Source organism: Trifolium pratense, linkage group LG2 (genome assembly GCF_020283565.1).
Source record: "Trifolium pratense cultivar HEN17-A07 linkage group LG2, ARS_RC_1.1, whole genome shotgun sequence".
NCBI lineage: Eukaryota > Viridiplantae > Streptophyta > Magnoliopsida > Fabales > Fabaceae > Trifolium > Trifolium pratense.
In genome coordinates, this window is record NC_060060.1 from 42386505 (window position 1) to 42516095 (window position 129591).

The 129591-nt window shown below is 33.4% G+C and overlaps 17 protein-coding genes, 3 long non-coding RNA genes and 1 other non-coding gene across 26 annotated transcripts; 2 read left to right on the plus strand and 19 right to left on the minus strand.

The window, feature by feature from the left end:
- The first annotated feature begins 565 nt into the window (after nt 1-565).
- On the plus strand, nt 566-5062 carry LOC123905998 (ribonuclease MRP protein subunit POP4-like). The gene is given in 10 exon segments (XM_045955825.1): nt 566-728; nt 1693-1952; nt 2407-2442; nt 2539-2612; nt 2778-3043; nt 3296-3364; nt 3485-3543; nt 4126-4227; nt 4629-4657; nt 4659-5062. Coding segments are annotated over 9 exon segments (1014 nt in total). The 5' UTR covers nt 566-728; nt 1693-1708; the 3' UTR covers nt 4794-5062.
- Nucleotides 5063-5354: 292 nt separating this feature from the next.
- On the minus strand, nt 5355-15903 carry LOC123905997. 2 transcript variants are annotated; one of them, XM_045955823.1, is made up of 18 exons: nt 15337-15903; nt 14835-14893; nt 14622-14753; nt 14286-14426; nt 12732-12788; nt 12022-12116; nt 11570-11702; nt 10857-11033; nt 10016-10206; nt 9775-9841; nt 8841-8974; nt 8339-8405; nt 8183-8245; nt 7855-8096; nt 7641-7770; nt 7289-7381; nt 6437-6622; nt 5355-5887 (listed from the first exon to the last, which is right to left on the minus strand). In XM_045955823.1, exons 1-18 carry the CDS (start codon nt 15665-15667, stop codon nt 5594-5596), a joined length of 2592 nt encoding a protein of 863 aa, XP_045811779.1. In that variant the 5' UTR covers nt 15668-15903; the 3' UTR covers nt 5355-5593. The 2 variants fall into 2 exon arrangements, with proteins under 2 accessions (XP_045811779.1, XP_045811780.1); XM_045955824.1 differs by having other exon boundaries at nt 14622-14757; nt 15337-15418.
- Nucleotides 15904-16826: 923 nt separating this feature from the next.
- On the minus strand, nt 16827-20381 carry LOC123906000. 2 transcript variants are annotated; one of them, XR_006808660.1, is made up of 3 exons: nt 19868-20075; nt 19654-19759; nt 16827-17040 (listed from the first exon to the last, which is right to left on the minus strand). It is a non-coding gene; the product is annotated as an uncharacterized LOC123906000 (long non-coding RNA). The 2 variants fall into 2 exon arrangements; XR_006808659.1 differs by lacking the exon at nt 16827-17040 and having other exon boundaries at nt 19475-19759; nt 19868-20381.
- A 2157-nt stretch (nt 20382-22538) lies between these two features.
- Nucleotides 22539-24475, minus strand: LOC123906001. Its single transcript, XR_006808661.1, has 2 exons — nt 22896-24475; nt 22539-22790 (listed from the first exon to the last, which is right to left on the minus strand). It is a non-coding gene; the product is annotated as an uncharacterized LOC123906001 (long non-coding RNA).
- A 1022-nt stretch (nt 24476-25497) lies between these two features.
- On the minus strand, nt 25498-26556 carry LOC123906002. Its single transcript, XR_006808662.1, has 2 exons — nt 25966-26556; nt 25498-25864 (listed from the first exon to the last, which is right to left on the minus strand). It is a non-coding gene; the product is annotated as an uncharacterized LOC123906002 (long non-coding RNA).
- Nucleotides 26557-28445: 1889 nt separating this feature from the next.
- LOC123905999 lies at nt 28446-29800 on the minus strand. 2 transcript variants are annotated; one of them, XR_006808658.1, is made up of 3 exons: nt 29600-29776; nt 29334-29491; nt 28446-28698 (listed from the first exon to the last, which is right to left on the minus strand). XR_006808658.1 is itself a non-coding variant. In XM_045955826.1 (3 exons), the coding sequence occupies exons 1-3, from the start codon at nt 29718-29720 to the stop codon at nt 28583-28585; spliced, it is 345 nt and encodes a 114-aa protein (XP_045811782.1). In that variant the 5' UTR covers nt 29721-29800; the 3' UTR covers nt 28446-28582. The 2 variants fall into 2 exon arrangements, 1 of the variants encoding a protein (XP_045811782.1); XM_045955826.1 differs by having other exon boundaries at nt 29384-29491; nt 29600-29800.
- A 2290-nt stretch (nt 29801-32090) lies between these two features.
- Nucleotides 32091-35192, plus strand: LOC123906003. Its single transcript, XM_045955827.1, has 2 exons — nt 32091-32469; nt 33331-35192. The coding sequence occupies exons 1-2, from the start codon at nt 32286-32288 to the stop codon at nt 34947-34949; spliced, it is 1803 nt and encodes a 600-aa protein (XP_045811783.1). The 5' UTR covers nt 32091-32285; the 3' UTR covers nt 34950-35192.
- Nucleotides 35193-35232: 40 nt separating this feature from the next.
- TRNAT-AGU lies at nt 35233-35306 on the minus strand. Its single transcript has one exon. It is a non-coding gene; the product is annotated as a tRNA-Thr (tRNA).
- A 1067-nt stretch (nt 35307-36373) lies between these two features.
- Nucleotides 36374-38779, minus strand: LOC123906004 (mitochondrial inner membrane protease subunit 2). The gene is made up of 4 exons (XM_045955828.1): nt 38440-38779; nt 38273-38345; nt 37057-37222; nt 36374-36698 (listed from the first exon to the last, which is right to left on the minus strand). Exons 1-4 carry the CDS (start codon nt 38591-38593, stop codon nt 36591-36593), a joined length of 501 nt encoding a protein of 166 aa, XP_045811784.1. The 5' UTR covers nt 38594-38779; the 3' UTR covers nt 36374-36590.
- A 1316-nt stretch (nt 38780-40095) lies between these two features.
- LOC123906007 (ADP-ribosylation factor-like) lies at nt 40096-41669 on the minus strand. Its single transcript, XM_045955833.1, has 6 exons — nt 41470-41669; nt 41294-41384; nt 40901-41022; nt 40712-40771; nt 40548-40613; nt 40096-40383 (listed from the first exon to the last, which is right to left on the minus strand). The coding sequence occupies exons 1-6, from the start codon at nt 41524-41526 to the stop codon at nt 40207-40209; spliced, it is 573 nt and encodes a 190-aa protein (XP_045811789.1). The 5' UTR covers nt 41527-41669; the 3' UTR covers nt 40096-40206.
- Nucleotides 41670-41850: 181 nt separating this feature from the next.
- LOC123906005 (ADP-ribosylation factor-like) lies at nt 41851-44827 on the minus strand. 3 transcript variants are annotated; one of them, XM_045955830.1, is made up of 7 exons: nt 44650-44827; nt 44477-44567; nt 43794-43855; nt 43522-43581; nt 43359-43424; nt 42613-42812; nt 41851-42532 (listed from the first exon to the last, which is right to left on the minus strand). In XM_045955830.1, exons 1-6 carry the CDS (start codon nt 44704-44706, stop codon nt 42621-42623), a joined length of 528 nt encoding a protein of 175 aa, XP_045811786.1. In that variant the 5' UTR covers nt 44707-44827; the 3' UTR covers nt 41851-42532; nt 42613-42620. The 3 variants fall into 3 exon arrangements, with proteins under 3 accessions (XP_045811786.1, XP_045811787.1, XP_045811785.1); XM_045955829.1 differs by having other exon boundaries at nt 42138-42532; nt 43794-43915; nt 44650-44823; XM_045955831.1 differs by lacking the exon at nt 43359-43424 and having other exon boundaries at nt 43794-43915; nt 44650-44826.
- A 722-nt stretch (nt 44828-45549) lies between these two features.
- On the minus strand, nt 45550-49193 carry LOC123906006 (ADP-ribosylation factor-like). The gene is made up of 7 exons (XM_045955832.1): nt 48940-49193; nt 48780-48870; nt 47394-47509; nt 47187-47246; nt 47033-47098; nt 45860-46050; nt 45550-45776 (listed from the first exon to the last, which is right to left on the minus strand). Exons 1-6 carry the CDS (start codon nt 48994-48996, stop codon nt 45868-45870), a joined length of 573 nt encoding a protein of 190 aa, XP_045811788.1. The 5' UTR covers nt 48997-49193; the 3' UTR covers nt 45550-45776; nt 45860-45867.
- Nucleotides 49194-50113: 920 nt separating this feature from the next.
- Nucleotides 50114-62997, minus strand: LOC123906008 (protein EXPORTIN 1A-like). The gene is made up of 32 exons (XM_045955834.1): nt 62686-62997; nt 62136-62252; nt 60258-60350; nt 60051-60122; nt 59819-59926; nt 59664-59746; nt 59060-59198; nt 58909-58977; nt 58756-58833; nt 58520-58582; nt 58377-58421; nt 57615-57722; nt 57289-57390; nt 56490-56696; nt 56155-56214; nt 55671-55781; nt 55440-55537; nt 55251-55359; nt 54774-54839; nt 54551-54649; nt 54345-54425; nt 54126-54215; nt 53015-53100; nt 52801-52881; nt 52534-52716; nt 52257-52323; nt 51981-52091; nt 51759-51866; nt 51393-51530; nt 51179-51316; nt 51000-51104; nt 50114-50757 (listed from the first exon to the last, which is right to left on the minus strand). Exons 1-32 carry the CDS (start codon nt 62782-62784, stop codon nt 50635-50637), a joined length of 3237 nt encoding a protein of 1078 aa, XP_045811790.1. The 5' UTR covers nt 62785-62997; the 3' UTR covers nt 50114-50634.
- Nucleotides 62998-64792: 1795 nt separating this feature from the next.
- On the minus strand, nt 64793-66386 carry LOC123906012 (chalcone synthase 6-like). Its single transcript, XM_045955838.1, has 2 exons — nt 66007-66386; nt 64793-65927 (listed from the first exon to the last, which is right to left on the minus strand). The coding sequence occupies exons 1-2, from the start codon at nt 66182-66184 to the stop codon at nt 64936-64938; spliced, it is 1170 nt and encodes a 389-aa protein (XP_045811794.1). The 5' UTR covers nt 66185-66386; the 3' UTR covers nt 64793-64935.
- A 14638-nt stretch (nt 66387-81024) lies between these two features.
- On the minus strand, nt 81025-82263 carry LOC123904732 (expansin-A23-like). The gene is made up of 2 exons (XM_045954358.1): nt 82122-82263; nt 81025-81749 (listed from the first exon to the last, which is right to left on the minus strand). Exons 1-2 carry the CDS (start codon nt 82261-82263, stop codon nt 81130-81132), a joined length of 762 nt encoding a protein of 253 aa, XP_045810314.1. The 3' UTR covers nt 81025-81129.
- Nucleotides 82264-89900: 7637 nt separating this feature from the next.
- Nucleotides 89901-92074, minus strand: LOC123906011 (chalcone synthase 5-like). Its single transcript, XM_045955837.1, has 2 exons — nt 91808-92074; nt 89901-91121 (listed from the first exon to the last, which is right to left on the minus strand). Exons 1-2 carry the CDS (start codon nt 91983-91985, stop codon nt 90130-90132), a joined length of 1170 nt encoding a protein of 389 aa, XP_045811793.1. The 5' UTR covers nt 91986-92074; the 3' UTR covers nt 89901-90129.
- Nucleotides 92075-99039: 6965 nt separating this feature from the next.
- LOC123906010 (chalcone synthase 2-like) lies at nt 99040-104346 on the minus strand. The gene is made up of 3 exons (XM_045955836.1): nt 104132-104346; nt 100253-101012; nt 99040-100157 (listed from the first exon to the last, which is right to left on the minus strand). The coding sequence occupies exons 2-3, from the start codon at nt 100428-100430 to the stop codon at nt 99166-99168; spliced, it is 1170 nt and encodes a 389-aa protein (XP_045811792.1). The 5' UTR covers nt 100431-101012; nt 104132-104346; the 3' UTR covers nt 99040-99165.
- A 544-nt stretch (nt 104347-104890) lies between these two features.
- Nucleotides 104891-106458, minus strand: LOC123906009 (chalcone synthase 6). Its single transcript, XM_045955835.1, has 2 exons — nt 106152-106458; nt 104891-106027 (listed from the first exon to the last, which is right to left on the minus strand). Exons 1-2 carry the CDS (start codon nt 106327-106329, stop codon nt 105036-105038), a joined length of 1170 nt encoding a protein of 389 aa, XP_045811791.1. The 5' UTR covers nt 106330-106458; the 3' UTR covers nt 104891-105035.
- A 4192-nt stretch (nt 106459-110650) lies between these two features.
- LOC123906014 (ERAD-associated E3 ubiquitin-protein ligase HRD1B-like) lies at nt 110651-115717 on the minus strand. The gene is made up of 8 exons (XM_045955839.1): nt 115541-115717; nt 114287-114825; nt 113520-113696; nt 113197-113346; nt 112899-113107; nt 112568-112721; nt 111578-111794; nt 110651-111031 (listed from the first exon to the last, which is right to left on the minus strand). The coding sequence occupies exons 2-8, from the start codon at nt 114817-114819 to the stop codon at nt 110912-110914; spliced, it is 1560 nt and encodes a 519-aa protein (XP_045811795.1). The 5' UTR covers nt 114820-114825; nt 115541-115717; the 3' UTR covers nt 110651-110911.
- A 2849-nt stretch (nt 115718-118566) lies between these two features.
- Nucleotides 118567-122001, minus strand: LOC123906015 (protein SMG9-like). The gene is made up of 8 exons (XM_045955840.1): nt 121757-122001; nt 121549-121657; nt 121323-121438; nt 121110-121229; nt 120891-120980; nt 120112-120251; nt 119331-119565; nt 118567-119145 (listed from the first exon to the last, which is right to left on the minus strand). The coding sequence occupies exons 1-8, from the start codon at nt 121958-121960 to the stop codon at nt 118993-118995; spliced, it is 1167 nt and encodes a 388-aa protein (XP_045811796.1). The 5' UTR covers nt 121961-122001; the 3' UTR covers nt 118567-118992.
- A 3058-nt stretch (nt 122002-125059) lies between these two features.
- LOC123906017 (4-coumarate--CoA ligase 2-like) lies at nt 125060-127962 on the minus strand. The gene is made up of 6 exons (XM_045955845.1): nt 126831-127962; nt 126459-126657; nt 126197-126342; nt 125961-126028; nt 125766-125868; nt 125060-125418 (listed from the first exon to the last, which is right to left on the minus strand). Exons 1-6 carry the CDS (start codon nt 127926-127928, stop codon nt 125296-125298), a joined length of 1737 nt encoding a protein of 578 aa, XP_045811801.1. The 5' UTR covers nt 127929-127962; the 3' UTR covers nt 125060-125295.
- Nucleotides 127963-129591: the final 1629 nt, after the last annotated feature.

The following is a 129591-nucleotide window of genomic DNA, read 5'->3' on the forward strand; positions in this document are numbered from 1 at the left end:
GCTTCACCAAGCCTATTGTAAAAAAAATTGCTTCACCAAGCGTTTATTTTTTGAAAAAAAAAAAAACTTATAATGAAGATTACAAAAGAAATTTGTAGTATCAAGCATTTTCCTATTAAAATTTACCTCAAACTTATCTATTTACATAAATTTTGAATTTATCTAAATTTATCGGTAATTTGTAAATATACGTTTAAACTTTAAACCAAATTTTTTTTAATTGAATTTGTAAATCTTTAAATACTTTGTAGCTAACTCTACAAATTTAGGAATCAAATACAAATTTTTAAAGGTTGAGGGTCCTAATTAAAATTTTAGATTACCTAATTTTATTATGATAAGAAAAAACTTGAAATACTTATTTAAGAGTTTAAGAACTTGATTAAATTATGTACAAAAAAAAAAAAACTTACATTATAGTGTCACTTCTATAGGTTTGTTATTAATTAAGATATACAGTAACATAAAATATCTATTCATTATGCAAAAAAAAAAAAAACATAAAATATCTATTAATATAATTTTACAGTGTTTTTTTTTTAATAAAACCAAATAAAAAAGGACAAAACATGTACTATGCCGTAAGTCCTCCAGTTTGTTTGTACTACTGTTTCCATCCAGCGGTGTGCGCCGAGAGTGTAACCTTTCTTTCTTTCCCACGTCGCCGCTTTTGAGTTCCGAGTCTTCAAACAGTCACCGTGGTTTCTTGTTCATAACTTCTTCTGAAGGTTCTATTTTCCTTCCCTCAGCCCTCAAAATTGATATCGTTCTTCCCCGTTCACAACTTGATAATACAATGCAATTAATGAAGCCATTGTTTTTTCTTTGCTGAAAACTAGATTTTCTGTTTCATCTCTTATTGGAAAATTTGCATGTTATTATATAATTTGTTTGCATGATGTATAGTATTTAGTATTTTTTGGTTGTCAACTAACCTGACAGCGAGAATCACACACTTAAATGATAAGTGTTTGCCGCCAGTCACCAATTAGGTTTTCCCACTAAATTTAAAACCTAATAACAAGAAGCACTGTTATTAATACTTCGCTAAGAATTGCAGGTTTTGGTAGTTGGGTCTTAGTAGCATATTAGAGTGGGCAAAGTGTGTCTTTTTTGAGGGTGTATTTCTAGAACTGATCCTACAGTGCATAGGACTCCAAATCCAATATAGTTGTAGCTGGACTGTTTTATTTTGGGAACAGCGTGATTGATAGTCCGCTTGCATAATTTTTGGCGGTGCTGCGAAACGTCTTAAAGAGAGCAACCTAGTCTGCGACCCATCTTAGTAATCTCTTCAGTGACCCAAAAATTATCTTTAAATGATTTTAACTCCAGTAACAACGAGAACTAGAACTATAATAATGTTTTACTATGCATTTGTTCAATGAATTTTTTGGCGCTAACCCTCTAGGGGAAGGCCCCCCTAGTAATCTGGAGTTCGTCTGTGAGGTAAGTAGAACCTGGCCAATAATTGTTCCACCGAGGAATCGTATTCGGATTCTCTAGAAAGATGCGTCCTTTGGTGAAGCTCATTAACCACTTGAGTCCAATGTCTCGGTTACATTTGTTCAATATTTTGATGTATGTAAAGAACTAATTAATCAAGTGATACTACTAATTTTCTTATGAGCTATTATATTTTTGTGTTTTTCATCACTTATTTATTCTGTAACTATTTCATATTGTATGAAGGTAAGTGAGTGTCAATATGGCTGATGAGTCAAGGAAACGAACATTGGAGGCTTTGGAGAGAAGAATTCAAGCTGAACATATCCTAAAAGAAAAGCAAGCAGAGGCTTTGGAGAGACGAGTTCAAACTGAACATAACCGGAAAGAAAAGAAAAACAAAAACGCTGTAAATGAAGATAGCAAATCACTTATTATTGCACCATCTACTTCTAATGATTCTTCCGTAAATTTATCTCGTCCATCATCAGATACACCCAACAAAGGTAATTCAACTTTATGTTGTTTAAGTTTTTTTATTTAATAAATAATTTACTTATTACAATGTAGAATGATTTGCTCAGATATATTATTTTTATTTAGTACCATACATACTAATGAGGCATTTAGATATACAACTTAATTAGACACTTATTCAATATACCACTTATTATACACGAGCTTATGTATACGCTGTTTCTAAAATTGAAGAGAGAATACGCTGAAAACGTAACAGCTTATGAAAATAAGCTATGTAGAGGAGGTTATGAAAATAAGTTGAAAATAGTTTGTGAACATACCGTCAACTATTTTCGTAAGCTCTTTCAAACAGTCATGCAAGTGTTTATGTCATAAGATAAACCCAAATGTATTTTTCTGGATAGATAAGATTTTAGTTTTGTTTATCGTTTGTTTTAGAATTCTACTTTAAGCTGATACTTTTTAATTTTCCTTGTTCAGTGAATATCAGTCTTTTTGCTCGTGCCATTTCGCAAGGTACTGTACTGTCTGTGTAACACTAAGATTATTTCTTCTTGAGTTTCTTCATCTTAATTTTTGAAGGTTTTGCATGAATTATATATTGATTTGCAGACAAAGAAGATGGTCCAGAATATGCCCAACTTTCTGCGAATGTAAATGAAAATCTGCTCACAACTAACGGGGAGGTATTTTATTTCCAGCATTTCATTATCAACTTCTCAGAAGCAACATTTTAACATATTTAGGACCATGGAAAGATGCATATTTTACCACAACTAAATAAATAGTTGAATACTCTTTATAAAGATTATATTTTCCCTGTTTGTTCTAAATTGACTTATATTCTGCAGTTTTCTTCTGAAAGTGGAGGTTCAATTTCTGGAATATTGCATGAACTTCTTCAGAAGGGAGATGCAGCCCAAAAGTACATGCAAGGCTCTCGAAACTTGAAAATCGACAGCTATATCCTTCTTGATAATTTTGTACAAGGACGCAAACTTTCTTCGTCTTCTCAAACTAGGGCTTTGCAAATTCATTCAAAACGTTCTAAGAAGCACATGTCCATGAAACAACATAAGAAACACGGATCATTTAATCTTCCTCAAGAGTTCCATAAGTAAGTTTAAGGTCTATAAACTTCACTCAAGATGAATCTGTTGATCCTTATCAATACTGTGCTATAGCCCTGCAGTTTGTGGTAGTGTATATTGCTGTGAGGAATTTTGTTTCATCTTTCATTGGGAAATTTTTAGATTCATGCTAGGAACACGTAAAGAGTATATTATACATTTTACTTTATTCTAACTGCTTAATTTTTTCTACAATGATATTCTTTTTATACCCTAATCACTTTTCATTTTGATTACAGATTTGACATTTTTAAGCCAATGCATGAAATGTGGAAAGACTATATAAAGTTGTTGCTTAAATCCACCGGGTATTGTTATTGTATCTTTGCTATTGTTGAATTTGAAAGCTTCTTATCTTCAAGTTTTCCAGCACTTTTCTTCTGTCACGGCTTTTATAATTATGACAATAAACCTGTTTAATGTTTCAGGAATAATCAATTGGCTCAATGTCTCCTTGGTGCAGATCTACACGGTGCTTTTATTTTAGGTTGGAGCACACACTATTTTTGTTTTTACTTGCTTTTGGATTAGTGTGAACACCTACAATAGAAAATGCTAAATCATTTTAATTATCTGGTGCTTTTTTGGATATTACAAGTACAGTCATTGCGTTTTTATTATTGCAATAAGTCAAACTGTCCATTAGTAAAGATGAGTTTCCAATTAGTTCAGGTCAGACCAGGTGCCAGGTCCTTTTCTACGGGAAACTTTGCCATTTGAATCGTCCCTTTCCAATTGGCATGCATAACCTTTTTTATTTTACGGTCCTTACAATTGGTTTTTTTTAAAAAGTGGCTAGAACTTATGTTGAATGTTTTTAGGTGTTTAATCAAATCAATTTTTTTAAAATGCATTTCTATGGAGTGTTGTTTTAGTTTAATGTTATCACGTTGAGAATTTTCTATATCCAAACTCCTCGTGGATGGATCACAATGCACTCTCTTTTCAATTTAGAAAAAAGTTGAACTTTTGACTCATGCAAAACAAAGATAATAATTTTAGCCTCGATGTTCTAAATAGTTGTTTGCTGGTTATCACTGACTGCACCATGTCCATCTATGTTTTGCAGTTGTGGAGTGTAAACTAACTCATTTTACTGGAATTGGTGGCATCATGATTCGTGAAACTGCAGAAGCTTTTGGGATAATTACCGAAGATAATAAATTCAAAGGTAATTCACTATTTAAAAATACAAATTGTTTTAGCATTATAGTCCTGTTATTCGTGTATTTCTCAAGTATTAATGCTTATATGAATATACACTGCAAATGTGATAATTAATGAATTATAGGAGTTTGCACTTCTGTTTTGAAACTTTAGCATAATTTAGAAAGTAATTTTTTTAATTTATTTAAATTAAAGAGGACTAACGATAAACAGTCATGCATTCAATTACTTTTAATAAGGAACTTGTTGTGAACAAAGAAAAATACAAGTTTTAAGTTTGAATGTAACAGAAAATTTCTGTTTTGCTTATGCATTGTATGACAGGCATTGGATTTTCTGTTGTTTTTCTATTATGTATCGGTTTCAAACTTGTTCACCAAAATGCTTTGATTTGTTAACTTGTAGTTGTTCCGAAGAAGGGTTCTGTATTTGTAGTCCAAGTTGATTGCTGGAAAGTCACTATGCTTGGAGATAAACTTGATTCAAGAAAGGTTGGATTATGATATCAGTGATAATCCTTCAATTGTAGGTGACACTCTGAGGCCTTTTCTATCTGGCATCAGTTTTTGATGATGATAATTCGTCTCCTCATTGAGTGAACCTTGTTAATGCCCTCTTTCTGGTTTCTATAATTTCATTATTTTATTTATATGATTATCTTGATTCAAATGTATAGAATATCCATGTAATGCTTGAATGCTAAATTACATTAGGGATTGGCTGGAAGGTAAGCAACAGTGATGAAGTATCAATTTTTGAAGTTTGTTCTGTAACTGAAACTGATAGTGTTAATTCTAATTCTAAACGACTAATCATCGTTGTGCGGTCAACAGCCACAAGGAATGAGTAATGGGTAATAAGGTATAACAAAAAAATATTACTCCAATCTTGGTTATAAGTAAAACCACCTTATTAATAAATTTAATTAAGTGACTTAATCTTGTTCTCGTAAAAATATAAGTGCATTCTTTTTCTTTTTTTTTTGGTTACATATAAGTGCATTCTTAAAAGTGTCTTCTTAAATACATGTTTAATGAGAATAAAAGAATCATTAAAAAATGAAACTTTATATATGATCCTTTTTTTTTTTGTGGTAAGAACTAATTTAATGATATTTTATGAATTGCATCATTAAAATAAAGTGAAAGTAGTTAAAGATTGCTTATAATTGAACATTACAAATATGAGTACTTTTCTATTATGGAATTACATTACATTTTAAATCTGTAAAAAGGTACATTATTCTATCAACAATCCATACCCTCATTTTTTTTCCCTTCTAAATTTGCACATTTCTGCCCCCAATCTAATTTAACAGTATTCAAGCTATAAACAATTATTTACATGTTATTTTTTGCAAACAAAATGATTTAGATTTTTACTTCAAGAACATCGCCATCTTTGAGTTTTGTATTAGGCAATACTAAATGTCCATTTATCAAAACCAGCCTTCCCTCCAAACCAGTTCTTTGTGCAGCATCAACAGCACTGCTACCAGCTTTTAACCTCATAATTTCTCCATTAGGCCAACATATAACTACCACTTCCCCAAGGTTAAGAGGACCCGGAGGACCATCAAACTTTGCATCATGCTTTATTTGGCTGATACTTACTTCAGAACGCAATTGCTCTTCCCAGGAAAGCATTGTTCTCAAAAGACGCACCTAAAAGATGAATATATACATAGTCAATGAAACATTCATCAATATTTTTTAAATCTACTGAAACACTGATGGAATGAAATTTCAACTTTCAATTTGCTATCAGAGAGACTACTTTCATACCTACATAAATTCCAGCCAATTATGCATATATATTAGACAAACTGATTTCTACCATCGCAATTGCATTTAAACTTTCAAATTTTCTACAACAACCATTACCAAAAATATAAATACTGATAGCAATATAAAAAGATTTCTCTGTGTGAAGATCAAATTTCAGCCTACTTGGTGTAGAACTCTTCAGCATACCATGTAAATGGTCAACAACACTGACCAATTTAAGAGACAAGAATAATCACAATAAAGATGGTTCTGGCTGTTCAACTATAACCACTTGCATAGCATGGAGTTAAGATAAAATTGCATAATTCTTATATTGTTTGATTGGCAATGATAATATTTGACAGGAAAATAAACAAAATAGGACAATGATGAGCAAGTTCCATTTGGATAATGTGCGTAGGAAACATAAGTTGGTTGGCAAAAAACCTTATTATTGATGGTAGCATCCACAGAAGTTGCCGGAACCAAGTCAAATTTTGACTGCGATGCAATACAATCCACTTGCTTGCCCTCGAACACAGCAGATACAACATCCCAGTATTCAGATTCTTCTTGCTCAGTAAAATTGATAACCTGGACGAATGTTGGCAGCAGGCGCCCAAATTGGTCTTGCTGCAAAAGATGCAAATAATTATATGAAGTTCTTCAGTAAAGCAGTTTGATAATTTACAAACCTATTTAGGTCTAAGAAAAAGAAAACCAGTAATTAAAATCAGTCAGCATGACTTAATTGCATTAATTAAATACATCCACGTACTCTATTTAAATGTTTATAATAAAGTTAATTGTGAAGCATTTCCAATAAAAAGAGATTTTACACTATCTGTCTGGGAACCAAAGATATTGTGTGGTATCACTCATGAGTTTGATAAATACACAAAATATTTCCTTTAATGTGCCAAAATATTATCCATTAGTGAGAAAGAGTCCAACAAAAACTATATGTTAGATCATTAAGAGGAATTGAGGGTTAAATAGTCAACTTTAAGACTTCAAAAATTGAATCAGCACTTCAGCAGACTGTCAAAAATATATTGTGTTTGTAGTAATTACTAAGCAGCACATACATTTCTAACACATTTCGATTATTTGAACTAGAATAAGGATAGTGGGCACTGGACAGGACAAATGTGCATATCTAAATAAGGAAAAGAAAATAAAAGCTTTACGATGTATTATGTATGTGTGCCATTGTCTCTGCATTGCTGAGTAACAAAAATAATGAAACATTAAAGGCAAGTGTGTAATTTTAATTTCTTAACTGCTCAGAAAACATACCTTATGATACATACCATCTCGACATAGTGTGTACTTCTCTAGACAAGTACACCAATCTCCATGTCCTTGTTCAAACCACCATTCATCAGACACCTGAAGCAGGGTCAGCAGTAAACAACTTGACAAGGTAATTCCGAACAAAATATAACGAAAATACGACACAACAAAAGAGACTGGTGGCTAAGAGGGAAATGCAACATGTAGAAAGCTAGTTGGGAAGCTTAACTACCACACAATGATCCATCCAGTTACTTCCTTCTCAGAAAGTGTAAGTATTGTGTTCACAAACCATTCATCACAAGCAGCCTATATTCCAATCAATCACCAATAAATTTTAAGCTAAGAAAGAAACCTTTTTGTATAGCCGTGCATAAGCTTCCCATCGTTTATTCTGGAAAAAAGATCTTCTGTCAGCTACTGCTTCAGAAGCTGCTAGCCCAAAGCTTACAGCAACTAGCAATTCTCTTTCTTCATTTTCTACACTGAAAAAGATAATGAAGATGAGCTAATATCAATGCGGATAGCTTTATAACATAACATCAATTAGAAATGGAAGTGTTGCATACCCGATGATAACAGCAGCAAGTAGGTGACTTCCTTCTACTCTGAGGACTGGATGTCCAGGCTTTAATGACTTATACTTGCTCAATAAAATATCCGAAGAATTTTCCTCTTCTCTATCTTTGGAAAAATAGGAGGATGCTTCTGTTTCAGGTGTATCCATTCCGTCTATGGATGAAAAAGGATTTGCAGTTTCCTTATAAAGCCAATGTGCGGCAAGTCCGTGTTCAGCATACTCATGCATCCTCTGGTACACAAAATGATAGAGGAAAACATTAACAACTAGACTATAAATAAAGCAATCTCTGCAGCATGTGAGGAAGAATTAAATACCTGTGTTCTTATTTGTACTTCTAAAGGTGAGTTGTCAGGACCTTCGACTGCAGTGTGCAAGGACTGCAATTTTAGCAAGTTAATAGATATAAGCACAAAGATTAGAATAATAAATGATCATTTTAATTTTATTTCATAAAAAACAGAAAGCCTAACCTGATAGCCACTAGGCTTGGGATTAAGGATGTAGTCATCAAATTCACCATCTATTGGTGTCCAAAGCCTAAAATATACATATTAATAAGAGTTAATATATTGGCCAATAGCAATAGGGTACACTTTAAGTAACTAAGATACACAGATCTACCTTACACTACATCGAGGACGAGGACAATGAGCACACATGTTTATACCACATAGAATAAAACGAAAATATTTGGAGCTGATATAAAATAAAATATTGGAAAACGAAAATAGAATGGACAATATAAAATAAAATATTTGGAGTTGATATGTTTGTTTTTCTTATATTCCTCCTTAGAAGGATTTCTTCTATAGATTACTTCCCTTAAAATTACAAAAAGATCTACCAAGACATAACACTACAAAAAGGTAAATTAAGTTTAAATCTATATCTTCATACAAATTATTGTATTGAATGACTATAGGTGTGTAGATTATATGATTGGTAGATGACTAAAATTTGACGTTATTTTACCTGTGCACAATGTCAAGAAGATTATAGCAACACTGAACCGCAGGTCCATGTAAAGCACCATTTTTGTCTCCTACAACTACTCTTAATGCACGTGCATCATATACTTTATCAATGCTTATATCCTTTCGTTTCATCTGGCACAACATGCAACCGTGACTCTGAACATTATTTTAATTCACACAAATTGAAGGCAACAAAATATTGAGACCAGTAGTGCTAACATCGCTTGATGGGGGAAAAAGCATTTATGACTAGTTGTATAAAATTATTTTATTAAGATAAATGAAAAATAATGTAGTAACAATAAAACAAACATTAAAACTAATAATCAGAAATGCAGCACCAATAGTCTCTTCCAGACACTCATTGCTTTCAATTAAGCTTTTTCAATGTCAGTTGAGACAAACTATTCTGAAGTAAATGGGCCAAGAAATTGCATTAGGCTGTGCAGAATCTGTGCCAAAGAGTAATTTGATTCAATGTCTGCCAAAGAGTAATTTGATTCAATATTTTTGTCATATTATCCAACCCAAGAAGATATAAACGAAAAAAACACACCAAAAACCTAGATTTTCTGCGAGTGTTTTGGGGATGGGAGGAGCCATGGATGAACATTGATGACTAGTAAATCCCCACTCCTTCCAACAATACTTCTTGCACCATAGTAAAGAAATGATTAGTGTGATTAACTAGGTCGACACTAATTTAATGGGAACCATGGAACTTAACTTTTCTTTTTATGTCCAGGGTCTCTTACATAAACTTTCCATATATGCATCGATTTCACTCGCACTACGCTGTATTCAAACTTACCCGGATAATCATAATTAACTCTAAATAATGCCATGGTTCTACCCAATTATACAGTGAGCATAGCTAAAACACAATGGACATAATTCTTAATTCAAAGGTCAAGAAGTGAATTTGCCAATACCTTACTGTATATACTATATACACTTTTTAGTCGGCTTGATAATGTAACTTCCATTCCCGGAACGTAACTGCAAATACAGAAGGAAACTTTTGAGAACTTCAAAATTGATTAGACCAGAGTATTATAGCAGTCCGCACATAAATTGTGTTAAATAAAACACAAAGCATTAAGTAAAACAGGCATGTTCCTTGGACAATATCAGAATGTAGAATCAGTAATGATAATGGGTAAAAGAACATACGAAGCTGATATAACCAATTCTCGCTCAATCGCTTCCTCACAAATTACCAACGATGCCAAAGCTAACCCAGCATCCTGAACAACTTTTGGTTTCGTGCATGGCTCCAGATTATTAGCAATACTATGGAGAAAGTTAGCCCGTTTTCTCCGATCCAACAATACATCAAATGGGACTACAGCTTCCAACAGATCCTGAAAACAACCTGATAATCAGAATGAAATAAAATGTTCTCGCCCTTTGACAGGACTTCTTGAAGCAATAAAGATGGAATATTTCCTCAGTTATCAATCATCAGGGTCTCTGACATCAAGAAAAAGGCTTACCAAAGAGTCACTTCAGATAGGAGGCAGCCAGCTAACGTTATCGTTTGTAAAGTTTTTTTTACTATAAAATACTTGCAACTAATCTATGTAGCTATTTATAATTTATAAAATCTAAAGTGTGGGATATGTGATTGACACACAACATAGAACTCTCTTTTGTTGCCACATTATTGCTATACTACATTTGGCATAGTCTTGTGGTTGTCGGTTACATTACCCTTTTCCCCCATCCTGTACCTATTTCACTTGAAGGTTTCAGTACCATATTCTGAACTTCATTGAGTGCAATCAAAAAATAAATAAAAAATACCATACAAACAAACAGTATAATATTGCTCCTTGATACTATGCAGTCAGGCACAACAGAAGCATTTAGGTGTCAGTTGTTACTGTTGCAATAAGCACCAGCCTAAACCACAAAGCAACTACCCAAGGAAACCATAAAATAGCGTTTAATTAAATCTCACGACCATGCATACAAACAAGTAGAACGAACCTCTGCACTTACAAATTCGTACCTTCATACTGCAGACACCCTCATTGAATGTCAATGATTTGTTGTAGAAAGATGTTGAACTTTTCTCGTCCAAAGGTATCAAGTTGCCTTTCACGTATAATCTTCTTGGGCTTCCTGTTTTGGCCAAAGGGCTCCACATGGAAGCCAGATCAGCTCGCATGTTTTGAAATATTTGAGGCTGAAATAAGGTGCACATTACAAGTGTTGATAATTGTAATAATGGAAAAGTCATGTCATATCAATGCTATTAGATTGCTGTTTATTTTCCAGAAGCATGAATGAAATTCCACAACTTCTGATGATCATTCACTTTTAAGTTAAACACAAGAAAATAAGATATTCAGGCCCAGGAAATAGTTTAATATATATATATATATATATATTCATCAACTAGAACTACTTTTTTTTGTCCGTGGAGCTATACCTAGTACTCATTTTCAAATAAATAAATGGAGGTAATTAATGTTTCATAAATAATTAAATGTTTATATGAGAAAAAAAGGATTTGAGTACTTTTAACTTTCAAACAAAATAGCCTTTTGGGCGCTTCTCATTGATGCATCACATACAATTCCTCTAAGTGGTGGGCAGATGTTACAAAGTGATTGGTGACCTTTGTTTGTCTGCTTTATCCCGTGTCTCATTTTATCACATAAATACATCATTATAATTGATGACTCTCAAATTGAAAGAAACATAAAACTGTTATTAGACCTGTAGAACAGCGAAGCACAGATCTTCAAGTTCAGCTTTCAATGCCCACAGACCCAATCTTGAAGCAAGTGAACACCAAATAATTAATGTCTCCTGTGCAACAGCTTGAGCTTTATGTAATGGCAGAGCATAACTGCAAAGTAAAGATTTTCACCCAATAAAACGACCTATGCGACATGGCTATAAATTGTAAACTATTTATCCAAAAAGTTGAACACACTGTATGGCTTAAGGTCATTGGTTTGAACTGGCTTCTGTTGTAAGTAAGTCAACTTCCACAAGTCACAACAAATAACTATAAAGCATTGAGAAAACCCATGAGATTAAAGAAGTCTTTACATCATCTTGAAAGAATGACAGGTCAAAGGTGAATGACAAAAAATGGGCCAAACAAAAAGACAGTCAATAATTGGGCATAAAGGAAAAAAAACATAGAAGCTCGGAACTGGTACATTGTTCTCATGTTGTGAAGACGATCAGCAAGCTTGATGAGTACAACACGTGGATCATCAATCATTCCCAAAAGCATGACTCGTAAATTACTTGCCTAGTAGATTAAGAATGAAACACATCAGAAAACTTTCTGATACCAATTCCACTGTCGAATATACTTACATTCTACAAATCTAAAAAGGCACAGTTTCAATATAATCTTTACCAGCCAGCAGATGCCTTACAATGACATATATAAAATGTTGCCAGATCAAACTTTTTGAGGAAGATTAGTTTCATAAAATAAAACATGAACTCCGTGGGTATTATTAGCGCAATGGTGTATACCTAGTTTTGTAACCCAAAGGGACTGAGTTTGAATCCCACAGGGGAATGTATGGCCCAGTGCCTCCCTCCTCTGCTAAATAATTAATAATATTCCCTCTCCCATATAGAAATATATATATAAAAAAGAAAGTAAAACACCTTATGCATAACATTGACCCAACCTCAAGCTTATAAAAGGAAAATATCAATATCCATTATATTGAAAGACGAAAATAGGATGAACTTTTCACTTCACATATTGATATTGATCTTTGCACTGTTCAAACCTATGGTAGGCAGGCATAACTTTCTATATATTTGGTTATCTATCAACTAACATAACACCAAAGTATACTAAAGGCGTAAATAGCTAATTGCTATGTATCAAATGCAGGCTCTATACCTCTTCTTGGCCAAGGACACCCTGGTTCACACTTACCCTTCGATGTCTACGTAACAGCTGCAAAAGATAATGTAGTTATTATTATATAATATGGCAGTAAAAGAAAACAGTGATACTCATGAAAAGTTGTTCGGAGTTTTGAGCTTCAGGCATCTAATACACATATATGATGAAACAGTAAAATACATGCCATCACTAAGTTCTTAAGATATTGCACCATAGTTATGTTAGGATGTTAGGTGAATTTTAAAAGCAGGAAAGTCTTCATCAACGAGTTCGTTGAAAAGGCACAATACGGAGCTTGACATCAAATATTGAATCAAAACATTAAGTCAACCAATATATAGGTTTTTTCTTTCTTTCTTTCTTTCTTTCTTTCTTTTTTCTAAACTATTTATATGGTCTTGAATTTATCTATTCTAAACCAGTGTGGGACTACATTACTGACATTTGAATTTCCAATATTCTCCCCTTCAAAGGTTAGTTCCAAAACTAGTACGGTCTCCAAATTGCAATAATGAACTTGATAGTTGACACAACATCTTTACCTGAATAGGTCTTTTCAATTACAAGGTCTTCACATATCCCATTCTTTCTTTTGACATATCCCATTCTTAACCAATATGGAATACTGTGTTTGACTAATATTTCTTGACCTAAAACCCTTTAAGCAATAAGTATGTGGCCACTTTCAGTTATACCAAACTTATTTTTAACCAATGTGCTACTTCTCACGCTTGAATTTCCAACAATATATCCAATAATCATATTATATAAATGTCAAAGATTAAAACTCCAAATCTTAAGCTATTAGGTGCATACATGGAAACGATTTACAATCTCACTATGTGTCGAAATTTATTTTAATCATCAAGAATAGGGCACAACACAAATCAAACTTTAGACAACTTGGTAGTAAAGCTTTAATACCATGTCAACAACCAATTCAATTAAAAAGCTTAAGTTTAAGTTGTTAGGTGAAGGCGTTCAAATGCTTTATATCTCTACCAAATATGAAACTCTTATCTTTATTTATTCTCTATCAAGGCGCGTAGCAGATTGGAATCTAACAATTAGCTACTGATAGCATTATCTTTATTTATGTTGAGAACTATGAGTTTGAGAATTGAGACAATACAATATCATTCAGCTCCTTCGCAGATGGGTTTGCGTTAGGATGTTAGATGCATTTGTTGAGTTGAGTGCTACAACTGTGAATGCTTTGTGCACTACAAAGTCTTATCATCATTTATATGTTGCTTTTGGGTGTATTTTAAAATAAATACTATGCTATTGTCATTTTATGCATGTATGGGAAAAATAATCATTATCTTATAGACTCGTTTAGTTGTCTTCAAAGTCACAATTTCTATGCAAGCGATTCACATTTAAACAAACAATTTTTAAAGTGAGGTGACTCAATTTTGATCCCTAGAGTCGTAAACTATTACGATTTTATGAGTTAAGCTTAGAGTTTGACAACCATGATATAAAGCACCATCTCCAATATTAAAAAATATTAAAAACAATAATCTTTATTTTTCTTTATGATACCTGATTTATATAACTCAACCTAGATACACTGGCTACCAACTCGGCCACATCATCCCCAAACTCTTCCTCAATATCATGTAGACTTTGGTTAGTGTCATCAACCACGTCATGTAAAATACCAGCCACGATTGTTTCCACAGCCTGAAATGCAATATCAAGATCTCAAATAAAGGAACAATAGAAATGAAACAAGTTTCATGTACCCAAAAAAAGAAAGAAATGAAACATGTTTCAACATACAATTCACACATCTTTAAAAGTAAAAAGATAATATGAACACTGTTAATTTATTCAGTTTGAAGCTTTAATAGCTAATCAGATTATCAGAGTACATACTCGTTTACCACTTGATGGAACCAACCCAGCCAAAATTCTCCCAGTATGAATACAATGTGATAAATAAGGATCTCCTGTCTTCCGCATTTGGCCACGGTGTGCCCTCCTTGCAAAATCTATAGCCTTCTGTACCTGCCTTCACACACAGCATAAGGTATTTTAATGATGCAACAAGAAAGCATACAAGTCATAACGCGAATCAAGATATTATACCTTTGCATCATTGAATATAGGATAACCAGTAACATCTACTCCATCATGGATAATGGTACCTGCATGTTATTAATTCACTTCTATTAGAGGAAAGCTTGAAAGCTTCTGAATAAAATACAGATAATTAAGTGATACAAACAAACTTATCAAACTCAGAGTCCATGTCCAGGTAAACTGGTGGAGCCTCCGTAGACTCAACTCGTAAACTCATAATAGTTTGCCTAAATTACAATGGTTATATACATTATTAACAAGCAACTACCTGCAACTAAGTTATAATTAATTCCAAACTATATTATTAACAAACTAATCCTATTTGCAATTAACATTATTAACAACAAGATGAATGATTGGTAGAACGATCCAACTCATAAGACAATTTTTAACGCATGCAATGAAAGAACAACAGATTATACACTCTATCGGAATCACAAATCGTAAATAAACTCTATCGATTCAGAATCAGCGTAGCAAGTAGAAAATAGAGAAGAAAGAACAGAACCTGGTTGTTGATCGAGTTTTGGCCACAAGAAGTCAACCTTAGTAGAAAGACAAGCACCGGAAGCAATAGCGACGGCGGTGACAGCAACTTGATTGATGGCGGAATAGACGGAGCCGTGAACGGAAACAGCTTTAGCAGCAGCGGCGATTACATTTCCGGACGATTGAATAGCGATTTGATCAAGCAAACATCGAAATTGTGAACGATAAGGAGGTTTGAATTTCAAGTAACGGAATCTGAATCTGCGAAGAAGTGGAGATGAATTTTGATGAAGTAGTAACATTGTAGAGCTTTCGCATAAGAGCGTGTTGGTGCTCATGGTGATTCTCATCTAGTTAGTTAATAGTTAGTGATGATGATGATGATGAAATACGGTTATCATTTTCCCGGGAAAATGTGTGAGAGAAAATATGAGTGGTTGGAAAATGGAGAAGGGAAAATGAAAAAGGAATCTATGGTGTATTCAGTATTTTGTCGTTTAGTGCATTCATTTCATTATCATTTGATTTCTAACCGCTCTTGTATTGATGGATAGAACTCCCTCCACGACGACAACAGCACAGCAAGAACTCATTAGTAGAAATAATATTTTAAAGAAAAATCTAAAAGCTATCCTTAAAATAGTGTATAGATAGGTCTACAAGTGTATCTCAGATGATAGTTATGAGATATATTAGTGTAGTGGTCGGGGTTTGAACCTCAAATTTTGTATTTTTTTACATTTAAATGTGTAAGAATCTAGTCACTAAGTTACTCGACAAAAAAAAAAATAGTATATAGATAGATGCAAAGTTGTTGCACTCACTTGACATAAGTAGTATAAGCATGCAATAAATTGTTAGTATATTACAATGTTATGTTAGTATTTCTTTTTGTTAGGGCTTGAGTTCTATACCTTCAACTCCTTAACTCTTAGCTCAACTAATTTAATCACTTAAGCTAGCAATATTGCTGAGTTTCACCCTTTGCTAGCTGAAGCTATAGAATTAATGTGGCTAAAGGATCAAACTTGAAAAATGTTTCTGTGTCCTTCATTAGCAGGAAAAGAAGTAACGAATTATCTCTCTTCTTTTTTTATTTATACTTTTCTTATAGGAGTATTTGATTTTAATTTATATAATTTTATACATAATTAATTATTAATTTAATTTTCCTAAAACACCATCATTTTATTTTCTTCGAATTAATTTTGAATAAAGATGTGCTCTTTGACAATATTAAATTGAAAAATACAAAATTTAAATTTTTAAAATGTTAAAACACATGTTAACATTTTTAATTAATTTACTAGTAGATTAGTAGTTTTTTTTATAATAACAAATAGATAATTAGTAGGTGTAAAATTTATTTTTAAAAATGCAGTAATTCGTCTTGATATAGGAATGATTGACATAAGAACTATATATATCATTATCTAGGAGCAAGCTAAAAGATTAAATATTGTGTATAACATGAACAATAATTTTATACATGTCTACCTTAAACAATACTGAGGCAATAATATAGTATTTATTTAATTTATTCTTCGATTACCAATATCATAACTTATAAGAAAATAATAAGCTTAAATATAACATAGATTTATTTTTTAACTTGATTTTTTCAAAGGTTGGCAGGTACAAATAATCCAAAGGCACTCCGGAACAAAAGTAGCACTACATTCATTGTGTCGACAATCATCATTAGTAGAGCAGAACACACGATCTGTGATGTCAAATAATAATAAAGAAACTTATTAAAAAGAGATAAACAATTATGAAATGATAAAGAATATGTTTTAATATGTGTGAAAAAAATTTACAGTCGCTGGTCGCAAGAACAATCAGAGAAAAAAAGATGATCAAAGCTTGAACAAAATTGACAATTTTAGCCATATTTTTTATTCTCTTTTCAAATGATAAATAGGAAATTGGCCGAGATCACTTTATAAGTAAAACTTTATGCATTGTTAACTTTAATAGTTTTTAATAGCAAGAAGTCATTTATAAATCAAGAATTATTAGTATCTCTTATATATCTCAATGTGTTGGGTATGTCTTATTAGCTATTTCAATTGATCACTCAAGTGTAGTAAAAATCTCACATGAAAATTTTGACGATCACTAAAGGTCATTTTTTTTAATAAAGTTTTATTAATTTTTTTTTCTCTTTTATCCTTTCAAGATAGATAAAGGTAAAATTTCATAAGAGATATAATAGTGTTGAGTAATGACGAATTTGTCAATTATATTCTTATTTTTTCAATAACTTCAATTCATTTATCATAAAATTTAGTGGAGAGAGAAAGAATATATATGCTAAATTTATTTGGGGAGAAAAAATAAATGATGGATTAAACAAAGTAAATTTTTTTTTAAAAAATACAACAATTCACTATCTATGTTGAAAACTTCATATTAAAACGACATTTAAAAAAACAAAAAATAAATAAAAAAAAACGTAGGGAGTAGTATATATAGGCATCGCTGTCGAGGAGATATTTGCATATGAAAATTGGGAAAATATATCGATATGTAAGCCTTATTTAAAACTCTCATACTTTAAGACTACCAGCATCTTTAGGAAGAGAGATTTGGTTCCAAGCAATTAGGTGACATAAATGGAAATTAGGAGCTTGTATAATACTATCATATTTTTGGGTGCCAAAATAAAAAATTTACGGTTAAGAGTGGAGTGATTAACTCAACTGATTTGAACTAAGGATTAAGTGTGTTAAGATATAAAAATGTCTCGAGTTCAAATTCCAGTGATAGAGAAAAGTATTGACATTAACTGATTATTGACTTTTACCATTTTAAAAAAAAAAATATTATGGTTAAAAAATTTACATATAGTTACTAAATTATAGTTAAAATTGGACGTATATTATCATTTTCAGCGTAAATTTGTTTATACTGCCTGTCAATAAGAACTCACTACTTTTCTATTTCATGCAATAAAATTAAAAAAATACATAATGACCAAAAAGAAATTCCAAAAAATACACTTAAAAGAGCATATGACTTGGAAGAATATTGGACTCTCATTGCACAGTACGTAAAACAAATTTACATTGATAATATATATCCTTTAAACACAAATTTGTATGTAGAAATTAAGAGATTCAATATTTTTCTTCAATTTTAAGCCAAAAATAAATTTATTTGAATTTGTGTAAGTAGTATTTTAGCTAATGCTACGGTGGACTACCTCCTCCGATAACCCAAATTGAAGCTTTTGCTTTGCATGCACGTTTTCTCTTTTCCACTCATTCTTTTGCCTTCGTAACAAAAACCATTTAATGCATAATTTTTTTTTAATGGATGGTAGTGCACTGCTGAATGTATACGGCCTTTCATCTCTCTTCTAAATCTCAATCCTTAAACCAAAATATTAGGCTCAAGTGGTTAATGAACTTCACTAAAGGACAGATCGTTTGAGAGAACCAAGTTCGATTCTTGGGTAGAATAATTTTTTTTATCAGACTTTACTTACCTCGTGTTCGAACTCTGAATTACTAGGACCATTTCTCCTAGGAACCAGGGGACTAACACTAAGTATCTATGCATGCCTTACAACAAACCGGACAAACTTCATCAACATTGAGTTTTAAGTTTAAATTTTTTGATTTGCATGTAACTTCTTTTAACACCCTTTTGTATCATTTCTTGGTCAAACTCATGGTTTTACTAGTATAGTTTTATGTTGTGCAGATAAAACCCAAGGACATAAGCATGATAAATATTATATGATACATGTGTTTAAGAGTAGTTTGAGACACAAGATTGGAACTTTACTAATGGACCTGCAATTTAGTGCTACTATAGTTCTTGACAATATTATACAGTTTTCATACAGTTTTTATGTTAATTTATAAGCTATAACTAATGAAAACTGTATTTTTATAAATTATTTTTTCATGAATTATGTTGACAAATTTATGAATAATACATAAAAATTTATTTATTTGTATAAAACTTATTTGAGTAAGTTGAAAAATAAGTTAATTCAAACAAACCTCAAATCAAAATTTCAGATATTATTTTAAATCGGCATGGTTTCTTATCCAACTTGAAAAATGCTTGTGTCTTTCATTAGCAGGAAAAGAAATTCAACTTTTGATACGCTAAAGATATTTTTTTTATATAACATGAACAAGTTAAAAGGATTAAATATATTGTGTATAACATTAATTTTTTACATGTCTAACTTAAACAGTACCGAGGTAATAATACTATATAGTATTTATTTAATTTATTCTTCAATTACCAATATCATCATAACTTACAAGAAAATAATAAGCTTTGAGCATAGCATAGATTTATATTTTAACTTTACTTTTTCAAAGGTTGGCAGCCACAAATAATCCAAATGCACTTCGGAACAAAATTAGCACTACATTTATTGTGTTGACAATCATTGTTAGTAGAACAGAACAGACGATCTGTAATGTCAAATAATTAATAATAAAGGAATTTATTAAAAAGAGATAAATAATCATGTAAATGATAAAGAATATATACTTTGAAATATGTGTGAAAAAAGAACTTACGGTCTCTAGTTGCAATTGCAAGAACAATTAGAGAAAGAAAGATGATCAAAGCTTGAACAAAATTTACAATTTTAGCCATGTCTTTTATTCTCTTTTCATATGATAAATGGGAAATTGGCATATCACTTTATAAGTAAAAATCTATGCATCGTTAACTTTAATTTAGTAATTTTTAATAGCAACAAATCATTTATAAATCAAGAATTATTAAGTATCTCTTCCATATTTCAATGTGTTGGGTATGTCTTATTAGCTCATTCAATTGATCACTCAATTATAGTGAAAATCTCACATGAAAATTTTGACGATCATTAAAGGTCATTCTTTTTTACTAAACTTTTATTATATTTTTTTATTTCTCTTTTGTTCTGGACCGAGCATCACGCTCGAGCCTCAGAGGGTGTCGAACAAATACGACCCGAGCAAGTATACCACGAAGAGCCCGCAAGACGTGCTCGACCCTCCAACGGTCAGATACTCCTACGTATCGTAACGACCGTAAACCGGAATGATGAACATTTACTGCTCATCAAGGCCTCCAAGCCGTTTTCCGGCAGCCACTTGATGGCCATTAATGCCATCAAGGGCCTTGGCCCTGCGCTGGGGGCTATATATATGTGACTCCACTTCATTTACAAGGTACGCATTATTTAGCCAAGAAAACCTTTACATACACAAACTGACTTGAGCGTCGGAGTGCCTGCAGGTACACAACCCCCCTCCGCTTCAACAGGGGTTTCAACGCTCTCAACCACCGTAAACGCTGGCGAAGTCGCTCTCTTCTGGTCAACACGATCATCTTTTATCCTTTTAAGATAGACAAAGGTAAAAGTTCCATGAAAAAGAAGTATTTTTTCTAGACTCAATCCAAGTACACGGATTAAGAACTATAATTCACCGTTGTTCTTTATTTAATTTTATGTGAGAACTTGTTTAATGAGAACATTTGTTAAGAGTGTTTTTGAAATAATGAATATGGTGTGGAAAATTAGAGAATTTTATTTGGTTGTGTAACAAAAAAAGAAGTTCAAACCAATATAATAGTGACGGTGCATATTCGTTAATCTTTTATAATTTATAAAAATAATTTTTTATTTTAAAAATAAGTTTTTTTTTTTGTAAATTAAATGAAACTTCATGAAAATGACAAAAAATATTTTCTTAAAGATCATTTATAGTGAAATAGTTATTCGAACTGAATCGAGGATACGCAACTTGAATGACGAAGGAGGAAGTGATGATCAGGATGCTGACTTCTCCAAATGGTTGTGGACAGATTATGATGTGATCTTTACCAGGGAGTCTTGATTTCATGATTTGATCATTGAAATTACTTGAGTGTGCATCTAAAATATGTCTATGAAATAATTCACTCTTCTTAATGATTTCAATTTTTTATGTTAATTTATAAGACGTAAATAACGAAAATTGTATTTTCATAAATTTTTGATAAACTATACAATGATAAACTTATAAATCATACATAAAAACTCATTATCTTTATAAACTATTTTGCATAAGTTAAAAAATAAGTCAATTCAAACGGATTCCAAATTAAATTTTCAGAAATTTCAAATGTTATCTTAGACCGTCATGATTTCTTATCCAGCATGGAAAAAGCTGCTGTCTTTCATTAGCAGGAAAAGGAATTCAACTTTTACCAAAGATCTACTATATTTGTGTATTCTTGATAAAAAAGAAGTAATGAATTATTATATGAATACTCTTTTCTTATAGGAGTATTTGATTTTCATTTATATAATGTCATAAATAATTACTTATTTAATTTTCCTAAAACACTCCCATTTTATTGTAAAAAAAAAAAACACTCCCATTTTATTTTATTTTCTCCAAATTAATTTTGAATAATTTTTTTTTATAAGCAAAATATTAGTATAAGGGATACTTCATCCCTTATAATACAAAGCAAATTATAGTATGCTTTGGATACAAACATAAGGATCTAAACACCAAAACCAGGCCCAAGCAATAGCTTTAATGCCATCCACTAAAGAAGAGACATTAGACAAAGTTCCATTGAATATCACATTATTTCTAAGCTTCCAAGAACACCAAAAAATAGCTAACCAAATCAAGTGACTAATGTGGTTACCTTTTTTTGGTTTAATCATATTTTCAAAGCGTAAAAAGTGATTCCATCCTTCCCATCTAAAGACCTCTTTCCACACACCTTAGAAAGGACGTCATCTCCTGTAAAACTATATCAAAAGGTAAATATTCCGGTGTTCCATAAAGACAACAAACCACCTGACAAACCAATAGACTCTTTAGCCACCCAAGCAACATCTTGATGACCCCATAAATTGTGAATCAAAAAAATTATCAAATGATGCTCTCTTAGTTTCTTGTAACAAGCACATTTCAAACCAACCTGAATTGAGCAACGACTTCAACCGAAGAAGTTTGTGTTATTTGACGGTATTAAATTGAAAATTACAATATTTTAACTTTTCAAATTTATTTTTTTTGACAAAATTTTTTCAAAAGTTGAATCACGACTTTTAAAGAAAATATCTCTACATTAATTTTATAAAACACAGGTTAACATTTTCAATTAATTTATCAGTAGATTAGTAATTATAGTAGGTGTATAACGTATTTAAAAAAATGCAGTAGAACTTCTTGATATAGGAATGATTGACACAATAAGTAGTATAACATGAACAATAATTTAATACATGTCTAACTTTAAAAATACCGAGACAATACAATATAGTATTTATTTAATTTATTCTTATCATAAATTACAAGAAAATAAAAGCTTAAATAAAACTTAGATTTATTTTTTAAGTTGATGTTTTCCTAGGTTGGCAGGTACAAACAATCCAAAGACACTCTGGAGTATAAGGAGCGCCACAGTCATTGTTTTGACAATCATCGTTAGTAGAGCAGAATACATGATCTATGATGTTAAATAATAATAAAAGAATTTATTAAAATGAGATTAACGATTATGTAAATGATAAAAAAAAATGTAATTTGAACATGTCTTGAAAAAAAAACTTACACTTGCAGGTTGCAAGAGCAACTAGAGAAAAAAAGATGATCAAACCTTGGACAAAATTGACAATTTTAGCCATATCTTTTATTCTCTTGTTATATGATAAATAGACAATTAGTCTATCACTTTATAAGTAAACCTCTATGCATTGTTAACTTTAATTTAGTAGTTTTTAATAGTAAGAAGTCATTTATAAATAAATCAAAAATCATTAAGTATCTCCTAGATACCTCAATGTGTTGGGTATGTTATATTAGCTCATTCAATTGATCATTCAAGTATAGTAAAAATATTTTCACATGAACATTTTAACAAACATTAAAGGTCATTTTTTACTTTTTATTTTTCTTTTATCCTTTCAGGACAAACAAAGATAAAGTTTGTAAAAGAGAAATAATAGTGTTGAGTAATGAAGGAAAAAAACAGCTGTAGAAAGCAAGTTTGGTTTAGTGTGGAAGGAAGGGATTAAATTAAACTCCCGCAAGTTGTAGAAACAAAGTTTGAATCCCGCCCAGCTAAAAAATCTGTTTAAATTTAGTGTTCGGCAATGTCTCGAATAGGATTATCTTTAATTGAAGAAACTAATTATGTAAAATAAGAAGAAGAAAAAAAAGTAGTTGTAGAAATAATGCATTGAAGATGTGACCTAGAAGATTATAACTTATTATAGTCAATTCTATAAAAAATAATGTTTTTTATTCGAACTGAATCATAGATCTGCAACCTTGACGATGGAGGAGGAAAGTGAGGACGACATCTCTGTAAAGAATCATGTGTCGTTAGCAACCACAGCTGCTGAGTTACATGGCTCCAGTATCTCCTCCATGACCTCAGCATCAAACTTGAACGACGTCCTCTCATCCTTTGTGATAACCAAAGTGCAATTCACTTGGCTCATAATCCAGTGTTTCATGCTCGGACCAAACACATTGAGATTGATTATCATTTCATTCGAGAAAAAGTTACTGCCGGTCATCTCCAACTTCAATACTTGCCTACAACTCAACAAATTGCAGATGTATTCACCAAAGCATTGGATAAAAATTCCTTTGTAACATTTCGATTCAAGCTTGGCGTTCACCCGCATTCTCTACCAACCTTGAAGGGGGGTGTAAAGAATCATGAAGATTTCATAGTTAATGGATCAAATCAAACAAACCATTGGAAAGTAATTTATCAGAATGCATTGCTCTAATACATGGAATCAAACCCAATAATACTCATAAAGCCACTTAATGATATTTCCTTATATCATCTATTATTATTATTACCGTTTGACAATAATCATCATAAAGTTACTTAATGTTATTTCCATGTTTTTCATATTATTGCCGTTGGCTAGCATGTATATATTCATATGTAATAGTAACACACGTACATAATACAAAAGCATACACAAGAGTATAGCTTTCTACCATTCTTCCTACTTTGAATAATATAATTTCATTTCCACCATTTTATTTCCACCATTTTCATTTTCATTAATCTCCACAAAGGAGATCTATCTGCAAACAGGTCTGATGATCAAGTAAGTAAGAGCGGTAAGTGTGCCACTTTTTGGATTTAGAAATAGTGTACTTATACATGAGTCATAAGTTAGTTCATATATGAAAGAGTTAAGTTTTTAACTAAAATCCCAAAACTTTAAGTTTTTAACTAAAATCCCAAAACTCTAAGGCTTGTTCAGTGCGTAAAATATGATATAATAAGGAGATGGATAAGAATAAGATAAAATATAGTGACATGATAAATATATATATATAATTATTTTATCATTTCAAGTGTTTGGGACTCACTTAATAGTGCTATGATAAAACACTCCGTCTCATTTTATAAGACCTCATTTGACTAAATGCAGTATATTCATATGTCTTGTTTTGACTGCATTTTTCTAAAAATATATAAATGTAAATATTATCATATAAGATCTTGTTTGATTTGTTTCGATAAATATTTTTAAAATATTAAATTTCTATAACTTTTACTAATAGAAAATTAAAGATATTTGTAATCAAAATTATGTATTAACATATACGTGTAGTGGTCAATAAAGTCTTATATTTTGGGACGGAGAAAGAATATATTATATTCAAATTAAAAAATTACCATCGTGAAATAGTTCCATGTAATTTAGAGTTAATGGGGTGTTAAAATATTACCATCGTGAAATAGTTACATATAATTTAGAGTTAATGGGGGTGTTGTTGGATATGCTAAATGGTAAGGGTAAAATCTATGTAACATCAGTATTTTTTATAAAAGGTGTGTTTGATATCTGACATGTGTCATTGTCTGACATTAACACGACAACAATATACTCTCTTTGTGAGTAAATTTCATATTTTTAGATTCATTGTATAATTAATGTATCTCGGCTATAATAAAGTTCAGATACATTAATTATCTCGATTATAAAATGTCACATTATATAATTACATTCAATTATTTCACTTTTTGAATTTTTTTTATCTGTATTAATGTATGCTCTTTGAAACAAAATCGGTGGTAAATTTCCGTGTAAGGGTCATAACTCATAACTAGGTAAATTCTAAATTTTTTGTGGCAATTTTTTTAGATCATCCAATAATAAATGAGAAAAAGAAAGTCATGATTGACAATAATGTTTGAGCAATATAAACATGTACTAATAAAATATATAATTTTTTAAATAAATATTGTGCATAACATGAACAATAATGTTATACATGGCTAACTTGGATAATACCAGAGCAATACACTAGTACGGTATTTATTAAATTTATTCTTCAAGTTCCAATATCATGACTTACATAATCCTTAAAAAAAAAAATCATGACTTACATGAAAATTATACGCTTAAAAATAAAATATAATTATTTTTCAACTTTTGTCCATGAGTTGGCATGTACAAAAAATTTTAAGGCACCCCGGAACAAAAGGAGAGTCACATGTATTAGATTGACAATCACGATGTTTAGTACATAATAATACAGTATCTGTGATGTCAAAAAAGAAGAAAGGAATATATTAAAAAGAGATGAATAATTATAAATATTATAAAGATTTAAATTGAAAATATATATGAAAAGGAATTTACGATTGCTCATTACAAGAACAATTAGAGGAAAAAATATGATCAAAACATAAACGAATTTTAGAACTATAATCATTTTTTTCGTCCTTTGTATACATTACACAGAAAATTGGTCCATCACTTTATATAAGTAAAACTCTATGCATTATTAACCTTGATTTAGTAGTTTTTAATACTTACAAAGTTACAAGAAGTCATTTATAAATTAAGAATTATTGTTAAGTATCTCTTAGATATACATCAATGTGTGGTGTTTATTTTATTATCTCACTCAATTTGATTACTTAACTTTAGTAAAAAATTCACATGAAAATTTTGATGATAACTGGAGGTATTTTTTCCTTCTTTTTATACTAAAGTTTTATTATATATATGTTTTATTTCTCTTTTATCCCTTCTATAAAGACACAGGAAAAGATACAAGAGAAATAATAGTGTTGAATAATGAAAAAAAAAAGTTATAGAAGCTATAAAAAGGGTTGGATCTAGTGAAAGAGGTTAAACTTTCGACAAATAAAAGATTAACCCCAATCGAAAGAGATGTTCACATTTAATGTTCAACAATATCTCGAATAAAATTATCTTCATATGATAAATGGGAAATTGACATATAGTAAAAATCTATGCATTGTTAACTTTAATTTAGTATTTTTTTAATAGCAACAAATCATTTATAAATCAAGAATTATTAAGTATCTCTTCCATATTTCAATGTGTTGGGTATGTCTTATTAGCTCATTCAATTGATCACTCAATTATAGTAAAAATCTCACATGAAAATTTTGACGATCATTAAAGGTCATTCTTTTTTTACTAAACTTTTATTATATTTTTTTATTTCTCTTTTATCCTTTTAAGATAGACAAAGGTAAAAGTTCCATAAGAGAAATAATAGTGTTGAGTAATGAAGGAAAAAAGAAGTTGTAGAAACCAATAAGAGTTGGATCTAGTGGAAGGCATAACTCCCCCAAATTGGAGAAACAAAGTTTGAATTCCACCAAATGAAAAAGATGTCCAAATTTAGTGTTTGAGCTCTTTTTGTCCAAATTTAGGGTGAAATTCCGAATTTAAACTCAAATTATTGCATATCAACCGTCTTTGACCTCTTTCCACACACCTTAGAAGGGACGTCATCTACTATAAAACTATATCGAAAGGTAAATATTTCAGTGTTCCATAAAGACCAGGGACGGAACCAGAAAAAATCATCGGGGGTGGCGGAAATATTTTTAATATATACGAGTAGCTTAGGATGAATCAGAATCATCGGCTTCTCTCTTCTATTTCTTTTTTTTGGTCAAGTAGGCTTCTCTCCTTAAAGAACGATGAAAAATATTTTCGAGTTACCATGCTTCAACTGCAATTATTTTTAAAACACAATTCTAATTCATGGTGAGAATACATTATAAAATATTATTTTTTGTTTATTGCATAAAGTAATGTAGTTAACTGAATTTTTTTAAAATAAGTACATTGTTAATATAATCATGTTTTCACTGTTATAAAATAATAAATTAATCATCACTGTTAATTTTTACTTGCATTTATAGAGACTAATTTGAGGTCTAACAATATCACTTTTTGTTTGTCAAAAAAAAAACACAATATCACTTTTTGTTAAAAAAAAAAATCAAAATTGAGTCTATTCTTATAAACTACAGTACAATATTATATAGAGAACTAAAATTATCATTAAAATTTAATATGGATTAAATTTAAAAGAACATAATTTTTTAAAGGCTTAATTAGTAAAATGGTCCCTTAAAGACATTTTTTATTTCATATTGGTCCCTTAAAGAAAAAAAGGTCTCAATAGGTCCCTTAAAGAAAAAAAAAGTCTGAATAGGGCCCTTAGAGACATCTCAATATGATTTTCATTTTGAATGCAGGGGTGGCAGACTATATGTGTATATAGGGATAGTATAGGATACATATATTTGATGGGTGGCGGCTGCCCCTTTTTAAGTGTACCTGGTTCCGTCCCTGATAAAGACAACAAACCACCCGACAAACCAATAGGGTACTCTTTAGCCACCCAAGCAACATCTTGATGACCCCATAAAATGTGAATAAAAAAAATCATCAAATAATGCTCTCTTAGTTTCTTGTAACAAGCACATATCAAACCAACTTGAATTGAGCAGCGACTTCAACCGAAGAAGTTTGTGTTATTTGACAGTATTAAACTGAAAATTACAATATTTTAACTTTTCAATTTTTTTTTTTTGACAAAAACTTTTCAAAAGTTAAATCACGACTTTTAAAGAAAATATCTCTACATTAATTTTATAAAACACAGGTTAACATTTTCAATTAATTTATCAGTAGATTAGTAGGTTTTTATAATAGCAATAATAGATAATTATAGTAGGTGTAAAACGTATTTAAAAAAATTAAGCAGTAGTTTTTCTTTTTTTTTTTATTTATTAGAAAAATGCAGTAGTTCTTCTTGATATAGGAATGATTGACACAATAAGAAGTAGTATAACATGAACAATAATTTAATACATGTCTAACTTTAAAAATACCGAGACAATAATACAATATAGTATTTATTTAATTTATTCTTATCATAAATTACAAGAAAATAAAAGCTTAAAATAAAACATAGATTTATTTTTTAACTTGATGTTTTCCTAGGTTGGCAGGTATAAACAATCCAAAGGCACTCTGGAGTATAAGAAGCACCACAATCATTGTTTTGACAATCCTCGTTAGTAGAGCAGGACACATGATCTATGATGTTAAATAATAATAAAAGAATTTATTAAAATGAGATTAACGATTATGTAAATGATAAAACCCAAGGACATAAGCATGATAAATATTATATGATGCATGTGTTTAAGAGTAGTTTGAGACACAAGATTGGAACTTTACTAATGGACCTGCAATTTAGTGCTACTATAGTTCTTGACAATATTATACAGTTTTCATACAGTTTTTATGTTAATTTATAAAGCTATAACTAATGAAAACTGTATTTTTATAAATTATTTTTTCATGAATTATGTTGACAAACTTATGAATAATACATAAAAATTTATTTATTTGTATAAACTTATTTGAGTAAGTTGAAAAATAAGTTAATTCAAACAAACCTCAAATCAAAATTTCAGATATTATTTTAAATCGGCATGGTTTCTTATCCAACTTGAAAAATGCTTGTGTCTTTCATTAGCAGGAAAAGAAATTCAACTTTTGATACGCTAAAGATATTTTTTTTATATAACATGAACTAGTTAAAAGGATTAAATATATTGTGTATAACATTAATTTTTTACATGTCTAACTTAAACAGTAACGAGGTAATAATACTATATAGTATTTATTTAATTTATTCTTCAATTACCAATATCATCATAACTTACAAGAAAATAATAAGCTTTGAGCATAGCATAGATTTAATATATAAGTTTACGCTTTTTGAAAGGGTGGCATTCACAAATAATCCAAAGGCACTTCGGAACAAAAGTAGCACTACAGTTTTTGTGTTGACAATCATCGTTAGTAGAACAGAACAGACGATCTGTAATATCAAATAATTAATAATAAAGGAATTTATTAAAAAGAGATAAATAATCATGTAAATGATAAAGAATATATACTTTGAAATATGTGTGAAAAAAGGACTTACGGTCTGTAGTTGCAATTGCAAGAACAATTAGAGAAAGAAAGATGATCAAAGTTTGAACAAAATTTACAATTTTAGCCATGTCTTTTATTCTCTTTTCATATGATAAATGGGAAATTGGCATATCACTTTATAAGTAAAAATCTATGCATTGTTAACTTTAATTTAGTATTTTTTTAATAGCAACAAATCATTTATAAATCAAGAATTATTAAGTATCTCTTCCATATTTCAATGTGTTGGGTATGTCTTATTAGCTCATTCAATTGATCACTCAATTATAGTAAAAATCTCACATGAAAATTTTGACGATCATTAAAGGTCATTCTTTTTTTACTAAACTTTTATTATATTTTTTTATTTCTCTTTTATCCTTTTAAGATAGACAAAGGTAAAAGTTCCATAAGAGAAATAATAGTGTTGAGTAATGAAGGAAAAAAGAAGTTGTAGAAACCAATAAGAGTTGGATCTAGTGGAAGGCATTAAACTCCCCCAAATTGGAGAAACAAAGGCTCTGTTTGGTAACACAAATAAGCTAGCTTATAGCTTATTATATGAGCTTATAAGCTTGTTTCAAAAAATTAGAGGTGTTTGGTAACAAGCTTTTTATACTAGCTTATAGCTTTTTTTCAGATGCTATTTCAAGTAGCATTTGAGCTTATAGCTTATAGCTTTTTACACTTTATTCCATTTTTACCCTTTAATTTAATAACTACCTACTCTAAAAAATAAACTACCCACTATCAATTATGTAATTTTATATTTAATAACCACTTTAAAAGCTAATTTTACCAAACACTTTAATTTCAATAAGCTAGCTTTTCAGCTATCAGCTATAAGCTAGCTTTTCAGCTATCAGCTAGCTTATCAGCTATCAGCTAGCTTATAGCTTATTTTTACCAAACGGACCCAAAGGCTCGTAAAATTAAGCTATAAGCTAGCTTATAGCTGATAAGCTAGCTGATAGCTGAAAAGCTAGCTTATAGCTGATAGCTGAAAAGCTAGCTGATTGAAATTAAAGTGTTTGGTAAAATTAGCTTTTTAAATGATTGATAAATATAAAAAGACATAAAAGGATATTTATATGTAGTGGGTAGTTTTTGTTTTAGTGGGTAGTTTTTTATTTTATAAAAAATAATAAAATTAAATTAAAGGTTAAAAATGGAAAAAAACTGTAAAAAACTATAAGCTATAAGCTCAAACGCTACTTGAAATATCATCTCAAAAAAAGCTATAAGCTCGTGAGAAAAGCTTTTTACCAAACACTTTTATTTTTTTCAAACAAGCTTATAAGCTAGTCCAATAAGCTATAAGCTAGCTTATTGGACTTATCAAACCCACCCAAAGTTTGAATTCCGCTTTAGTGTTTGAGCTCTTTTTTTTTTCACATTTTTTTTTTGTTGACCAAGACTCAAAAAAATTTAAGTATAAAGAAATGTGAAATTCCGAATTTGAACTCAAATTATTGCATATCAACCGTTTCTGCATCTACAATTAAGTTGTACTTTAAAAAATGAGCACCCTTAATTGCGGCTCTTTAAAATGTATCGATACATGTACAATTGATCAATTGTCGTTATAACAACAATAATAATCCATGCCACCACAATCAAGTGTTTCACCTTAAAGTTGAATAGGTTAAATGATTTGGTGCATCATCCCACCACTTAAACTTTGTATACTACCTAAACACTAAGTATTTTTTCTTTGGTTGGTCCTAAGTATTTTTTGTAGACTCAATCCAAGTACACGGATTAAAAACTATAATTCACTGTTGTTCTTTATTTAATTTTATGTGAGAACTTGTTTAATGAGAACATTTGTTAATATATATAATTATCTATTACTAAAAATTATAAAAACTTAATATTTTAAAAATACTCATCAAAACAAATTAAACAAAATATTATATGCTAATATTTTGCATGTATTTTAGTCACAATAGCTCTTATAAAAAGAGACGGAGAGAGTATTACTAGACTAAAAGTTCAATTTTAAAACGGAGAACAATTTTCTGAATTTATTTAGTTAAATTTCTAAATTAAATTAAATTATAATACAATACAATTGAACTTATATCATCAAATGAAAATTTAAAATTATAGTTTAACTAAATAGACGTTAAAAAAAGTTCAATTTTAAAATAGGAAACAATTTCTTTAAAATGGTAAAATAAAAAATTAAAATTGCAATTAAATCTATTTTACATTAAACAAAACAAAATAGAAACAAAAGAAAGAACAAGACATTGTTTGAATAAACAACTTAAGCGAGATAAATTTTCATAAGCTCCATATTAAATTTAATAATAACTCTATTACGAGAACTTATAAAATATGACATAAATAACATATGAATCTATGATAAACATTTTTTATTAATTTATCCAAATATTAATAGAACAACTCATATAAACTTAAAATAAAGCAAGAAGGAGAAAGAAAACAGAAGAAGAAATCAGAAGGAAGCTTGGTAGTTTGGTACCAAATTAAGAAAGTACTTAAAGCCGTGGGAAAAAGCAAGAAGCAATAGTGAGACGAGTGGAGAATCAATTAATCAATTAACAAGCAACCAAACACGTCCTTATCACAGTAACAAACAGAGGGTCCATTCAATTTAGAGTTTTGAAAATGATACTTCTTCTGAATTATTGAAATAATTCATTTTGATTAATCCATTCAATTTCACTATGATAACAACAACTCTGATTAATCTCAAGAACCAAATTTTAAGGGTTCTTTACTTTATTCTTTCTTCCCAATTTCTGAAAATGCTTCGCTCCAAATGCAACTGCTTTTTTACTTCCAAATCCAATTCCGATCATCTTCCCAACACTTTTTCTCTCAACACTTCACTTCCTCAATGGCCTCAAGGTATAAAAATTATTTTTTTAATTAATTAATGTTTTATTTTATGCATTTAATTTACTTGTGTTTGATTAAACTAGCCTTTCAACTCATAGATATTGTTGTTTTATTTATTGTAATTAATTATTGTATTAGTACTTGTGTATTCTCGATTCCTGGTGAGAACAATTTTTGGTCGAACTTTATTTACCTCGAGGCCGAACTCTGAATTACTGGGCTCCTTGTGTATTCTTGATTAATTACTAGTGAAATTGCTATTTTTGATAGCAATGGTAGATAGATGATCTTGATGAGTAGTGTGTTATGGAATTTTGAACTTGTTATCAATCCATTATGCAATTGTTTATATTAGGTGTTTACTTTACTCATTATTATTTATTACCATGCTAACTTGTTTAGAAGAAATCTTAATCAATCAAGTTAACTAGGATTAATTTCTTCTAATATTCCATGATGCAATAGTTCACTTGATTGTTTTACTATGGTAAGGTTAATTTTTGTTAACAAAGATTTGACATTTATTCTAGTAGATGAACTATAGACTATAGTAACAAATTTCTTCTAATCAAGTTAATTATGTGTAGTTCTTAATAAAAAAAGAAGTTGACTATGCATCGGGTTATTGTTGGTCAACAAATGTATGACCTTTATAGTAAGACCTTTCTTCGAATCAAATGAAATAATAAAGATTTGACCTTTGTTCTGATAAGATTAACTACAGTAAGACCTTTCTTCTGATCAAGCAAAATTTGGTTAGGTCATTGGTCAACAAATGATTGATTTTTCTTCTTACCAGGTGAACTATATTTAAAACTTTTTTCTAATCAAGTCGTTGTTTTTATGTGGTGATTATTTTACTGATTACAGGACAGGATTTTGCTTCTGGAATTGTGAACCTTGGTGAAATTGAAGTATGCAAGATCACAAAGTTTGAGTTTGTTTGGAACAGCAATGTGATGGTGGAGCCAACAAAAGCTGTTGCATTCTATAAACCAGTAGGAATACCAGATGGGTTTCACATCCTTGGTCACTATTGTCAACCTAGCTACAAGCCTCTATGGGGTTTTGTACTTGTTGCTAAACAAGTGCAAGATTTCTCACATGAAAAGGCTAACAACTACGACCACGATAAATTACCAGCTTTAAGGAACCCTCTTGATTATACTCTAGTATGGTGTACTAATTCAGGAAGAAAGAAAATTGCTATGCCTATTGTTGATTCTGCTTACTTTTGGCTACCTCAACCTCCTGAAGGTTACAAGGCTCTTGGTTACTTGGTTACTAACAACAGTGAAAAGCCTAATTTAGATGAAATTAGTTGTGTTCGTGTTGACCTAACTGATAAATGTGAACCTTATCGAAATTTACTTGATGCTGAAAATATAGTTCCTGAGTTTCCATTTTGGGTTTGGAGTTTGAGACCTTGTGACCGTGGCATGTTAGGGAAAGGAGTTTCAACAGGGACTTTTTTCTGCAGTAGTTGTTGTTGGAACCAGGGTGAAGAGTTCCCTGTTGCGTGTTTGAAGAATTTGAATCCAATACTATCGGCAATGCCGCAGATCCACCAAATACATGCACTTATAGAGCATTATGGTCCTACCGTTTTCTTTCATCCCGAGGAAGTTTATTTGCCTTCTTCTGTTGATTGGTTTTTCAACAACGGAGCCCTTTTGTACCGAAAGGGCGCGTCTAAAGGCGAACCTATTGATGAAGGTGGGTCGAATTTACCAGGTGGTGGAACAAATGATGGTGAATTTTGGATAGATTTGCCAAATGATAAAAATAGAAGGGAATTTATCAAACATGGGGACTTGGAAAGTGCTAAACTTTATGTTCATGTGAAGCCGGCATTTGGTGGAACATTCACAGACATTGTAATGTGGATTTTTTGTCCATTCAATGGACCTTCTACTTTGAAATTTGGAATTAAAAACATGGCTTTTAGCAAAGTTGGTGAGCATTTATGTGATTGGGAGCATTTCACACTTAGAATATGCAACTTCAGTGGAGAACTTTGGAGTATATATTTCTCACAGCACAGTGGTGGTAAATGGGTAGATCCATATGACTTAGAGTATATTGATGGAAATAAAGCTATTGTATACGCATCGAAAAATGGACATGCAAGTTACCCTCATCCTGGAACATATATTCAAGGATCTTCAAAACTCGGGATTGGAATAAGAAACGATGCTAGTCGTAGTAGTTTACGTGTGGATTCAAGTGTTCGTTATGAGGTTGTTGCAGCTGAGTATTTAGGAGATGTTGTTAAAGAGCCTCAATGGTTGCAGTTTATGAGACAATGGGGTCCTAAAATTGTGTATGATTCAAAATATGAGCTTGATAAGATTTTAAATGCTCTTCCTCTTCGGTTTCGAAATTCATTTGGTAATTTATTTAGAAAGCTTCCAGTGGAACTGTATGGTGAGGAAGGTCCTACAGGGCCAAAAGAGAAAAATAACTGGATAGGTGATGAAAGATGGTGAATTTATGTTAAATAAGCAAATTCTTGGCCACAAGTGTTGTAATTGTTTGTATGTATATCTATCTACCTTGTACATTCATATTTATTCACACATAGTGAATTTTTGTTGTTGTTAGTAATATATATATATATATATATATATATATATATACAGAGAGAGAGTTATGTAATTGTTTGAGATGGTGTGCTTGTATTAATATTGGGTTTTATTTTTGATAATTGAGAGTTTATAAAAATTTAGCATTAGAACTGTGTAGCCAAAATAATTGAAAAAAAAAACATTTTGCTTTCATTGAGAGTTGAACTCAAGACCTCCCGCTTACTAAACGGGTGCTCTAACCAACTGAGCTATGAAAGCTTGTTGTTAGTTTCCCTTAACTTATATATAAATTGCACATCTGTTGTTTCAGCATTTATCAGATCAATATATATAGTACGTAGAAGCATATTAAGACAAAAGTTTTCATTATCCAAAATAAAAAGACAAAAGTTTTTGTATATAAAAAGAAGCTATGAGTCTATATTTAACCAACTCTGCACAAGAACACAACAATGCTTTATTTTTAACATTAATTTAGTTATTTGTATAATCATGTTTTATTTTACATTGAAAATGAAGATAGATCACTATCTTAACATTAAACTTGTATATCAAATTATCATTTAATTATTTTTTTAAGAAACCATTAGATGCTGTGTCAAAAAAAAAAAGTTGTTAGATTAGATGCATGCATAAATTTCAATGGTAACATACTAGACGCTTGCATAAATTATTTATATATAGTTCTTAAACATTAAACTCTACCAACGAAGTTGAATCTAGTAAAATGAACTAGTGTGGCGAACAAAAGTTTAAATCTCAACTAAGAGAGTCGTTTATATTTAATATCTAACAGTGTCTCCAATATGACTACAACTAACAAAAACCGGGAGGAAAAAAACTTGAAACTATTTTTTTTTTTGAACTAAGGTACATAAACTTTAAACTATTCTAATATGAAGCTTTGTTTTAAGAAGTTTTGTTTATCAATAATCTAATTTAATGAGTGTAGTAGATGAACTACAATATTAAAATACTAATTTCAATGGCTGTAAACATACCCAAATTAACTTCCACTTCACATAAAACTCTCTACCAAAGTATTATTATTTCCTTAAATTTTCTTGTGTTCTGTAAAGTCTGATTTGTACTATTTTAACTTTGATTTTCAAGCATTATTTTGATGCCTCAAAAAAAAGCATTATTTTGATGCTTAAAATTGTAAGTGTCGAGTTCTGCACATATATATTTGAAAAGAGTTTGTGGCACCCTTTAAGAAAAGACAGAGATTTAGTGGCACCCTTTGAATTATTATCTCAACAATTTCTGCTTAAAAAGTAGCAGTTAAGATATCATTCATTTTATTTGTAACATCTTAGATTACCTTGCTTAGAATATAATCAAAATTTAAAGGTTCATGGTTTATACAAATCCAATCAACAAATGGGTTGGTAACTTCTCTCCACAATGACCAATTGAGTAAATAATGATTTTCTCATCAAAGGAACAACATTAGAGATCAAAAGATAATATACTTCTGGTGTGACATTCTTTTCATGGCACCTAATCTTTGAAAGGTTAGACAATAGCATCAGGATCCAACTATGAAGAAGGTAATTTGTCTGGTGTATTAGTATTCTTGACAGCTCCTATTCTTTGCGGAGGCCACACAACATGGGTAACCCTTCCTCTTACTAGACCCAAAGGAACCTGCAAATAAAATCGCCATGTTACCAAAATTATTAGAGGACCAAAAGACATGGCTAGTTGTGGACAAATACAAATATGTGGAATGTAAATTACTAATGTTGACTCTGTGATGAAGCTATTGTGAACAGCATTTTGCTTAAAATACACTAAACAATGCAATCTAAGGATACATTAGCCAAAGAAGCTGTAACACTGATCATGTTTTGCACCGTAACTCTTATAAGCTGTGATTTCTAATTTTCTATTGCTCATGTCAAAGAAATGTTGAGGTTTTTCACAATGCAATACTAAAACGTGTCTTCATGAAGACATTTTTCTTGCTTCATTTTAGAAACTCATAGTGATAATAGTAACTTACAGGTCCATATGATTTTGAATCCGTGCTAGAAGCTGCATTGTCTCCCTCGACCCAACAATGTCCCTCTGGAATCTTATGTACATCTTGGTCATGACGACTAACAAACCACTCACCAGGTAATGCAATTATTCTCTTTATGTGCGTCTCCTTGTAATTTGATGGTGAACTACAAAAATTCCGGGTTGTCAATAAGAACTTCCAAAAACAGCATCTTAGGTCTCAATTAGAAATTCGGATAAAACTTCCATATCATAGATTAGCATATGAATATAAGAACAAGTGGTCATTAATTTCTTCAAGCAAATCCGATAGTATAGAGTACATAATAGTGTTGTCAATTGCAGATCACGGAAAATAGAAGTTTGTTCAAATTCCGCTATGCAAAGATGATATAGCCTCTATTTCGCAATATTTTGTATTTAATAGTGTATTGCGGAACAATAGCGGTTTGGTCAAATTCCGCTATGCAATAGCAGTATAGCGCCGGTATAGATGCTATTTAACAACACTAGTACATAATGAACCATCCAATGCCAAATTGCCAATAACTTCTAAAGAAATGCAATATTAATCCGAATACACGCTTTGCATTGTTAAACCAATTTGAAGGTTCATGGTAGCTAGTTCACCTAGTTCAACAGTTACCTATTAAATTAACTTTCAGACATTAAGCGGGCCTGTCTGGATTAACTCATTCGAGCAAACATTTGTGAGATTGTTTGGAACTGTTTATAGAAACTGCTTCTGACATTTCCATAAGTTGTTTTCAGCTTATTTTCATAATCTCTAGGATAGCTTAAGAAAACAACTTATAACTTATATGAAAAAGTTACACTTTATTTTATCTTTTGTCACATAAATAGTTTATACATAAGCACTTATATGAAAAGAACATATGCTATAACTATAAGCATTTAATTGAGTTGTCTATCCAAATAAAGCTAATATATACAAAGGAAACATGGCATAAAAATGTGTAAAAGTAATTCTTAATAGTCCAAGGGTCCGTTTGGATTGACATATCTCTGAGCTTATGAAAAATAACTTATGCAAATAAATAAACTTTTATGTTAATTCATAAGTTCTCACTAACAAAAATTGTATCTTCGTAAGTTGTTTCTTCACAAACTATCTTGATAATGATAAGCTTTTCGAAAATAAATCAATCCAAACAGGCTTCAAATACATGAAAAAGGATAATGAACAACATTATTACCGGAAAATCACGATATCTCCATGTGAAAACTTATACTTCTGAAGGCAAAACTTCTCCACCAAAACATAATCATCTGCAACATAATAATAATAATAATAATAATCAATACTCAAAAACCAAAATTTGATATAAACCCATTTATGAAGAAAAGTAGCAGAAAAATAAACCTGTGAAAGAATCACTTTTAGGGTTAAAAGTAGGAGACATAGAGCCACCACGAACAGGAACAACAGTTACATAACGATCAGAGACAGTGACAGTAATGAGACCAAATGTCACGAATTTTTTGGTGAAATTCCATACAAAGTTTCTTGTTCCCATTTGTCTATGTCAAACTCCGGCAGCTTTATAACTGTTTCTGGTGGCTGAAGATTAACTCCGGCGGGTTTTTCCGGCAAGTTAGAGTTCAAAACGGTAGCGGCTGAAAATTTTTGTTATTCGATTTTATGGAGGGGATGCTGATTTTTGTTATTTTAGGGTTTTTTTACCTTTTTTTGACGAGTTTAATTTTTACTTTAGTGATTTTATTCTAATTTGTGTTTGTCTTTTGTTTTTATTTGTGAACATATATTTAATATAAAAACACATTTTCTTATTTTTCTTATCGCTAGGAAAGTAATATAGTTGTACCTTACAAAAAAAAAAAGTAATATAGTTTTAATATTATGTGTGGTTTTTTAGAAATTTGAGTTTGGGTAAAGTTCTCGATTGTTTTAAAAAGATATGATTAGTTGTATTTTTGGCCTTTACTCTAGTCACTCAACGACCTCTTCTTATTTTTTGTTAATTTCAAAGTCTCCAGTGACTCAACCCATAAACGCGAAATGCAGTAGAAGATTTCAAAAGTTAATTTGAGAGATTAGACAATTTTAATTACTCAGTTAAAAAATAACTAGAAACATGATGTTAAACAAGTTGAATGTCTCATAATGAACGATAGAATCCATATTTTTCAAAAGAAAAAACTTTGAATGAATAATTGTCATTAAATAAAAAAAAAAGAGTGATCGTTTATGTCATTTTTGGGAGAAACAACACTAATTAGGATATTTGGTAGTTTTTTTTAAATGTACCTAATAAAAAATTATTACAACAATGCACCTCTTTTAAAAAAAATTGTTGTAATGCCCCCTCTTTTGACCATGTAGAAGTTGTAGCGAAGAGAAGAAATAGAGAAGTTGTAGTGAAAAAGTTTAATGAAGAAGAAATTGTAGTGTGAAGAATAAGTGTAATGAAGTAGTTTATTTATAGTGTTGGTGAAGAGATATTGAAGTTATAGTATAGAGAAGAAACGAAGAAGTTGTGGTGTGAAAAAGAAGTGTATAGTGAAGTTGTAAGAGATGTTGGTGAACTACTTCACTACACTTATTCTTCACACTACAACTTTTTCGATACAACTTCTCCATTTCTTCTCTACGGTACAACTTCTACATATTTTCACCAACACTATAAATAAACTACTTCAAACTTCTACATTAAAGAGAGTGAAGAAAGTGAAAAAGAGAGGCATTACAACAATTTTTTTTTTCTGGAAGAGTGGCATTGTTGTAATAGTATTTTTTTAGGGACATTTAAGAAAAAACTATTTGGTACTCCAATGGCTCCACAAGTTTCAGTCCTTTCCTTTATATCGATTATATCCTTTGTTCATTTAAAAGTATATTAATAGAGTTTTCCATTTCTATTAAGAAATAGAGATGATCTGCTCTATATTCATATTTGGAAAATTCTAAAAATTATTAAGTCTTATAAAAAAAATCCAAAAAATATTTACTTATTTATAATATTTTTCACCATAACTATAGTATATACAATAATACACATTAGTTTGTCAATAACAAGTGCCAAATAACTATAGTATATACAATAATACACATTATGTAAAGAAATGAAAAACAAGATAGTTTAAATCTTTACAATTAGAAGGATGAGGTTCATATTGAAGAGTATTCAGCAGCTTTTTTCTCCTTCAAAGTTGAAGCCAACCAGTCCAGTCCCTCAAAAAGGCCATCTCCTTCAAGGGCACAAGATCCTTTTATGTGCCATTTTCTATTCCTTAGATCAAACAGACCTAGTCCTTCACATATTTCCGTTGGCGTCATCGCTCCTTTCTACAAAAGAAGAATAAAATATCGACAATCATGGCCAAACTCGAGCACAAAGCAATACTCTACATGACCAGTATTGCAACGAAAGTTTAACAGCAGGACCAATATTGCAAACGGCTGAAACACGAAGGACTAAATAAGAAATAAAAAAGGAAACAAAGCCTTACCTTGTCTTGTTTGTTTGCAAACACCAATATGATAGTATTAAGCATAGAAGGATCATTTATGGTTGCCTACAAGTAATCCATGAATCAATTCAGTTTATGATCGTCAATAATATATGCGCATATGCACACATGTATAATACTATAGCGAAATTTGATTTTATCACCTCAAATTCCTGCTTTGCTTGATCTATTCTCTCACGGTCCGTGCTATCAACAACATAAATCTGCATAAATGTGTATATCTTTATATAAATATCAAACATGCTATAACAAATTTTCACAAAACCACCAGCATAGCACAAATTTTCGATTCCCCGAGAAAGAGACGTAAAAGCAAGGAAATTGATTCTTACAAGACCGTCAATGTTGTTAAAATAGTGCTTCCAAAGTGGCCTTAATTTATATAGTCCTTGCCCTCCAGCATCCCAAACTGTAAAATCAACATTCTTATACTGAACTTTCTCCACATTGAAACCTGCAAAGGCAAAATAAATTATGTTAACCCTACATAAACAACATATAGACCCTTGTCAAAGAAACCTTAATGACATGGTAAATCCGAAAAATATTTCTACCGATACTGCTCAAATACATCTATGGCACTTATCATATCACAGCCTTAACATCCTTGAGCTACCAACCCAGAAATAGATGCAATGCAAGATGAATCATGATCGAACTAAAAAAGCGTTTTAAAAAATGGCATTAGAAAGTCAATCATGAAGATTATTATCAAAAAGACTCACCAACAGTAGGAATAGTAGATACAACTTTTCCAATTTGAAGCTTATAGAGTACAGTTGTTTTGCCAGCATTGTCAAGACCAACCATCACAACCTGTGATCAGAAGCAGATCAATAAAGTAAGCTAGCAAGCAAACGAAAAAGTTCAAAGAAAAAGTAGTTGATTGTCGAGTTCATACCTGTATCTTAGTGTTGCCAAACAAGGTGTCAAACAGCTTCCCAAAAGCTTGACCCATAATCACTTAAAAGGTTTCAATTTGGATTCTCTAGTTTGCAGTTTGTGCTGAGAATCAAAAAACAAAGTGAGAGATTGAAGTGTGGACTTTGAATTTTAACAAACAACAATACCCAATGGGAATTGGTAGCTTAGCCTCTTACTTTTTTTATTAATTCCTTCCTTCTAAGAAGGATGATCCTAATAATATATTAGGACATCACATGGTCCAACGATTGACTTAATCAAAATATTACACATTTGGTTTGTTTGCTAGCCAAGTCAACATGGCATGTTAGGTTGAGATAAACTCAAGAGCCAATTCGAGGAATACATAACATTCTCGCCACGACAAATTATTAGACTTTCGAATACATGCACATACATAAGAATATATAACCATGTTCTTGAAAAAATTCAGCATCATTTTTAAACACTTACAATAAAGAGTATCTATCGGGGAAGGAACCCATTGATCCTCAAAAGCAACTCGATGGATTTCAGTATACCGATTTTGTAATCGATGAATTATATCAAAGTCGTTTAAGGTCATGGCTCGTTGAGTAACTTGACTAGAAGATGAATCTTTATTGATTAAAAATAAAAGATGAATCTTTATTAGCCCATTTTTATATCAATTCTAAAAACTATTCTCTATAGTAACACTTGTATACTCCATAGACCTTGTATTGGACTTTTGTTGTGAAATAGTTTTCTCATTAGACAGTTATTTTCAGCTGACACGTCCATCGGATAGAGGATGATAGTTCTCTTTCAGTGTTCTCCGATTCTCTCTTATAGTTTCCTTCACAACTCTCATAATCATAACAGGAAGATGGATCCATCTTTCAAGATACACAAATGACAACTTAATTTTGTATATAGATCATGATTGACATGCTGTGATCTAGTATTTACATAACCTGGGTTTATACTTTATACTACAACTTTCCTACATTATACAGCATTTTTGAATGAAACTGGCCAAACTCTACACGTTCGTTCATCAATGACGTGGACCAAAATACCTGCAGTATACAATAATACCCGTGATGTAATGGAGTGATACACGAGAATATAAATGAACAACAAATGGTATAGTTCAAACCTTGACAATTAGAAGGACGAGGTTCCTGTTGAAGAGTATCCAGATGCTTGTTTCTCTTTCAAAGTTGAAGACAACCAGTCCAAGCCCTCGTAAAGGCCATCTCCCTTAAGGGCACAAGTGCCTAGTATGTGCCATTTTCTATTCTTTAAATCAAAGAGACCTAGTCCTTCACATACTTCCGTTGGCGTCATTGCCCCTCTCTACAAAAGAAGAAAAAAAATATAAACAGTTATGACCAGACTTGAGCAATGAGCACAAAGCAAAACTAGAATTGTTGGAGATTATTTTTATCATGAGAAGGAAAAGTTGGGTAGTATTAAAGGATATTAATAATTATTAACTTTTATTTGTTATAGCACACACAAATATGCAGCAACTGAACAATTCCAGAAGTTTATTTTGGCCATCAACTTAGTACTAATATATCATTATCAGCTAATAATAAAGAGGGATGAAGGAAGCCCCGCATAAGTGACTCCATATACTCATCCAAAATGACTTGTGGGAATTTTACACAACTAGAGGAGAAAAACAGGAAATGAGAATCTGTCTAAACTTAAAATATAGGGATAACAGTGACTAAGATATGGGTAGGATATTATAGTACTCGGATACAAGCTAGTCAGTAAACTATGTCCGTATGTCAACCAATCATATGTTTTGGCTCCCATGGGATCTTTAGTCACAGAATAATGTCAGGTCATACAGTTGAAAGAACAGAAATAAAAACAGTAACAAAGATTTACCAAGTCCTGTTTGTTTGCAAAAACCAATATGACACTATTTAGCATAAACGGATCATTTATGATATCCTGCAAGTAACACATGAACCAATTTAGAGTTTCTTTGAAATAATGCACACGGCATCTTATGCACACATAATATGATGGTGATGTTTGATTTTACCACCTGAAACTCCTGCTTTGCTTCACCTATTCTCTCACGATCTACGCTATCAACAACATAAATCTGCATAAATACACACAACTTTATATAATATCAACCTTGCTATATTATACCGATAGATCTTTCTTTGCCGGCCTAATGGACATTTTTTGACAAGAAGCCTAATGGACATATTAACAATGATGAAAGAAGAAAATTTTCACAAAACCGCCAACATAGCACGGCTTTTGTTTTCAGTGTAAAAGAGACATAAAAGCAAGGAAAATTATTCTTACCAGACCATCAGTGTTGTTGAAATAGTGCTTCCAAACTGGCCTTAATTTGTACAGTCCTCGCCCTGCAAGATCCCATACTATAAAATCAACATTTTTATACTGAACTTTCTCCACATTGAAACCTGCAAAGCAAAATAAATTGTTAACCATACAGAAACAACATATAGACCCTTGTCAAAGAAACCCTAAATGAAATGAATTTAGAAAGTTTGAACAAAGTAGGGGGGTATTATAAGTTATTGTCCATGACATGGTAAATCCTGAAAAAAATTCTACCTATACTGCTCAAATACATCTTCGGCACTTCTCACCAATTAAAGACACAATTGTCATCTGGACATAATACATCTTTGAAATGTCTTACAAGCTAAACTAAAGACACAAGATTGTACACTTTCTATGACAAATTCATAGTAGAAAGAATATATATTGATATATAGCTAGGTGCTGGAAATATATGTAAACTATGTCTATCTTGTTTTTATAAAAATTCTCATATCTGGTTCATATTATACTATGCATCAGGCTTCTTAGCTGAGGAGGATATAGCATATCACAGCCTTAACATCCTTGAGCTACCAACACAGAAATAACACATGAAATGGATGCAATGCAAGATGAATCATGATCAAACCAAAAAGTTTTTGGAAAATGAAATTAGAAAGCTTATAAAAAAGACCCACCAACAGTAGGAAAAGTAGATACAACTTTTCCAAGTTGAAGCTTATAGAGTATAGTTGTTTTGCCAGCAATGTCAAGACCAACCATCACAACCTGCGATCAGAAACAGATCAATAGAGTAAGCAACCAAACAAACAAACAAAATTCAAAGAAACTAAGTTGTTCATATTGATACCTTTATCTCAGAGTTGCCAGATAAAGTGTCAAAGAGCTTCCGAAAAGCTTGCCCCATAAGTAACCACTTGAAAGCTTTCAATTTGGATTCTCTAGTTTGCAGTTTGTGCTGAGAATAAAAAAAACAAAGAGAGAGAGAGAGAGAGAGAGAGAGAGAGAGAGAGAGAGAGAGAGAGAGAGATTGAAGGGTGGACTTTTGAATTTTAGTAAGCAACAATACCCAATGAGAATCGGTAGCTTAGCCTCTTATTTTCTTTATCAATCCTTCCTTCTAAGAAGGGTGATCCTAATAATATATTAAGACATCACATGGTCCAACCATTGACTTAATCAAAATATTACACATTTGGTTTGTTTGCTCGCCAAGTTAACATGGGATGTTTGGTTGAGATAAATTCCAGAGCCAATTCTAGGAATACATAACATTCTCGCCACCACAAATCATTAGCTCTCGAATATACCCACATACATAAGAATATATAACCGTTCTTGAAAAAATTCAGCATCATTTTACACACCAACACCTAAGAGTGTTTATCATGGAAGGAACCCATTGATCCTCATAAGCAACTCGATGGATTTCAGTATGAAGATTTTGTAATTGACGAATTATATCAAAGTCATTTAAGGTGATTGCTCGTTGAGTAACTTGACTAGAAGATGAATCTTTATTAGCTCATTTTTATATCAATTCTAAAAATTATTCTCTATAGTAATACTTGTATACTCCATAGACCTTGTATTGGTCTTTTGTTATGAATGACTCTCATCATGGGTTAGGATCATTTTTACTACTAGTAGTAAGTAATGAATTTGTTTTCTCATTAGACGGTTATTTTAAGCTGACACGTTAATCAAATAAAGGATAGTACTCTTTCTGCGTTTTCCAATTCTCGCATAGTTTCCTTCAGAACTCTCATAATCATATAACAGGAAGATGGGTCCATCTTTCATTCTAGATATACAAATTACAACTTAATTTTGTATATAGATCATGATTGAACATGTTATGTTCTAGTATTTACATAATCTGGGTTTATACTAAAAATTTCCTACATTATACAGCATTCTTGAATGAAACTGCCCAAACTCTACATGTTCGTTCGTCAATGACATGCACCAAAATACCTGCAGTATACAATAATACCCGTGATGTAATGGAGTGATACACAAGAATGTAACTCATGAACAACAGATGGTATAGTTCAAACCTTGACAATTAGAAGGATGAGGTTCCTGATCCAGCTGCTTCTCTCTCCTTCAAAGTTGAAGACAACCAGTCCAAGCCCTCATAAAGGCCATCTCCCTTAAGGGCACAAGTGCCTTGTATGTGCCATTTTCTATTCTTTAGATCAAAGAGACCTAGTCCTTCACATACTTCCATTGGCGTCATTGCCCCCCTCTACAAAAGAAGAAAAAATATAAAACAGTTATGACCAGACTTGAGCACAAAGCAAAACTTAAACTATTGGAGAGTATTTTTATCAAGAAAAGAAAAGTTTAGTTAGTATTACAGCATATCAATAATTAGTAATTGTTACAGCACACACAAAAGTGCAGCAACCGAACAATTTCAGAAGTTTGTTTTGGCCATCAACATGGTACATAATATATCATTATCAGCTCTTAATAGCGAGGGACAAAGGAAGGCTGCAAGTGACTCCATATACTCATCCCAAATGACTTGTTGGAACTTTACAGAACTATAGAAGAAAAGTTGGAAGTGAGAATTTGTCTAAACCTAAAATGAAGGGATAACAATGGCCAGGGTCTGGCTAGGGCAACTGTAATATTCGTCCTCATATCTGATTTTTCAAAAAATAATCGTACCTAGACTCATACGCGTCTGTGTGGCAACTTCACCGATAGTAGTCGTGATAGTTGGATGAATTGAACAGTTGAATTACATGTGACGGAACACTTTTCAGCGCTGCAATCAATCTTGATCACAAAGCACTGGCCCACTTTCCCATTTAATTATGAAGGGTAGGGACAACATGGACCAAACTCCTGACCATATTTATTCAATAAGACTTTGACAACATCCTAGGACATGGCAAAATTTTAAGTTGCTAGGTTCAAGCTAGCCTGTGTAAAATTGTACATCTAACAACATGAGAATCAAGATAGATTTAATAACAATTCAAGACCTTCAAACAAATGTCATATTATTTTCATTGTCAACAAATTGAGTGATATAAAAACCTATCAGTAGCAATTATTGTAAATAATTGTATTATTTCATCCTATGCAAGCTAATGCAGTAAACAATGTCCTTATCTCAACCCAATATATGCTTTGGCTCCCATGGGATCTTAAGTCACAGAGTAATGTCAGGTTATGCAGTTGAAAGAACAGAAATGACAAAAGTAACAAACACTTACCAGATCCTGTTTGTTTGCAAACACCAATATGACACTATTAAGCATAAACGGGTCATTTATGATTGCCTGCAAGTAAACAATGAATCAATTTAGATTTGGTTTAAAATAATACACACTGCACACATATATACTACAGTGAAATTTGATTTACCACCTGAAATTCCTGCTTTGCTTGACTTATTCTCTCACGATCCAGGCTATCAACAACATAAATCTGCATAAATATACACATCTTTATATAATATCAACCTTGCTACATTATACCTATGGATATATCTTTGCCTGCCAATTGGCCATATTAACGATAATGCTTTTGTTTTCAGTGTAAAAGAGACACAAAAGCAAGGAAAATGGTTCTTACCAGACCATCAGTGTTGCTGAAATAGTGCCTCCAAAGTGGCCTTAATTTCTCTTGCCCTCCAACATCCCAAACTGTAAAAACAACATTCTTATACTGAACTTTCTCCACATTGAAACCTGAAAGGAAAAATAAATTTATAAGCATACAAAAACAACATATAGATCCACCTCAGAAAGAAACCCATAATGAAAACACTATAGTGAACTTTCTTCACATTATGGCCCAAGTGCTTGCAGAACTGAATACATTAAAGTAGATATTTAACAACTAAACGTAGTATCATTAACAAACTATTAAGTATTAACATGTCCAGCTGTAGATCTTACCTAACCACAAACATTATTAGGATGCAACTATTGAAACCACCGATAACCCGCTAGAAATAGCAAAATTAGAAAAGGATATAAAACAAAGGAAAAAGAAAGTTTTGAAAAAAGAACGACCCAACTCTTCTTTACATATACTGTCCCAATCAGGCAGCTCAGTTGGTGTGCTGCGGGATGCCAAAGGAGTACTAACAGAAGGTCTAGTCTAGGGTTCAGACCGTGAAAACTAACATAACTCACTAATATTGGCCTATTGAAAAAATATTCCGTCTCAATCAAATTTTTATAAAAATATGTTTTTTTGCACCAAACTTCTATATTTGCAGAATGAGAACTACTATTGCTACATTGCTACAAACATACTTAACAGTTAACATCCTTCACCTAATAGCTACTGCGAACACAAGAAATAACACATAACGCAGATGCAATGTAAGATGAACAAATCAAAAAAATAAGGTTCTTGTTGGGCACTCTTTAAGCATTCCATTTAAAGAAATTTTTTATTCAAAAAATTAAACATTACAACTTCCAATGCGTTGACTTCACGCATTTCCACAAAAGTTCTATAAAAAAACTTACTATTTAAGGTCTTAAAGAGTGCCTTGGGGGCACTCGTTAGCATTAGTCATAAAATAATAATAAGACGTAATTGCATGTTTGGTCCCTTACATTTATTTTACGTTTCAAGTTGGTCCTCTACGTTTAATATATTTTTAGTTGATCCCTTACTTTACTAATATTAGCATAAGTTCATCTATTCCATAAAATTTTGAGTTAATTTCGACTACAACTTCCACACGGCACTCTTCTAAGTAATCCATGTATGTGAATTTGTTAGTCACGGACAATTTAAACAGAAATTTCACTAAAAGTACTAACTTATTGCAACGTTAGTAACCCAAGGGACATGCTTGAAACTTTTTAAACGTAGAGGAACAAACTGAAATCTAAAATAAATGTAAGAACTAAACATGCAATTTAGCCTAATAATAATAATTAAAGAGTTAATAATTCGGATTATTATTATATAATGAAATATAAAACAAGAAACACTAACCAATTGTGGGAACGGTAGATAAAACTTCTCCAATGTGAAGTTTATAGAGTATAGTTGTTTTGCCAGCAGCATCAAGACCAAGCATCACAACCTGTAAGTCACAAACAACAAGATCAATCAATACAGTAAATTTCAAGATGAAGAAGAACAAGGTACTCACTCGCATCTCAGAGTTGCCAAAGAAAGTATCAAAGAGCTTCCGAAAAACTTGACCCATTCTTGTTTGTTTCTTCAACAACTTGGAAGCTTTTCAATTTCGATTCAGTATTTTGCAATTTATGCTAAGAATTTCGAGAGAGAGAGAGAGATTCAAGTTTGGGGGTTTGAATTTGAAGAAACAAGAAACAGTAATACCCCAACGGAATCAGGTAGCGTTGCTTTCTCCGTTTATTCTAAGAACTTTCTTTCTATGTTCCACAACAATATTTTCATACGTGGAAAATTAAATTATAAATGGAATAAACTATTTAAGAATAAAAAAAAACTATTTGAAATAACTTCAAAATTAAGTGATTTTTTGAAATTTTGATAACCAAAAAAAGTTTGAATAAAATTATGAAATACCTAAAATAATATTTTAAGAAAAACTATTCAAACCATTATAAAAAAATTCTTTGTAAATTCATTTTACACAAAAAATTATGTAACACTAAAATCCATTTTTAAAAAAATCCAAAACAAATAAGCCTTATATTTATATAGGTTATAGAATAGATTAAATTGAAGAGAAAGTGAACGTTTAGTTACTAAGCAAAAATATACTAATGGCATATATGACCATTAGAAAGCCAAAATAATTTTTTTTGAAGGTTATTCTATTGATTTAATGTTTTTTCAATTCTTTGGGTAAAAAAAAAAAGTGAAATGTAGTGATTTGAACAACAGTTCAAAAAACGTAAATCACTAGCTCAATCTTTAAAATTGTCCTTAAAATTTAAGCAACGTGATCTTTAAAATAATTCTTAATATTGAGAGTATCTAATCACATCATTTGGATCAAAAAAATTTATCCTAAAAATAATTAACAACACCAATTTGATTGAACTTTCTAATTTTAACATGCAAGATTAAGAACATGCAAGACTAAGAACAAACCAATATGCAACTTCAATTCTTTGCCGAGCTCAATACTCAAATGATTTGATTAGATAACTATTCAAACAGAGTGGGTGAGTGACCTAATAAATAAGAAAGTGAACACCCCATTGTTATTTCTCTCTTGTTTAAAGCATGTTTATTCACAAAAAATCAATATACTTTTAATGTCGAATCAAGATCAACTATGTATAAAATACTTTGCTTACGTTTAGTGCCGAAAAACAAAAAATCACTAGTCGATGGTAAAATAGTTTTGGTTTGGATTTGAAAGGGGAACATGATCTGCAACAAACCAATACCAAAAAATCCATATAGAAAATGCAATTATGGTACATTAGTTTTCCTAAAATTAATTGGTGAAAAAAAAGATACAAAATATCAAACCACGAGGGTTTTCTGCACAATCCGCCAGAGGTTAGGAGGGTAATCACTCATCCTGTAAAATGCTGCCCTGACTAAACACTAACTAATGACTGCTATCAGTATCACCCTAAATCAGCAACTGAACAATCTAAACTCACCCAATAGACATGAAAGGACAAGCCAGTATCGCCACCAACCTAACTTCTGAAATCAAAAATCTATTGCAAACCAGTCCCAACATGAAATATTGGGAAGAGCGCAAAGACAAAACTATATATTAAAGAGAACAATGCTGCATCTGTTCTCAAAGCATCTGGTATTTGTTTGAATGAATGCACCAGCAAAACAAGAATACACACACTCCTATTTTCTCCCATGTTGGTTAGCTTATTAGCTATGAGTCCACCATTTCATCTTGCAACTCAATTGGGGCAATGAGTCCTGGAATAGAAAGCATTCTTTGCCGTTCTCTCTCTCTCTGAGCTGCAGCCTCTTCAGCATAAAGATCTTTGTTATCCTGCAATGTAGAGAGAACCAGTAAATAAACTTTCGGGGTGGTCAAATACAGTATGTTCCAATATATCATGCTACATTGTATCGTCAAATAATTAACAAGGCAATTATATAAGCAAAACCAAAGTAACCAGCAGCTATTGTCAGGAATTTTAATTGATAATGTTTCTTCCTTTCTTTGAAAACAATGTTACACTCTCAGATAGCCAAAGAAGATTAAAACAAAACTACTAGAAAAAGCATTACCTGGGCAGAAAATTCTTTTGACTGTATAAGAAAATCACGTATGTGAGTTTTGAATGCGGAGAGGTCATTTGTGGACAAAAAGAGCCCATTAACAAATTGTGTAACCTGTCGAATTTTTTAAATTAGTCATCTATTTAGGCAAAGAAGGGGTTAAATATTAATTGTTTCTCTCCAAATACCTCAGCAGCAGTCATGTTGGGAAATGATGTGCTTAAAAGTTTTATTGTGAATTCGCGTACAAAAGCAGCATTGCTTGGGTATGGATATGAATTTGTAGCAGTATCCCATATAGGCTCAGTCAGGGCACCAGATTCAGCCTGAAATGCACCAAACTCGATATTAAACATTTTCTCACTAGTAAAAGAAATTAAAAGCATGATATAGACACTGTACCTGACAAAATAAATGTTGAAGCACCAAAACATGCAATTTGAATCCAGGCTTATGAAAAGTGTCTGTCAAGACAGCAAATATCTCTTGTTCTATTGTCAAAAAATATGTCCGGTAAAACTGATTGCAGAACTCCGAAGCCTGTTTATTATACACAAATAGACATTCAACCAGCATATCCAAGAGATTAAGAAAATAAAATATTAAGAATAAATGAGGTGAGTAGAATTAGGGAGAGGACAAGAAATATTTCTAAACAGGAAAAACTACACATAATAACAAACAAGAAACATGTGAATGTAAAATGAACTTTTGAAAGTTAAGAGTGAGACTAAGAGAGTTATGGAAAAAATTATTCAAAGATCACACCTGAAACTTGCTTAGCATCTCCAACAACAGGTTCAACCCAGTTTCAGCAATATTTCTTTCTGTATGCCGAAATGCCCATATGATTGAATCCATAACAAACTTCAGTTGCTGACATATATTACAAACATCAGGTGAGATAGCAAATTTTAAAAATACCAAATGAAGTCAAATATACTGGGCTATTGGTTTAGCATGGACACAGAGAGGAGTAAGCAATAGAACCTGACTAGACAAGCAGATCAACGCAGGGAAACAATGAGTAGCTATGGCACGTAGTAAAGAGAAAAATTTTAGCCTATGCTCCGGGTAATCTTCAAAGTTTTTCGTAATCATCTGTGCAACAGAATAAAAGGATAAATATAGTTCAGTTGATGGGACACTATTGCATTTTTACACCATCGCATTTTTCAAAACTGAAAGTCAACACAAGGGCCACAATCATAATGGTGGGCAACGAGATAACTTAAACCTAACCAAATGACAAACACAATTACTTACTTCAAGTGTGCACTGGAAAACAGCTTCAAATATGTGAGGGATGTCTTCAATCATTGTAGCTTTATATCTACAAGTATGAGATAGAAATGAGTGGCACATAAAGTTGGTAATAAAAACACCTACAGTATTCAAATACTCTTCCCAGAGATGTTTTCGGCTAGGGGTAACCACCAGGAAGTAAGAGAAAAAGAAACGTAGATACAAGTTGGATGCCTACATAGTACATACATCAATAATAAAAGAAAACACAAAAATTTGAGACAGAAAATTTACATACTTATTTATAATTGTGGCAAAAAGTGACAAAACCTCTGATTCCCTTGCATCAGGCACATTCCTGGCATAATCTCCCAGAACAGGATCCATCATTGGTGGCACAAATTGTTTTCCAATTTCTGGTTGATTTTCAGCCTTGTCCAAGAATGTCTCAATCAGTTTAAGTGTCTCCCTCTTAACCGAACTGCATCAAGAAGAATACTTATAGAAAAGGTACTAATTTGTAATCCAGTTAGAAAAAAACCAACCAAATCACAATTAACTTTACCGCAGAAGTTTAACATATGAGGTTTTAGATGCGTAAGGCCCCCCTTCTGCAATACTTTTTGATATAAGCTCACTATACATCCTGTTGCAGGGAAAACATGTAGTTTAATATATACCAAAACAAAAAATAACCTAGCCAAACTATTTATTGCTAAAACTAAGTCCCAGACCAAAACAATGTAAAGAAAAGAGAATTAGAAGTAAATAAAAGATACCTGTACACGTTCAACATATCCAAAAAGATCAATGAGATTTGGGGCAGGAAAAATGTTCCTAAAGATGATGCAACACTTGTATTCGTCTGCAATATGGAAGCGACAACAATAACAAACTTATTATCATAAATTAGGAGATAAAACCAAGAAAAACTATGGACCTTGGAATTGACAGTGGAAAATAATTATAGAAGAAATACAAAATTAATCGTGATACCGAACATGTTAAATTTTTGAAATTGATACTTCATGGCATGGTATTAGAGCATCTGTGATAGCGAATTTGGGATATTATGGTATGCCCAAGTCTCAAATTAAGTAGTATGGGATGTTTGGTGGGGTATTTAAGAGGCTTGGTTCTTCCTCCTTGATAGGTACTTTCCTCCGGTCGCTATTATAAGGAGAAAAAAAAAAACTACTTTCACGATTATTAAGAAATTTAGTAAGTGGACTTAATTTTCTAGATTTCATGCAAAACATATGTCAAATTTACTAAATTGTCCTTTTTGATATTTAGTGGAAAAACTCAATCAACTACTCGAATTAAATAAAGGGTATAATAATATTAGGAATGATAGCTTTAAATATTTCACTAGTAGTTAACTTTTGCTTATAATATTGACCAAAATTTGATGTACTTTTTTTTTGCTTATAATAGTTACCAGAGGGAATAGCTATTAAGAGAGCATTCTCAAAGTGCTTGAATACTTGGCAATGGGTTTGAGTCTTGGTTGTCGGTGACTTGGAAAGGGCTACCTACTGTAAAGGCCAAGTACAACGTTGTCAAGTGCAACCACCGGGTTGGTGGCTCTCAAAGGAGTTATGGTAGATACTTGGGTATTATGGGGTGCCCAAGTCCCACATCAACTAATATGGGATGTGTGTTGGAGCATTTTGAGTGGCTTGATTCTCCCCCCTTGATAGCTCCATGTTAAGGAAGGGTTCCCCAAGGGACATAGGTATTATGGAGAGCCCAAGTCCCAAATCAAGTAATATGGGATGCTCGGTGGAAATCATGTGTAACTTATACTTCAATTAGTCTTCAAACATGAAGGAAATATAACAAAGAACATACAGCCGAACCACGCTAAAATTAACTACAAAGCTATACCTGCAATATATTAAGCACAGTTCGAATGACATCTTGATCTTTAAGGAAATCAACATTTTGACGTGCCTGTCCAATAATTTCCAGCCATTTCTGCAGAAGAAAATGATTGAGATATTTAGCAATATAACACTTGGATTACTACAACTATTGCATGTTCATCAACATAACATTAAAAGGATTTTGGTGATATTAATTATATGGCTACTGAAAGAAAAGAACCTGATATGGAAGCACCATTAACCGCTGAAGATATTCCTGTCTCTTCTGGGCATCAGTTTCTGCTTGAATCATGCTGCCAACCTACAACAGGATATGTGGAATGAAAGTATTAAGATAGATACAGTTTAGTACAAAAATTTACAATCAAAGAACTTAAGGGAAAGAGAGAAAGATTTGGTCAAATAAAAAGAGAGAAAGACGGATACAGATTCATAGAAGGTGTGTATTTGATGGGGTTCAAGATCTGCAATTGTAGTTGGAAGGCCAGATAAAAGTTCAGACACAAATGGCTCATTTTCCCCAACCTGAAATAATGACTGCAGTTATTATTATGTATATTTAGCAAATTTCAAGTGCTGGATATGTACGTAAGAGACATAAAAGAGTCTCCTTTTGGAGGATAAAAGAATGAAAAGTAGCCCACTTTACCTGGGGGACTACAAATTTTCTCCTACACTTTTGGACTATTTTCAAAAATGTATCACAGGCCATATCCTGATACAGATATACATGAAACAAGAACAGAATTAAGCTTAAACAATTCCAAGTGGCAAATATTTTCTATGCACAACAACCAAGTAACAAATATTTTCTATGCATAACAAAATATTTTGAACATCAAAGAATGTCATTTTTAAAATTTTTAAACACGACACAAATACTTCAAAACTTATATAGATTTGAATGATCCAATGCAGTACCACGTCAGCATACACTTACAGCACAAATATAATCAATTTGTAAAGACAAAGAGAAAACTAAAGACAAAAAGATACTGGCAGCATTATGATTTGTTTCTTCGAGATGATTTATACATAAGGTTATTTTTAACAAATTACACAAATATCACTTGAGATAACAGACATGTAGAGACTGGCAGTAAACTCAAGGAAGAAAAATATTAACCTGAACTCCTGGATGTGTTTCATGCATAAACTCGAACAACTTATTAACAACAGTTTTTAGAAACTTCCAATGAGCTCTTAAAAACCGCGGATATTGCCCTACAACATACCTGCCAACAGACAAGACTATATTATTCAACAAAGAAACAGGAACCTCGACAAATAGCACATGAACAAAAATATATCTTACATGATATTACTAGCAATGACAGCTTTGTTATCTTTTCCCTTTGTTACTTCACATAGATTTAATAAATCACGAATGACCATAACCAAAAATCTGTTCTCCTGCAACAAAAGAAAAATGGGTTAGGAATATGATAATTCCCGGTCATAGTATGTAGATCAAACTAATAGTCTAATAGAAGTAATAGAAAATAGTAGTTTGCTGAACAATGCATATTATGTTTATTTGTAATACCTGGTCTTCGATCATGGAACCCGATATAGATCCTATTGCCCAGCACAATGTATTCAAAGTGTTCCATGTCCAATCCTTACCGTTTTGTTGCTTACTTAATTTCCTAAGCATCTGTATATTACACAACACATTAGTCCACTACATTAAGGAGTGCAATTTAAATATAAACAAAAACATAACAATTCAATAACAGTTAATCAGTATATGATATAACTCAAACTGAAAACAGATCTGTGTAACATTGATATAACTAAATCTCAGTCCAGCTTATTAATTTTATAATTAAAAGAACCGTGAGATATAAATTTCCATCTTAATTTGACCATTAATCTTGTAAAGAAACAGTACTTTTGACATGTAAATGAAACGACATAAATCTCCAAATAATAAAATTTAAATTTAAAATGCATACAAAACAAGCATCACAATGGCTTTTCAATTCCCAGATGTACAGGATAAGATCAGTTCTTTCTGAGTCACATACCTGCTTTTCAGTATCATCATGATCCAGATGTGACAAGTAAATAAGAGTTTCCCTCATAATCTGTATAATAATTGAACTTGGATTAGTATGAATTGCTCAAGAGAAAGAACCAACAAACCTAATATATAAAGATATTTACATCAAAGAAAATCATTCAAATCATATGCATAATTTTACATATCTTAACAGTATATAGCCCAGAATTATCTCAAATTTAAATTGTATAAATGATTGACTAAAATACAATATTCAATTGAGAATGGCATCAACTCTGATCTTGTCCATCTATATGTTAATACTATTAAACTGACAATAGTCAGGTTTCACCTTACTACCTTATATTGAACAAGAACATCACTGTCTTTCATGGTTTCACGGACTATATTCCCATTTTCATCTTCAACTATAAGAACCTCTTCTGGTTTCGCCATACGACAGATCATAAGCATTCTCAACTTAGACATGGGACCAGAATAAAGCTGTCGGCGCTGAAGAAGCTGTGAGTCAAGGCCATCAACCATACCAGGAGGTATTAGTGACACCTGTTTATTCCATCATGAATATAGATCAATATCATTCTAAGAATATGAAAAATAGTACATCAGGCCCACAAGAGATATTTAGACTAAAATGTCTACATTTTCCGGAAAAAAATAATGTGCAAGATATAGTGAAGCTCTTAGAAATTTGGAATTGGAAAAACTTCTAAAATACCGCAAAGTCTTGATCTCCAAATAACATAATTGAATACCATTTTTACATAATATCACAAAATCATGGTTTTTAGCTTAAGACAAACTGATCCAAACTATATCGTGCAAATTCACTGTACAGCAGTATGCAAATAAATTAAAAATAAATCTGGGCAGAGTGTATACAAAACGAGCAGTATGGGAAATTGCAACATTTCACTTAATTTTTATATGGAAGGACGATGTAGGGAATGATTATATATATAGTCAACACTAAAGCAGCATCAACTCTCAATGTTCCATGTGAAAATATAACAATACCAATTATACTAAAAGGAAAGAATCCTATTTTGCTACACAAAAGGGGATAAGTGGAGGAAAGTAAATTGTTGGATTTTAACCATTAAGGAACAAGGATTTAACATGCCATTAGAGAAAGCACCTGTGATCCCATCATGTTTGTGGCTGTTGCAGCAGGGTTCTCCAAGCTACGGTGTGACTGAAAAAGTTCTGAAACCAAGATATTCCAATAGTCCAGACAGACCTGGTATTTTTACAAATAACATAAATATATGAATAGTGCAGATTTAGAACAGGAGGAAGAGAAATTCATACTCATGCAAGATAAAAGGATGGTCGTATTTGGGATGCTTTTGGGGGCAAGAGAGAAGAAAACTATATCAACATAAGCTTGAGGAATAAGCACTTAAGCTCGAGAACTCATATCTTTAAATACGCAGAGCAATTAAACATATGTCAACGTCATACCTTGAAAACCTCAGTATCATCTACATATGAGATGTTGATAAGATATTCAAGACCCAATAGTAAAGCAGAGATATTCTCTTGTGTGGATTCCAGAATACGTATGTGAACCTGCATAAACAGAAAAAAAGTTACAGAGCAAAAAACTCTGGCTTTAAATGGGCCCCCGCAAGTGGGCGGTGGGATTGGTCCCCTTGGATTAGTCGGTCCTAGAGCCGGATACCAAGTTTTCAACAAAAAAAAAAACAGAAAAAAAGTTTATAGCATAACACCCATCAAGCATACGGGAAACATAATATGGAAGCAAAACAGGGGAGGGGGAGGGGAGGGGAGGGGAGGAGAGGAGGAAAAGGTGCTACACACATGGGGAAAAGGAAATTTGAGCACCACAATATAAGATACGAAAATAAGTGTCCATTTTTTAATATGCCACCACAAGCATGATAAAGCAGATAATGCATAAAACTATTGTAAGATATTAGAGTGGAGAATTCAGATAGAAAGTAAAGTTTCTGCATTTTATAATGAACTCTTGATCAAAGAGCTAAAAGTAAAATTGTTTATATGATTGCTAATCCTGCACTAAAAGTGGTGTTTATCGCCAATTATCTAGCAATGGACAGCTAAGCAGTAATAAAGCTAGTATGCTCACACATAATAAAGGTCTAATTTTATCGCCTAGTTCCATTATGTTTCACTATTATATACTTTTAAGATAAAATTCAATATAGAGTATAGACATCAAACAGAGAAAATAAACCCTACCTTGTAAAATAAGGTGAAGAACAGCGCCAAATTCTGAATAAATGCCTAGACAGACAGTGCGAATAAAAAGCCAATGTTAGACATCACAAACAACTCGGAAACTAAATCAGGCTTCTTATTTTCAGCAAATTGCAAAGACTCACTTGTTCCTCAGTTGAACCTTGTGCATATGCCTCAGGTATATTTGTAGTAGGTGGGAGTATGGCCTGATGCATTAAACATAGTATCATCCCAAAATCAGCCACATTAATTATAAATTATTTTATACAATCAAAATAGAACAAAATGGATACATGACTACAATGAAGGAAGCAAACAAAATGAAAAATGCAGCATCAGCATGTGGAATAAAATGAAAAGCTACTTAAATTAAACATACCTGCAACTGAACCATGAATATGTTATACATCTTAACATATTGGGCATCATAGTAATTGTCAAATTGAAGGGATGCCACCTGTAAATATTAAAAATGAATAATAGCCTTGAAAGTTTAAAGTAAATGCACAAGCATTACGAAGAGGGATCATACCTCAGTTAAACATTGCAATGTCAGGTTCCGATATGCTGGCATTGGGAAAAACTTCAGTAATGTCTCGAGCTGTGGTTAACACAAATACATAAACATCTCAGATTTCCTCCATGGCAGTGTAATACTGAATTAAACAGACATGTATACCTACCAATGGTGATTCAAATATATAACCCAAGGGAATCCAAGATAAGAAGGCATGCAATGTAGACAGTGTTGCACGTATGAGCTCAGTTCGTTGGGAAACTGATAACACATATAAGCATAACTCGTGTATGAGCTGAAATTCACTGCAAACAACCATGTGTAATCCTTAGCAAGATATAGGCACTCCATAAAGAGAAAGCGTAGACAAATTACATTAAATAATTCAACTGCTGACTAGCTAGAGCATCTAAAGCCAGAACCAGTTAGAGAATCAATAATCAATAATTGAACCCAACACTTGGAGATTTTAACTTTATAAAAACCATAGACTTTTTTTTTATTAAAAACTACCTTACAAATATCTCATTGAGAAATTAAAAAAAAAAAATCAAAATAAACCATCATCCTGAAAAGCATTACATTCCCCCATCCCCCAGCAGCCCATGCTGGCTTCCCTAGGAACCATTGTTGCCCACCTCAATGGTAGGTCCTCCTTAGAACAAAAAATTGTTGCCAGATTTCCATGTTAAAGTAAGGGGAAATGAAATAGCACCCAAAAATATCACGTTAGATTTTCTTTTATATAGACAAAAGTTATTAATTGTTACCTATTCAACGATTGTTTAAGATCTTTAATCTTCTGCTGAGTCATCTCTCCTCTTGAAAAATCAAAAACCTCTTCACTCAAAAGCTGAAAGAACATTTAATAATGTTACTCATTGATTAGAGGAACAGATTTCAACATAAACCAAGATAAACTTACCTTCAATATAGACATACAGTTCTCACAAATAGTTTCGCTAGTTTTAGCTGCTGAAACAAGGTCAGGAATAAAGTTTCGCCATCTTGCTGGCCACTCATGCTTCAAAATCTGCATATATTATATATTATAACTTTCATCAAGATATTTTAAGCAAATGAGCTGAATAATTGCTTGAGAGTAACAGGAACAAATCAATTTAAATGATAGAAGGAAAATGTAATGTCAATTTTACCTGGACTAATATAATATTGAGTTTGTTGACATACAACCGCTCTGTTCGAAATGAGGCTTCATTTCCAGAAAGCTGTGCAAGACAGGTAGATGATGGAATTAAGAATACATTATCATTATTATGGTTATTATTATAAGCATTGATAAAACAACAAAGTAGGTCAGACTAGCTCATGTATCAGCTTTCTCCATATGATATGAGTGATACCTGTACGATAACATCAGAGATGAAATTTTTCATTCCATCCCGCTGCTCAGCTGGTAATGCATTCCATCTATATTTAATTACACCCTCTAGCACCTGTATTTACAAGCACAGAGAAAATATATACTGAGAAAAGCAGCTAAGAATAGAATTATGGTAACAAAGTGGGGAACTTGTTGGACATTTAATGATCATTACTTCAAAAGCACCAACAACCATGCTGAATGCAGAGGTAAAAATGAAACAAAGTTAACAAACCATGTAAAGTGTAAACAAGCAAGGGAAGTTACTAAGCCTCGAATGTCAGTTGTGTTGGAGCAGGTGGAGGAACTGTCAGACTCAGATTATACTCAATATATATAACATATTTACTGGGGAATCTGTTGTGGAAACTCTTTTTTATTGATCAAACAAACCATTAATTTACCAAATATCAACATTTACTGCAAGATGAAGAATAGACCGAATAGAAAAAACTCGGACAAAGCAAAACAAGAAAACAAAGTTCTCAAATGCAGGCACATGATCATTTGTATAACGGACATGGTTAATGACATATTCAGAGACCATCTAAAGTTAATAAAAGTAAGTACACAAGGAAGTACTCCCCTTAGACAAACAAATGCGGTCATTTTTATCGAGGACACGGCCATTTTAATATTTGTGTTGAAGTTATAGGGTTTTAGATTAGGAAGAAGGGACGGAAAGGAATAAAAGAATCTGAATTATGTTTATGGTTTTTTATGATACAAAAGATGAAATACTAACCCTTGTTTATACCAATGTTAAATAGCAGCTATAGCAGTGTTATACCAATGTTGTTAAATAGCAACTATATCGGTGTTATACCACTATAACATAGCGGAAATTGGACAGATCGCAATTGTTCTTCTATACGCTATTCAGTACAAAATATTGTCAAAACTCAAACAGCGGCTATAGTGGAGCTATAACACTATGGTGTAGTGGAATTTTAACAATCCACTATTTTCCGCTATCAGCGATTGACAACATTGATTTATACTAAAATTAGCTCCTTAATGTAATTAGATATGGAAAATAATCATGATACTAGACTCCTATATTCCTAATCAAATAAGGAAGCAAAACATGTAATATGAAGAAATAAGAAAACCAATCTTAAGATGTAAGCTAACATACGCATACTGCATAGGATAAGAACAAGATATGATAAGATATTTTTCATATAATACTTTCTCTCAAGCTTGAGTTTACTAAACTTTGAGGTTGTTACAAATATATCCTTAGAAGAAGTGCATATAATACAAACAGTATAATTTAAGATTGTAGATAGGCCATATCAGATAAACAAGGATTGATTTTTTTGAAAAGCAGTCACGTAAAAGGGAAAAAGGGCACGGTTTGATCATACACAATTAATTGGCAAAGCGGCAAACCTAGTTTGGAATAGTGATCATACACGATTGATTGGCAAAGCACAAAACTGGGTTTAAATTGTTCAATGAACAAACTTTAACTAATGTTCATCAATTGGATTAACTAACTAATAAATTATACGATTCCTATCATTATCAATCTGGTTTCCGATTTAATAAAAAAAAAAAAAGGTTAGTCGATATGATATTTGCCAAGGTTTAAAATAAAGACCCACAACTACGATTGTGACCCCAATGTCAAATTGCCAAGGTTTTAAGACCTCAGCAATCGCAGTAACGACTACTGCAAATTTCCTGCAATACCAAAGACCGCATTGCATCCACAATATAAAACCAAGGTAAACATTATCTAATAAATATTATGCAAACAATCTAAACTCTTGTATTACTTGAGCAATAGGGTACATTTGCTCTTCAGGTGGAGTGGGATTCTCAACCATAACACATAGTTAAGAAAACTAACCTGCAAAGCAAAGAACTTAGTATTTAGATTTTGAGTCTTCTGTAAAATATGCATGACTTGAAGCCACATATCCGGATTGTTTTGCAATTCCCGCAAAATCTGATCAGCAGCAGTTCTCTGCATTATTTACAATGTAAACACAATCATCATTAGAAAAAACTCTACCATTTCAAAATTTTTAAAATAAACAACAAAATTGTAAATCGAAATCGCAAGTTTTACACAATCAATCATACTTCCCAAAGTCTTTCTTGGTAAAACCATTCATTTCATCCAAACAATATAACCACAAAAAGTATAATTAGAGTCACCAAAACAGATTAAAATCATAAACTACTTATAGCCGTTAATTTACACAGAATAAACACATTATAGTACTAAACCCTAACTCTTAAAATTTCCATAAGGTTTAATTAATTTCAAACATTGAACAACAACAACAACAAATAGTGATGAAATGAATACTCGACTCGAAGCAAAACGATGAGTGAAGTTGAAAGATAGTTAATGAGTTTAACGAAGAAAATGTTGAGTGAAAACGGAGATAAACCTGTTCTTTAGATCCGGTGCCATAGAAAGCAGCGACAGTAGCATCGAGTAAAGGGACATCAATAGGTTGAGACAAATCACGGAGTTTATCGGCGGCCATGGTGGAAAAGAGAGAGTGATAAACCCTAGAAAAATAAGCGCGGTGAAAAAACGCGATTATTGAAAAAAAACGAAAAGATGGAAGGGAGGGAAGAATCGAAGAGAAGAGAAGGAGGGAGTGAAAGGTTTTTGGAGTTTTTATTTATAGTGAAAGGAGTAGCTTCAATTTGAAGCAGAGTTTGAATTTTTCGGTTTTTTTTATTTAATTAATTTTATTTTTTTATTTATTTTCTTACCTTTTTTAAAGGATTTTAAGTTTGAAACGTTAGCTAACTCTCAAGCGAGTTTTTTTTTTTTACAAAAGCCCATTTTTATTTTAAGGGGAGATTTATTCGACCAAGACATTGAACTCAAGTGATATGAATAATATTTGTCAGACTTTACTTACCATGCGGTCGAACTTTGGATTATTGTGTCTCTTCCGCTTAAAACTAGAGGGTTAATACAAAATAATGAGAGATTTATTTGTAAGTCACAATTCAATGACAATGTTAATATTGTTAGGTTAGATGTCTTCATCTAGATTTGAATTCAGAACTTCAAAATGTGTGTAAGTTGTATTTGTTGCTTTGTTTGCATATAAAAAAAAATTAAAAATAGAATATGAAAAGCAAAAAAAAAAAAATCTATATGCATTAAATATCTATGTAATAAAAATTATAATATTAAGAGGATAGGTAATTTATGTAGTTTTGGTGATAGTTTTCACTTAATATTGCATTTTAAACCCTAAATCTCAATCATGTTTAAAATGTTTAGTCTTTCACATATGCTTGTTATAGTTATTTTACATATTGTGGTTAAATATATAACACAAATAGTTGGCTTGTGAGGGTCTCTTATGCATTTTTTTTTTTTTTTTGACGCTCTTATTGATGTCTCTTATGCATATTATTATATCATGTCTTCATATATTTATTTATGTTTTGTGCATTTGCCTCTTCTTATATTTTTGCATTGGCTACTGTATAAAGGCAGTGAGAATATCCAACGACCTTACATGATTCACAAAACATTGGCAGATTTTCACAATCAAATCGATGCACCAAGCTCTTGTAACATGTCCACATCAACCAAAATCCAAGCAAATTGTCCCAATATTTTTGAGCTAGTTGTTCAAACAAGAAATATAGGGGTTCCAATCCTTGAAGTGGTGATGAAGATGATTTTGGCCTCCAATATTTCTGAGGCAAATTGTAAATTTGAATTCAACATTGGACATTTGATTTTTTTACTAAATTCGCACATAAACTTTTCATTCAAGAGAAGAAATGAAGATCCGAATTTCATATTTCATGTTCCAATTGTTCTCAAACTTTAAAGATCATCAGAAGTTGCAAAGGAGAACTTATAAAATCATTTCCCTAAGTTTGAAAATCAATTACTTCAAATAAAAGAAAGTTTTTGTGTATTCTTTTAGATGAAGTAGTAAACATCACATAAAACATAGAGCAACTCTAATGGGAGTTGTTTTGTCATAGTCCTCCAACATGGCACACTTTAAATTCCACTTCTTTCTCTTTTCTTTGGTTGGAGTCCGCCAACATGGAAAGACCGTTACATCAGGAAGAGACGTCCGTGAAGGTTGATTTATGACACTATTCAATATAATAATAGTTGCATGTCAACATCAAAGCACTTGCCTTTACTAATTGAATAAAATTTAAACTGTAATTGAATAAAATATTAATATGTAATATAAAATTGTGAGACCAAATATAAGTTCTTTAAGGCTACACTGTTGGAGCAAATAATTAGTGAGTTGCTTCAAAATGATGTGGCTCTAATGAGACTCACAAAATACCTTTGTGAAGGTTGCACCATTGGAGATGCTGATACACACATTACAATATTTTGATCGGGTGGAGGCGTTCAACCTAATAATAGTTATAATTTTCTTAAATCAACTTATTTCACCCCTAATTATAATCATCTCCATTGTCTTTTATATGTCAACGTACACAATCACCTTCGTAAGTATAAATAAAGTAATAGTATAAAAATTATCCTTAAAATATAAATCTACTCACAATTGTATACTTATTATTATAATTTATTTTGTTGGTACATGTTGAAAGAAAGATGAGTTTTTCATCGTTACATAAAAATCAGACAAATTTGAAAGTGATACAAGGAAAAAAAAACAAACATCTCATATAGCCACACTGTGCAAAACAACTGTTTCAATGGTAAGTCCAGGTCCAAAGCCGAACAACACACCCCAGTCGAGTCCTTCTCCGGTGGTTTTAAGTCCATTTTGAGCTGACTTCTTCCTCATCTCATCTAAGATGAACAATACACATGCACTTGACATGTTACCATATTCACTTAGAACTTCCCTAGTGGCTCTCATCTTTTCAGGCTTCAAGGCTAGCTTTTGTTCTACTTGATCTAGAATTGCAGGACCACCCGGGTGTGCAATCCAAAAGATTGAGTTGTAATCAGAAATTCCCAATGGTTTGAATGCCTCAACCAATGCTTTATCAATGTTCTTTGACACAATCCCGGGAACATCCTTAAGAAGATGAAATGTTAGTCCAGCTTCACGAAGGTGACCATCAATTGCGCCTTCACTGTCTGGAGCAATTGTTTGTGCAGTCCAAACCATCTCAAATATTGGTTTCTCAACCTCAGGCACCGGATCAGAACCAACGATTAGTGCAGCTGCCCCATCTCCAAACAATGCTTGTCCAACAAGACTGTCCAAATGAGTATCACTAGGGCCACGAAACGTGACTGCAGTGACTTCAGAGCAAACAACTAAAACACGAGCACCTTTGTTGTTCTCGGCTAAATCTTTAGCCAAACGAAGCACCGTGCCTCCTGCAAAACAACCTTGTTGGTACATCATATACCTTTTTACATACGGGCGAAGACCTAAGAGTTTTGTGAGTTGGTAATCGGCTCCAGGCATGTCAACACCACTTGTGGTGCAGAAGATTAAGTGAGTAATTTTTGACTTTGATTGACCCCATTCTTTAATTGCCTTCACTGCAGCCTCTTTTCCTAGTCTAGGTACCTCTACCACCACCATGTCTTGCCTAGCATCCAATGAAGGTGCCATGTACTCACAAAGACTAGGATTTTCTTTCAAAATCTCTTCTGTTAGATACATGTATCTACTCTTGATCATAGATTTATCACCTGAATTAATTATTAAAAAAAAATGACATTATGGTATGTAAATTTAATATGATAAGTTTGTTCTACAAATAATACTTACACATGCGCTGGAATTTCTGTTTGAGCTCAGCCTTATGCTCACTGTTAGTGATCTTGAAGTAAAAATCAGGATATGTACTCTGATCAACCTTGTTAGGTGGATTAGCAGTACCAATGGCCAAAATGGTTGCAGGGCCTTCTGCCCTTTGAGCCTTACGAATTTCAGATACACTAACCATCTTAGTAAGTAGTAATTTGAATGAACTGAAATGGTTTATTGCAGTAGTAAGTAGCTGTTATAGAAAAGGAAAGGGATGAGAAGTGTTGTGGTGGAAAGATGTGTGGGCATGAGATGGTTTTATAGGGAAGAAAGTGTTTGAGTCAAAAATTGTGGCATTACGAAAATATTATATTCAAACAACCAATAATATTATGGCTGGCTGTCTGCTAAATTATTGTGTGCGTCCAATATATATGTCCATGAATTGATCATGTAGGAGTTTGGTAGAAAATACTCACATGACTTTGAACACCCTCTCTAGTCAAACTTTTTCTCTAAAGATATTTTAGTATTTGAGAAAATACTACTGTTCAATTTAATTTTTGAGAAAAATAAAATAATTTTGAACTTTTTTTTGAAAGAAAAATACTAACTTGGTTCATACTTTAATCACCATTAGAAAATGAATGAACACTTAGGTGTCTATCAATTAAAAAGAGATTTTTTTTTTTCATTTTTTCTTTAATGTTAAAAATTTAAAAATTTATTTTTCATCAAGTAATTTATTTGTCAAAATTTCACTTCTTAATTAATAAGTGAAAACACAAATTTAAACTCCAATTAACTTCTACATATTATAATATCTCTATCAACTAAATTTTACTTTTTTTCGTACAGATATTATGCTTTGAGGATCAACACTTTGTATTTTTTCTTTTCTAAAAAATATTCATAACATATCAAAAAAACGGCACACCTACTTATACTTAGTTTGTTTGATTAAAAAGATGAACCCCAACTAGTCGTATATGGGGTGGGGTGCTTGTGGTAAGCTGCCTTGGATATGAATATGATATGAGGAATTCAAATCTTGTACAAAACTTTAGGGTACGTACCAAAATCTCCGCTATTTATTTATTTATTTATTTATTATTAGGACATAATTGTCTTTTTTCTAATGGTTTTTAAGTAGAGGCTAGGATGTCATAGTTTTTTTAAGGTTATCATAAAAGCGGTGATTCTCTCTTTTAAAATGGATTTTCTCCGTACAACAAAGGCTATTGATTGAACAAACAACTTTTTGTTTCTCTCGGTGAGATTAACTCATTTAGTACGGGGACATCACATTATATAAGTAGAAACATATTATATAATTTAACCTTCCGATATTCACTTATTCACCTTTAAAATAAGAATGTTTATTTACTAGACTACTTGACAAAAAAATTTCCTACCACATAAATTGATTTATTATAGGTGATATCACAATTTTTTATGAGATTTTTTTGACGGTAAATTTTTTATGCGCTTATATTTGGAAATCTCAATCTGAGTTATATAGTACTTCCTCCAGTCCTTAATATAAGAGAAATTTTACTTTTAAAATTTATTGAGAATCTAATGTATATAGTCCATAATATAGACTAGATACATTGAATTCTCAATGAATCTAAAAAGTAAAGTTTCTCTTATATTAAGGGCCGGAGGAAGTACGTCACAACCCGACTATGAAAAATGCAGAGAGAAATTTTATAGTGAGTAGTGTGTCATTACTAAAGGTCGGAGTGTGTTGAAGTACATTAGAAGATTAATGCAATTGGAGTGGGAGGTCTTAGTTTTCCATACTTACCGTGAAGAGAATCGATGTGCTGATACTCTTGCGCATATTGAGTGTGAGTTAGGTTCTTCTGTGATTTTTTATGAGTCATGTCCGACTCAAATTACGCATGTTTTTCTTGATGATCAAGCTGAGATTACTATTCCCAAACTAGTCTCGTTGTAATTTCCTTTCTGATCTAACCTGTTGATCAGAAAGGTTGAGGCCGGTCCGTTGAGCAAGCTTCCACACCGAAGGGGGGGTTTGTACCTGCAGGTGCTCCGATGCCTAAGTCAGCAAAGAGGACAAGAGATACAAAGAAGAGAGAGAAAGAAAGTGTAGAATGGTTTTTGAATACCTGGCTCTCCTGTTTAGGAGAGCTTATATAGTGCCCCCAGCGCTGGGCCAAAGGTTGGTCTATTGGGCCGGGATAACCGGCCCAATAGACTCAACTGCCAAGATAGTCCCTGTATCGTAGGGGAAGACCGTTATTTGCCTCTATCTTGGTTGGAGCCGTTCCGCTATTCGCGGGTAAGGGATAGGCTCGATGTCAGGTGTGCTTGGATAAAGGAGCACGTGCTAAACGTGCTGCTTAGCTGTCAAGCTAAGGTGGAATGGATCAACATGCATGGATAGATGAGCACGTGTTTAACGTGCTGCTTACCCATTATGTCGAGCAGGGCACGTCATTGGCTGACGTGTCGGGGAAGTCTCCCCTTATTGGGTTGTGCCCCAAATGTCGGGCAGAAGGGATTGGGCCAGCTCTTGGCCCAGTCCAGAACAGGAGCCCCCCAAGTCGTTGCTCCTAGGCATAGGAGTAATGACTTAAGGTCCAGGCCCGTATGTCGAGGAGGCATTTTCCCCCGTCAATCCTAGGAGGAGTTTATAGTTCACTGTTTATGATTGTTGCTCGTTTGCGCGAGGAGAGTATATATGCTGCTCGTAAATTCCTCTGTGGCATGACGAGGAGAGTTTTCCAGGGAGGAAGATTTCCTTAGCTCGCAGCGCGTGCCACGATGTTCGTGGAGGAAATTACGGGGAAGAGATTTTGCCTTTGAAAGTCATTGGCTTTTTACTTCCTCGACTTGATGTCGAGGAGATATTGCGTATACTGCGTCAAGTTGATGCTGCCTGTTTTTGCGGGCATGTTCGTTTATGTTGTTTGCCTTAATTCCCCGTGATTTTCGCCTGCTCGCGGAGTCGAGGAGACATTTGCGTTGGGGATAACGATGAGTTCCTCGTGGAACGCGTCGTCAGTTTGAAGTGACCTGAAAAGACAAGCGTTTCGTCTTTTCAAGCCATGTGTGTGTGCTATGAAGAGACGCAATAATTGCCTAGGGAAACGGCTCTTTATTGCTTCGCTTTACGAGGAAGCTTCTGGGCCGCAGGATTGATCACGCCTTTTCGTTTTCCGCGAGATTGAATCTTAGCCATTTGATGGCTTTTAATTATGATCGTTAGATTTGATCAATGGCCCTGGTGCCATCAGGTGCGCTGCTTCATGATGCAGGATGCAGGAGCCTGTGGCTTATAAATAGAAGGGAAGAAGGTTAATTGCAAATTTTTCACTCTCTGCATTCTCTGCGCCCTTTTGCTGCTGTTGTTGTTTGATTTAGCTCCCAGAGTTTCACACCCAAGTTCCAAAGGGCTTTCCATTTTCTTCTTGACAAAGGTAAATTCTCTTTGTTTTTACCTTCGTTGTTGTGTAGATTTATGCTTCCATTTTATACCCATTTTTTGTTTGTGTTAGATTCGGGTGTGTTTTTAGCCTTTTGAGTTTTGAACGTTATCTTTGAATGTCCTTTCCATCGTGTGTTTGTAATTTTGGGTTTTTAGTGACCCTTCTTCGATTGTGTGTTGGTGGTTTTGGCCACTACTTCTAGTGAGATTTGGTGTTTGGTGGTAGTAGTTTCACTTTCAAACGCCATTTATATGTGTTCTAGCGCTTTTAGGCTTGAAACTCTGGGTTCTGCGAAGAACACCTTGAGCAATTTTTCTGGAAAATGATGGATATGTATGAAGGTTGTTGAATTTCTGGAGAAATAGCGAAGAACGTTGATGAATGTTCATCAGTTTCTAGGAATCTGATGAGTTTTGTGTCGGGGAGGAAAGTGTTGTTTCTTCTCCCCGTTACGACTATTACATTGTTGGAGAGAATTGGATCGCTATTTCTCCCCGTTAATCGTAGCAACAAAATAGGTTAGTTAAACCTTGTGTCGGGGACCTTCTCCCCGTTTTTGACTTAAGAATTTGAATGAAAAATGAGTTTGAACAAACTCTATGTCGGGGAGCGTCTCCCCGTTACTTCCTTGAGAAATGTGTAGATAAATGAGTTTGTAGAAAACTCTGTGTCGGGGAGCTTCTCCCCGTTTTTAACTTTGAGATTTTATGCAAAACTAAATTTACTTCTGAGCGTCGAGCCATGTTGTTAGCTTGTGTCGGGGAACTTCTTCCCGTTTTTAGGGTTTCTCCTCGCTTCCTCTGTTTTGTCTTTGTTTGCCATTTTGATAAGGGCTTTTGGTCGGGGACAGCGTCCTCGCCCTATTTCACGCCCTTTCACTTGAATTGCGGTGAAAGGGTGGATTTGATAATTGTCGAATTCACTTTATTTTCGCTGCTTTTCAGGTGTTCGAAATGTCCGACGTAGAGGAAGTGACGGGGAGCCAAGCAACATCGAAACACAAGCTGGTCGACACCATTACCGATCCAGAGCTGGCATGGGTTGCGCCCGAGCCTCGGGGAATTGCTTCAATGATTACCGCCCAAGATCCGCGCCTCTTTACTGTCGTTGAGGAGGCTGGTTCGGAAAACTGGGAGGTTCATGCACCTGCCGAAGGGGAGCGGGTTTGCTCGTCGTACACAGGAGGTAGATTTACTATGTACGAGATGGCATTTAAAGAGTTGGGATTGCGGCTGCCCTTCAACAATCTCGAAGCTGGGATTTTTGGTCGGCTAAGAGTGGCTCCTTCCCAGCTTCACCCGAATTCGTTAGCGTTCATCCGGGCATATCAGATCCTTTGTCGGTATCTGGAGGTGGAGGCTACTGTTGCCCTATTTTTCTACATCTTCCAAATCCAACGACAGAAAGTCGGGGACTGACAGGGTTGGATTTCCTTGAAGCACCAGTCGAGCAAAATTTTTAAGATGTTTGTCGAGTCTGCTCGGGGTTTCAAGGAGAGGTACTACGTGGTGAAGCCGGTGACGGAGTTTGATTTGGACTCTCTGCACATGGAAAGGCCCGTGTTCCTCGAGGATGGGTCTCCTCAGTTGGACGAGGAAGGGGAGCAAGTAATGGAGTGGGTTCTTCGATTCCCACTGTCGTGGTCGTCGGAACATTTTGTACTGCGAACCGACGAGTATTTGACGACTGTCGAGGACCTGAACTCGGCGGAAATGGCAGGCTTTGAGAAGCTTAAGGCCTACGTGGATGGCTTTAAGCCGTGTAAAGTTGTAACTAGTTTAGGGGAGGTTGCTTTAGATAAGCACGGTAGACCGAGGATCGAACCTCGTTATGTTAATACCAAGTTATTATTGTCGTGCAAGACTGTCTCTGCTGAGGACACTTTGTTGGGTATCTATTTTAATTCCTGCCCGTTTTTTACTTGTCTATATTCAGCATTTTTGATGTTTTGAATTTCTCCCCGTATTTCTGACCACGTTTCTGACTTTGCAGGTAGAATGGCTGATCTTGCTTCCGAGCTAATGAGAATAGCTGCTGAGCATAAGGGAGAGAAATCAAAGAAAAAGGCGAGGAAATCCAAGCCTAATGTTTTGATTGCTGAACAAGCTGCTTCGGGGAGCGTTAGCCAGTCTTCACCGGTGGGGAGCTCAGCGGGGACTGGGTCTGGCCGGGTAAAGAGGCAGAGGGATGAGCCGATGAAGACCATTAATGTCGACTTATCTGAGGGTGATGGGGGATTTGTTCTCCCTGCTTGTTTGAGCAACAAGGATTTTTTTAATAACAACCCTCCTCAGGTGCCCGTCTCGGAGAGGGACTATGTTCTGGGAGTTTCCGCAGCTGCTCGACAAAATCAGCTCACCCAAGACATTGCTGCTGTCATCCGGCTGGCGGAGACAGCCTTGGTTTTGAACGAGGGGGGGCCTAATCACGAGGCTGAGAAGCTGGCCGCTAAAAACAGGAAGCTGGAGGCTGAGATTGCTTTGCTGGAAAATGATCTGCTCGACCTTAGGAGCAAGCAGGAAAATTATTTCAAGAATATGGAGGAGGCCCGACTTACCGCTGAGCAGCTGGAGAAGACGAATAAGGTGCTCGAGGACCTGAAAGTCAGCAGTGCCGAGCAGAGGAGTAAGCTGTTGGAAGAACTGGCTATGTTGCAAGCCAAGTGTGCCCCTCTTGAGGATGAGAATGAGGAGACTCTCAAGTTTGCAACTCGAGGAGACCTGGTGAAGGAAATCAAAAGGCAAGGGGGCTTGATGTTGGCGAGCATGGTGCATGGGTGGAAGAATGCGATCGCCCAACTCAAGGTTGTGAATGCCGAGCATGGCTTGATTACTGATGGCATTCATAAGCTCAAACGGGTTGAGAACGGGCAGATTGTTATTCCTGAAGAATATAAGCAAATGGCCCTTGAGGAGGAGAAGTATGATGAGGGTGGTGATGATGATGATGACGAGGAGGAGGAGGAAGCTGAGGAGGAAGCCGTCGGGGAGGAGAAGGCACCAGATGATAACCCAGAGGGTCACGATGAGAGCACCTGATCCTCCTCGACTCTTGTATTTGGGCCTGCGCGCCATTAACTTGTAATTTTCTTTGTCTTATTTTGAACAATATTTGGGGGCCTGCGTGCCTGGTTTTGTAATATTTGGACAAGTGGGTTTTTATACCCGATATTTTATGACAGTGTCCGTTTTGTTAATCCTGCTCGTCTATTTTATGCTCCTCGTTTGTATGTTTAAATTACCGTTTTCGTTTTGCTAAGTTATGCCTATTCGTGATATACGCATGTCTTTATGCTTGCTCGTTTTTAACTTAACAAAATTTTTGGTTTTGGTGTTTGAGTATTTGCTCGACACTGTTGTATGCCTGCTTGACAAAACTTTTTCTTTATTTGCAAGTTTTTTCTTTCGAGCGCGTGTCATCGAGGAGGTCGTCCTCGGATTTAACTTAGACAGTTTAGGGAACTGCCTAAGCGCCTAGAGTTGTTTCTGAGGCTAATACGGACGCCGACACGTTGTTGTGCCCGCCCCCGCGGCTTGAACTTCCCATCGCGAGCTGGGCGTTAAGCCTTGGCACGAAGACGAGGAGCTTGTCTCAAAGGTCATCCTTGTCGGGGAGGCGCTCTGCCCTTCCTGAGCCAGAGTATCTCCTTTTCAATTGTTTGGATCGAGCACGTGTGCCCGCGTGCTTTCCGTTGTCGAGGTGTCGGGCTCGTTGCTAAAGGATCCGAGCAGCCTTTTAGAAGTGTTTTTTTTTTTTTTACTTTGGCAATAACTTAGCTATAATATTGTTTTAATTTTTGGGCGTTCCAAGGTCGAGGAAGTTTCTTCCCTCGAAGATCCTCGAGATAATACGCGTCATTTTCTGTTTTGTCAATGACGCGATATGGTCCTTCCCAGTTGGCCGCCAATTTACCATCCTGGGAATCCTTAGCATTTCGTCTTAAGACGAGGCTGCCCACTTCAAATTCTCTTTTGATGACTTTAACGTCATGTCGGGCAGCTATTTTTTGCTTAAGGGTGGCTTCCCGAAGGGATGCCCCCGTGCGGATCTCTTCGACGAGATCCAGCTCTTCACGGAGAGCTTCGTCGTTCATTTCTTCTTCGAGCGGTTGCTCTGTTCGGCGAGATGGCTCGCCCACTTCCACGGGGATGACTGCTTCTGTTCCGTATACCATTCGGAATGGAGTCTCCCCGGTCGTGGAGTGTGGTGTTGTGCGATAGGCCCAAAGGACGCTTTCGAGCTCCTCGACCCATTTCTTTTTATTCTGGTCCAATCTTCGTCGTAGGCCGCGCAGGATTACTCTGTTGGCGGCCTCGGCTTGCCCGTTTGTTTGGGGATGCTCCACGGAAGTGAAATGTTGCTTGGTCCCCAGGGCAGCGAGGAAGTCTTGGAATCCTTTGTCCGTGAATTGAGTCCCGTTGTCCGTGACGACGGCTTGTGGTATCCTAAATCGGCAGAGTACGTCGCGTTTGAAGAAACGGAGTATCCTGAACGACGTTATGTCGGAGAGGGGTTCTGCCTCTACCCACTTGGTGAAGTAGTCCACAGCGACTATTAGAAATTTATTTTGGTGGAGTCCCTTTGTGAAAGGGCCAAGTATATCCATGCCCCACCAAGCGAAGGGCCATGGTAACGACAAAGATTTGAGTTCGTGGGGAGGAGCTAGGTGCATGTCCCCATGTCGTTGACATTTGTCGCACTTTTTCACATGGTCCTTAGCGTCTTGCTGCATGGTGGGCCAGTAATATCCTGCTCGGAGAGCTTTTCTGGCCAGCGATCTTCCTCCCAGGTGCTGGGCGTTGATCCCCTCGTGTACCTCACGCAGGATGTAGTCGACTGTTTCCTCGTCGACACATTTTAAGAGCGGGATTGAGAACCCTCGTCTGTATAACTTTCCGTCAAGGATGACGTATGCGCATGCTCGACTTCTAATTACGGCTGCTTCTTTCTGATCGTCGGGGAGGGTTCCGTTCGCGAGGAAGTTGTAAACGGGGGTCATCCAGCAATTTTTGTCGCCAATGACATTTATGTCGAGCACGTTGGTCGTTTTCTCGATGCTTGGTCGAGGGAGTATTTCTTGAATGACGGGTTTGTTTCCGCCTTTCTTTTTTGTGCTCGCCAGTTTGGACAGGATGTCTGCCCGTTTGTTGTGCTCGCGTGGAACGTGTTGCACTTCCACGGATTGGAACTTAGTGATTTTTTCCTTCACTAATGCTAAATATTCGGAGAGGTTATCATTTTTGACTTGATACTCTCCTAATACTTGTGAGGCAACAAGTTGTGAATCTGTGAAGATTTTAATTTCTTTTGCCTCCATGTCCTCGGCCAACCGTAGTCCTGCTAGGAAGGCTTCGTATTCTGCTTGGTTGTTCGATGTCGGGAAGGATAGTGCTAGGGATACCTCGATGATGATCTCGTTCTCGTTTTCCAGGATAATTCCTGCTCCTGCTCCCGTGGCGCTCGATGCTCCGTCGACGAATATTGTCCATTTGTCTGCCTCGCTTGTCGTGGAGGCTGGACTCGTCATTTCGGCCACAAAGTCTGCTAGGACTTGTGATTTTAGCGCTTTTCTGCTTTCATAATGAATGTCGAATTCGGAAAGCTCGAGGGACCATTTGAGCATCCTGCCCGCCATATCTGGCCGACCAAGCAATGACTTGATTGGTTGGTCGGTTCGGACTACGATTGTGTGTGCTAGGAAGTAGTGGCGTAGTCTTCTTGCTGCGTTGATCAAGGCAAGGGCCACCTTCTCGATTTGTGTATATCTGAGTTCGGGCCCCTGGAGAGCCTTGCTTGTAAAGTACACTGGTTTTTGTCCTTGCGTTGTTTCACGGACAAGGGCTGCGCTGACGGCCTCAGATGCGACGGAGAGGTAGATGTATAACACTTTCTCGACATCCGGGCGCGAGAGGACTGGGGGTTCGGACAGGGCCTTCTTAAGATGTTGGAGGGCCTGCTCGCACTCGTCCGTCCATTCGAACACAGCTTCTTTCCTTAGTAATTTGAAAAGCGGTAATGCGTGTTGAGCAGATTTTGCTACGAAGCGAGACAATGAGGTCAGCATTCCGTTCAGGGTTTGTATGGATTTTTTGTTGCTCGGAGTTGGGAGCTCCGTAAAGGCACGACATTTGTCGGGGTTGGCTTCGATTCCTCGTTCTGTTAGGTAGAATCCGAGGAACTTTCCTGCTCGTACCCCGAAGGTGCACTTTTCTGGGTTGAATCGCATGTTGTGTTTTCTGGCCTGCTCGAAGACCTTACGTAAGTGGGCGGTATGGTCGATTTCCTCATGGGATTTTACGATCATGTCGTCCATGTAGACTTCGAGCATGTCGCCTATTTCTCCCCGGAATACTTTGTTCATCATCCGCTGGTATGTAGCACCAGCGTTTTTTAGACCGAAGGGCATTACGTTGTAGTAATAGTTGCCCGACTCGGTCATGAAAGCTGTTTTTCCCCTGTCGGCCACAACCATTGGGATTTGGTTGTATCCTGAATATGCATCCATAAAAGACAATAATTTAAAGCCAGAAGAATTATCGACTAGTTTATCAATGCAAGGTAAAGGATAGGAATCTTTAGGGCAAGCCCTATTGAGATCGGTATAGTCAACACACATGCGCCATTTTCCATTAGATTTTTTCACAAGTACAACGTTAGACAACCAGGTAGTGTATCTGGCTTCAGAAATAAAATTTGCCTCTAGGAGGTCTTTTACGGCTTTTTCAGCAGCCTCCGCTTTTTCGGGAGACTGCCTACGCCTACGTTGCACTACGGCACTAGCAAGTGGGTCGACAGTAAGTTGATGACAAGCGATGTTTGGATCCAGCCCGGGCATGTCGGCAGCGTGCCATGCGAATAAATCAGCATTTTCTCTAAGGCAGGCTTTCAGCTGCTTCCTCGCCAATTCGGGGAGCCCTGTCCCAATCTTGACTCCTTTTTCTGGATCCTCGCCAAACTGGACTATCTCAAAGTCTCCATCTGGAATGGGGCGATAATGCTCTTTGCTCGCCTCGTCGTCCTCCTTCTCTTCCTTCCTCAGCTTTTTCTCCTCCTTATGTTCTTTCTTGGAGGTGCGGCTGTCAAGATCAACAGAGCTCACACTTGGACCGGGCAGACTTGGTGGTGCTTCCGGGGATGGCTTTGGTGGTGTTTCCGAGGAAGGCTTTGGCTTCTTTGGTTCAGGAGCTTTGCCAATGAAATTGTTGCCTTTGGATGCTGCGTCGAAGCACCTCCTCGCGGCTTCAATGTCCCCGTGTAGAGTAGCAACCTGCCCCTTATGAGTGTAATACTTCATCTTCAGGTGGGCAGTGGAGGGGACAGCGATCAGGTCTGCTATGGCCGTCCTGCCGATGATGCATTGGTAGAGGCAGGGGCAGTCCACGACCAAGAATTTGACCCTGATCGACTTGGCAGTTTCCTCGGAGCCAAAAGTGACTATGAGGTCGACATAGCCCCAAGGCCTAGTGGTTGCCCCGTTGAATCCTGTGAGATCTGAGCCCAAGTACGGGGTGAGGTGTGTCTCGTCCAGCTGTAAGGTCCTGAACAAACTGGCGTACATAATGTCGCAGGAGCTCCCCGGATCGATGAGGACCCGACGAACGTCCATGTTGGCCATGTCTGCCCGGACGAGGAGGGGAATTTGGAAATTGGCTGTCCCACCGGGCAGCTCTTCTCGATAGAAGGCTAAAGGCATTGATCGCCCCTTCGCCTTGTCCAGCGTTGCGTTCATATTCGAGGACGTGTTAATGAGATCCTCGAATTTTCTTTTTATTGATCCGACGGTGTGCTTGTCCATATGACCGCCGGATATGACGAATGAGTCTGTGAAATACTCCCACGTGCTAAGCGTAGGACCAGTATAGGTGTCCCCAAAACCGCTGGGGATAACAAAATCTTCTGGCCGGGATATGCTCATAGCTATTTGCTTGGCGTTTTTCTGCCCGGCTGGCTGTGGAGGTACCTCCTCGACCGCGCGAGTCTCCGCGGTTTCTGGTCGAGGATCATTGTTTCTTTTCACGAACTGTCTTAGTTGTCCGCTTCTGATCACGATTTCAATAGCATCCTTCAGTTGGATGCAGTCGTCGGTCCTGTGACCATAACTCTTGTGGTATCTGCAATACCTATTTTTGTCTTGGCCGGGTTTCAGGGGGGTTGGCTTTGGTTGCTTCACATTTGCTCTGTCGAACTCAGAGATGTGAATTTCAGCGAATATCTCTCCCCGTGATTTGACGAGGGGGGTGTAGGTGGCAAATGTGCTTGGAGGGCCACGAGGCTCTCGTCTTTCGCCCCTCCTTCTGTCTCTGCCCCTCTCGCCACCCCGATCGCCGCCTCTTTCGAACCTAGACCCACCATTATATAAAAAAATATGGGTTAAATATGCAAAAAGTCCCTGCACTTACGAGTCATTTGAGTTTTAGTCCCTGCATTTTAAAAACATTTCATTTTGCCACTGCACTTTCATTTTACTTTAAAAATGGTCCTCAGACATTATTTTTTTGTTGAAATAACACATTTTTGCTGATCTGTCATTGTTGACTGGACTTTAGAGTTGATGACTCATTTAATTTTGCAGTGAATCGATCAAAATACCTTTAAATAAGTAATTTTTTAAAAGTAAAATAAAATTGACATATCATAAAAAAATGTGTCACTTCAACAAAAAATGAGTTCAGGGACCATTTTTAAAGTAAAATGAAAGTGCAGTGGCAAAATGAAATGATTTTAAAATGCAGGGACTAAAACTCAAATGACTCATAAGTACAGGGACCTTTTGCATATTTAAGCCAAAAACTATATATGTTTTTGAATGAATTATAGTACGTAGTATAATTTAGAAGTACACTTATGTCAAAAAAAAATTTAGAAGTACACTTTTTTTTTTTGAATTAGAGATCGATGGAATAAAATTTGTTAAAAAAATAATAATTATGAAAGCAGTTTGATCCTCACTAATTATTAATGTCCATATATAACAAATTGAGAGGAATTTAGGACGGAACGGGCTTCCTCAGAAATTAGTGAAAACTAGTATTAGGAAAAAAAAAATTCTACCCTAACAATTGTCCATTTATCCCAATATTAATTTTGAATGGAGGAATTTGCCCATATAAACTAAAATCCTGAAACCCTGAAGAAAAAAATTTGATTACCATAACATTTTGGAAAAAAGTGTTCTGGTATGTAAAATTTTTTTTGTTATCGGAACACTTTGAAAAAAAGTCTTCAGATATATGAAATTTTTCTAATTTTTTTTATTACCGAAACACTTTGAAAAAAGTGTATACAATTTTTCTAAATTTTTTTTTGTTACCTGAAAAGTGTGCAAATATGGAAATTTTTCTAAACCAAAACACTTTAGAAAAAAATGTGCAGGTATGTAAAATTTTTCTAAACCAAAAGTCACTCAACCAACCCTTGTCTCTAATTCTATTCTCCCTAAAGGTAGAGAAGAGGCTTCAAGAAGATGGTCGTTCCAACCTCTTCCTAACATAGGTGAGAAACCGCCACCATTGAAACCACATGATCGGATTACTGTTTTAACACGGTTACTTAATCAGTCTATGTCACTTATTCATATTTTATTAAGAGAAAAAATATTTTTTTGTTCATATTTTTTTATTATTTATAAATCAACTCTATATGTGTTATTTTCTTGAGTTTAATTGTTGTGCACCGTCGGTGTAATTTTTTTTTACACATACATCCAATGACGCGTTGCCACATCATTTAATGAATGTGACACATCATGTGTTTTTAATTACCATACATGATGTGTCGGTATATTATTGGACGCATGTGCAAAATAACTTTACACCGACGGTGCATATAAATTAAATTCTATTTTCTTACTTGATATTCTCAATAATTTTTAAATACATGCCTTAGGAAAAAAAATCACGTGAAAAGAACAAATATATTTTCTCAATAATATGTAACCAAAAAAAAAATCTCAATAATAAATTATTATGTTAATTCTTGAAAAATCACGTGAATTCCTTATATGCACGGACTTTATATATAGCTAATTCATCGATTCAGCGCTAGCTATAATATTAAGTATATAAAGTTGCATTTGAGGATAGCAACATCTGAATCTCGACCAAACACAGAATTTTAAGATCTTCACCATTGATATTTAAGTCTAAAAAGTAATGATATTGACCAAATCATATCTTAACAATTTCATTACTTTTGGAGAATGTTAACTTGCCCTTAAGGCACATGTTAATGAAGCAAAAATAGAAATTATTAAATAATAATTTGTGCATTTTGACTTTTGAAGCATTAAATTTCTTATATCATTAAATGTTGAATTTCTATTTTGGTAACATGTACCCTAAGGGCACATGTTAACAAGAACCTTTTCTTTTTTCCAAGTTCAAAAATTACTCAATGATTTAAATTTTTTTAATGGAGTATCATGTGAATTTAAGGCAATAATCATATTTGATCAACAATTTTCAAATATATGTGTGGGTTATTTTTCAAAACATAATTGCGAAAATAATGATATTGACCAACTATATTTCAGTTTTTTTTTCCTTAAAAAATTAGTAAGTGAAATAATGATATTCAATGCTAAAACAATGTGAGAGCAAAATGATTCTAGGCATGAAATGTTCTTTGAAAAATGCCTCCCAAATAATATAATAATAGATACTTTCCTCTCAAATACCGACGGAAAAGTTGTTCTAAAGTGAAATTTGTGAAACCAAATTTAATTACGAATTCATGCTCTTAGATGATTTGCCGTTGAATATATTTGTGATGGAATGAGTTTAGTAGTATTTTCCCTCCCTAAATATTTTGTGAGACCAAATTTAATTATATATCTGTGTGTGTGATTGGTTTTAAAAGGTTTATAGCATGTCAAGATCAAGAATATATATATTTTCTTTACTCAATTTTTAAGCATTGCACCATTTATCTATTTTTATTTATTGTTCAATTATAAGAGATAGATATATACTAGTAGAAGACTAGTTAATTATTTACTGTATTTGCGAGTAATTACTGTTGATAATCCCTACATTCACTCCATCTGTGAGTAATGAGTGATTTTTTTTTTACCAGAAAAGAGAATGCATAATTTCTGAAAAAATAATTAAAAGACAAATTTTATGTGTAAATTTAGGAACTGAGAAAAAATTAACTGGGGTGAATCCTATTCCTTCAAACCATTTAACTCTTCCGAGTTACATGGCCATTACTCTATAATTTTACGGTTACATTACTACTGTATTAAATTAAATTGGTAATTCTTTGTTTTTTTAGGCCATAAATGGGTAATTATATTTTTTTTTACGGTTACATGGCCATTAAATTAAATTGGTAACTCTACTTTCACGGTTACATAGAAATAAATTTTTATTTTTTTTGACACAAGCAATACATATTATTTTTTTTGGGTCGTAGCAATAAATATTATATTAGGAGTTAATGTTTTTTCTTAAGAAATTTTTTTTTTTATAAGTTTCATAAGTTAATGTTGAATCGTATATTACCAAATACTATTATAATGCTAGAATTATTAAAGGAAAATAATAATTTAATATAATTAATAAGAATAAGATAGGCTTTTAACTGGTGCCAAAAATACTAGAATTTAAATTACATAAAACTTTTTCCATTCGTAACAAAAGAAATACATAATGATTTTTTTAATTGTAACCTAAATTCAACTGATCTAAAAATTTCTGGAAGCTTGATAAGTTTGTCCAAATTGCCAATTGGAAGGAATAACAGAAACAAACTCTAAAGCTTTTTTATCACTTGTAGTAACCCAGAAAGATAAATCTTGTCCAACCAAATTTATTCCTGTATGCCAAATTTGTCCCCAATTACGTGTCATTTGAGCCCAATCTGTATTAGATCCTTTGATAAAAACACGTAAAACATCACCAGCATTGGCCACATTGTATACCAAAACCATTAAGAAATAAGGGTTTCCTCTAAGTTCAAACCTAACACCACCACTTTTGACGCAAGGAACACGTCGATATTGAACAGGGACGATACCTGCTTGGTAGATGGCAATAGTTGTAAACATTTTCATGCTCAAGTCAAAGTGTTTAAGTGGAGGATTACACCAATTGCCATCAGGTTTGTTATAATTGGGAGGACAAAAATTTGTTGCAGTAACGGTGATTGAGTTCACATTTTTTACACACCATCGGGGGTCATTGACACATTTGATCTCAAAACATGCACCACAACTATAGCCTTCGTTAAATAATGCAGTGCTTAGTGCCGCGGTTTCAAGTCCATACCCTTGTTGAAAGAGATCACCATAACCACAAGCTCCCTCTACATTAAATAATTAAATGTAACTTTTCTTAGGATTTAATCAACGTGTAACATGTACATATATGTGATTTTGGATGAAAAATGTAATAACACACTCAAGCGATATTGACTATTTTACAAAATTAAATTAAATGATTCATATTATATTTTCACCAAATTTATGAACAAAATTGACTAATGGTCACAAATTCAATTGTATTAAAATACAAATCAATCCAAAAAAAATAATCACACACATAGACAAATGATCTTGACTATTTAATGAAGATCAGATGACTCATATTATGATCAATTGTAAAAAGTAAAAATTAGAACTTGATGATGATCAATTTCTTTAAAGACAAAAAAAGGGGAGTTTAATTTGATACTTACGCATGGTTTCAGCGCCTTGCATATCACCGTAAAAGGTTGCATGGGCATCGTACCACCTTGAGTCAAGGGGAGTGCGAGCTAGGGCATGTACAAAGAAGATTGTGAAAAGGGCCAAAGGAACCAAAGAATAAGACTTAGCCATACTTTGGTTATAAAGGAAAAGTACAGGAAAATGGCTGAAATCACAGGTTATAAAGGGTGTGGCATATTAATAGGCTGTAATGTACATTAATTAGAAAATTAGGAAATAAAAGATAATTTGAAATTCAATTAATATATCACATAAAACAACGTACCTTTTTCTTTTGGGTACATAACGTACCTTATTTGGTTTGATACTACCTTATTTGATACAGTGCTTTTTTTTTATCCAATTAAGTAAACAAAAAAAGGATATAAAGGTGTTGGCATTTTTTTTATAGTCCAATAAATAATTGACTAGATAAACAATTTAGGAATTCAAACGTAAAACTTGTTTGGTGTGAAAATGTATAGGAAGACTAATTCATTAAATAGAGTAAAATTACGATGAGTGATTTAGTTATAAAGTTTTCTTTTAAAAAATTTAACCATACTATTACGTTCTTAAGGATGAATTCAAATTCACAAGTTGGATTGGCAAGTTCAGATTAACTATACCTAACAAGAAGCAGATAAATATGTTGATTGGTTAGCGAACTTCGGTTTAACCTTGAACTCTTTTAATTTGCATATTTTTTAGACTCCTCCTTGAGAGTTTAGAAATTAACTTGCTGGTTCTCGAGGAAAAGAAATCCCAATAATCAAGAGTCAACTATATGATAAATGAAAAATCTGACTAAAAATTATTTCCGCGAAATATGGAAACTTGAAACAAATAAAATGATAAATCATATTTAGTGCATGCATTATAAATATAGACAATGGTCAAATATGGAATATCGTAAGAAAATGGTCAAATATGAATTGTGCAAACCAATAAAAAATAGTCATAAAATTAAATTGTGTAAAAAAATGTCATAAAATTAAAAAAATGTCATTAATCAAATCTGCAGTATTCCTTTCCCATTAAGAAAAAGATGCCACCGTCATAAATCATTAATGTTTTAAACCTTGAAAGGAAAAATAAAACTATTCCAGTTAACCAATAAAGCATGTAAAATAAAATCATTAATGTTTTCCAGATAATAATTCCAAAGAAATACTTGAAAAATAACCATTACTATCATAATTACCATTTTCAATTCATTTATCATTCGTCTGACCTAAATATAGTTGAGCCATGTTGAACAAGTAAACACAAATTACGGAATAATCACTCCACCATATACTGCCAGCAACGTTTATCATCAAGAAAACTTTACATCAATTTTGAGAATATCGTATATAAGAAGTGCCGACAACATTTTTATTTTTTCACAGTTATCCGGCCAACTGGACCCCATAAATATTTGGTTTGGAAGTCAGTTTTAATCGCCTCCTGATTGTAGTTATGGAGGATCGAATCGTGATCCTCCATATCAAATTCAGCGTCAATCAGACTGAACCAATTAACGATTTGTGACAACATTCTTTTTTCAATACCCACTTTAATATTTTATTTTTTACCGGTTGGAATGTGGATCCTTATATGAAAAGTTTCGAGTAAAATAAAAATAAAAAATAGAGATCAATTTGTAATTTTCAAAAATTTAAAGTATCAATTTGAAAATATGAGCCAATTTGCAATATTTGAAACAATCTTAGAGGTCAATTTACAAATGCTATTTTAAGTAGCTTATCATTTTTTCTTCCAATTTTACCCCTTTCATCTTATATACTTGAAAAACAAATAAATATTAATTAAACATATCTTTTTTATGTTATTTCATACTTATAAGTTAGTTCAACCGCTTTTTGCTTGTTCAAAAAAAAAAGTTAGTTCAACCACTAATTTTATCATGCACTATAAATTCAATCAGTTAATTTATCAGCTGTAAACTAACAACTAACTGTTAGGTAATCAATGATCCATTGTTTATTCATTAGCAAAGGTTGCCTTATATAGGCTTACAATGTTGGGCCAAGCCCAATCAATCTAGGCCCAAAAGAGCTTCCTAACATACCCTCCCTTAAGCTTGATCATTACAAACTTGATCAACTTAAACCTTCTAAGACAAAATTCAAACATTACAATAAAACTGAACACAAAAAAAATACATTGCAAAGAACTAAGTAACAAGGTTGCAGTCAACAGCTTGTAGGCTTGACACAAGTTGCAGGCATAGGTTGCAGGCGCGCCTATGAGCACAAGCAGTGCAGTAATAAGCCAAGCACACGAACCCTGCTGCCAGCCAACACAGTCAAGCAAACTAGCAATTCCATCAGAAACAAGCAATTGCAGCTATAATCCAGCTGCAAGCCAAGCAAACTCACACAACTAACACATGCAGGCCACACCAATCCTTAACTCAATTTTGAAAAATTCACACATGCCAATTCCCTCCCTTAATTTGCAAAAGCTATCAAGCTTGAGGGGCTTGGTCATGATATCTGCCAGCTGCTCTTGTGACCTGCAAAACTTCAATTCAATCACACCATCTCTGCTTAGATCCCTCAGAAAGTGGAATCTCACATCAATGTGTTTGCTCCTTCCATGCATAATGGGATTTTTAGACAACTTGATAGTGGAACTATTATCACAGTTGACATTAATGCTGCCAACTTGCTCAATGTGCAGGTGATCCAAAACATTTCTTAACCACAAACATTGACAAGCACATGAGGCTGCAGCAACATACTCAGCCTCAGTTGTTGATAGAGTAACAATAGGTTGCTTTTTTGAGGACCAGCAAATTGCACTATCCCCTAATGTAAACACATAACCTGAGGTGCTTTTCCTGTCATCATAATCTCCAGCATAATCTGAATCACTCCAACCTTGCATAGTTAATCCAATGCTGTTCTTACATTTGTACAAAATACCAAACTTCATTGTTCCTTTCAAGTACCTCATTATTCTTTTCACCACTGCAACATGCATTTCAGTTGGTCTTTCCATGTATCTAGCAGCCAAACACACAGCAAAGGTCATGTCTGGTCTAGTGGCTAGTAGATACATCAAGCATCCAATCATCTGTTTGTATGTAGTAGCATCAGTAGCTTTCCCATTTTCATCCTTCACTAGCTTGCATCCAGTGACAATTGGGCTACATACCTTGTTGCAGTCCATCATTCCAAACCTTTTCAGAATCTCAGCACTATACTTATGCTGATAAATGAAGATTCCTTGTTCACTCTGACTTACTTCAACTCCTAAGAAATACTTCATTTTCCCAAGGTCTGTCATTGCAAATTTCTCTTTCATTGAAGCTTTGAATTCATTCATCATTAAAGCATCATTACCAGTGTAGATAAGATCATCCACATATATGCTAACTATCAAAAACTTCTGATTACTGCCTTGCTTGACAAACAAGGTAGCTTCATGACTGCATTTTTCAAACTTTTCTGTTATGAAGTGAGATTCTATCTTGCTATACCAAGCTCTGGGAGCTTGCTTTAAGCCATATAAAGCCTTTTTAAGCTTGTACACTTCATCACTCCTTCCTTTCTGATATCCCAGTGGCTGCATCACATACACATCCTCCACTAGCTCACCATGAAGGAAAGCACTCTTGACATCAAGTTGCAGCACAGGCCATTGTTCATGAGCAGCTAAGCAAAGAATTGTTCTTATAGTGTCCCATCTAGCAACAGGTGCATAGACTTCACCATAGTCAATACCATATTTTTGTGAATATCCCTTTGCAACTAGTCTGGCTTTGTACTTCTCTATCTTGCCATTTTCATTAAACTTGGTTTTGAATATCCACTTAACACCTATTGCTTTTGCTCCCTTAGGAAGGGTGGTCAACTCCCAAGTATCATTTGATTCAATTGAGCTGATTTCTGATTCCATTGCTTCTCTCCAAACTTTTAATTTTGCTGCATCTTCATATGTTTCTGGATCCTCACTTGTGCTGAACATAGCTATTGCAAGGTTTTGTAGCTGGTCAATGTTGTCTAGTTCTTCTGTTCTAGTCACATAATCACTGAGATATCCTGGAGGTCTTCTTTGCCTGGGTGAAAGTGATTCATCACTTGTATTTTCTAAGTCCATGTCACTGTCAAGATTTCCATTGACATTTTCATTGTCAATGTTAGCCTCATCATGATTAACACCTTCATTGCCTGCTGCAATATCAACATTATCATCATCATTATCACTTCCATACTGAATGTTCCTTGAACTTTCAGCCTTTTTATCCCAGTTCCAGCTTTTATTTTCTTCAAACACCACATCCCTACTGACAATTATCTTCCTTTCTTTTGGATCATAGAGCTTGTAGGCCTTGGACTCTTCACTAACACCAAGATGAATACATCTGATGCTTTTCTTGTCCAGCTTCTTTCTCTGAGCATCTGGAATGTGCACATGAGCCACACACCCAAATATTCTGAAGTACTTCACTGATGGTTTGTGTCCACACCATGCTTCTTCTGGTGTGATGTTTTTTACAGCAAAAGTAGGACACCTGTTCATGACATGAGTGGCCCAATTGACTGCTTCTGGCCAGAATCTTTTAGGCACTTCTCTGCAAGATAACATACTTCTCACCATATTCAATAGTGTTCTATTTTTCCTTTCTGAAACTCCATTTTGTTGTGGAGTGTAAGCAGCTGTCAATTGTCTTTTTATACCCTGAGAACTACAGAAATCATTGAACATAGCAGATGTGAATTCACCACCCCTATCAGTTCTAAGACACTTAATCAAGCATCCAGATTCCTTTTCAACTAGGGATTTAAACCTTTGAAACAGTTCTAAAGCAGAAGATTTTTCTTGCATAAAGTAAGTCCAGGTTTTTCTAGTGAGATCATCAGTGAAAGTGATAAAATACCTGTTCCCTCCATTGGACTTAGGGTTTAAGGGACCACAGATATCTGAATGCACAAGCTCTAATTTCTCAGAAGCTCTCCAATTTGCCTGCTGTGGAATACTATTTCTGTGTTGCTTCCCTGACAAGCAATCACCACATTTGTCTTCACTATCTTTCAATTCAGGCAAGCCTCTAACCATCTTCTTTCCAGTCAATACTTTCAACCCTCTATGGCTGAGATGTGCATATCTTTTGTGCCATAGATCAGCTTCTTCCTCTTTTGTTATTTGCAGACAATTTGGAATTATCACAGGTGCATAGATGATGTACATTCTATTTGCAGTCATAGCAGTGCTAATGATCAATCCCTTCTCATCATGAAACAATTGACACATATTGTCTTTAAAGATAATAGTGATACTCTTCTGCTGTAATTGCCCTATACTAAGCAGATTATTGCTTAAGCCAGGCAAATAATACACATCAGTAATCACTATTATTTTTCCTTCCATATCCAATTTCACATTACCTTTGCCCATTACAGCCATCTTTGAGTCATTCCCAAGCTTCACTGATTCTCTGAAGCTTTCATCAAATTCAAACAGCCAATCTTTGTTGCCAACCATATGATTGCTGCAGCCACTATCAAGATACCAAGCCACATGCTTGCAGTCAGTATCCATACCAGAGAAAGCCATTAGTAACATTTCTTCTTTGCTACCAAACTCAGCATAGTTTGCATTTGTATCCCAATCAGGGCATTCATTCTTGTAGTGTCCCAATTTGTGACACTTGAAGCATTCTACATGTTCTTTATTCTGACTTCCTCTCCCTCTCCCTCTGGATGAAGAGCCACGACCTCTTCCTCTACCAGCATTGGATACCTTGAGAGCTTGCTCCTCTCCAGCTATGACACCATGACTTTTCTTGCCTTTCATAAGCTTCTCATGAACAAGGAGACTGCTTTGTAACTCATCTATGGACATAGTAGTTACATCATTGGATTCAGTGATTGAGCACACAACATAGTTGAATTTCTCAGTCATTGATCTGAGAATCTTTTCAACAACTGTCACTTGCTCCATTCTTTCACCATGTGCAGTCATGTTATTTGCAATCTTGAGAGTTCTTGCAAAGAATTCAGTGACTGATTCAGTTTCTTCCATCTCAAGAATCTCAAATTCACGTCTTAGGGATTGCAATTGCGCACGTTTCACCTTGTTTGAACCTTGATACTTGCGTCTCATTGCATCCCAAATGTTCTTGGCAGTGTCACGTTCCAATATGGTTTCCAAAATTGTTCGATCAATAGATTGGAAAAGATAGTTCTTTACCTTCAAATCCATAAGCTTGCTTGCATCTGCAAGCCGTTGTTGTTCTACCGTCGCATTCACCGGAGCTGCAAGTACTCCATGTTCAATTATTGTCCAGTATTCCTTTGATCGGAGAAGATTCTCCATGAGCATAGCCCAATGTTCATAATAACCATCGAACTTAGGGATGGATGGTTGAGCAAAATTGGAGTTTTCTGCCATCGAGATTCAAAGGGAACGAAAGAATTGAGCTGAATGATGATGAATGCGAGCAAGAAAGATGAAGAAGCCGGTTAACAACCACCGTAACTTCCTAACAAACCGCCGTAACAGACGCCGGAAAACTGCAGTTTCCGTTGAAAGAAACGGTTGGCGCGCGCGGGAAAAAAATTGAAGGTCTTGGATCAAGGCTTAGCTGATACCACTTGTTAGGTAATCAATGATCCATTGTTTATTCATTAGCAAAGGTTGCCTTATATAGGCTTACAATGTTGGGCCAAGCCCAATCAATCTAGGCCCAAAAGAGCTTCCTAACACTAACTTATAAATTATCTACTATAAACTCATTCATTATAAATTAAATTATCAGTTATCCGCTATTTTTTTATCGAATTGAGCCTGAGCTTGTGTTTGGAAAGTCAAGCATATCTCGTTTGCATGTAGCAATGATATTAGCAAAAGAGCATGATTGAGGCAAATATCGATCTATTCTATGCTAATCAACTTAGAAAAAAATATATCTATTCTATGATAACTGCAACTATAGAGTCAGCCTTGTACGTAAGTGCAACCAAATTTTTTAGGGTCCATTCTCTTTCTATTTATATACATCTCAATACTCAATTGTTGTTTGTATACTTTTTTTATTTAAGATGAAATTTTGTCTTTGGAGGGCCAATATTCCACTTTCTTGGTTCCTCTCTCAATTCACTTTCTTCTTTTTTTTTTTTTTTTGGTCAGGTAGCCTAGTGGCTTGAAATTCCACCTTTAAAGATGGATAAGTGGAGTGTCCAGGGTTCGAACCCTGGCTCCTGCATATAAAATGCTGATGTCCCAACCAATTGAGCTAAGCTCATGGGGACCACTTTCTTTATTTATGGATGATTAATTCCTTTTTATATTATATTATTGATTGATTATTGCATGTTATTTACAATTTAATTTATTTTATTTTTTTGATTCTTTTTATTAGAAACTCAGTTTTTAAGATTAGAAAAGAGTCTACAAATGATTTAAAGCAATCATGGCTGCAACTATTCCTAAACCTTATTAATTCGAAAGAGATTTAGAAATTACAGAGAGCTTTTTTATATATGAAATGACATTGATAAAACAATATATAAGGCATCATGGAGTGGGTTATTTATAATTATTATATGATTTTTAATTTACTCAGTTAATTACCCAATTTTTTTAAATAATCACATAAAATTAGTATAACTTCTAATTATTTTTATCAAAAAAGGGAGAGACCACACATAGTTAAGGATATAAAACTATTTTCCTTTTGACATTTTTTTCCCGAAGATAACAAGAGCTTCACCCACACGAACATTACAAATTGGTGAGAATTGATCAAGTTTCACTAACACATAAACACCTTTCTTATTTCAAATACAAACACTTATCGCAACTCTATTATTATGCGATGAAAGAGACATCAATATTACATTTTACTTGTCGGCCCATTGACCGAGTTATTCCATTTGACATTGACAATACATATATTGAACTTTAGACATTTATTCTTCCTAGATGAAAACTTAGGCAAGATGGAAAACAATACATTACTTAAAACAAAAACAATCAAACATCTCAAATAGCCACACTATGTAAAACAACAGTTTCAATTGTAAGTCCAGGTCCAAAGCCAAATAACACACCCCAATCAAGTCCTTCACCTGTGGTCTTAAGTTGATCTTGGGACGATTTTGTCCTCATGACATCCAAGATAAACAATACAGATGCACTAGACATGTTACCATATTCACTAAGCACTTCTCTAGTAGCCCTCATCTTTTCAGGCATCAAGCCTAACTTTCGCTCGACTTGATCAAGAATTGCAGGTCCACCCGGGTGAGCAATCCAAAAGATTGAGTTGTAATCAGAAATGCCTAATGGTTTGAATGCCGCAATCAGCGCTTTCTCAATATTCTTTGAGACAACCTCAGAGACATTCCTGCCAATATGAAATTTTAGCCCAGCTTCGCGCTGGTGAGCAAAAATAGCTTCTTCACTATCGGGAACAAATGTTTGTGCAGTCTTAACTATCTCAAATAGGGGTTTCTCTATTTCTGGTAATAGGTCGGAGCCAACAATGACTGCAGCAGCTCCATCCCCAAATAATGCTTGTCCAACAAGATTTTCTAGGTGAGTCTCACTAGGACCACAAAATGCGATCGCGGTGACTTCAGAACAAACAACTAACACACGAGCACCTTTGTTATTCTCCGCCAAATCTTTGGCTAAACGAAGCACCGTACCACCTCCAAAACACCCTTGTTGGTACATCATGTACCTTTTCACATTTGGGTGAAGTCCTAAAAGTTTTGCGAGTTGATAATCTGCACCGGGAATGTCTCCGCCACTAAATGTGCAAAAGATTAAATGTGTAATCTTTGACTTTGGTTGGTTCCATTCTTTGATGGCCTTCACTGCAGCCTCTTTCGCTAGTTTAGGTATCTCTACCACCATAATTTCTTGCCTAGCATCAAAAGAAGGTGCCGTATAAGCGCAAAAATTAGGATTATCTTTCACAATCTCTTCTGTTAGGTATGCATATCTCCTCTTGATCGTAGATTTATCACCTAAGTAGTTTACAAAGAAATGACATTATAGCTAGCTAGGTACAACAATATTTTCGCAACATGCATGGTAAGGAAATTTAAAATCACAAAGTCACTTCTAAATTACACATTTAAATTCATTAACCATTTAAGCACAATATCTTGCTTATGGTAAAACAATTTTAGACATGGAAGAAAATATTGTTTACTAGGAACTTGGGTTCATTAACCATCTCTAAATTGTTTTACCAAAGTTCATCCATGCAAATTTATCCTAGGAAATTGTTTGGGAGAACCCAATTTATCCATATCTAAAATTGTTTATCCTAGTAAATTTATCCTAGGAAACAATATTAGACTCGAACTTGGATTCTCCCAAATAATTTATCCTAGAAAATTCATTAACCATTTGAGCGCAATATTTTGCTTATGGTAAAACAATTTTAGAATTTCTGTAGACTACTTTTAAAAATAAGAACTAGTTAGTTTCAATAAATATTTGAACTCGGTCCTTTAATTAAATTACAAAACTTGGTGTACGATGATAGTTATTAGAGATATTAAATCTGTCCCTTAAATATTGCAATTTTTTTCTATCAACTGAATTATGCTCACGACATAAATCAACAAAATATTTAAATATTAACTAAAATAGTATCTTATGGAAATAAATATAAACCCAAAGTATAGGGAAAAATAATACTCACACATGCGTTGGAATTTCTGTTTGAGTTCGGTTTTGTGCTCGTTATTTGTGATTCTAAAGTAGAAATCAGAAAATGTGCTTTGTTCAATACAATTTGGTGGATTTGCAGTACCAATGGCCAGGATAGTTGCAGGGCCTTCTGCCCTCTGAGCCTTGCAAATTTCAGACACACTCACCATCTTAAATGTATATATATGTTTCTAATTAAAGGAAGAATGTATATTTAAAACAATAATGTATCTAATACTAAATAATATGTTGCTAGCAGATGATTATGTGTGTATATATAGTAATGCAAGTTTGAACATGTAGAAGTGGGGATAGTTTGATATTAATTGGAAATAGCTCTTGATTTTTTTTTTTGACAATGATATTCATTATTCAAATTGATAGATTACATCAAATACAACCACATAATCAACATTGCTAAAAACGTAAAGGATGAATCTGCGAACAAAACTCACAGTATCCGAGCTAATAGCATACAACGGCAAAATTCCTACAACAAATAATATGATAAACTTAAAGTCACCGATGTATCCATGCCTCCGGATCTGCAGCGTTGAAGCCCAAATCATTGGTTGAATCTGTAATTGACTGAAGCCGATCTTTTCAATAGAAATCAAATGAACACCGCACAATACGGGACAACAAAAACGTCGCACAAGACGACGAACAACACAACGCCGCACTCAGACGGCGAAATCACAAAAAAGAAAACACAAAAGAAAAATTTGATCAATGTGAAGATCACTTATTTAAATAAAGAAGAAAAGGAAAAACAATTATGAGGGGTGATTTTGGGTCAAAAATTGACCCTAAAACCACCCCTCCTTGATAGATCAAGAAGAAGAAAAAAAAACTAGATTAAGGTGGGGGGCGGCGGCTACGAAGAAAAGGAGGTGTAGCATTCCTTTTATGGGGTCATGGTTTGTGAATGAAAAATGGCAACATTTCGTTGTAACCACTATAGCTCTTGATATAACTTGTTTGACTAAATGTGAGTTCTATTTTCCGAACTTAGATTTACTATGGTTGAAAAAATATACAGTTTTAACGATGTAATTAATCTTAATCATTGATTTTATATTGAACGGTTTAAATTATATATATTCTAAAATAATCCTAATCATCCATTTAGATCACACGTTTCACATTATAATTGCGTTTGAATTCTTTTTCCCTATTTTCCCACATTAATGATCATTGATGTGCCAGCTTAATGAATTTTTGCTGGTTAGTTAGGTCATCACCAATGGTATAATACCTAATAGGTACTAGTTCTACAATAAACATTAGTACCTGTTTTATTTTTGTGAGACCCATTTATAAAGATGTATAGTTATTGGTGAGATGTGTTATTGGTAGGACCTATTTAAAACTTTTTAAGAGATGTTGGGTTGGAGGGATTGAGTACTTATTAGCTACTATTATTAAAAAATTATAAACGAGTGATGTGTACATGTAAGACCCAGTTAAGTACTAAAAAATGAATATCTCCATTGTGGATGCTCTTACAAGACTTGAGATAATTGATGTGGAAGTCGAGGCGTTTTTATTTGGAAAAAGCTAAACAATATTTCTGGGTATACTCTTTAAGCATCTTAAATAATACTAAATTTTTGTTAAAAGTTTTATGGAAATGTATGAAGTCAATGCATTGGCAATTGAAATGTTTCAATTTTTGAATAAATTATTTCTTTAAATGAAATGCTTAAAGAGTGTCCCGAGACATTATTTAGCAAGACCATTTTTATTTTTATTTTCGTTATGGATGTGTTTGTTTAATCTTAAAAAAATGATTTTGTTTTTAAAAAAAATAAAAATTCTTTTTTATAGATTTCTTTAAAAAATATAAGCTACTTTCTATTTGTTTACTCTCATAAAAATTATTATTTTTTGTTAGGTTTTGCAGTTTTTTAAAAAATCGACTCTAAAAAAGCTTTTAGAACTAGCTTTTCATTTTGGGGTTAAACATGGTTTTCTAAAAAATCTATAACGAACACTATTACAATGATAAAATAATTTTTTTAAAGAAAAAAATAATTTTTTCTTAAATTTTTTAAAACAATCTTACCCTATATTCATAAGATGCAAAGTAAATATGTGTGGTGAAGATTAAAAAATTTAGGGGCCTCAAATATGTGTGGTGAAGATACCTCTTTAGTCTCATCTCAACCTATAATAAGTTGGTCATTTGCTTAGATTAGTTGGGTTTGGCCCTACTTTATTAAAGCTTAAAAGCTATTTAAGAATAAAGTTTGGTATTTAATATTTTTTAACTTAATTATCACTTTTAAGTTAAAATTTGTTTGGTAAAATATTTTTATAAAAGTTTTGATATTTTAAAAAAAATTTATCATAAACTAGCAGGCCAGATAGGCGTGTTCCGCGTATGCCTGTGTCTAACTAATGTAAAATAAAAAGACATGTCTTATATTATGGTGACTTTGTTAATAAAATATTTTTGTTGAAAAAAAAATGTGCCTTATGTTATCGTAAATTTGTTAATAAAATTTTTTTGTCACTACTAAAAAAAATCAAGAGTATTGTTGTTATTATGAAAAGTCCACACCAAAATTTTTATATCATCTTTATATATAGGTATATATAATAGGCTTATGAAAGTCATGTTTTTTTAATAAAAAAAAAATTATACTATGTAGAAACAAGATTTTTAAGAGATAATCATCTTAATAATAACTTAGTCAAAAAATTTGTCTTAATAATAACAAACATAAAAAGCAATGTAAACAATATTTGGATAAACATCAAAAACTTAGTCAAAAAAAATAAAAATTATACTATGTCTTAATAATAACTTAGTCGAAAAATTTGTCTTAATAATAACAAACATAAAAAGCAATGTAAACAATATTTGGATAAACTTAATATACAGTTTTTAGAAAGGTGTCGAACTCGCACTTATATAATTGTTTTGAGCCAAATGTGGATCATCCCAAAGAAGGGAAGGCTTAAGTATTTAGACCAAGTCTCCACAAGTATTTTAAGTGTTTGAAAATTCAAAATCTACAATACCTTAGGCGATGAGTTATTGAAAAGAGTTATTATATGAGATTTATCAAGTGGGAGAGGTTTTAATGAGAATGTGAGAAGTAAATTTGGACCATACAATACGTATTACGTGATAATGATCATTTGACAAAAAGTCACATGACATTTAATTTTGTTCTAATCTTAACGTGTTAATGCATTTGATGTACTACGTTAATGCATTAATTTGATGTACTACGTATATCGTTAAGATTCATTCGTCTAACTTTCTCAATTAAAATTTATGAGTTTACTCAACTGTAAGGTCCAAGTTACTTAATTAAGTCTAAAATGAAGGCTTTGTGTTTTTTCATGTATTTAATTTTTGTTGATAAGGCTAGAGTACGTGGTACAAATGTATCATATATTCATATGCAATGACATGATATTTCAATTATCCTTACATTTCAGGCATCACAATACAATCACACATTTAGTCAAAAATAAATAAATACAATCACACACAAAATTTATTATTATGAAGACAATTAAAAGATGAGAGAATGGTTTGGACAAACTAATACAACAAGTAAAATATGTTAAGAGTGTTGCTAAATATTAATTACGAAGGATTTGCTCAGTCTTGTGTTCACTGTTTGTGATTTTGAAGTAAAAATTAGATATGTGCTCTGCTCAACACGGTTTGCTGGATTTGCAGTGCCAATAGCCAAGATGGTTGCAGGGCCTTATGCCCTCTCAACCTTGCGAATTTCATACACACAACTTGAGATTTTACAAACTAATTAATTAAAGGATAAATTACATTTTTTTTTGTCCCCTATAACTTTAACAAACTTGTAATTTTGCCTCCTTAATTTTTAAAATAACACTTTTGGCCTCATGATAAAGTCAGCGCACATGTGGCAAGTGACTCAATGCCACGCTAGCATGTCACACTAATGTTGCACGACGTGTCATGTGAGTCATTGTCCATGTGGCAAGGCTTGATGATGTGCATGTGACTCACTTGCCACATGTGTGTTGACTTAGTCAAACTCAGTGGGGCCATCCTTTTGAAAATAGGCTAAAGTTAGGGGTCAAAATTGTAAGTTTGTTAAAGTTAGAGGGTCAAAAGTGCTATTTTAAAAGTTAAGGGGTTAAAATCCCAAGTTTGTGAAAATTAGGGAGTCAAAAATGTAATTTAGTCTTAATTAAAAGAAGGCTGAAGTGTGTTGTGGGGGCCCTTAAGGGTGTCATTTTTTTTTTTGAACAAGACAAAATAAGATATATAATAAAGGGTAAATGATCATTTACCCCCCTGCAAAATAAGCAAATTTTCGTTTACCCCCTTATGCAGATTTTTTTTCTGTTTACCCCCCTGCAAAAAATAGATTCCCTCATTTTGCCCCCTGGGTGTACAGCAGGACATGTGACTGTGCAAATCTGCTGACGTGGCTTGTACACGTGGAAAAAATCATTTATATTTATTTTTTAAATTCCCTGTCACATAATATATATATTTTTTTAAAAAAATTCCTACAAAAAAAAAAACGAATTTTTTTTCCCTAAATTAAAAATAAAATTTCCTACAAATAATTTTTTTCCTACAAAATAAAAAAAAAGATTTCGTACAAAAATAACTTTTTTTGCCTAAATAAAAAATTAAATTTTCTTATTTTGTCCTCAAAATAAAGAATTTAATGATTTATTTTCAAATATCTTTTAATTAAAAAAAATAGAATCTTTATTTTTGTTTGCATAATTTAGTGTTGCAGATATAGTGCAAGCTAAGGTTGCTGCACAATTTAATATCACATAAGAATTGAAGTATAATTTTGCTTTATTTTTTTTGCTGCATAATTTAATATCACATATAATTTTGGTAGAAGAGGAAAACACAAATAAAACTTCTTCTTCTATTTTTTTTTTAATTCAAAGAGATTAACAAAAAAAATAAAGTTTTGTTTTTAAAAATTAAAGATTATGTTTTTTTTTAATTCAAAGAGATTTGAAAATAAATCTTTAAAATATTTAATTTGGAAATAAACTTTATTTCGGAGTAAATCTTTATTTTGGGAGTAAAATAAGAAAATTCGTTTTTTTTTATTTTGGGAGGATTTTTTTTTTAAATTCGTTTGTAGGAAAACAAATATAATTTTAAAAATTTTGCAGGAAAAAAATTATTTGTAGGAATTTTTTTTTAATTTTGGGAAAAGAAAATAAGAAAATTGGTTTTTTTATTTTGTAGGAAATTTTTTTTAACTTTTTTATAAAAAAAAATATCTGACGTGGAATTTTTTTAAAAAATATAAATGATTTTTTCCATGTGTACAAGCCACGTCAGCAGATTTGCACAGTCACATGACCTGCTGTACAGCCAGGGGGCAAAATGAGAGAATTTATTTTTTGCAGGGGGGTAAACAGAAAAAAAATATGCACAGGGGGGTAAACGAAAATTTGCTTATTTTGCAGGGGGGTAAATGATCATTTACCCTATAATAAATAATAGTCTTTCAGCACAAGATGTGCCAAGAAGACTAGGCAAGGTTACAAATAAAGTCAAATAAAATCAAAAACAGAAACCAAAAGAAATTATACAAGGCCTATGCAAAGCAAAGGACTAGACCACCAACTATGGCGATTCAAAGTTAAAGTGCTACTCGTCATTTTCAACCACCTATAAGAGAAAATCTTGATCTTGTCCAACATATGATGCACCAAGTTTGCTGAGCCCCTAAACAATCTGTGATTTCTTTCGGTCCACACAACTCATAATAATATCAATAGGTAGATATCATAATATCTATATAGTATATGTTTGGTATTATATATTAATTTACAAAAAATTATTGTGAATTACAAAAATTGTTTATATCTCAAATATGTTTGGTAGTTTACCGTGATTATGACAAATATGAAATATGCACAAAATTATAATCCGATTCAATCAGCTACAAAAAATAAAAAGAGAAATTTTCAAACATCTTGATATGACTTCATCTGTATATTATATTGTTGTATTTTTACCTTACATCAGATTTGTTAATTACTTTTTCTGTCTCATTGTGGTCCAGAAGACGGGTGAGCCATGGACAATGACTTGCTTGCGAAGTTTGCATTTCTGCCAGTCGCGTGTGTGTGTGGTGTGCGAGGCGTTTATGGACGTAACCTTGTCACACATATTACATTACTACATTTTAAAACATATTTCGTAGTTACATCATCATCATCATTGTCATTAATATGTTAACATGATTTTCTTGTGTTTAAGATAATTGATTTTACCATTCAAAAAAAGTTAACGGCACAATTTAACCAACAATGAGTGGACAATGGTTGGACATGACGGTTGATCTAGCTTATATACAAATGTTAGCAAAAAGTATGTAAATAAAAAAGTTAAATAAAGGGCAAAAATACTTACACGTGCGTTGGAATTTCTCTTTGAGCTCAGTCTTGTGTTCACTATTTTTGATTTTGAGGTAAAAAAATTTGTTGGCAAGCAAACTGATCTGTTTGTGTGGCCATGATTTGAGTCTTACAATGTATGAAGTTTGGTGGCGAATACTCCCATGACTTAGAACACCGTTTTATTTTAATTATTTTTGTAAACAATTTGACCAGTATTTTGTTTTATTTATTCACTTATTTTGTGAAATCTCAAGTCACATGCACTACAACCCCAGGGTGCGAATAATGAAATACCATGTTGCCATTAATTAAGTAAAATGTTTGATGCAAACTTAAGCATTCATTTGATATCTTGAAAGAGAAATAGAGTGGTAAAAAAAAAAGAGATAGAATGATGGGTGTTGAAATCTCGGTTTCTCCATCTAGTTTTTGTTGTATTCACGAATTTAATCTATTTGTAATCGTTAAATGGAAATCGGACAATTCAAATTTTAATATAGATTTTAACATTTCATATATAAAAAATATATAACTTAAAATCTATACCGTTCGATTTCGATCCAACAACTATAGATACACCAAATGCGTGAATGCATCAATTTTATAAACTCATATGACCAAAAAAAATATGTTTGCTAAACGTTTTTTAAAAAGAACTTATAGCTTATTTTACTAGTTTATCATAATCTTATAGCTAATAATAGTTTTTTATAAACTCATTTTTATATGAAAAACTGAGACATACTTACTATTCTATGCAAATATGTTATTTAATAGTCAAGAGGTATGACAATATTTATATTTATTTTAAACATATAACAAATGCACTTGTCAACAAAAAATATGCTAAAATAATAATTAACATCAATGGTACAAATTGAACTCCATATTTATTCTTAAATGGAAGTTCAAGCAAGATAAATGTAATACATTAAAATAAATCAACCACACATATCATATAGCCACACTATGAAGAACAACAGTTTCAATGGTAAGTCCAGGTCCAAAACCAAATAATACACCCCATTCAAGTCCTTCTCCAGTTGTCTTGAGTCCATTTTGAGCTGATTTCTTCCGCATTTCATCTAAGATGAACAATACACATGCACTTGACATGTTACCATATTCACTTAGAACTTCCCTAGTGGCTCTCATCTTTTCAGGCTTCAAGGCTAGCTTTTGTTCTACTTGATCTAGAATTGCAGGACCACCCGGGTGTGCAATCCAAAAGATTGAGTTGTAATCAGAAATTCCCAATGGTTTGAATGCCTCAACCAATGCTTTATCAATGTTCTTTGAGACAATCCCGGGAACATCCTTTAGAAGGTGAAATGTTAGTCCAGCTTCACGAAGGTGACCGTCAATGGCACCTTCACTGTCTGGAGCAATTGTTTGTGCAGTCCAAACCATCTCAAATATTGGTTTCTCAATTTCTGGTACTGGGTCCGAACCAACAATGAGAGCAGCAGCTCCATCTCCGAACAATGCTTGTCCAACAAGACTGTCCAAGTGAGTATCACTGGGGCCGCGAAATGTGACTGCGGTGACTTCAGAGCAAACAACTAAAACACGAGCACCTTTGTTGTTCTCGGCTAAATCTTTAGCCAAACGAAGCACCGTGCCTCCTGCAAAACAACCTTGTTGGTACATCATATACCTTTTGACATATGGGCGAAGGCCTAAGAGTTTTGTGAGTTGGTAATCGGCTCCAGGCATATCAACACCACTTGTGGTGCAAAAGATTAAGTGAGTAATCTTTGACTTTGGTTGACCCCATTCTTTAATTGCCTTCACTGCAGCCTCTTTTCCAAGTCTAGGTACCTCTACCACCACCATGTCTTGCCTAGCATCCAATGAAGGTGCCATGTACTCGCAAAGACTAGGATTTTCTTTCAAAATCTCTTCTGTTAGATACATGTATCTGCTCTTGATCATAGATTTATCACCTGCATTAATTATAAAAAAAATGACATTAGTGCTACAATATTAATATACATAATGCAAATAATATGTAACAATTTGATAGGCAAATAATACTTACACATGCGCTGGAATTTCTCTTTGAGCTCAGCCTTATGCTCACTGTTAGTGATTTTGAAGTAAAAATCAGGATATGTACTCTGATCAACCTTGTTAGGTGGATTAGCAGTGCCAATGGCCAAAATGGTTGCAGGGCCTTCTGCCCTTTGAGCCTTACGGATTTCAGAAACACTAACCATATCTTAATATATCTTATGTTTGTAATTAAAGTAGTGTAAATAATTGAACTCAATGTTGTTGTGGAAAGATATTAGGAGTGAGATGGTTTATATATGAATGGAAGAATGGAAGATTTGGAAAGGGAGATGGTGGATTGGATGGTAGTTGAGCATCACGTGTTTGAATAAACAAAACACTTTCCATTTTGATTTTATATTCAAACCAACGAAATTAGGTACTTTTGCAATGGATGCTAGAGGCTGTGTCTAGTCATTCAATGTAAGGAGTTTGGTGGAAGATTTCCGCATGATTTTCAAGACCCAATCTACCCTCTTTTTTGTGGTTGTTTAATGACACACCAATAATTGCCTATATTTTTGCATTTATTTGGGGAAATAATTAAGGTACATGTTACGATGTGAATATTTCGGTACAGATTTTATATGGATATGTACCGGTATACTATTGCGGTGAAGAATTCTAATAGATATACAGATAACTTATCACAATTGTCCCCTTCGGCAAGTGTATCGTAGAATTCACCATGTTACAAACAAATACTACCTTCCTTCTAAAATATAAAACCGTCATGACTCTGCATACTAAAAAAAGTGGATAGCTGATAAGTTATCTTATATCATATCATAAGCTTATAACGGTTGAACTAACTTATAAATATGAAATGACATAAAAGAAATATGTTTTTTTAAAATAAGATGGCAAGGGTAGAATTGGAAGAAAATACGATAAACTATAATGTATAAGCTCATAAGCTACTTCAAATAGCATTTGAAAAATAAATTATAAGCTAGTAAAATAAGATATAAGTTCTTTTTAAAAAACGATTACAAAACGTGTTATTTTTAGTCGAATGAACTTATAAATTAGTTATGTATCTTCCCAAACAGATCACAAAGAGAAATTTTCTTGTTCATTTGTGAAATTAAAAGAAATGATCACAATGAAATTAGTTATGTATGAAACACTAAGAAATAATCTCATTTATCAACGACTTAAACACGTTTGAAAAATAAAAATAAAATTATTTTTACAAAGACTAAATTATCCGGTGAGTCGTTATTGTTTAAATCTTAGTCTTAACAATGACTGTTTTTTGTCTGTGAATAGTAGACTGATGGTGGCTCTGCAAGTGCACAGAATCGCAACCAAGTAATAAAGTTATAAGTTATCGTTCTCCACAATGATTGTGCCAAATTTGCTAGTTTCGCCTATGAATAGTTTTGCATTCGCTTTGTTGTTTAGAGATAGTTGTGCGGGTAAAAGTAAATTGCAGGAAAATAAATGACAGATAAAATAAATAAAGGTGTGTGTGTCCACGCAGGGTGGTTAAGTATTTTCCAATCTCTCTCTTACTCCTGTTTGGTGGTTAATTCCCTTGTTCCCCTCTATCAGGATTAAACTTATAAACTAGGTTCAGAAGCACTCGTTCCCTATTTCTATTACAAACTGGTTAGAGCCTAGTTTAGGTTGTCTTACTCTGCTTAAATATCATCGCCTCAGTCGGTTCTACTTTTTCGTTTAAACTTAGGTATCCTTACCCTTAAAGCCAATGTGTCGCAAGCTGTCACATGTGCCTCAAACTAGTCTTAACTCCGACTTCAAGTAGAATTTATCATTCTTGACTTAGCTTTAATCCTAAACTAAGACCCAAATAGTGAATTTAATGGTCTCATGTTGGACCTTAGCACATCGTCCTTCGTTCGGGATAATTAGCTTTGTTTCCTATCCGATATCCACTAATTTCCTTAGATTTTATTCTAATGTGATCATTATTAAAATAAAGAATAAAAACCGGACAATAAAAGAGTTTCAATAGGAACAATAGAATTTATACCCAATTATACAAAACCAAGCATTCGTAAGGGAGTTCATCGACTCCACCTAACCTAGGAAAAATAAATTACAAAGACAATAAAGAAAAGACCTTATTGGCCTTGAAGTTCCTTGGCCCTCCTTGCCTCCTACTTAAAGTTCACCTAACTCTCTCTTGAGTATCACTATTGTTGAGTGATTTCTGAATGAATAATTGTGAAGGATGAAGACTCTATTTATAGTTTTTCAGCTGGGTTTGAGCTTTTTTTGCGCACCCATCGTGGCCACGATGGCGTGTAATTTTGTCTCATCATGGCCACGATGGATCTTATCGCGGTACGATGAAAGATTTTCTCCAAATTTTCTGCTTTCTTCAACCGTCTTTCAACGTGGTATGATGGGAAAAATTTGTTGCAGATTTTCGTCAATTTAAACCGCCTTCTCATCGTGCCACGTTGGATCTCATCGTATGTACGATGGTTGCGCTGTTTATTACGTTTTTCCCCCTTTTTTGCTGCTTTTTCCACTTTTCTTGCTTCTAGGCCAAGTAACTTCACTTTTCCAAGTATTTGCTTGCTTTTGGACTTCAATTGCTATTAAAACTACTCTAAATTACTACTTATAATTGACTGTCATCATAGACCCTTTGAAAAAGTATAGGCGTAGAATTAGGGATTTGAATTTGTTGTTCTAAAAGAAACATGCACAGAGTTTTATACAGTAATTAATCACAACCGTTAATATTAGATCGAAAAATTCAAATTTAATCAATTTTAACACAGTTCAACAATCTTAACTGTTAATCTAAATTAGACGATTAAAAATATTAGCTATGTGATGCAAGAAATTTAATTCCGAAAGGTTTTGTCACTTACTGTTTCCATATAATTGCTTGCCAGAAATGCTATCCAGACCCAAATCTCTAACAAATATACAACATAGTAGAAAACTGTTCATTTATACTTTAGCTTTATACTCTACCTCACGTGTGACTTCCTTTTCCCTTTTTATATTTTAATTTTTTTTTTCTTCTCTCTTTCACACCACCAAAACACACAGAGCTTCTCCCTCTCCGGCGAAAATCTCACCGGTTCTCACCCTCTGCAAATCGTCTTCTCCATCTCAGCTTGAAGCTTCTCCCTTTCTACAAAATTTCTTCTCCCTCTCTGGACAAAACCCTAACACAATCGTCCCCTCTCTTTGACGAAATTAAATCAGTCTACTACGTTGAACTCGTTCATTCGATTCAAGGTTAGTTCATTGGTCCTTTTGATTCTGCTCTTCTCCTTATTCTTCAAAAGATTCTGATTTTAATTTTCCTTTTGCTTACGGTTATTTGATATGCATGATTTAGGGTATAAATTGGGGCTTTTGTGATTTCTGTTGATTTTTGTTTGTTTCACCTCCAAACTATTGCACTAATACACACACAACATTAAGATAATTAACATTTAACATTTTGATTCATGTACTTAAGTTGAGCATAATACTATGGTCAATAAAGAGAGCATACAAACAAGTTCCTATAACAACAGAGGGGGGAAACGAAACATGTTGAGAGTAGGATGGATGAATAACAAATTGTAGTAAATTCATGAGATGAGTACCACATCAATGTGCAACTCTATTTCCTGCAAATCAAATATTTAACAACAAATTCTATGCAGATTTTATTTTCACTTCATCTTCTATATAACATAACAAGTTTGCAATTTAAAATTTGAACTCAAAATTTTCGTAAAATCAATAAATTCAACAAATGTTTCGTAAATGTAACATAATAAGCATATAGATTCAACAAATTCATTCAAGCATAAAATCAAAACTAGCGATAAATTGATAAAATTAACTTAATATAACTAAAAACAATTCAACAAACAGATCTTACCTTGTGTATAGGAACTTGAATCCAAAAATTTACCCCATATCCAGCAATAATCAACAGTTTCAAATCGAATCTGCATCAAATCAAATGATATAATTCGATTAGAACAAGTTGTAGTGGGAGATCGATGGCATCGATGAATGGTGGTGGAGGGAGAATAGGGGTTTGGCAGAGAGGAGAGAAGAGGGGACGTGAATGGTGAAGAGCAAGTTGTTCTTCGTTCTCTTCCTGCGTGTGGTAAAGAAACATATAAAAAGTAAAAGAGAAGTGACATCATTCACGTGTGAGAGGTTTGTTGGAGAGCAAAATGACAAACGTTCCCTTTGATGTGTTGTATTTTTGTTGGGGGTTTGTGTCCCTATAGCATTTCTGATTGCCAGCTTTATCATGGAACAATAATTTCCTAATACTTTTGCCTAAAAAGATGTCCTACATCATTTTGACACAATGTCCTACACCTTTAAAAATATAATACTTTACTAATAAAAAAAGTCACATAGACTAATGATTTTAAAATTATCATTAAGATTGCCGAACTTGGTAACACTTGCTTGTGACCTAAGTTGGGGTATTAAAGTGTTCAAAAAAGTATAATTTATACCAAAAAAATATTTATCATTTTGATTATTCTCTCAATCAAAAGTAAGTCAATCGATTGAATGCATTCAAATACGTTATTTATTAGTTAAGAGAACAATATTTATTTTAAACCAAACAGATACTAAAATAAAATAGTCTAGTAAAATAAGAAAACACAGACACTAAAATAAAAGCTATTAACGACATGTCATTTAACATAGATGGTACATATTGAACTCCATATATTTATTCTTAAATGGAAGTTCAAGCAAGGTTTAAATCAATAGTAATAATACAATACAATAAAAACCAATCAAGTCTCTCATTCTCATATAGCCACACTATGAAGAACAACGGTTTCAATGGTAAGTCCAGGTCCAAAGCCGAACAACACACCCCAGTCGAGTCCTTCTCCGGTGGTTTTAAGTCCGTTTTGAGCCGATTTCTTTCTCATCTCATCTAAGATGAACAATACACAAGCACTTGACATGTTACCATATTCACTAAGTACATCTCTAGTAGCCTTCATCTTTTCAGGCTTCAAGGCTAACTTTTGCTCTACTTGGTCTAGAATTGCAGGACCACCCGGGTGTGCAATCCAAAAGATTGAGTTGTAATCAGAGATGTTTAATGGTTGGAATGCCTCAACCAATGCTTTATCAATATTCTTTGAGACAATCCCAGGAACATCCTTAAGAAGATGAAATGTTAGTCCAGCTTCACGAAGATGACCGTCAATGGCACCTTCACTGTCTGGAGCAATTGTTTGTGCGGTCCAAACCATCTCAAATATAGGTTTTTCAATTTCTGGCACTGGATCAGAACCAACGATAAGTGCAGCAGCTCCATCTCCGAATAGTGCTTGTCCAACAAGACTGTCCAAGTGAGTGTCACTAGGGCCACGGAATGTAACTGCGGTTACTTCAGAACAAACAACCAACACACGAGCACCTTTGTTGTTCTCAGCCAAATCCTTGGCCAAACGAAGCACCGTCCCACCTGCAAAACATCCTTGTTGGTACATCATATACCTCTTCACATACGGGCGAAGACCCAAGAGTTTTGTGAGCTGGTAATCGGCACCAGGCATATCTACACCACTTGTAGTGCAAAAGATCAAATGAGTAATCTTTGATTTTGGTTGACCCCATTCTTTAATAGCCTTCACTGCAGCCTCCTTCCCTAGTCTAGGTACCTCTACCACAACCATATCTTGCCTAGCGTCCAATGAAGGTGCCATGTACTCACAAAGACTAGGATTTTCTTTCAAAATCTCTTCTGTTAGATACATGTATCTGCTCTTGATCATAGATTTGTCACCTGAATTAGTTATAAAAAAAATGATATTAGTCCTAGGTAATACCAAAGTCTATCACATATATAATAGTAATATATCTTTTAATGCAAATAATATGTAACAATTTAGTAGGCAAATAATACTTACACATGCGTTGAAATTTCTCTTTGAGCTCAGCCTTATGCTCACTGTTAGTGATTTTGAAGTAAAAATCAGGATATGTGCTCTGATCAACCTTGTTAGGTGGATTAGCAGTACCAATGGCCAAAATGGTAGCAGGGCCTTCAGCCCTTTGAGCCTTACGAATTTCAGAAACACTAACCATGTTGATAGATTTAGTAGTTAGTTAGTTATAACAGAGGAAACTTTGTTGTTGTGGAAATATGTTAGAGGTGAGAGGGTTATATATATATGAATGAAAGGGAAGAGTGGTGAGAGTGAATATATTGGAGGGTAGCTGAAGTTCACGTGCTTGAACACAAGTTGATACTAATAATACTATGACTGTCCAAGAGTTTGGTGGCATGACACTTTCTTTAGTCCTTACCGACTTGTAGTTTTGCTTTTGTTATTCAACAATAATTGATTATATTTTATTACGGAATTATTATTTTGAGGGATCTTATTCTTACGGTACATGCATCATACTTACTAATAGCCTTGTATAAGAACATGTTAACTTATATTAATGTTTGATAGATTCCATTTTTAATAAGACAAAATCATTTTTTTCATCTACGTAGATTAGATTTTTTTGTGATTTCATTGTCTAGTGTAATGTTGTTTGGTTTTCCATCTTCATGTGGTGTTCGTTTTTTTTCCGTCTTTGTGTGGTATTGGTTTGTTTTTTCATTTTATTGCGGTGTTCGTTTAATTCGAGTTGACAAATCAATTTGATCAACTAATAATTCACAGAGTAATTTAAGTTCGTTAACGATGCATAAATATTTCTGTCATTTTGATTTTATCACATTATTTGTAGAATGAGTAAGTTGTTTTATGTTATTAATTGGATTGGACGTTGTTAGTGTTTACAGATTCATCTTCCTTTTTTTTTATTGACAATAATTCATTTTTTTATGTGTGATATTAAATTTTGTACTTGAATCTGATTTACTCTACCAATTTAAATGAATGAATATTTTTTTATTTTAGGCAAAAAAAATTATCGATAGTTGTTACACTTAAATTCAAATTTGAATTTTTGTGAACGATTAGTCTTTAACTAAAGTTAATTAATCAATTAAATTCAATTTGTGGGAGACGTAAACTTTCATAATTTGAAATTCAATAGATAAGTAAAATTTTATAAATAGCTTAAATAATTTACTTTTAGATCTAACTCAGATTCATTTAAAACATTTTACTTTTAGAGTTCAATAATCACTTAAATTTAAGCCCTTAATTATAATATCAATTAATTCAAAATAATTTGTTGCAATCCTCTTGTTCAAAAAAAAATATTGTTGCAATCCTAGAACCAAAATACTTGAACTACTATTTTTCATGATTTCATTTTCAAATTTGGCGTCAATTCCTAACTACTACTACGTAACCTGTTAGAAATATTAAAGGAATCTACGGTTGCAATTAGACCATGCAATCAGGTATAACCTTTGTCCCCAGTTGTTGAGTAACGTTGTACACTATTTTTGTCTTGTTAGTTTTATATATTTTAACATTTTATTTCATCCATAGATGAATAGTAAACAACACTTATCAATAAGGATAGGTGAATTTGGGATGAAATTTTTATATTGTTCAAATTATTCTTTATTTTAAATTCAAATTTTAAATAACACAATAGATCTAATAAGGCATCTAATAACGTAACATATTATAACTGCATAATAATTCTTTCTTATTAAGGTCTTCCAACAATCATAAATTAGACACAGGCAGGCGCGGAACGCGCTTGTCTGGCCCGCTAGTATTCCATAAAAAAAAAAAAGTAAATTGAAATTTTAAAATACAACCGTAAGATCCAAAATTCAAATTCAGATAAAAATTTTCAATCATAATAACAGTATAGGAGTTAAGAATTTAAATCCTCTTCATTGAAAATTCTTTCAATTTATTTTCATTATTAATCTCCACCATTAAAATGCATCATACATTTTTTTTTATAATTTATTATAATCTAATTCTTATTTGTTTCTCTTATGTTAGATAATTGAGATCCAAAATGATAAAATAAAAAAAATAAAAAAAATAAAAAAATCTTAATGGAAATGATCCAAATCATGTTTGATATAATTGAGTTAGATATTAAAAACAGCTAATATGAGAGGCAAGTATCACGAGGACTGATTTATAACCTAATAAAAAAAGGGGGATAATTTTGTCCCAACTGTCTGTCAATTTTATTTTCTTCCAACTTAATATTTTAAAATATCTAATTGGGGTAGTTGGGATTTGAATGGTCAATTGTTTGAGCCAAAGCCACCTACCCACATTCAGACCAAAAACATGGCTGCAAGTTTACTTACGTTATTAAAATACTATGTTATTGATTATAAATAAATAAATTCAATAAATTCAATAATATTCTCTAACTTAATTAAATTAATTAAAAAAATTAAATAAAAAACAAGTTTTAAGTGGGAAACTAACACCAATAAAGTAGTGGCAAGTCAAATAAGATTGAAGGAAACTATTACGAAAATTATCATAACTTTGTGAGATTTATTCTTCTGTAAACGCTTATGAATAAAAATAATGTTACTTGACAATGTTTCTCTTAAGCATAATAGTTCTTCGGATCATGCAAATTTCAACATAACTCTAAATCTTGGTGAAACGATACTCAAATTAGTCATTTTGTGGCTACTTATGTGGCTATTAAATGCACAGTTGGACTCCACGTGGACGTGATAACTGTGATCACATGTTATACGCTCAATCTCATACACCAACGAGAAAGTTAATACTACCTCCGATTTCGTTGAAGCATAATAGATACATTATTTTTCAATGAATCTAAAAAATCAAATTTAACTTATATATAAAACCATAGTAGTATAATCTAAATTCATCAATGCATGTGCGAACGAGATAGGGGAAAAAGAACATACAAATTCACACACTCGCAAATAAAGCCTTACTCTTCAATTGCAAACTCATCTTCTCCGATTACCTATTTGTAGCATTAATAGTATTTGTTAAAACTCCAGTATCAGCTTTACATGGAGATGATTGACCAGAATAGACATTTGCAGGTTGACAATAGTGATGGCGGACCGATGGATGGTAGTTCTTCGGACTTTTTGATGGTGATAATTGACCGGAATAGGCATTTTTGGGTCCAATGGAGGAGGTGTACCAGCAAACTCTCTAGCGCTCAAGTTAATATGTCCTTGATATGGGAGCAAGGTTTAGAATAGAGTATACCTTGGAGGTTGTAATATGAGACTTATATAGCCTAATAGCCTAAAAGACGTAGTATTAGGCTTGGATCAGCCTCAAGTTCGAACACCAATTTTATATGGTAATTTTTATTGAAGAATCAACTGTATTTTATTTGTTTTTCTCCATTTTTTGTTTTCTGTCTGTCAATTGATTGAAGATATTGAATTGCAATAATTCGTCTCTGCCTAGTACTGTGACTGCAGCAAATGAATTCATGTTATTGAAATTTTCTCAAAGGGAGTTATTGTGATGATATCCTAGCTAAGTTGGGGACAAACAACTTCAATCCTATGGTTGTTGTTAATGAACCCTTATCTTTCCTTTGCTCTATTTTTTTCTAATAGGCAAAATGTGTTAATAAGATTTCGGCTAGGCACAAAACATGCCTAGCCAAAATCAGAAAAGTGAACAAAAAATCGCTTTGAATAGGTACAAGGGACTAAAACAACACCAAAGCTAATCAAAACTATAATAATGATGCAACTAAATTGCATCAACAAATAACAAAAAAACACAGCCTAAGCACAGCCACATAAGCCATTTCACCCGCATAAGCACAGCCACATAAGCACAGCCTAATTTGCTTTCTATCCTCGCGTCTTCATTTTTAATCTCATGTAACAGAAAAGAAACAAAAATATAATAAATACATTTTTCTAATTCAATATTTGTATTTCACACCAGTTAGCTAGCTGTGATGGGGATTGTAAAGGAACATTGATATTTTGGGTTGTGGCGGGATCTCCCAAGACACTGATGGTAGATGGCTGAATGGTTTTAGCCGTAAGAATGGTTTTAGCGGTAAGATCAGAGCTTGTGATGCTTTGCATGCTGAAATGTAGGGCTTATTCTTGGACATGACATTGTTTAGAGAGAAGGTTTATCTTACATGATTGTGAAGAATGACTCAAAAGTTCTTATGGATATGATTACCACCAAATCACTAGATCAATGAGACCATTTCTTATCTGGTTCAACATATTCAAGAGCTTCTGTATAGAAACTACCATACATTGGTTATTCACACTTGGCGTGAAGACATCAGAAGTACTAATTGGCTAACAAACTTAGTCTTACTTTGGAATTTTGGAATTTTGGAATTCATAGCCCAAATTCTATAAACTTAATGGGTATACAGTGTTTCTTTTTCCTGAATAAAAGATAGAAAGATAAATAGAAATCGACTCAAATGATAAAAATAACTATCCACATTACTAAACTAAACTAATCCTGGTTACTTGCATCAACATGTCATTTATAACGGGGAAGTCATCGCATATTATGGATACTTGTGACAAAATGGTCAGCAATATTTTCCATTCAACGTCTAAAGGCAAAGAAATCAATTTTAAGGGGCACCGTTCATTTTCAATATCAGTATCCCAAAGAACAGATGTTGCATTAGAACAATACTGTTACTCTGTATTTTTCCTCTTTCTATATCTACATTTGGTATTCTCCTGGTATAGACCAGACATACACAGTCGACTTTAAGCTTTTCAATCTTGAATATCCGCAGAAGTGCTAAGCTTGCCTCTGCTTTCTGATGATGATGTCCCGTCATCTACACTTCTCTCAGCCTCCGTGAACTGCAGATTCTGTAGATGATTTTGCAGAATCTGTTTAAAAGAAGGGGAGGAGGATCTTGTGAGTTACTATGATTAATTTCATCTCCACTCAAAACTATGCAATTCAATTTTTTATCGAACAAATTTATAACACAGTGAAATAGAGCTTGCACCCTGACATTTTGATATAATGGAAACCTGTTAAAGCTTAGAAATTGTATGTTTTGATGTTGAAAGGACACTGGTTGTATTATCATAAGTTGTTCCTGGCTTCACCAATGTCTAAGTGTAGGGAGAGACTATAAACACGGGCATCAATTTCAAACCCTATACACAATCCTAGAATTAAAAAACGTAGATACTTGTGCACAAGCCCAAAATAAAACAATTTTTATGAATTCGTCATTATGACCAAGTGCTTGTAGAAAGCGTGATTGTAAACTTGTAATAATATCATCAACTCCCTTAATAGGGAGGCGGAACTGAGAATAAGACGGTGAGCAGGGGATATTCATTGGATAGATTAAGATTAAACCAATAAGAGGCATACCACTTGCTATGTGGAGGTATAAAAAAACAGAGGAAGAGAAAATGTACCTCAATCTGCTGTTGCAGTAATTTTTTGTTAAGTTCCAACTGCAAGCTTTGGATATTTGGATCATTTCCAAACCCCTCTCCATAATTCAAATGGGTCACATGTGCTTGGGAAGGAATTAAATGGAAGTGCCCCATTGGAGGAAAGGGTACATTTGCTGGCCCACCAGGAATATGAAACTGCTTCTGGGCTTGTTGACTGGAAGCTTCTCCAGGAGGTCTGTGAATTTTACAAAAAGTGCTAGTTATTTAGTATTAAAACACTTTATAGACTACTTCAGTATCATCAATGTTTTGAGTGACGTAATACAGGAGTAAGACCACTAAATCAGTCCTTTGGTTTATATTTTAAACAGTTTTCTAACATCTTCATAAAATATAAGACAGTGTTTAACTAAGCAATAACTTATACAATTTCAAAATAAATTAGAATTCATATAAATTGTCTAAACCCAGCTTCTACAAATAGGAAACATGTGCCAGATCAAGGAATGGCTTCCAACAATCCAAACGTGTTCTCACTAGGTGAAGTCAACTATACATGAATCAAACCAATACCATTGTACATGTCAAAAACTAATTCCTCAAAGCATCATGTTTCTTTCGATCAATCCAGGGAATATCTTTTCTAAAAATATCTGGGCTCTAAAACCCATCAATCCTTCTAGATGGAACTGATTTATCTTCATATTTCAATGGTGTTATTTATTTTATCCCACAAAAATGAGTACAAAACTCTCTTTGATTTTTATGCAGCCTCCCAAAGCACGTGCCATGCCTAAGAAAATATCTTGATGAAGTTTACTTAAAGTTCTTGGTATACATGTTATAATAATATTCTAACTAAACTATCCCATATTTAAATATTCTGTGTTTATGTACTAGTTTTAGAAGATGAATGTATAGTATCAATAATCAGCAAGATGCACAGCATTGGACTGATTTCATAAGCAGTTGCAATTGAGGCATATAGCCCAAGCAAAAACGCCATACCGTACAAAGGAAGTTGCAGAGGGATAAACATAAGACTTCTCATATATTGAAGCTGCAGCAGCTGCTGCTTGGAGTCTAGCTTGATGCCGACTTAAACTATCAGTTGCCACCCCACTGCCAACCTCAGTTTGACCTGTGCTTCCAGTGCCTGTTCCTGGTAAAATGACGAGGAAAGCAATAAGCGACATGCTTATTTAATTGTACAGATATTATATTAAATTATCGATCTATCCTGAAAATGACAGAAAATGACATCAGTTCAATTTTACATGCATATTACTGACAAGTTTTATGAACAACATCCTACAGCGAGTAATTATCATATGATTACCCTGCCGTTGACCATCTGATTGTGATCCTTGCTGCCCTCCAGCAACAGTTGTTCCATTTTCTGGTGGTACAACCAAGGCTCTGCAGGTAGGGCAAGTATGCTGTCGTTCCAGCCATGATCGGAGGCAATGGACATGAAAAAGATGTCCACATATCAGTTTCTTGGCTGTAGTCATCTCTTCACGACAGATAATGCAAGTTGCATCACTACTGCATAGCCATTTAAAAAATATGTAAGATTTCATATGCATAGATATTAATTTAATAAGCTGATATACTATCTCAAGTTTAGAACTCACGCAATGAGCTCTTCAGGGGTTGCATCTGGAAAGCGATCATTCATATTTGAAGTGATCTTACGATATCTAATGTAATCTGCAATGCGAACTTTGAAGTTCCTAAATGTCTCGTACAGCTCCCGTATTAGGTGCAAGGGAATGCCGTAGTTTCTAATAAATCAACTTCAAGTTAGTAGGTAAGAGAAGGTAACTTGTGGAAGGTTAAACATGCAACCAAACCAACAAAAATGTAATTGTATACATGACAGTGTAACACAAAAACAGCGACTATCCTCTAGTGCAAATACGTACATGTAAAAAAGAAAAATTGACTGGTCACTTACACAAAAATAACACAGAAGAAGCACAGATACATGGACAAGTGTAGCAAGTCCCTAACAAGTTCCAGGTAAAATGTGAAGACTGGTTTCTTTTCCCACTGTCCCTCCATAAGCATGTCGCTGACATAGAAAACATATTTTACAAAAATTGACACTGTTGTTGTTGCCAATATCATGTACCTGAGAAACAAACAACTTGTTAACCAAAATACTCGTGTATAAAGTATAATAAACCAAATAGCACACAATGCATAATACAAGTTCTTCGCTTGTGATCCAGAATCTGCTTAGGTATTGTATAATTTAATTATTGAGTATAAATAAGCAATAAATACATATAGAAATATCTTCTGTGATTATAAGAATGATAGCAACATATAATAATATGTTTTATGGGGTATCACGTGCAACATCCAATGTATTTGAAAAGATGAATATTGCTTTATGGGGTATCACGTGTAACATCCAATGTATTTGAAAAGATGAATATTGCAAAAGAAAATAATACTATTAGCTATTAAGCATTTTAAGAATTTATCACCTGTAATTGCTGGCGTATGGCTTAATGCATATTCAGATAACTATTTTCTTCTCTATCATATGCTAAACATCTCTGATGATATTATTATGGAAAATATTTTCTCACTCATAGTTCATTCTTAACTATGGCATGATCATTATGTGAAATTTCATATATCAACATGGTCTAGTTGGGTTCGTTTAGTATCAACAACTCATTTGTGGGAGGAAAAAGAATAAGAGAGACTTACTCAAAAGCAAAGAACAGCGAAACAGAAGCCTGCCATGTTTCTATCAAATGCTTCAGAGAACTATATAAGAAAATGCTATCGAGAAGAAGAAGGAAACCCATAAACGACACAATCCGAATATGGGACAGCGTGGTCACTGTAGGAGTTGTCTCAATGTACTCGACTCTCTTTTGAGCCAACCAATGCAAAGCCTTAATTAACAACAGTGCCGTAACCATCGCTAGGAAAGTAACCGAGAAATCCTGCCTAAAGATAGTAATCGCAAAGAGAATCTCCATAACCTCCCTCCATGATTGCTCATTAAGCCTCTCAACCTCTGCTTCTCGAAGATTACCCAAGAATACCTTCTTCGTTAGTTGCCACAGAACACACATAATAACCAAACCCATGTTGAGAAGAAGCACCAAACTGATCTTGGATGTTGAAAGATACACCATTGCCGGATAAAACTGGCCTCGACTGTTAAATGCATGATATGTAATAGCCAAAGTTGCAATCAAACTAAGACCAGCATATGTCTTCAGCCTCATCATGTTCCTCTACACAAAGCCACAACAATCATTCAATTTAATCAACGGTTCGAAAACACAAAAACACAATTACTCAATCACAAATCACTGCAGCAGTGTTAAAACTCTTGGGGAGAGTTTGCCACCCATTTGGGTCCCACAAGGCTCGAGCTCGAGGGATTAGTCTCTGCAGTTGCGCGAATGAATCTGTTCTACACATACACTCATACTTCGGATGTTCCATTAAGAAAAATTAAACAAACGAAATAAAATAATTAAGTAAAAGCCCTAAATAATTGGTAGCTAAGCAACCAAAAATTTGAAAATAAGAAAATAAATAGAATTATAAAGGTGTCATCAAAGAAAATCTATAAACTACTGAGTTAGTTATTCATTTTTATTTTTATTTTTATTTTTATTTTTATTTTGACAAATTTATAGCATGTTCAAATAACTAATAAAATGCAATTCTGAAAATTACTATGAAAATGTAAAACAATAGAACGATTTGTAATATGCATATTCAAATTATAGCATTTAAATTAAATAAACCTTATATTATTGTAATAATCTGAACGCGAAATCGAAAGAACCTAAGTTGGAATTTGATGCATATGAAATTCTCAAACAAAATGAAACCTAAGTTGGAATATGATCGAAGCGGCGTTATAGAAAAGGTGAGAAAATAAAGAAAAGAAGTGAAAAGAAAAAGAAAGAAAAGCTTAATTTGAGAAAATGAGGTTACCGATTGAAATTGAACGGAGAAAACAGCGGTCGTCGGTGGCTAGCAACTAACCTCTTTGTTTGCCTTTCAATCTCGCCGTCGATTTCCAAGTTTCAGCGTTGGTAATAAATATTAGTAATCAATAAACTATTCTTTTCTTTTTTTATTTGACAAAAAATGATGTATGAGTATCCAACCACAACTTGCCACGTAGGTTTTATATGGACAGGCCATGTATATAATTTGTTTTTTGACTGGATAAACTCAGATAAGTATAAAAAGGTAATAAAATAGTACATTTTTAGGTGTGCAAATTTTAGAATGATCATTAAAAAAATTATTTTATGAGATCAGCCGAGTCTCCATATAGTAGTAGAATTTAAAGAATCTATCGTTAAATTAAATTGAGTCAGTCGAACATATTGATTGTCCTATTATTGAGTACGATAAAATTAAACACGTCAATCCAAATCTAAAATGTTGCAAATATATGACGCATTAATGTAGGAATCATTCCGTTAAACTTGTAGTTATTTGTAACCATATTAATCATGGAGTCACTTTTGACAATAAGTTGTGGAATACATTCTCTCCAAACCATCTCCAAATACTTAAAGAAACTATCGTTAAATTAAATTGAGTCAGTCAAACATAATGATTGTCCTATCATCGAGTGCGATAAAATTAAACACGTCAATCTAAATCTAAAAGGTTGCAAATATAACGCATTAATGTAGGAATCGTTTTGTTAAACTTGTAGTTATTGGTGACCATATTGATCATGGAGTCACTTTTCACGCTAAGTTACGGAATACGTTCTCTCCAAACCATCTCCAAATACGACAAGTTAACTTAAATTGAGGCAACCAAATACGACAATTGTTCTGTCACTGAGTACGATAAAATTGAACATGTCAATCCAAATCCAAAAGGTTGCAAATATGAGCATCAATGTAGGAATCATCCCATTAAACTTATAGTTATTTGTAACCATATTAATTAATCATGAGTCACTTTTCACAATAAGTTGCAGAATACATTCTTTCCAAAATTCAACATGAAGGTCGTCACACACACACACACACACATCAATCTTCCTAATGTAGTCTTTAATCTATCTCCCATCAGAGTTGTCGAAAAGGCCACCACAACCTGAAGACTCTCCACCCCTTTGTAAGTACCGTCACTATTGAGTTTTGTCCAATCATCAGGTGGTTTATTCCAACCAATGTAGATTGTCTCCTTCTCTGGAAATTTCAACGAAGTTGTTGGGTTGAACACAAGCTCATCCATCTTGTAAAATTGATAGTTACCAAAATAGGGTTGTTTCGTTTATGAAAATCATCTTCAAAAATAGCTTTGTTTCTCCGTGTACACAAGAGCCCAAGTGATCATGAATGTTGTCTTCCAGCTTGCAAGAACATATTTAATCTCAAGCTTGTTGATGCTATTGAAAGTATGCAATCAAAATTATAGAAATCAGTGATAAAATTAGATGGAGATAAACGAAGTCTTGCATAGTAGCATAGACACAATCTCGAAGCGAATGCTGATTGTTTCATCACCTCTCCCACATCTTCTGCATTGTAGAGATATGCCCACTCCCCATTTGCATCTACAAAAATCGGTAAGGATGCACTCTTGGACCACCCACCAGATGAAAGTTTGGATACAATGAGGTCCTTTTCAGTCCCACAAGGACTTCCAATCTCCCTCCCTCAAGTGGATATCCCTATATTGCAACGTATAAGCACTCTGAATGGTAAAATGGTGACTATTCATGCCTTCCAGCCCATGGTATTGGATCCATTAGCATAATCGGGAGTCGTTAAAGCAAGCACTTGATTCATAACATTAAGCGGCAAATTATCATAGAGAGGTTATTCTTATCTTTTTATATATAGTTGAACAATTTGTTTTATTATTATAACAAAAAATTGTTTTATTAAAAAAATATTTGTTGTTTATTTACAAAAACATAATTAACTCATTTAATTCATAACTGCAGACATAATATAAGATGACATGTGATGATGAATTCAAAAACTAACATACAATAGTGATTTTCTTGATATCAAATGAGTGATTGAATGTTTCAATCATATATCAGAATTTTGAAGTAAAGCTAGAAAAATAACTTTGTCTATGCTTATTTTTTCAATCTAATGATGACTTGAAGAATTATATAAGCCTCGCTTTTCATAGATTTGGATCTCTCCAAATTTTTTCTTATGTTTTCTCTCATTTTCCTAATTCAATGATTGACAAATGAGAAAGAATAATAAAAAAAACTCCCTCATTTATCAACCATTGGATTAAGAACAGAAAGAAAACATGAGAGAGAAATTGAAGAGATCCAAATCCGCCTTTCATTTTTTCCCCCAATAACGGCGTGTTTTAGTATTTTGACTCTAACAAATTAAGTGGCTAAAGTCATCACAAATACACATTCCAATGCCTATTGCATGAGTAAAGAATGAAGCATCAATATTTACTACATTTTAACACACCACACGCCACTTGGAGAGCTTATCCATCTAATCAAAGAGGGATGAATAATGCGTTTGTAATTGGTTGTGCATTGAAATATTGTGCCTGCTGCCACTTCATTAGGAATGAGGTCAAACCACAACTAAAAATAGTAAATTCTATACCTTCACATAAGTGCATAATTTCTAGACCTTCATCTAATCAACATAAGGATACACCAAATATCTCTATATCTGAGACGAATTCACTTCGCTAATTTAAAAATTAGATCGATTATTATGATGTCTGCATCCTCAATGCATGATTCAATGGTATCCCAAAATCTTATGTCTCCATAAAGCAAGCCTCATAAGGCATGAGACTTTGAGCTAAGTCCTCATCCTTTTTTATCAACAACACTTTGGATGTCCATATAAATTATTGGAAATAGATATAAACTAGTATTATTGTATGGTAAAAAAAAATGCCACCACATCTTGATGGTCAAAAAATTTGCACAAAAGTGAATCGGAAATCATTACCGGTAAAGTATTTTTGTTTTGAATTTTGCAAAGAGGGGTCTTAAACTCTTCTTGTTTCAGTAGATGAACATGGCCCCCATGGTCATGGTAGCAAAAGCCCCAGCAGGCGCCAGCCATGGCCCCAATTGGTCAAGCTAGCAAGCAAAGCCGCAATCAGAAGGGTTACAACTCTCATTAATCAAGTTATAGCAACCAAATAGTCCTTGTATAAAAAAACAAAAAGCAACCTAAAGGTCCTAGAAACCAATTGGTGAAGCTAGCAAGACATTAACATGTCAATGTTTGCGCAAAACACAATAAATTTAGCATTGCTATAGCTTACAGAATTGTACTCACTAGCTATAAAATTGGCGATACAAATGTAATATCCATACAAGAATATGCTAATTTAACATTAAATAAGATACATCTTGAAACAAAATTTCCGAGACTGTCTTGAATTGTTCTACCTTCGATAAACTTCTAGCTCCTATACATACCGGAATGTTGAAGTGTTTTGTAGTACTCAAATATTGTTGGGGAGTTTTTAACCTGTTCCCATATCTTGGCTGAATTTTTCAACCATTCACGCTCAGACACCGGTCTCCTGAAAGATGGCGACTTCATGGCTAAAATCTGAAAAACATGCAGACATATCACAATGTGTCTTAAATGTTGTTGATTATAAAAACTAACTGGTCTACAAGAAAGGAAGCAATATATAACTACATCAATAAAAACACTTGATAAATCCTACAAGTGGAGCATTATTTGAGTGCATGTGTGTGAGTGTGTGCATGCACAGAGGTAGAAAGAGTGACCTGATCCCTTAATTTCCATAGAGCAGAAATGTAACTCTCATGCTGAGCTCTTGGATTTTCCTCTTTTTTCTTAAATGGGATGGTAAACAAATTTAGTGTGTCAGAATCCAAGTGATTTTCTTCGCTGGGCTTGTTTCCAGTGTTTTCTCTAACAAAAGAGGATGGTTTGAAATACTGCATGAGTGCCTTCTTCAGCTTCAAACAATTTTTAGAAGTCAACTCTTGATCTTGTAGCCTATACAAGTCAAATAAATTAAAGATGAGTTCTTCATTATACAGAAACCTTATTTCAATTAGGGAAGAAAGCAGATAGAAGGAAGAACTGCAACTTTTTATACGAACAATATATGGACGTCAGCCAAATGTCATGGAAACCCCAAGGTTGGATATTATAATGCACACAAATTCAATCTTGGGATTCTCAGGCAGAAGAAAGCATACATGATATACATTCCATTATTCTACCTCTGCATTAATTGCTTAGTATAAAATTGGTTCATTTTTGGGTCTTCGTTGAAATTAACTATCTTTAATCAATAATCAGTACCACCTCACCACTAAAAAGTAAAAATCTTCTGCAATTTTCAGTTCTTGATTTTCTTATTTATTTTCAAATTTTTCAAATAGTTATTTCCAAGAACTCCCTTAACAAATACAATATCGAAACAGTGTAGCAAAATCTCGATGCATCTTAGAGTTTATTTCGGATGCATTACAATAATTACAGTACTCCATTTCATACAATCAAAAAGATATGTTGAAGTGAAAATATATTTCTTACTTGGTATGTACAAAAACAGGAGTGGCCATGTATTCACATTCAGGAACTTTGTTATTGTTATCATGCCCTGAGCTAGAGTTATGTGAAAGGGATGAAGCCAGCAATGATGGGTCTGAAATGTCATGCTTCAACAAGTCAACCTACATGATAACAAGTACAGCACGGTTAGTCCTTTTCAATACATCAAAAGCTTTAACAGTTAACACCATAAATTTATAAAAGAAAATGAGTGTCTGCACAAGATGGGTAAGACAAGGTTCCCAGAAACAGATCTTCTGCCAAATGTAGGCATTAAGATAAGATGTTATTACAAGCATATGACATTCAAATTTTTTGAATCAATAACATCATGTATGATTGTATGTGTCTTGGTAAGCAAAAAGTAAAATTTACAAAGCTCAAAGCTGACAAGAGACTAATCAAGTAGATGTCAACCTATCATCATCTATTCAGTAGATGTCAACCTATCATCATCCATTCATCCGAACTTACCAGAATATCAGCGAAAGGAGAAGCCAGACATTGCAAAAGCTTTAAGAAAAATATAAATCGGAAAGGGTAATAACTAATTACTAGTAATTTTCCTAGGAGATGCAAATAAGAAACAAATCATGTGCCCATCCAATCCCTTAAATAAAAGTGGAACCAACCAACAAGCACCACATATTTTCAAATGACTCCATAATCAGCATAACATGAAATAACCGTGCAGGTATTGAACACATCATGAAGCATCTGCAAATATCACAAAAAAAAAAAACTAAAGCAAAAGAACATACCGTCGACATCAAATGCCACATGCTATCATCATCGACTCCCTCGGACACCACCAGCAGAATATGACATACAGATGCTAGAAAAACAGCAAGCTACAAAGGGTCCTTGCAGCATCCCAACACAATCAAATTCATCAGGCACAGTGATCGGCAACAAGTTAAAAAAAATTACATTTTTATTAAAAAAAAAAACATTTCTGCTTGAGAATCATCACTCTTTACCTGAATACCCATAAGTTCATGAGCCAATTCAGCCGACAAGGATTCTCTACTCAGCACAGAAATTGTTGAAGAACCATCAGGTCTCATCATCTCAGATAAAACAGAAGCACTAAATACCGGCTACAAACACAAAAAATATGTATAAATACACAAATAAGCAGAAAAAAAATACAACATATTTAATCAATTCAGCTTAGTTATTACGACAAGAACCTGCGTATCAAGAAGAATAATCCGTTCAGAAGATATCCTAGGTTCAATGCCAATAGAACAATGTCTAGCCATAGCTCTATTCTCTTCAGATTGAATAGTAAAAGGTGGTAGCATCCCTATAGAATCAAAACCATTATATATATCAAAAAAATCAAATTTTTTAAAACTATGCAGAAAAAATAAAGAAATTAAAACCATTATTATTGAATAAAGAAACTATACTAACCAGGAGAAGTTGAATCAAAACCATAAAGTTCATTCATGATAGTAGATTTTCCAACTCCAGGTGAACCAATGACTCCAATCACAGTGAAATCAGTGTTCTCAGTCAAAAACTGCATCGTTTTGAAAATTCAATTGCGGTAATAAACATCAAAGACAAATTGTAAGCATTTTGAGCAACAAAATAATAATCGAGGGAGATTATTGCTTACGGGGAGAAAGCGATCGAAGTGGAAATCCCAGGAATCGGAGAGAAGGTTGAGAGATGCGACGGAAGGAAGACGAGAACGGAGTCGTGTAGAATCATCTTCGGTGGCTCCGCCGCGGGTGAATTTTCCGGTGAGTGGAGCTCCGGTGACGAGTCCTGGTTTTGCTAAAAGGATTTTTGGAGAAGGAGAGGGTTCAGGTCCCGCCATTGTGATGTGAACAAGAATCAATATTCAAGGGTTAACACCTTACAAATAAATTATAAACTTTTATATTAATACAAATCAACTCCGATAATTTAAAGTTTACGTAAATAAAGTTTAATAAAAAATTATTTTTCATAAAAAATGAATTCTCTTATGAATTTATTAACCACTTAAATTTAATGTATTGATTGATAAATTATAAACTTGTTTAAACTTAGAAGACACAACCTGATAAGATTTTATTTTCGTAGTAGGATATGTTAAATGAAAAAAAATTGTATTGAAAAAAAATATATTTTTTAAATATTTTAAGAAATTGAATATGTAATTTCTATGGAAAAAATTGAAGATTTAATTAATTTTAAGATAGTATTTCTATATTAAATTTTTTAACATGTATTCTTCGATGAAAAATCTATGTTATTATTTGATGTTTTAATCATTTGAGACTATTATGCGAAAAATAATAAGGGTGCGAATAATAATAAGGAATGAAAATTAAAAGATGTTTTAATTATAGACGAGTTACAGAGGGTTAGAAATGAAAAAGTATTGTGTAACACGTTTATTAAATGATGTGGCAACACATCATGTATGATATTTAAAAAAAATGATGTATCACGTTTATTAAATGATGTGGCAACACATCGTTGGATGCATGTGTAAAAAATCTTTATACTGACAGTGAACAACAATTAAACTCTAATGGTATAGTTCACTATGATGGTCGTGCAACTTATGGTAGAGTTGTTTATAAATTGAATTTTCACTTTTAGATTTTTTTTTTTGATAATTGTTGGAGTTTATTCTCATCTCAATGTTTTTATTTATTTATTTATTTATTATTTAGGGTGTTTGTTGTAAAGTTACTAAATTTATTGCTTCTATGAATATTTATTCTCAACTTCATAGGAACTTTGTTACTCACCTATTTTTTTGGGATTATATTTTTCAAGAAAATTGAATAAATTTGTAACAAACATAAGAATACATTTTTTTTGTTTTCATCATCGAAAATTACAAAGATAACAACAAACATCTCCTACTTATAGTTAGTTTGGTTAAACTGGCTACAATATATAAGGTAACATACATAACCCTTATTTTATTTGACTTTGGTCAAACTACATAACCCTTGTATTTACCGTCTCTCTAGGATACAAACCCTTGTTGATTTTTTATTTGTGATCATAGAGATGATATTCCTAAACTCCATAAATCAAGCAGTTAACAAATTTGTTGAACAAGTTCAGCATTTATTTTCCTTACATGATGATCAAGAAAAAGAATCTTTCTTTAAAGATCGCGACAATGAAAAGAAGAAGAAAGTTACATTCGTCATTGATCAACCACCAATTAATCAAAACATGGTGAAAGTGGATTGTAATGAATTCCAACAACAAAATTTGAAAGGAATTCTGATTAAAAGCTCAAATACGAGAATGAGAAGGGGACAGAAGCAATTGAAACTAGTTACGATTGTACTTCATATTGTAATTTATTTTTCTATTTTTATTATTTATCTCTGGTTAGGTAGCATAGTAGGTAGAAATTCAATTTCAAGAAGATAAGTGGAATGTCTGTGATTTGAACTCCGACCTCTACATATAAAATGTGATATCCCTACGTACCAATTGAGCTAAACTCATAGGACTCATGTTGTATTTTTTAGATATTTCAAAATTATTTATTCCATAATTTAGTTAATGTAACGTTTATTCCATAATTTAGGACTCATGATGCAAGCTTTTTTTCATGATCAATGCGTAACAACGGTGGCATGCTGTGCTAGAAACAGTAATGGCGAGTTACATGCAATGTGCACAAACACGTCAGTACCATTTGAAGCAAACAACACTTGAAGGAGAAGGCTTAGCATTATATATGGGAGAGACTTAATTTTGCACCCTTGTTTCTAGTATTAAGTAGTCTAACTTTTTATCCAACTTTGACGTAAAGTTTGTACGGCGGCAAACGAATATGGTTGCTCATTCTTTGGTAAGGGTGGTCATTGTTGATGTTATTCCTCCTTGCATTAAACCGTTGTTGATTAATGAAATGCATTGAGTTTGTTTGATTAAAAAAAAAACAGTTGAAAAATATACGAGCCATCATCTCAAAATGTGGAACGTAAAAAAAAAAAACAAAGTTTTATTTCGAAGTTTCAATTTTTATTTTTTATTCTTTGAAATTGTCTAAGATACATTGTTCATGTTTCTGCGTATTAATAATTTCGACATGTTTATCGTTGAGAATAACTTATTGTATCATATAGTTGTGCAATTTTAGATATAAATTCATCATTTATCAACAGATGTTTGATACTTTCAAGGTTTTACCAAACAAGCTATTAGTATCTATGATTTTCTAAAAATAAACTTAGGAATTAATTTTGAGAAATCCTAACAAATAATTAAAAAATTAATTATATTTTCGGAAAGTACATGATTGATGAAATTTATTGTATTCTAAAGTTTAGTCAAAATTGACCAAAAAAAAAAGTTTAGTAAAAAAAAAGGTTTAAAGTGATTAATGTAACAAATTATTTGTCTCTAAGGTTTTAGTGTGTAAATTGAGTTTTGTATCAAGTAAACAATGAATGAACCCTCTTTTTCTACCTTTTTATCTAGTGCTTTCAAAAATGATTATTCAATGGTGATTAGTAGCTATTTAATCTTATCAATTCTTGAAATTATAGGTTTATCTCAATTCTTCAAATGATCTATTGAGTTTTGTATCAAGTCCAAACAATATGAATACCAAGTTTTGGCGTTTTTTCCTTCCAACATTATATACTTCATATAAACTCTCTTATTTACGATTGTATAATTATTATTTTTTATCTAATTACATAATTGAATTTTATCTTAGCTTAATCATTACGTATCTCCTCTGTTTTTTTGGTATATATTAATTTATAGGTTTCGCCAGTGGAAAATTTCCCCATTTTAATATGTTAATGCATCAAGTTTGTTTTTGTCAAAAATAGCTTAATCATTACCTCTATTTCTTTGATATGTTAATTCTTAACCTTAATTTATCAACAACATTTTGTAAAAAATATGAGATTAATATTTCCAAACATTAAAATGACAATAAAAATTAAGACTACGAAGATTTTATTTGATGAAAAAGAACTACAGAAATTGGTAGTAACAATACTGTTTCTCAAATCACATTACAAGCACAACAAACCACATGAGATTACGCATGGATTATCAATACATAAATTACGCATGAGACCTAGCTAGTAGCTAGGATTAGGATACAAATGAACAAATGAGAAAGATTTTGACCATAAAAAATAATAAAAAAAAGTGAAAAAAGCTTCAAGCATCTCAAGGCATTTGGGTGGTACTTTCTAACTTTGCTCTGAGGTCTTTTCTCAGTATCTTTCCTGATGGAGACTTAGGAATTGCATGAATGAAATAAACCTTGTGCAGTCTTTTATAAAACACCACCTGTTCAAACCAAAATACCACATGCCACTTTTAGTCAAATATTGGACTTCAAAGTTACTTAAATTATATGGAAACTAAAATTTGGACACGGATTCTCGGTGGTAACAAATTGACACAGTTTTTCACAGTAATCAATCTAGACCGTTTTTATATATGATCAGATAGTAAAAAATTTAATACGCGATTTTATTCATCAAAACAATTTAAACCGCCTATTTGAGATTTGAGACGGACAATCTAGATCTATTACAGCAGGATGCTGTAACAGCGTCAAATCCTATACCCTAGAATTTGAATTTCTTTCTATCTAGTCACACAATTGCGTATATAGCAATGCATAAAGTTACCTGTTTAGCTATAAACTCCTTTACAGCATCTTCAGTAAGATCAAGTCCATTTGATCTTACCACAAAGGCAACAGGAACTTCACCAGCAGCGACATCCTTTTTCCTATATTAACATGTTTGGTTTAATTAGTGATTAAGAAAATATGATTCATCTATAAATCGTCAAGTACCAAATTAATTAATTAAGATGATTACGGGACAACAGCTGCATCTGCAATAGATGGATGTCTTAAAAGAAGGCCTTCAAGTTCAGCAGGGGGCACCTAACATAACAAAATAATAATAATATAATTAAGCATATGATTGGTCATTTTGTATGAAGCCTTGGATTAGTCGGTACTAAGGCTGGATATCCGAGTTTTCAAAAAAAAATTGGTATGGAGCCTTTAAATGTGTTCATAAATATAATTAAGCATACTAGTAGTACATACTTGGAAGCCTTTGAATTTGATGAGTTCCTTCACCCTGTCAACGATGAAAATCTCATCATTGTCATCGATATATCCAATATCACCGGTATGAAGCCAACCCTCTTCATCAATAGTAGCTTTTGTTGCATTCTCATCATTCAAATATCCTAAAACATTGAGATGTATAATTAAAAAATAATTAAAACTATAGTACTCTGACAAGCAAAATGGTGAAACATGAGAAAACGTACTCTGACAATCGACAATCGACATATTTTTATACCTTTCATGATTTGTTGGCCACGTATGCAAATTTCACCAGGTTGATTATAACCAAGAGAACGACCAGTTTCAGAGTCAAGAACTTTAAGTTCTGCATTTCTTACAACTGTGCCGCATGAACCCGAGCTTACTGGCAATGGATGCTTTGCAAAACCCAAAGACATGGACAGTACTGGACCTGCCTCTGTCATACCGTATCCCTGAAGACACATTAGAGGAAAAATATTAAAGATAAAAAGTTTTCTACTCTATCCCTTAATAATTTAGGGGTATTTGCCTAACAAGCCACATAAACAGATTTGCATGTGATACGTACCCACGGATAAATACTCTAAATTATCAAGGTAAATTAGAAAAAACCAAAAAAGTTTACCTGTCCCAAAACGGCTTGAGGAATTCGGTTATGAAGCATTTCTTCAAGCTCCTTCCCTAACGGCGCAGCTCCTGAAAGCACCAACCTTATCGAACTAATATCAAATTCCGTCACAGTAGGATTCTTTGCTAACGTCAAAACTAGCGGCGGAACAACCATCGCCACCGTCACTTTATGTTTCTGTATAAGACCAAGCAACGTTCCGATCTCAAATTTATGAATTAACAGAACAGCACTCCCTGCTCTCAGTGCGCACAATAGCACAGTGCTGAGCGCAAATATATGAAACAATGGAAGAACGCAAAGAAGAACATCTTCGGTTGTTAAATACAGATGTGGATTCTCTCCATCAACTTGTTGAGCAACGCTTGTTATTAAGCTCTTATGCGTTAGAATCACTCCTTTAGGTAATCCTGTTGTTCCTGAAGAAAACGGAAGCAACACTGCATCTTCTGGATCGAATTCCACTTTCGGTAATGCATCTTCATTTGCTCCAGAAATCACTGAGAAATGTAAACAATTCACTGGAGGTTCATCGACGGTGATTATCTTGAATTCAATTAATTCATCCTTCTCCTCGTTCTGCTTCAGTTTATCAACGTACATTGCTTGCGTGATAATCAACTTCGTCTTGGAAGCTGTTATTTGTTTGAAGATCTCAGCGCTGGTGTAGAAAGGATTAGCTGTTGTGGCAACTGCACCGATCATGGAGGCAGCGACGAGGGAGAGAACAAATTCGGCTGAATTTTGGAGTAGAATCATGATTACATCGCCTTTTTGGATTCCTAATTTGGATAAACCGGCTGCGATTTTTCGACATTGGAGATAAGTTTCTGCATAGGTGTATGTTTTTCCGGTGGAAGCGACGATGAGACATGGACGATCGGAGATTTCGGGAAGTTTTTCGAAGCAGTAGGTGTGAAGTGGGAGGTGGTTAGATATTGGTATATCTGGTAATTTAGATTTAAAAATATGATTAGTAGAATGATAATCATCATGGGAGGGTTTTTGTTTTTGTTGGTTAATTACTACAGAATCTGCAGAGACTTCTGTAGTAGTAGTTTGTTTGGAATCAATAGAAAGAGCTAATGACAACATTATATTACAACTTAATTACTGTAATGTTATTTTTAAGAATGAAATGAATGGAAAAAGGGATTATATGATATAGTGATTATTTTGATGATGGAAGTCATAGAATTCAAGGGATTGGCGGGTGAAGAAAGAAAATTCAAGGGGCGCGCTATACTAAGTACTAATTAATTAAAAAGTGTTAGGTGGGAGTAAATGGTAGTCATTAGTTTCATCATGTGCGTCTAAAACCATGCAAAACTTTGTGATTACATGCAATGCAATCCAGGTCCTTCTTCTTCTTCTTCTTCTTCTAGCCACTCATGCTTAGTCCCCTACCTACCTACCCGCGCTTCTCTGTCTCCTCTCTGCCTGCCCAAATTTTATATTATTAAACTAGTTCCGGCATTATCTAAGTTTAGGGGTGTCTCTGAGTTTTAGAAGGCTCTATGCCAATTAGAAAAGTGATTCTTTAATAAAAATATATAATTTATGAACATTAACAATATGTAACAATTAATCTATTAATATACATATGATATTTTATAGATATAAATAAGGCAAATGCTAAATAGTGCCCCGGGACACTCTTTAAGCCCTTAAATAGTAAGTTTTTTATAGAATTTTTATGGAAATGCGTAAAGTCAACGCATTGGAAATTGAAGTGTGTAATTTTTTGAATAAAAAGTTTCTTTTAATAGAATGCTTAAAGAATGTCCCGGGGGCACTCGTTAGCAAGACCCTATAAATAATATATATAAGTAATATTATATGATCTCAAAATTTTAAGTTGAGACCCTCAAAATTCTGAGGCCGGCCGGATACCGTCGCACATCCGCACATGTCTACAGGCCACCCCTGTCCAAGTTAGACATAAAATAAGATTATGTGCATTAACATATATAAGTATACTAGATTAAAAATGAATAAATTTACGATTACAGTAATATCTTAAAAATTTATATAATAGGTGAAATGAATATTGAATGCAAAAACAAAAAGTGTAACGAAACCAACAATAAATTGGTTCAAGTATTAAGTGTCTTGGGCCCGATAAGCAATTGGTGATGAGTTTGATGTTCAGGATATCATTTTGTTTTTAATAGCAAAAAATTTTATTAACCAACTTTCAGTCACAAGAAGAGCAAGAGAGGGAAGGGAAAATACAAACAGAAAAAGTGGCCTTAAAGCTCTATCAAGAGACAAAGCACCACCCCACCAAAACAGAGAGAAAAAAACGCCAGGCCTAAGAGCAACAGAAACAGCACGAAAAGGCTCCCTAATCCATTCATAAAAGAGGCAAGGTGAAATTTTATATCCTATTTATATCACATCCTATCTCTATCCAACTTTATATCCTATCATGTCTCTATGATATCCTGACCATCAAATGAGCCTTTAGTTCATTTTATTTTGTTTGAACTACATCAAAACTCTTGTAGTTACTGTCACTCTACAATACAAACCCTTGTGTTGATTTTTTATTTGTTATCAGAGAGATGAGATTTCTAAAACTCCATAAAGCAAGCAGCTAACGAATTTGTTGAACAAGTGCATATTTTTTTCGTTACAGGATGATCGGGAAAAAGAATCTCATTAAAGACTGCGGCAATGAGAAGACAAAGACGGAGAAGAAAGTTACATTCTCCATGGATCAACCAATTAATCAAAGCATGGTGAAAGTGAATTG

Excerpts from the sequence above, each read along its gene's own strand:
- LOC123906012 (XM_045955838.1), bottom strand. The coding sequence starts at position 66,184 with ATGGTTAGTGTATCTGAAATTCGTAAGGCTCAAAGGGCAGAAGGCCCT. Across the intron at positions 65,928-66,006 it reads ACAGAAATTCCAGCGCATGT|GTGATAAATCTATGATCAAG; the intron begins GTAAGTATTATT and ends TAATTAATTCAG.
- LOC123905997 (XM_045955823.1), bottom strand. The coding sequence starts at position 15,667 with ATGAGAATCACCATGAGCACCAACACGCTCTTATGCGAAAGCTCTACA. Across the intron at positions 12,117-12,731 it reads GTGTCCTTGGCCAAGAAGAG|GCAAGTAATTTACGAGTCAT; the intron begins GTATAGAGCCTG and ends TTAATCTACTAG. Across the intron at positions 8,406-8,840 it reads CTTCTTGACATTGTGCACAG|GCTTTGGACACCAATAGATG; the intron begins GTAAAATAACGT and ends TGTATATTTTAG.
- LOC123906003 (XM_045955827.1), top strand. The coding sequence starts at position 32,286 with ATGATAACAACAACTCTGATTAATCTCAAGAACCAAATTTTAAGGGTT. Across the intron at positions 32,470-33,330 it reads ACTTCCTCAATGGCCTCAAG|GACAGGATTTTGCTTCTGGA; the intron begins GTATAAAAATTA and ends TACTGATTACAG.
- LOC123906008 (XM_045955834.1), bottom strand. The coding sequence starts at position 62,784 with ATGGCCGCCGATAAACTCCGTGATTTGTCTCAACCTATTGATGTCCCT. Across the intron at positions 56,697-57,288 it reads CAAACATGATGGGATCACAG|GTGTCACTAATACCTCCTGG; the intron begins GTGCTTTCTCTA and ends TGGAATAAACAG. Across the intron at positions 55,360-55,439 it reads GTCATTGCTAGTAATATCAT|GTATGTTGTAGGGCAATATC; the intron begins GTAAGATATATT and ends GTCTGTTGGCAG.
- LOC123906006 (XM_045955832.1), bottom strand. The coding sequence starts at position 48,996 with ATGGGTCAAGTTTTTCGGAAGCTCTTTGATACTTTCTTTGGCAACTCT. Across the intron at positions 48,871-48,939 it reads TTGGCAACTCTGAGATGCGA|GTTGTGATGCTTGGTCTTGA; the intron begins GTGAGTACCTTG and ends TGTGACTTACAG. Across the intron at positions 46,051-47,032 it reads TTGCAAACAAACAGGATCTG|AGGGGGGCAATGACGCCAAT; the intron begins GTAAGTGTTTGT and ends CTTCTTTTGTAG.
- LOC123905999 (XM_045955826.1), bottom strand. The coding sequence starts at position 29,720 with ATGCCAATTTCCCATTTATCATATGAAAAGAGAATAAAAGACATGGCT. Across the intron at positions 29,492-29,599 it reads TGCAATTGCAACTACAGACC|ATCGTCTGTTCTGTTCTACT; the intron begins GTAAGTCCTTTT and ends TTGATATTACAG. Across the intron at positions 28,699-29,383 it reads ATGCCACCCTTTCAAAAAGC|ATCATGTGTCCTGCTCTACT; the intron begins GTAAACTTATAT and ends TTAACATCATAG.
- LOC123906017 (XM_045955845.1), bottom strand. The coding sequence starts at position 127,928 with ATGTTGTCATTAGCTCTTTCTATTGATTCCAAACAAACTACTACTACA. Across the intron at positions 126,658-126,830 it reads CTCAAGCCGTTTTGGGACAG|GGATACGGTATGACAGAGGC; the intron begins GTAAACTTTTTT and ends ATGTGTCTTCAG. Across the intron at positions 126,029-126,196 it reads TCAAATTCAAAGGCTTCCAA|GTGCCCCCTGCTGAACTTGA; the intron begins GTATGTACTACT and ends TTGTTATGTTAG.
- LOC123904732 (XM_045954358.1), bottom strand. The coding sequence starts at position 82,263 with ATGGCTAAGTCTTATTCTTTGGTTCCTTTGGCCCTTTTCACAATCTTC. Across the intron at positions 81,750-82,121 it reads GCAAGGCGCTGAAACCATGC|AGGGAGCTTGTGGTTATGGT; the intron begins GTAAGTATCAAA and ends TATTTAATGTAG.
- LOC123906004 (XM_045955828.1), bottom strand. The coding sequence starts at position 38,593 with ATGGGAACAAGAAACTTTGTATGGAATTTCACCAAAAAATTCGTGACA. Across the intron at positions 37,223-38,272 it reads GGAGATATCGTGATTTTCCG|TTCACCATCAAATTACAAGG; the intron begins GTAATAATGTTG and ends GAATTTTTGTAG. Across the intron at positions 36,699-37,056 it reads ATTCAAAATCATATGGACCT|GTTCCTTTGGGTCTAGTAAG; the intron begins GTAAGTTACTAT and ends TTTTATTTGCAG.
- LOC123906009 (XM_045955835.1), bottom strand. The coding sequence starts at position 106,329 with ATGGTTAGTGTTTCTGAAATTCGTAAGGCTCAAAGGGCTGAAGGCCCT. Across the intron at positions 106,028-106,151 it reads AGAGAAATTTCAACGCATGT|GTGACAAATCTATGATCAAG; the intron begins GTAAGTATTATT and ends TAACTAATTCAG.
- LOC123906014 (XM_045955839.1), bottom strand. The coding sequence starts at position 114,819 with ATGATGAGGCTGAAGACATATGCTGGTCTTAGTTTGATTGCAACTTTG. Across the intron at positions 111,795-112,567 it reads TCTGCAACTTCCTTTGTACG|ACCTCCTGGAGAAGCTTCCA; the intron begins GTATGGCGTTTT and ends TAAAATTCACAG. Across the intron at positions 111,032-111,577 it reads TACTGCAACAGCAGATTGAG|ATTCTGCAAAATCATCTACA; the intron begins GTACATTTTCTC and ends TCTTTTAAACAG.
- LOC123906005 (XM_045955829.1), bottom strand. The coding sequence starts at position 44,706 with ATGGGGCAAGCTTTTCGGAAGCTCTTTGACACTTTATCTGGCAACTCT. Across the intron at positions 43,582-43,793 it reads TCAACAACACTGATGGTCTG|ATTTATGTTGTTGATAGCGT; the intron begins GTAAGAATAATT and ends GTATTTATGCAG. Across the intron at positions 42,813-43,358 it reads TTGCAAACAAACAGGACTTG|AGAGGGGCAATGACGCCAAC; the intron begins GTAAATCTTTGT and ends CTTCTTTTGTAG.
- LOC123906011 (XM_045955837.1), bottom strand. The coding sequence starts at position 91,985 with ATGGTGAGTGTGTCTGAAATTTGCAAGGCTCAGAGGGCAGAAGGCCCT. Across the intron at positions 91,122-91,807 it reads ACAGAAATTCCAACGCATGT|GTGATAAATCTACGATCAAG; the intron begins GTGAGTATTATT and ends TAAACTACTTAG.
- LOC123906015 (XM_045955840.1), bottom strand. The coding sequence starts at position 121,960 with ATGGCGGGACCTGAACCCTCTCCTTCTCCAAAAATCCTTTTAGCAAAA. Across the intron at positions 121,439-121,548 it reads TTTTGATTCAACTTCTCCTG|GGATGCTACCACCTTTTACT; the intron begins GTTAGTATAGTT and ends TTGATTCTATAG. Across the intron at positions 121,230-121,322 it reads TTATTCTTCTTGATACGCAG|CCGGTATTTAGTGCTTCTGT; the intron begins GTTCTTGTCGTA and ends TTGTGTTTGTAG.
- LOC123906010 (XM_045955836.1), bottom strand. The coding sequence starts at position 100,430 with ATGGTTAGTGTTTCTGAAATCCGTAAGGCTCAAAGGGCAGAAGGCCCT. Across the intron at positions 100,158-100,252 it reads AGAGAAATTCCAGCGCATGT|GTGATAAATCTATGATCAAG; the intron begins GTAAGTATTATT and ends TAATTAATGCAG.
- LOC123906007 (XM_045955833.1), bottom strand. The coding sequence starts at position 41,526 with ATGGGTCAAGCTTTTGGGAAGCTGTTTGACACCTTGTTTGGCAACACT. Across the intron at positions 41,385-41,469 it reads TTGGCAACACTAAGATACAG|GTTGTGATGGTTGGTCTTGA; the intron begins GTATGAACTCGA and ends TTCTGATCACAG. Across the intron at positions 41,023-41,293 it reads ATCTACTATTCCTACTGTTG|GTTTCAATGTGGAGAAAGTT; the intron begins GTGAGTCTTTTT and ends TTGCCTTTGCAG.